This window comes from Ranitomeya variabilis, chromosome 5 (genome assembly GCF_051348905.1).
Source record: "Ranitomeya variabilis isolate aRanVar5 chromosome 5, aRanVar5.hap1, whole genome shotgun sequence".
Taxonomy (NCBI): domain Eukaryota; kingdom Metazoa; phylum Chordata; class Amphibia; order Anura; family Dendrobatidae; genus Ranitomeya; species Ranitomeya variabilis.
The window spans coordinates 358,355,225-358,499,403 of record NC_135236.1 but is presented as its reverse complement, the minus strand read 5'-3'; the positions used below and the strand labels follow the sequence as shown (position 1 = coordinate 358,499,403).

Below are 144,179 nucleotides of genomic sequence, written 5' to 3'. Positions count from 1 at the left end.
GGTCGTTGTTGCGGAGGTATGAGGTGCCTGTTGTTCCTTCGGTCGAACCTCCTGCTCCGGTGCTGGTGGAGGGAGAATTGGAGTATGTTGTTGAAAAGATCTTGGATTCTCGTGTTTCCAGACGCAAACTCCAGTATTTGGTTAAGTGGAAGGGTTATGGTCAGGAGGACAATTCCTGGGTGGTCGCCTCCGATGTTCATGCGACTGATTTGGTCCGCGCCTTCCATAGGGCTCGCCCTGATCGCCCTGGGGGTTCTCGTGAGGGTTCGGTGACCCCTCCTCAAGGGGGGGGTACTGTTGTGGATTCTGTTTGCGGGCTCCCTCTGGTGGTTACTGCTGGTACTGGGTGACTTTGGTGGGTTGCGGCCTTTGGTTTCCATCTGTCCATCAGAGGCTGGGTGTTTCCTATTTTACCTGGCCTTTATGTCATTTCCCTTGCCGGCTACCAATGTGTTCAGATGTGCTTTGTTTGGTTCCTGCCTACCTGCTCCCAGATCTTTCAGGATAAGCTAAGTGCTGATTTTCAGTTGTTTGGTTTTTTGTCCAGCTTGCTTAGAATGTCTCTTTGTTAGCTGGTTGCTCTAGTGGACTGAGGTTCTCCCCATGTGCCATGAGTTGGCACATGGGTTCTTGTAATCTCAGGATGGTTTTTTTGATTAGGGTTTTTTGCTGACCGCTCAGTCCCCTTTTGTGTCATTCTGCTTTCTAGTTTTCAGCGGGCCTCTATTTGCTAAAGCTATATACATCATCTCTATGTGTGTGCCTTCCTCTCATTTCACCGTCAATACATGTGGGGGGCAACTATACCTTTGGGGTTAATTCCTCTGGAGGCAAGTGAGGTCTTTGTTTTCTCTGCAGTACTAGTTAGCTCTTAGGCTGGTGCGTGGCGTCTAGAACCAACGTAGGCACGCTCCCTGGCTATCTCTAGTTGCGTTTGTCAGGCGTAGGGCAGCGGTCAGCCCAGGTTCCATCACCCTAGAGCTCGTCCGATATTTATTATACTTTGCTTATCCTGTGCTATCCCTAGCCATTGGGGATTCATGACAAAGAGCTAACTACCCCTAAAGATAGAAATAGCAGCCTACCTTGCCTCAGAGAAATTCCCCAAAGTAAAGGTAGCCCCCCACAAATATTAACTGTGAGTTAAGAGGGAAGTGGCAAACACAGGAATGAAACAGATTTTAGCAAAGGAGGCCGAATCTTCACTAGATAGACAGAGGATAGAAAAGGGAACTATGCGGTCAGTATAAAAAACTACAAAAACCACGCAGAGTGTGCAAAAAGACCTCCACACCGACTCACGGTGTGGAGGTGCAGCTCTGCACCCCCAGAGCTTCCAGCTAGCAAGGAAATATCATAATAGCAGACTGGACTGAAACATAGCATGTACTGAAAAATATATTCAAAAAACCGATGAACAGCAAATGACTAGCAAGGACTTAGCTTCTGCTGGAGTAGACAGGTCATCTGAGAAATCCAAGAGAGATCTGAACCAGTACTGAGACATTGACAGCTGGCATGAACTAACGACCTGGGCAGAGTTAAATAGGGAAGCCAGCAGCAGCAATAAACGAGGGCAGCTGAGAAAGCCAACCTCAAAGATCAGCAGTTCCACTCAAAGCCACCAGAGGGTGCCCAAGGACAGAACTCACCAAAGTACCATTCACGACCACAGGAGGGAGCCCGAGAACGGAATTCACAACACAAGACTCACTCAATAAAAGAGTGGTTCTGCAGGTGGGGACCACAGACCACATCTCAGTACCAATGCTTTCTGGCTGATGTTTTGGTCACTTTTGAATGTTGGTTGTGCTTTCACATTTGTGGTAGCATACGACGGACTCTACAACCCACACAAGTGGCTCAGGTAGTGCAGCTCAACCAGGATGGCACATCAATGAGAGCTGTGGCAAGAAGGTTTGCTGTGTCTGTCAGCGTAGTGTCCAGAGGCTGGAGGCGCTACCAGGAGACAGGCCAATACACTAGGAGATGTGGAGGAGGCCATAGGAGGGACAGAAGGAGCACTGCCAGAGCCCGGCTAAATGACCACCAGCAGGCCACAAATGTGCATGTGTCTGCACAAATGGTTAGAAACTGACTCCATGAGGATGGTCTGAGTGCCCGACGTCCACAGATGGGGGTTGTGCTCACAGCCCAACACCGTGCAGGACGCTTGGCATTTGTCACAGAACACCATGATTGGCAAATTCGCCACTTCACAGATGAAGGCAGGTTCACACTGAGCACACATGACTGTAGATGCTGTGGAGAGCGATCTGTTGCCTGCAACATCCTTCAGCATGACCGGTTTGGCAATGGGTTAGTAATGGTGTGGGGTGGCATTTCTTTGGAGGGCTGCACAGCTCTCCATGTGCTCGCCAGAGGTATCCTGACTGCCATTAGGTACCGAGATGAGTTCCTCAGACCCCTTGTGAGACCATATGCTGGTGTGGTTGGCCCTGGGTTCCTCCTAATGCAGGACAATGCCAGACCTTATGTGGCTGGAGTGTGTCAGCAGTTCCTGCAAGATGAAAGCATTGAAGCTATGGACCTGCCCGTCCGTTCACCAGACCTGAATCTGATTGAACACCTCTGTGACATCATGTCTCACACCTAGTGGTGATTAGCGTGTGCACTACTGATGAAGGTGCAAAGGTAGGTTCCCACACCTTGTAAATAAAGAACCTTGCACTCAACTTAATGCTCGTGTGATTTTATTATTGTAGTACCCAAAACATTTCGGTCCACAATCAGGACCTTCCTCAGTTACTTACTGTATTGAAACACGGGTATAGAAGACAGTGTAGTCTCATGGCACATGCTAAATCAGCGTCTTATATATGTGCTGGACACCGCGTCTGACACAGGCACATGTCTCCAGGATTTCACAGGTCTCCATTTGTCCCCAGTACTCATACAATTGGTCCAGCGCATATATAAGACGCTGATTTAGCGTGTGCCATGAGACTACACTGTCTTCTATACCCGTGTTTCAATACAGTACGTAACTGAGGAAGGTCTTGATTGTGGACCGAAACGTTTTGGGTACTACAATAATAAAATCACACGAGCATTAAGTTGAGTGCAAGGTTCTTTCTTTATCATGTCTCACACCATCCACCAATGTCACGTTGCACCACAGACTGTCCAGGAGTTGGCAGATGCTTTAGTCCAGGTCTGGGAGGAGAGCCCTCAGGAGACCATCCAAGGCATCATCAGGAGCATGCCCAGGGGTTGTAGGGAGATCATACAGGCACGTGGAGGCCACACACACTACTAAGCATCATTTTCCTTGTCTTGAGGCATTTCCACTGAAGTTGGATCAGGCTGTAACTTCATTTTCCACTTTGATTTTGAGCATCATTCCAACTCTAGACCTCCGTGGGATATTAGTTGTGATTTACGTTGATCATTTTTAGGTTTTATTGTTCTCAACACATTCCACTATGTACTGAATAAAGATTTACAACTGGAATATTTCATTCAGTGATCTAGGGTGTGGGATTTTAGTGTTCCCTTTATTTTTGTGAGCAGTGTATTTAGGTATAGGAAATATACTGGCAACATTAAGAAAACAGTAATCTACATATCAGAAAAAATACTTCACCTTACAAAACAGTTTTTATTGAACCAAAATAATTTCACATGCAAAATAGAAAGCAAAATATGAGCAGTAATTAAAAGTGCATGACATTAGACTGTCATTGATATGATTTTTCGGGGTTGTCCCTATATAACATCCAACAGTAATCTGCCATCCATCGAGTCATTCTATTACTTTAATGTCCTGGTGCAACCGCTCGCCTTGTTCATCGCTTACATCCCCAAGATTTTGAGGGAAGAAATCTAAATGTGAATGCAAAAAGTGCATTTTCAGAGACATGCGACATCCAAGACACTGGAATGCATATAGCAGTTCCTCAACACCTTCAGCATATTCTGGAGATTTTTGTTTTCCTAAGAAGTTTTCACAGATGAACTTGAAGCTTTTCCAAGATCTCAATTCCTTATCATTTAGAGTTCCTTCAAACACATCATCTCTCATAAGCTCTATGGCAGTGTTCCCCAACTCCGTTCCTCAAGAGCCACCAATCATGTTTTCAGGATTTCCTTAGTATTGCACAGGTGATTGAATGCTTGCCTGTCCAGGTGATGCAATTATCACTTGTGCAATACTAAGAAAATACTGAAAACATGACCTGTTGGTGGCTCTTGAGGAGAGTTGGGAACACTGCTCTATTATATTAGGACCAACAAATACCCATTCTTTCAGTTTTGCTGGAGAAATGCTGGAGAATTTATGTGAAATGTACCGGAACCCTTGTGAATTTGTCTTTGCCATGGCTTTCATAAAAATTTTAATCAATACCAACTTTATATTTAGTGGAAGAAGACATATTTTTGTTGGAGCAACTAAAGGATTATACTGAACATTGTCTCTACCTAGATCATAGATGTTTCTCTGTCCCCAATCACAATGAACATAATGATCTACTATATTTCTACTATATTTCAAGCGACAATATTTTGTGAAACCTCCTTGCGTTCCCATTAGCAGACCAATCACTTTCACATCTCCAGAGATATTCCATTGATGATGTTTATAATGTATAGCATCCAAAACAACTGACAGATTTTCATAACTTTCCTTTAGATGACATTAGTGAGCAATAGGGATTGATGGTTTCATATTTCCATTGTGAAGCAACACTGCTTTCAAACTTCTCTGGGATGAGTCAATAAACAATCGCCAATCTGCAACAAAATACTCTTGATTCAGTTCTTAAAAGAGGCCATTCACATTTTTACAGTACACCATTGGTCCATCAACTGTGAAAAATTGTGTTAAAGTGTTACTTCTGTTTCGGTAATAACACACTTTAACATCATCATGAAGAAGATTCTTCTGTTTCAATCTAGATGCAAGAAGTTCAGCTTTATCTTTTGACAATGAAAGGTCTCTGATGAGATCATTTAATTTATGTTGAGTAATGCGTTCTGGCTGTTCCATCAGGTACATACACATCTTGACTTGAGGTCTCCATGTCTTCGCCAGTATCTTCAGCTCCATAGTCTTCATATTCTACTTCATTTTCATCCAATCCAGACAATGGTGGTACAGGAACTGGCAAGGTACCATCATGTGGAACAGGCATAATCGCAGATTCAAGTTCAGGGTAATTAATGTTATGTTTGTTCTTTGTAGAAAAGCCCTTCAGTTTGACAAAACAAAAGTAGCAGTCATCACTATGATTTTTGGGTTCTCTCCAAATCATGGGAACAGCAAATGGCATATTCACTTTCCTCATAGTCAACCAGTCATGAAGACCATTTGAACAAACTTGAGCATAATACGAGGGGCCCAGTTTTTGTCTTGATCACCAAGTGGACACTTAAAGTACATCTGGTACATCTTTTTAATATCATGAGTGATTGAACGTACTTGGCCTTTTCGTGTCAAAGAAACACAAGCATAGCAGAATCTGTTCGGATGATTGATACACTGTTGGGGCATTTTTCTCCTTTAAATCAGATCAAACAGTAGAGTAAGTTCAGTTCAATGGTGGTGACAAACTAAAAAAAAATTGCGATGAGCCGACCGACTATATGTAGATATTTCCCCAGAGATGACAGAGGCAGCTTGTATTTAGAACTGATTTTACTGGAGGTAATCTGATAGATAACTATATACAGTTGTGAGGTAAACGGGTCAGCCTATTCCTTACAGATGAATATTTGCAGACAGGCAGTTTCTCAGTGTGATATTTGCTGCTTTCAGGTTCTCTCTCTGTGGAGACCCTCACTCAGTTACACTTCAGTGGCTGAGCTGTTTTCTTCCCTCTAAGACGTGTTGTCCTCCCAGAAATGCAGTGAAAATCCTCTCACAATGGCAGCTGTCTGCTGCCTTCCCTTCTATCTCCTTGTGGCAGGGCTCAGATCTCTGTAGAGGCCTGTCTCCTGTCAGAGTCCTGCATACCAGTTCTTGCTGCCATCACCATCCTTTTCTGACTGACTCAAATCTTACCGCCTCATAACAGTTAGCTCCTCCCATAACATGTGACTTTCCGAGAAGCAGTCATTGGTTGACTGCACTGTCAATACTTCTTTCCATAAAACTCACTAAAACCTTTACTGATGCTGTCCCTGTCAGAATTCACAATTAAGTAAGACAAGCAAAGAAATGGGAATAACAGGATAAACCACATACATTGAAACTCCGTAAAACAGACATATTACCTTTGCTGATGATTTTTTTTGTGTTGCCCAATGTAATCTATATGTCTTGGAAAACTACTGTTTGGGCACACGGCAGGGCAAAGAGGACCAGGAGCGCCAATTGAATTCTGGAGTGCAATTTTTGCTTTAACAGATTGTGGATGCCATGTAACATTTGAAGATCATGATAAGCCAAACAACAGAAACCCCTACAAATGACCCCATTTTGGAAACTACACCTATTGAGGAATTTATCTAGTGGTGTAGAGAGCATTTTTAACTCCTAAGCAATTTACTGAAATGCATGACATTGGGCAGAGCCAATGAAAAATTACAATTTTTTCCACTAAAATATTACTTTTGGCCTCAAATTTTCAGTTTTCAAAAGGGCTAATAGGAGAAAATGGACCACAAAGTATGGTATGCAATTTCTCCTAAGTGCACCATTACCACATACAGTGCCTTGTGAAAGTATTCGGCCCCCTGGAACTTTTCAACCTTTTCCCACATATCATGCTTCAGACATAAAGATATCAAATGTAAATTTTTGGTGAAGAATCAATAAAAAGTGGAACACAATTGTGAAGTTGAATGAAATGTATTGGTTATTTAAAACTTATTACCATTTTATTATGTTTATATCTATCATCTAGCTATCATCTATCTATTATCTATGTATTATCTATCTATTCTCCATCTATCTATTATCTATCATCTATCTATTGTATCTATCTAGCAATCATCTATCTATTGTATCTATCTAGCTATCATCTATCTATAATCTATCGATATATCTATCTAGCTATCTATAGATATATCTATTGATAGATATATTTATAGACAGATAAATATATCGGTAGATAATAGATAGATGGATAGATAATAGATAGATACGATAGATACGATAGATAGATCTATCTATCGTATCGTATCGTATCTATCTATCATATCTATCTATAGCTATATCTACCTGTGTGTCTAAACATTATTCTTCAATGGAGTATGTAAATGAAGAGGTTGGACAAGAAATGACATCACAATTCATTTTTTTTGTATATCTTTAGTTACCTTACAAAAACACACACACAAATCCGCATGAAAACCAACGCATGTAAAAACGCATCAAAAACACAGGTGACCTGCCATTGACCTCAGGTGCAGATTTGGTGCAGATTTTACCTGCGTAAAATCCTGAGCAAATCCTGATGCAATCCTGACCGTGGAACCATACCCTAATAGAAAGAAAAAACATTGGCACTCCACAAAAACGTGTTATGTTATCTCGGTTCACTTTTGGTGGTGCTCAGCAATGAATACATGGAAAGTCCAACAGTATTGTAGAAGTGAAGGAATTACGTCACTCACCTACACATAAAACCCTTTCCATTTCCAAATAGGTACAATACAAGTAACAGCGTGGTAGCGATTGGCATACTCTTATGTACGGACAACAGCCGTTTGGTGCTTTTTCCTGGTCCCAAGTACTGCCTAGGTAGTACACCTTTTTATTCACTCATTAGGGCAAACCATACCCATCCATTTAAAAGCAGCAGTACAGGCAAACAGCTATCAAAACCTGTATTCAGTGAGCGAATATGTTCCTTGATTTTTATTTTTTGTTAAACCTTGTTTCTATTGAATATAATTTTTTTTCCTTACATACATCAATGCAAACATTACCTGAGGCATATATGTCAAGACATCTATTCCAGAAATTGCATTGGTTCAAATGAGAGTAAACCCCCCTAAAAAATTGGAAAGGGGAGGGAAGGAGGGTGGAAGAAAATATGTCAGAAACAGGCACATTTTTTACATATCGGAGACCCAACATGGGTGCTTAACTTTAAGCTCAGGACCCAACGACACCTGAGTAGACCCCCATCACCCAGAAGTGTCTCTATGTAGCAGTTCTCCCAGAGATAAAACTATATAGGTGTCTCTCCTAATAGTACTGTAGCTGCTCTTGATACCAGACTGTGGGTTGAAAACAAGTTGTGGAAGCAGAGAGATTACACTTTCCCAAGTTTCAAAAAAAGGACTGCACCCTTCCCTCTTTATGCAAGGAGGCCTCAACCCAATCCATCTGTGGCAGAAACGACAGTTTTTCTAGAAAGATCTTGAAAGGAGGGGCATGCTCGTGGATCCATGTCTGTAGAATGGCCTCAGTACCTACTGCCGCCACTAAATGTAGTAGTTTACGGGCCCCTGGAGAGCAGGTGTATTTATCTGGTTTTAAATATCCAAAAACGGCCCATAGAGGTTTGTCAGGAGCAACGTTTGTCAGATGTGTGATGATAAACTGTCGTACTCTGACCCAAAATGGTATGATGACTGGGCATGCCCACAGGCAATTGAACAAGTTGGCCTCGGGGGAGTGACATTTGAAACATTTGGAGGTTGTATACAGCCCCATTCTATAACCTTTTTGCAGATTTAGGTAGAATCTATGGCAGATTTTCGGTCTCATTTCTAGGAAATGAGCTGAAGGGAGGAATTTGTAGGCTTGATCTAGAGTTTTCAGAATGGTGTTGCAGGACAAACTGGGCTCCTCGATCTGCCATTTTGTTAGCGGAAACTGGGATTGCTCATAATCCAGGGCTACATGGATGAATTTGTAATTGGTGACAATTTGGCCAGACGAACAATTGGATTTAGTGAACTATCTAAGCAGGCATGGTCTCCACTCGTGCTAAGGAAGATGTGCTAGTATTTTTGTTACATAAATTTTACCTTGTAAGTATTGGAAGGAAGGGAATATATACACTCACTGGCCACTTTATTAGGTACACCTGTCCAACTTCTTGTTAACACTTAATTTCTAATCAGCCAATCACATGGCGGCAACTCAGTGCATTTAGGCATGTAGACATGGTCAAGACAATCTCCTGCAGTTCTAACCGAGCATCAGTATGGGGAAGAAAGGTGATTTGAGTGCCTTTGAACGTGGCATGGTTGTTGGTGCCAGAAGGGCTGGTCTGAGTATTTCAGAAACTGCTGATCTACTGGGATTTTCACGCACAACCATCTCTAGGGTTTACAGAGAATGGTCCGAAAAAGAAAAAAAATCCAGTGAGCGGCAGTTCTGTGGGCGGAAATGCCTTGTTGATGCCAGAGGTCAGAGGAGAATGGGCAGACTGGTTCGAGCTGATAGAAAGGCAACAGTGACTCAAATCGCCACCCGTTACAACCAAGGTAGGCCTAAGAGCATCTCTGAACGCACAGTGCGTCGAACTTTGAGGCAGATGGGCTACAGCAGCAGAAGACCACACCGGGTACCACTCCTTTCAGCTAAGAACAGGAAACTGAGGCTACAATTTGTACAAGCTCATCGAAATTGGACAGTAGAAGATTGGAAAAACGTTGCTTGGTCTGATGAGTCTCGATTTCTGCTGCGACATTCGGATGGTAGGGTCAGAATTTGGCGTAAACAACATGAAAGCATGGATCCATCCTGCCTTGTATGGAGCATCTTTGGGATGTGCAGCCGACAAATCTGCGGCAACTGTGTGATGCCATCATGTCAATATGGACCAAAATCTCTGAGGAATGCTTCCAGCACCTTGTTGAATCTATGCCACGAAGAATTGAGGCAGTTCTGAAGGCAAAAGGGGGTCCAACCCGTTACTAGCATGGTGTACCTAATAAAGTGTCCGGTGAGTGTATATTCTCACATGTAAAGTGCCATGGAATAAATGGCGCTATAATAATAAATAATAATATTCTGCGTGCCTCGAGGTGGACTAGGTGTTTAATAGATGTTATACTCTGAGAGTGCCATTGATAGAAGACGGGGTGAGAATGTCCACTTTGAAAGTGAGGGTTACCAACAAGTGGAAAGAGAGACACCCAGGGAGAGATCCGGAACTGTTTGTGCATTTTCTGCCATGCCTTCCATGTAGACATCAGGAGTGGGTTAACTCTTCAGCCGGCAGTTCAGTATAAGGGAGGTGTAAGAGGGCAGGGAGAGCTAGCCCCGGGGTGAGACAGCACTCCAAGTCGTATTGGGCATAACAGGACGTCCCTCCCAGCCAGTCCACCACCACCCGGAATAGGGATGCTAGGTTACAGTGTCTAATATCAGGGAAGTTTATCCCCCCATTTCCCTTCAGCAGTTGGAGTAATTTAAAAACTATACGGGGCTTTTTTCTCTCCCAGATAAATGAGCGGTACAAATAATTGATCCGCTTCTCTTCTTTAGGAGCTAAATAAATTGGGAGAGTATGGAAGAGGTAGAGAAGACGTGGAAATTCTGACGTTTTAATTAAATTGGCTCTGCCTAGGTATGACAAGCTAAAATCCTTCCATTTGGCTGAGGAGGATCCTACGTTTTTGAGATATGAATTAATATTGGTTTTGTATAATTTAGCTGGGTGTCTTGTCACCTGTATTCCCAAACATTTTAATGAGCCAGTAGTAGGGTTGAGCGAAACGGATCGGTCATTTTCATAAGTCGCCGACTTTTGGCAAAGTCGGCGTCTCATGAAACCCGACCCAATCCCTGTGTGGGGTCGGCCATGCGGTACGCGACTTTCGCGCCAAAGTCGCGTTTCAATGACCCTAAAAGCGCCATTTCTCAGCCAAAGAAGGTGGACGCAAAGTGTGGGCAGCGTGATGACATAGATCTCAGTCCCCACCATCTTAGAGAAGGGCATTGCAATGATTGGCTTGCTTTCTGCGGCGTCACAGGGGCTATAAAGGGGCGTTCCCGCCGACCGCCATCTTACTGCTGCTGATCTGAGCGTAGGGAGAGGTTGCTGCCGCTTCGTCAGAAGCAGGGATAGTGTTAGGTAGGGTACATTCACCCCCAAACCGCTTGTGCTGTAGCAATTTCCACTGTCCAACACCACCTTTTGTTTGCAGGGACAGTGGAAGCTACATTTTTTTTTCCTCAGCGCTGTAGCTCATTGGGCTGCCCTAGAAGGCTCCCTGATAGCTGCGTTGCTGTGTGTGTACGCCGCTGTGCAAACCAACTGCTTTTTTCAAAGCACAAATCCTGTTGTTCCTTCCTTTCTGCACAGCTATCTTGTTTGTTTGTCCACACTTTTGTGTGCAGCAGTCCTTTTTATAGCTGCCTGCCATACTTTTCTGAGATTACTGCAGGGAGATAAAGATTGGCAAGTCTGCCTCTGTGCCAGTGCTGTGTGTGGGATCTGTCTCTCATTGTGTGCCACAGAAAACCTTGTGTGTAATACTGGGCCATTTTATTTTATTTTTTAATTCTCCCTGAAAAAAATAAATAAATAGTGGGAGATAAAGATTGGCAAGTCTGCCTCTGTGCCAGTGCTGTGTGTGGCATCTGTCTCTCATTGTGTGCCACAGAAAACCTAGTGTGTAATACTGGGCCATTTTTTTTTTTAATTCTCCCTGAAAAAATAAAAATAAATAGTGGGAGATAAAGATTGGCAAGTCTGCCTCTGTGCCAGTGCTGTGTGTGGCATCTGTCTCTCATTGTGTGCCACAGAAAACCTAGTGTGTAATACTGGGCCATTTTTTTTTTTAATTCTCCCTGAAAAAAAATAAATAAATAGTGGGATATAAAGATTGGCAAGTCTGCCTCTGTGCCAGTGCTGTGTGTGGCATCTGTCTCTCATTGTGTGCCACAGAAAACCTAGTGTGTAATACTGGGCCATTTTTTTTTAAATTCTCCCTGAAAAAAATAAATAAATAGTGGGAGATAAAGATTGGCAAGTCTGCCTCTGTGCCAGTGCTGTGTGTGGCATCTGTCTCTCATTGTGTGCCACAGAAAATCTAGTGTGTAATACTGGGCCTTTTTTTTTTTTTTAATTCTCCCTGAAAAAAATAAATACATAGTGGGAGATAAAGATTGGCAAGTCTGCCTCTGTGCCAGTGCTGTGTGTGGCATCTGTCTCTCATTGTGTGCCACAGAAAACCTAGTGTGTAATACTGGGCCATTTTTTTTTAAATTCTCCCTGAAAAAAAAAAAAAGTGGGAGATTAAGATTGGCAAGTCTGCCTTTGTGCCAGTGCTGTGTGTGGCATCTGTCTCTCATTGTGTGCCACAGAAAACCTAGTGTGTAATACTGGGCCATTTTTTTTTTTTTTAATTCTCCCTGAAAAAAAATAAATAAATAGTGGGAGATAAAGATTGGCAAGTCTGCCTCTGTGCCAGTGCTGTGTGTGGCATCTGTCTCTCATTGTGTGCCACAGATAACCTAGTGTGTAATACTGGGCCATTTTATTTATTTTTTTTAATTCTCCCTGAAAAAAAAAAAAATAGTGGGAGACTAAGATTGGCATTTCTGCTTGAGTGCCGGTCCTGTGTGTGCCATCTGTCTCAAATTATTGGGGCACAGAAAACCTAGTGTGTAACATTGGGCCTGATTTTCCTTTCAGTGTCAGCCACCTATAAAGGTATATATAAATCCTTCAGAAGTTTGAGTTCACCTTATAAGTTGTTTTACAGTAACAAATACCGTTACTTTGGTTACGTTTTGCAAACAATGAGGAAGTCTGGTGGAAGAGGTCGTGGCCGTGGGCGGTCATTGTCAGCTGGTAATGATGGTAGTGGTGGTGGAGCATCAGGTGGTCATGGTAAAAGCAGTACAGCACCTAAGTCTCGAGTTGTTGAGCCAGGTTCGTCGTCTGGCTACACAAGGCCTCGAACGCTCCCTTTTCTGGGAGTAGGAAAACCGCTTTTAAAGCCGGAGCAGCAAGAACAAGTTTTGGCTTTCATTGCTGACTCAGCCTCTAGCTCTTTTGCCTTCTCTTCTGAAAGTGCTAAATGTAAAAGCAGCGCATCGTTAGTGGATGTTCACGGTCAGGGACAAGTTGCTTCCTTGTCTTCTTCACCCAGAACAAGAGAGAAGGATGCGTCAGGAGACCCAACGGGTTACTCCATGGAGCTCTTTACACATACCGTTCCTGGGTTAGACAGTGAAACAGTTAACAGGCCATGCCCATTAGAAGTTGAATCGGACATGGAGTGTACTGATGCACAGCCACAGCCAGATTACTATGCTGTTCCTTTGACTCAGACCAGAACATTGCCCTCGCAGTGTACTGAGCCAGAATCAAACCCAGCTGAGACTATGGTGCCCCGTCACGAACGCTATACCACCGGCTTACACGGTGACACAGACGAAGTTGCACATGAGATAGAAGAGGAGGTCATAGATGACCCAGTTGTTGACCCTGATTGGCAGCCATTGGGGGAACAGGGTGCAGGCGGCAGTAGTTCTGAAGTAGAGGAGGAGGAGGAGCCGCAGCAGGCATCAACATCACAACAGGTTCCATCTGCCGGGCCCGTATCTGGCCAAAAACGCGTTGCAAAACCAAAACCAGTTGGAGGGCAGCGTGGCCATCTGGTAAAAGAAGCTCAGTCAGCAATGCCTGAAAAGGTATCCGATAGTAGAAAGAGTGCAGTCTGGCATTTTTTTAAACAACATCCAAATGATCAGCGCAAAGTCATCTGTCAAAAATGTTCAACTACCTTAAGCAGAGGTCAGAATCTTAAAAGTCTAAATACAAGTTGCATGCATAGACATTTAGCCACCATGCATTTGCAAGCCTGGACTAACTACAAAACGTGCCTAAAGGTTTCAGCACCCTCAGCCAATGAAGCTAGTTAGCAACGCTACATCCCTTCCCTCACTGTAAGCCCACCATTTCCCGCAACACCTGCAGAATCTGTGCAGCTTTTGTCTCCAGGCCAAAGCAGTCAGGGAATCACCAGGTTCGTAGTAGGAAATACTGCATGTATGGCACCGGCAAGAATACCATCTCCAACCCTCTCTCAGTCTGCCATGTCCACCGGCACCACTGCTAGTTCCACGATCTCCAGCTCTCCAGTCCAGCTCACCCTACATGAGACTCTTGTTAGGAAAAGGAAGTACTCATCCTCGCATCCGCGTACACAGAGTTTGAACGCCCACATTGCTAGACTAATCTCATTAGAGATGATGCCCTACCGATTAGTTGAAAGCGAAGCTTTCAAAGCGCTGATGGACTACGCTGTACCACGCTACGAGCTACCCAGTCGACACTTCTTTTCTAGAAAAGCCATCCCAGCCCTCCAACAGCATGTTAAAGACCGCATCGTCCATGCACTCAGGCAGTCTGTGACTACAAAGGTGCACCTGACAACAGATGCATGGACCAGTAGGCATGGCCAGGGACGTTACGTGTCCATCACGGCACACTGGGTGAATGTGGTGGATGCAGAGTCCACAGGGGACAGCAATATTGGGACAGTTCTGCCTAGCCCATGGTCAAGGAAACAGTTGGCTGTAGGCGTTCGCCCCCCCTCCTCCTCTTCCTCGTCCTCCTGCAGAAGCGAGAGCTTGTCCACAGACCGCAGTCGCACATCCACTCCATCCGCAGCTGCCACTGTTGCACACCAGGTGTGCCAATATGGGACAGCTAGTGGCAAGAGTCAGCAGGCTGTATTGGCAATGAAGTGTTTGGGCGACACAGACACACCACGGAAGTTCTGTCCGAGTTCTTGCAGAAAGAAACTCAGTCATGGCTGGGCACTGTACATCTTGAGGCAGGCAAGGTAGTGAGTGATAACGGAAGGAATTTCATGGCTGCCATAGCCCTTTCCCAACTGAAACACATTCCTTGCCTGGCTCACACCTTAAACCTGGTGGTGCAGTGCTTCCTGAGAAGTTATCCGGGGTTACCCGACCTGCTCCTCAAAGTGCGCAGACTTTGCTCGCATATCCGCCGTTCGCCCGTACACTCCAGCCGTATGCAGAACTATCAGCGGTCTTTGAACCTTCCCCAGCATCGCCTAATCATCGACGTTGCAACAAGGTGGAACTCCACACTGCACATGCTTCAGAGACTGTGCGAACAGAGGCGTGCTGTTATGTATTTGTGGGAGGATACACGGGCAGGCAGTTGGATGGCAGACATGGAGTTGTCAGGTGTGCAGTGGTCGAAGCTACAAGACCTGTGTCAAGTCCTTCAGTGTTTTGAGGAATGCACACGGCTGGTTAGTGCAGACAACGCCATAATAAGCATGAGCATCCCCCTAATGCGTCTGCTGATGCAAAGTTTGACGCACATAAAGGAGCAGGCGTCTGCAGCCGAGGAAGAGGAAAGCCTTGATGACAGTCAGCCATTGTCTGGTCAGGGCTGTGTAGAGGATGCGGTAGCGGGCGAAGAGGAGGAGGAGGAGGACGAGGAGGATGATGGGGATGAGTACTTTTTTAATGAGGAAGCTTCTCCTGGGCCAACAGAAATTAGTGGCGTTGCAAGGCCGGGTTCTGGTTTTTTAAGGGCGACAAGTGACGTAGATTTGCCTGTAACTGCCCCTCAAACCAGCACAACCGCAGATTTGACAACTGGAACTTTGGCCCACATGGCGGATTATGCCTTACGTATCCTCAAAAGGGACCCACGCATTATTAAAATGATGACCGATGACGATTACTGGTTGGCCTGCATCCTTGACCCTCGCTATAAAGGCAAATTGCAAAATATTATGCCACATGAGAACCTCGAACAAATATTAGCAACCAAACAAGCAACTCTTGTAGACCGTTTGATTCAGGCATTCCCAGCACACAGCGCCGGTGATGGTTCTCACACGAGCTGCAGGGGACTACAGGGCAGAGGTGTTAGAGGTGCACAAATCAGAAGTGGCATTGGACAGAGGGGTTTTCTGACCAGGTTGTAGAGTGATTTCGCAATGACCGCAGACAGGACAGGTACTGCAGCACCTATTCAAAGTGACAGGAGACAACATTTGTCCAGTATGGTTACTAACTATTTTTCATCCCTTATCGATGTTCTCCCTCAACCGTCATTCCCATTTGATTACTGGGCATCCAAATTAGACACCTAGCCTGAATTGGCAGAATATGCATTGCAGGAGCTTGCTTGCCCAGCAGCTAGTGTGCTATCAGAAAGAGTATTCAGTGCTGCTGGTTCAATATTAACCGAAAAAAGGACTCGTCTGGCTACCCAAAATGTGGATGATCTAACCTTCATTAAAATGAACCACTCCTGGATTTCAAATTATTTTGCCCCACCTTTCCCGGCTGACACCTAGCTTTCCTATAAAAAGGTCTTGCTTGTGGACTGGTCTTACTGAGTGTTCCAATCTCTTAATTTGCAGCAGCTGTTTGTCCAGCATACGACATGTTTACACCTCCCTCAATGGGAAAACTCCCCCCACGGGGCCATGGTCTCGCCACTTGGCGCAAGCACCCGTTAGAGTGCCGTTTGTCTGAAGAGGTGGGTGTGCCCGCTTTTGGTCGACGGCACTGCCACTGGGTCCCTCATAGTACAATAAAGTGTCTCTGGCGGTGGAGGCGCGCACCCAACGTCAGACACACCGTTGTAACATGAGGGGCCCTGGGACAGTACCACCGGCCACAAGAGAGTGCACCCCCCCCAGCTCAAACTGTGCTCTACCACGTGCAAAATTATCTCTCACAGCTCCACCAATGGTTAGTCTATGCGCTGACATCATTCAATGCCTGGCACTGACAATACCAATTTGTTGACATCTATGATGCTAGTTAAAATAGTCTGGGTCAGTGTCCTATATTGACACCAGTAAATACTGCCAAATTACTATGTCAGAAACTCAGCAGATGAGCCCACCCCTGTACCTAAGTATGCCACACTTTTGTTTTTTTGTTTTGTTGTTTTGCGAGACATTAACATCTATTTATTTTTTGGGAGTACTAACTGTGTCAGACACTCCTTGCAATCGTCCTCCGCTGACCACACCAATGCTGCCTGTGTACCCATGTAACCTATTTTAAAGTGCATATAGCCTATTTTTTATTTATTTTAGGCCCAGTAAGCCTGTCTGCGGTCCCTCCTCGCAATCGTCCTCCGCTGACCACACCAATGCTGCCTGTGTACCCATGTAACCTATTTAAAACTGCATAGAGCCTATTTTTATTTATTTTAGGCCCAGTAAGCCTGTCTGCGGTCCCTCCTCGCAATCGTCCTCCGCTGACCACACCAATGCTGCCTTTGTACCCATGTAACCTATTTAAAACTGCATAGAGCCTATTTTTATTTATTTTAGGCCCAGTAAGCCTGTCTGCGGTCCCTCCTCGCAATCGTCCTCCGCTGACCACACCAATGCTGCCTGTGTACCCATGTAACCTATTTAAAACTGCATAGAGCCTATTTTTATTTATTTTAGGCCCAGTAAGCCTGTCTGCGGTCCCTCCTCGCAATCGTCCTCCGCTGACCACACCAATGCTGCCTGTGTACCCATGTAACCTATTTAAAACTGCATAGAGCCTATTTTTATTTATTTTAGGCCCAGTAAGCCTGTCTGCGGTCCCTCCTCGCAATCGTCCTCCGCTGACCACACCAATGCTGCCTGTGTACCCATGTAACCTATTTAAAACTGCATAGAGCCTATTTTTATTTATTTTAGGCCCAGTAAGCCTGTCTGCGGTCCCTCCTCGCAATCGTCTTCCGCTGACCACACCAATGCTGCCTGTGTACCCATGTAACCTATTTAAAACTGCTTAGAGCCTAATTTTATTTATTTTAGGCCCAGTAAGCCTGTCTGCGGTCCCTCCTTGCAATCGTCCTCCGCTGACCACACCAATGCTGCCCGTGTACCCCTGGAACCTATTTAAAAGTTCATAGAGCCTATTTATATATTTTATTTAATATTAATAAAGCCATGATGGACTACGCTGTACCACGCTACAAGCTAACCAGTCAACACTTCTTTTGCGAGAAAAGCCATCCCAACCCTCCACCAGCATGTAAAACACCGCATTGTCCATGCACTCTGGCAACCTGTGAGTACAAAGGTGCACCTGACAACAGACGCATGGACCTGTAGGCATGGCCACGGAAGGTTACGTGTCCATTACGGCGTAATGGGTGAATGTGGTGGATGCATGGTCCACAGGGGACAGCCTACTAAGTCTGTCTGCAGTCCCTAATTAAAATTGTCCTCAATTCAGGTTTTCGGGCTTTTTAAAAAAATAGGAAACTGCATTTGGGCTACTAGTTTGGTTGGGGCCTACTACTGATGTCTGCCGCTCCCTGGTGTTGTCCTCCACTGTATAAATCTGAGCTTCAACCTTCTGGCTCTCATTAAGTATTTGTTGGTAAAAATTGGTGGTTGGGCCCTACTAACGGTGTGTGCCGCTCCCTGGTGTTGTCCTCCACTGTATAAATCTGAGCTTCAACCTTCTGGCTCTCATTAAGTATTGGTAAAAATTGGTGGTTGGGCCCTACTAACGGTGTGTGCCGCTCCCTGGTGTTGTCCTCCACTGTATAAATCTGAGCTTCAACCTTCTGGCTCTCATTAAGTATTTGTTGGTAAAAATTGGTGGTTGGGCCCTACTAACGGTGTGTGCCGCTCCCTGGTGTTGTCCTCCACTGTATAAATCTGAGCTTCAACCTTCTGGCTCTCATTAAGTATTGGTAAAAATTGGTGGTTGGGCCCTACTAACGGTGTGTGCCGCTCCCTGGTGTTGTCCTCCACTGTATAAATCTGAGCTTCAACCTTCTGGCTCTCATTAAGTATTTGTTGGTAAAAATTGGTGGTTGGGACCTACTAACGGTGTCTGCCGCTCCCTGGTGTTGTCCTCCACTGTATAAATCTGAGCTTCAACCTTCTGGCTCTCATTAAGTATTTGTTGGTAAAAATTGGTGGTTGGGGCCTACTAACGGTGTCTGCCGCTCCCTGGTGTTGTCCTCCACTGTATAAAGTTGAACTTCAACCTTTTGGCTTTCGGCCTATAGTAGCAGATATTAAACTGCATTTGGCCTTCAACTTTGGTTGGGCCCTAATAACGGTGTGTGCCGCTCCCTGGTGTTGTCCTCCACTGTATAAAGTTGAGCTTCAACCTTCTGGCTCTCATTAAGTATTTGTTGGTAAAAATTGGTGGTTGGGGCCTACTAACGGTGTGTGCCGCTCCATGGTGTTGTCCTCCACTGTATAAAGCTGAGCTTCAATCTTAAAGCTCTCGTTAAGTAGTTGTTTTTAAAATGTGTGGTTGGGCCCTTAAAACGGTGTCTGACGCTACTGGGTTTTCTCCTGTTTTGTTGCCCCGACCTTCAATGTTCAGGCTTTCGGCTTACATTTTAAATAATTAAACTGCAGTTGGCCTACTACTTTGGTTGGGCCTAGTAACGGTGTGTGCCGCACCTTGGTGTTGTCCTGTGTTATTTTCCTGACCTTTAATCTTCAGGCTTTTGGCCTTCATTTGTAATATTAAACTGCATAGGGCCTACTAGTGTGGTTCGGCCCTACTAATGGTGTCTGTCTGCCGCTCCTGGGTTTTCTACTCCACTGAACTAAGCAATGCCACCTGGTTAGTCCTGTTACCAATTTTGACCTGCATTTTACCCACTTTATTATTTGAGCCTATATCAGTGTTTCCGCTTCATCCTGCCCATTGCCCAGCCGGTGCTAGATGAGTCTTGTGGTACTTTGACCCAGACCACTACATTCCCCTTGCACGCTACACAGCCACAATCTGACCCTGCTGAAAGTCAGGTTCCCCTTCCCGCATACTATACCACCTTACACAGGGACAAAGAGGAAGGTGCAGATGAAAGTGCAGGTTTCTTCAACAGGTAGGGGGGCATACTCGTTGGCGACGTCACTGGCACAGGGCCCCTCAGAGTACGCAAAAGTGTCGCTGCCGGTGGGAGGCGCCCCCGCCGTGCAAACACACCACCGTACTTTGAGGGGCCCTGTGCCAGTGCCAATGCGAACGAGTGGGCCTCCCTGCTTGCTCAGGATCACAGCACTTGCAAAGTTGAAATACTTACCTCTCACTGCTCCACCGCCGTGACGTAGTCCACGTTTCCTGGGCCCACTAAAACCTTGAACCAGCCCTACCCCCCACAACTTTTGCCAAATGACCCCCAATTTCCAATGCCCAACTATTATTATAAAGTTAATTAAGATTGACAAGCTTCAGAAACAAGAATGGATGTTTTTGGCATTAAAATGGGCACTGTAGGTGTTTTCCTGACCTCCACTCACTGCCGACTATGCTTCCCCATTGATTTGCATTGGGTTTCATGTTTCGGTCGATCCCTGACTTTTCGCGATAATCGTCCGACTTCACTCGACTCGACTTTGGACAAAGTCGGGTTTCGCAAAACCCGACTCGATCTTAAAAAAATGAAAGTCGCTCAACCCTAGCCAGTAGTAAACTGACATGGGAACCTCGATACCCATAACGGTTTGGAGGTGCCACACAGCATCATCACCTCTGTTTTATCCCAATTAATATTATAGCCCAATAAGCCTCCCATATCTTCTAACTCTCGTATAAGGGAACGCGCAAGACCTGTTTGGGGTTAGTTACTACCAGCAGAATATCATCTGTAAATGCTGCAACCTTTAATTCTCCAGAGCCCATCGTAAGGCCCCTAAAAATAGGGGACTGCAATAGGAGGCGTAGTAAGGGGTCTATAGAGGTTGAATAGGAGGGGTGACAAAGGGTATCCCTGTTTGACTCCCCGAAAGAGATCTATTGTTGGTGCCCTATATTCGTTAACCGTCACACAAGTAATTTCATTTGTATGAAAGTATTGGACATACTGTAGGTATCTTGGGCCGAAATTTCCCCTGCCCAGGATTTCATATAAGAAAGGCATTGCCACTTTATAAAAGGCATTTTCGGAATCCAGACTTATCAGCATTGCAGTTGGTCTTGTTGTGTCTTGGGCCAAGACCGTGGCCGCCATGCGTATATTTGCCACACTGCTCCGTTCCTCGGTAAAGCCTGTCTGAGCCTCACATAGAAGGCCAGGCAGCAACATTTATAGATGGTTTGCTAGGATCTTCGCCAATAGTTTATAATCATGGTTGAGGAGTGAGATTGGGCAGTAAGATTGTGGCAATAATGAGTCTCTGTTAGATTTAGGGATACCTATTGTGCATGAGTAAGTATATAGGTCAATAGAAGCCCCTTGAAGAAAAGCTTCATTAAAAAGGTTAGTTAAAATGGGCACTAAGTCAGGGGAGAGAATCTTATAATATTCATCATCAGAGACCATCAGTGCCTGGGGTCTTACCGTTAGATGCATCTGTTATAGCTTGTCTCACTTCATTCTCTTATATTTGAGTCTAACATCACTTGATGTTCAGTGGTCAGAGATGGTAGATTAATAAAGTTCAAAAAGGAGTTAATTGTGGGGAGATTGACAGGGGAGGCTCTGTGTAGGTCCTAATAGCAGTCACTGTTATGGGGTTCTGCAGTTTAATAACTGGTTTGTAGGGTTGTTTTCGTTTATTTAGGATAGCTAGCAATTTGCCAGTCTTTTTTCCTCAGCGATAAAATTTATTTCGGGTTAATTGGATTTGCCAGTGTGATTCAGAATGTTTAAAAGAGTCCAGGAGATGTTTGGCCATAGAATAAGCTTGTTGTGCATCAGGGGATGGGGACAGGGCAATTGTTGTTTGAGTCTGAAGGAGGGAGGCATGTAAGGCATCAAATTTCTTTCTATGTATTTTCCTGCATGACAGTTAACCGATGATATGGCCTCTCATGACAGCCTTAGAAGTGGCCCAGAGTAGAGGGATATTGTTCGAATGGATGATGTCATCTAGGAAGTCATTCCAGTGTAATTTAAGAAAGGTTTTGAAATCGTCTGATTCTGTCAGGAAGGATGGAAATCTCCAATGTCATGTCTGGGGGCTTGGGTCTGTTAAAGTCAGGGATAATGAAATGGGAGCATGATCTGAGATCAGTATTGGGTGGATGCGAGAATCATGATGTTGGGTAAATAGTTGTGTGGAGATGAGGAAATAGTCAATACGGGAGAAGGACTGGTGAGTAAGGGAATGACGTGTATTCTCTAACTTAAGAGTCCGTCACTCTCCACGGATCACAGAGTGAGCTGTTCCATAAAGTGTAGGAGAAAAGCGGTGGCTACTGAGGTCTGTGGGGAGGGCGAGGAACGGTCTGAGGCAGGACATTGTACTAAGTTAAAATCTCCTCCTACTATTGAATGGTTAGGCCCAAGTCCTAAAAGAATCTGTAGAAATGATGAGTAGAAGTGATGTTGGTCATGGTTGGGAGCATAGAGATTGACCCAAAAATATATTTTACCGGCTATTTCCACTTTCAGAATCAGATATCTATCCTGGCTGTGGCTGATAAAGTCTTGGATGGAACATGGTAGGCCCTTTTTAATAAGGAGGGCTACGCCACGTGACGATGAAGTATGTGAGGCAGTATAACAATCGCCTATCCAAGGTGCTGATAATTTGCCAGGCTTGACAGCCCTCCAATGTGTCTCTTGAAGAAAGATCACATCTGGCAAAAATCATTTCATGTGTATTAAAACTTTTTTGCATTTGAGGGGGGTGTTAAGGCCCGCCACATTCCATGACAAAAAACAAAAATGTGGTGAGATGTAGGTGGTGTTGGAGTCTGGTGTCTGAGGCATACTCATCCTGGGTCCCAGGGCAAGGTGTGCGCAGTGTACAGCAACAAGGTGTGTTCATCTCTTTCAGTCACAGCGAGCCGCAGGCATGAACAAATATTAACCCATTACTTGCCAAATTAAAATTTTTACAAGTACGGATTTTTCAGAAAAGGGCATCTCAATATTCAATTAAAAATGGCAATTACATGATTTCCTATTTTGAAAACATTCATTTTACAAACACAACACAAAAAATTGGACCTAATTATAAAAATTATAAAATCTTAGTTGCTAGAAGCTAAAGATTAGCCGTCATAAAAAAAGGACATTGGTAGATAATGGGTTAAAGGTGTCATCGAGGGTGGGTCCCGTATATATTAGTACCTGATTTGAGAAGGGGGGGAAGCACAGGAGAGTAAAGGCAATAGATAACAACAAACAAAACAACATAGTTAACTTTACGGATCGGTGATGGAAGCTCGCCGGGAGTGTACCAGGAAAGCCATGCCATCACCAAAGAGAACATTCCATAAGGGAAACAACAGTCCTCCTAGAATAAGATAACATGTTTAACGAGTTTTGTAGATCACCCCACTGCGACATCTCCAGCATGACGGAATCTTCTGTTCGCCACCTCTTGATCTTCGTAAATAGTTCCACATTCTCCATCTTGGACTTTCAGTTTAGCTGGGTAGAGCAGTTGAAACCTAATGTTTTCTTCGATAAGTAGATGACAGATAGGTACAAATGCCTTGAGTTTCTGAGCTACAGCTGCAGAAAAGTCCTGGAAGATTAGAATCTTAGAATCATGGATAGTCAGTTCTCGTTGTCGACGATATGCTCTTAAGACCCTTTCATTCACGGCACAATTAAGGTATTTTGCTATAACCAGGCGAGGCCTGATATTTCCACCATTTTGGGAAGGACTTGGGGGGCCTATTCTGTGTGCTCATTCTATCATCAATAGGTCTTTACCAAGGTCCAACAGTAGGGCAGAAGGGATATCTTTTTTTAAGGTATTCCATAAGACTTTCACCGCCCACTGATTTCGGGGCACCCACAAATCGCAGACTGCTACAGTGGTCTCTGTTTTCCAAGTCCTCTAACTTATAATGCAGTTCTCGATCTGTGGCTTGGCTTTGTTGGAGAGAGGTCCGTAGCCCTGCAAGCTCCATTTCATTGGATTGAACTCTATTTTCCAGTTCAGTAATTTTTTGAGAGTTAGTGGTAATTTGAGCCATGGCTGTATTGATGGAGGCATGAAGAATGTCAAACCGTTTGTCAAATGGTGACATCAGTAGCTTGGAGATTTCTTAGGCCACCAAAGTTGCCTGTGCAGGGTCTTGATTAGAGGATTTGGAGCAGCTCAACAACGGGGAGAGCTACGGTAGAGGTAAACTGTCATCCATCTGTAACACAGGCGATGGAGAAGAGAGTTGGTGGCATGAGCTTTTAGCAGGTTATTTAGGTGTTTTCAAGGTGGGTTTGCTTTTGTGCATTGTAGATGAAGATTGTGCACTGAGCAATGAAGGCACCTGTGAACGGGTGAATTTCTCTGCTTGGGTTTTTTCTTATATTTCTCCATTACAATTCCCACAATTAGGGGGAGGTAAACGGGCAGTGCACAGAAGAGGAGGTAATCAGATTAACAGGTTACAGGCCGCAGTGGGATGGGGAGAGGAGAGACTGTCATAGTTCGATTACAATGTCATAGTCTTGGATGGCGGTGTCTAGGTGGGTAAGGAGTGGTGTACATTTGCTGCATATATCTCCAGATAGTAAGCAAGAGGAGAGTTGTGCAGTTGGCAGGCAGTGTGTTTGGCTTTGACCTTAATGTCCCTTTATAGAAATGGTCATCAGGAGAACCACACCAGTACTTTAGCACAGTCCACAGGCTCCTCCTTTTTAATGTCGTGTGATCCACACACAGGGCTTCCAGAAAGAAGAAAAAAGGCTACAGCTCCTGAAAGTCAGCAGTGTCGGGGGCAAATCCAATACAGATTATTTGCTGACAGTGGTGGTATCTAGCAGATTGGGCTGTATAGGCAGGAGCTAGGTTAAAAGGCGGTCACACAGGATGTCCCGCTCTCAGAAGTCCACCAAATTTGTTTTATATTTGTTCTCGTGCACACGTCATGTGGATGTCAGGACAGACGTGGGGTGTGGGGCTGCAAATAGGACACACACTGGCAGAGACTGATGGGTAAGACCTGCATCCCCTTATGAGTTGTTCCCCGAGGCTTTGTACGCACTAGTATTCTATAATGACTATTAGGCCGGAGACACACTGGTGCGAGATACGGCCGAGTCTCGCTGGTTAAAAGCAAGCTGTGGCACCTGCATTCCGGAGCTGAGCGTGCAGCTCCATGTATTGCTATGGAGCCGCATGCTCCGCTCCAGAGTGCAGGTGCCACAGCTTGCTTTTAACCAGCGAGACTCGGCCGTCTCTCGCACCAGTGTGTCTCCGGCCTTACTCAGAGAAACTGATTAGCTATCCTTTGCACCTTCACTTGCACTATGCACTTTTTGAAACAGGTCTCATGGATAGATCTGTGCGATCATATTGTTTATGCGAGTTAACGCTCTCCTGCTATTACAGTGTTGTTTCTCCTTCACATATGAGCTCTGGATGTACCTTGTTTTTTTAGTCTGTATACTACTTTGTTTATTTTTTGGAATACATTTTCATGCATTTTACTCACATGTGAATTGGACTCATTACTCTGTGAGTTACTTGTAGGAATCATGTTTTGGGAGTGGCCAAAAACATGCGCATATGGCCTCTTATTTTTATGATTATGTATTAGGCTAGGTTCACATTGTGTTAACAGCAGCCCATTCAACACATGCGTTAACGGGCTGCTGTTAACGCAAGTGCCGATATGTCATCGCGCTAGCGCAGATAGAGCTAGCAGATGCTCTATCTGCGCTAGCAGTGACGGACCAGGAAACGCTGCAGCCCCCGTCCCAGGGTCCGTCACTCAATGACGGCACATCACTAGCGCACGCCCATTGTGGGCGTGCGCTAGCGATGTGTCCGACATAGGACTTAATGGCGGCGTTAACGGCCTGCATTACACCGCATTATGCCACGGTGTAACGTAGTCCCTCTAACGGACGCCTATAACGCAATGTGAACCCAGCCTTAGTGGAACCTGTTTATGTGGTGTGTTGATGGTTTATTAGAGGCAGCTATGGTCTATTGCAGTGGTGGCGAACCTATGGCACACGTGCCAGAGGGGGCACGCAGACCATCTCCTCAAAACTAGCACTGCCACCACTCTCCTCAGCCCGCTCGTAATTTCCCTCATCACTAGCGCCAGCGCTGGGGTCACTCTCCTCTGCTCTTAACTCTCCCATGAGGCCACGCGCCATTCCATCAGTCTGCGCATGTGCTGAGGACGGATATCTTGTGCAGGCTGAGGATGGCGCACGGGCTGAGGCGAGTGGCGGTGGCGCTATTGTTGAGATGGCACATATGCCTACAGGTAGGACTGCTATATGAAGAGACCAGATCAGAGTTGGAACGGGCAGAGGTGATTTTTTTGTTTTTTTAATGTGAGGCCATTATACAGTATAGAGCAGTATATGGGGCCATTATACTGTATGCAGCATCATGTGAGGCTATTATACAGTATGGAGCATCATGTAGGGCCATTATACTGTATGGAGCACTATGTGTGGCCATTATACAGTATGCAGCATCATGTGGGGCCATTATACAGTAGCCAGCATCATGTGGGGCTATTATGCAGTATGCAGCATCATATGTGGCCATTATACAGTATGGAGCCCTATGTGTGGCTATTATACAGTATGCAGCATCATATGTAGCCATTATACAGTATGGAACATCACGTGGGGCCATTATACAGTATGCAGCATCATATGTGGCCATTATACAGTATGGAGCATCATGTGGGGCCATTATACAGTATCATATGAGGCCATTATACAGCATGGAGCATCATGTGGGGCCATTACACTTTATGCACGACTATGTAGAGTCAATTACACTCTATGGATCACTATGTGAGGCCCATTACACTGTATGGAGGACTATGTGGAACCATTGTACTGTATGGAGGACATTTTGTGCACATTATACTGTATGGGGAGCTGTATGGGGATTACCTTTGGAGAATCACACTGTGGGGTCATCATTCTTTGGAGGGGGAATTGAGGGAGGGGATAGAGTAGGGTCATCATACTGTGTATGGAGGAATACGGTGTTTATGTATCCTTTACATATTTATATCCGGCCATTGGGCCATATGCTTTTTACTGCTGTTACATAACATTATATTACTTCACTATAATTCCAAAAGATAATCGTTTTATTGATATGGAAAAACTTCCTCAATTGTAGACATTTTTTTTAAACAAATATCAAGGTTGGCCCGCGACTTTGTCAAAGATTTTAATTTTGGCCATTTGTGTAGTTTAACATCCCATGCTTAAAGGGTTATTCTCATCATGATAAAGAGTTACAAATTGCAAAGAGGTTGTAAAAAACAAACAACTTGGAAATTTTACTTTTGAATAAAAATCCCCTTCATTCTCAAGAACAGACCTCCACTGCAAACGGTGGCTTGTATCTTAGGCTTGGAGTGCAGCGCTTACAAGCTCTTTGCTATAGACGCTATAGAACGCTAATGTACGAGTTGTTTTTCTAATCTAGAACCTCAGTACTCCGGTTAAATCCCCAAGTTGGCACTTTGCAATAAATAAGTGGGTTTTAGATTGCAGTTTGGGCACTAGGTCTCTAAAATGTTTGCCATCACTGGTCTATTGTAATCCGCCTTGGATGATTTATGCTGGACACCAGCTTAGTAAGGTGAATTAAATGAACAGTCCTGTGTGCTGTCACCAATTGTCCCAGATGTGTCATGCATACACTAATTGGGGAGTCTCTTTACGGGACCTGCCAAGAATTGTGACGAGGGTGCCACACTGAAATGGTTAAATCTAGACTTCCCCACGTGTAATTATAACAAATTTCTGAGCACTGTGAATAATAGTTGGTAACAAGTAATGGTCACTAGATGGCAGCAACTCACAGTGCATAGCAATCAGGCTTATGTGCTGGGCCCTTTCAAGGGGTTTGTCAGTGTGATCCACCAGGTTTCTTTGCTGGATGAAGGGGGACTGCTGAAGTGTCGTAGAAGGGTGTCACGGATGTTCTTTGTGGAACCAATGTGCCTCAGACCGCAGAGAGCACCAGACTGTTCACTAGAGCCTCTGATGGTAAGGTTAGACTTGGCTCCCGCTGAATGCCAGGTGCCACTCCAGGACAGACCAATGGATGCTTGGTAGCTGGACCCAGATGGACATACTGGATGGAGCAGGAGGCAGAGTTTGAATCAGCGTGCAGCAGGCAGAGTGCGTGTCAGAGTGCAGCAGGCAGGATCTGCAGACCCGTAGAAGAGCAGCTAATTGAACAAATTGGCCGTCGTCTATTACGATTTCCACTGTTCGTCTTTCTGCTGTGATTTATGTGATATCCGAATAAAGGGACAATTTTGGGACAGTGACTGCCTTCCGCTACTTCATTTTGGAATTGCACCAGCGTGCAGCAAGGAATGGTACGCAACCTTAAACTACTTAGACTGCTGAACAGGAAGGTTGCTCAGGCACCTCCCCAGTGGAGAGGAAGCAATATATACATAATGCCCCACAGCCATTGGCTGGGGAGGAAATAGCAAGTGCACACGCTGACCTTTAAGAGGGCAAGAGCGTACGCACGTACTCTAATGACATGGGTGGAGGCCCGGCTGGAAGCATGCCGAGCATGGGGAAGGGAAGCAAAGACTGCAGGGCGGGCGAGTGAAGTGACATGCTGGAGATCATGCCTGTTAGAGCAGGGATCTGGTGTGGTGACATCAGTACCCCCCCTTTATGCGCCCTCCTCTTAAGGCTATCGAGGAAATTCTGGAGAATCGTAGCATGAATGTTCTCCTTAGGCTCCCAGGGTCTCTCCTCAGGACCAAATCCTTTCCAGTCGGCAAGGAAGAAGGTATTGCCTCTCACCCTCTTCATGGCCAAGATGTTCTCCACCTAAAAAACATCATCTGAGGCAGTTGGCACGGGCATGGTACTGGGATCCTTGAAGAAGGATTTGGAATCCGTAATGAAGGAGGCAACTTCAGTTTATAGGAGAACTCATTGATCCGCATCAGCACCTCAAAAGGCCCAATAAAACGAGGACCCAACTTGTAAGAGAAAACCCTCAATCAGATGTACCTGGACGAGAGCCATACCTTGTCGCCGGGGCGGAAGCAGAGTCCAGACACCTTGTCTTCATACGGGCAGAGAATGCTTCTACGGCCTCTTTCACACTTCCGTTTTTTTGCCATCCGTCGCAATCCGTCGTTTTGGTAAAAAAAAACCAGATCCTGCAAATGTGCCGGCAAATGTGCCCGCAGGATGCATTTTTTTGCCATAGACTTTTATTGACGACGGATTGCGACGGATGGCAACACGTCGCATCCGTCGTGCAACGGATGCGTCGTGTTTTGCGGTCCGTCGTGACGAAAAAACGTTCAATGTAACATTTTTTCGTCCGTCGGATCTGCTATTTCCGACCGCGCATGCGCAGCCAGAACTCCGCCCCCTCCACCCCAGGCTTCATAATGGGCAGCGGATGCGTCGGAAAACCAAATCCACTGCCCCTGTTGTGCACAATTTTGCACAACGTCCATTGGTACGTCGGGCCGACGGTTTGCGACGGCCTCGGATGGACAGAAATGTGAAAGAGGCCTAACGTGGCTTTGGTGTCCTCCCACAACTTTACAAAATCCTTGGAGAGATCGGCTGCAGGAACATCAGCAGGAACCGTTGCCAGGAGAACCTCGGGTTGCTGACCAAACAATGTAGAAAGGAGACTCTCCCAAGGCTTCACTAGTGTGATAGTTGTACGAGAACTGAACCCAGGGAAGTAATTTCACGAAATCATAGTAGTGGGCATTAATGAAGTGTCGAAAGTAGTTGCCCAGGACTAAGGGTGATAGGACAAAGAGAAGTCCAAGACGATATCCAGTTCTTTATAGAGAGCTCGCCAGAGTCTGGAAGTGAACTGCGAACCTCAATCGGACACTCTGTGACGAGGAAAACCATGCAGGCGGAAAATATGTTCGATGAAGCTGTCAGCCAGTTCAGGAGCAGCCGGAAGGGCAGACAATGGGGATAGAATGCACCATTTTATTGAAACGATCCACGACTTCCCAGATGACTGTGCAACCCTCAATCTCATCCCTGTCCTTCACACCGGTCACCAATGTCCAGCAACATGCACCCCCTCGGAAAAACCTTGCACACCTAGACACCCAAGCACTCTCTGACTATCCTACCACTGGCATCCATATCCTCACTCCACGACAGAGACAGTGCCACTGCTTTCTACAATGCAACTCTCGCATCAGCTATGGACACGGTTGCTCCTCTCATTCACGGCAGAGTGCAACATATCAATAGACAACCCTGGCACAATAACACGACTAAAAAGCTCCGGCAAGTGTCGAGGGTGGCAGAGCGGCATTGGAAGAAAACACCTTCACAAGACAACATCACTGCATTCAAACAGGCAACACTCGCTTTTAAATCTCTCACCTCTGCTAAACCGGCCTACCTCACAACCCTTGAATCTTCCCTATCCTACAAACCCAGTTATTCAAAACCTTTAACTCCCTCCTCGCCCCTGCCCCCTCCAAACTCCCTCATCTGTGCTGAGGACTTTGCCACACACTTTAAAAATAAGATCGACCAAGCAAGGCAAGTCTTCATTATTCAACCACAACCCCTTTGTATACCAGACCAATGCCCAAACTCCATAACCTCCCTATCGAACCTCACTGAAGGGGGGCTTGTCTCCTCTCCAGATCGCACCTCACCACCTGTGCGCTCGACCCCATCTCATCCCACCTCCTCCCCAACCTCACCACCATTCATCCCATCCCTAACCCACCTCTTCAACCTATCACTAACTTCTGGCACCTTCCCTTCTGCTTTCAAACATGCCACAATCGCGCCTATCCTTAAAAAGTCAACCCTCGATCCAACTGCTATGTCCAGCTATCGCCCAATATCGCTGCTCCCATTCGCTTCCCAACTCCTAGAGCAGCACGTCCACGCTGAAGTTTCCTCCCACCTCTCATCTAACTTGCTCTTTGACCATCTACAATCTGGTTTCCGCCCCATCACTTAACTGAGACAGCCCTGACCAAAATTACTAACAACCTACTTACAGCCAAAGCGAACGGACAATACTCTGTACTCCTCCTTCTAGACCTGTCCTCTGCTTCCGATACAGTTGACCACTGCCTCTTACTACAGATCCTCTCCTCCTTTGGCATCAAAAACCTGGCCCTATCTTGGATCTCCTCATACTTTTCCAACCACACATTCAGCATCTCCCACCCTCTCTCTGTTGGAGTCCCCCAAGGATCTGTTCTAGGACCCCTACTCTTCTCAACCTATACACTTGGCCTGGGACAACTCAAAGTCCCATGGATTCCAGTACCTTTATGCTGATGACAGTCAGATCTAACTTTATGGTCCAGACGTCACCTTTCTGCTGTCCAGAATCCTGGAGTGTCCCCTCCATATATCTCTGAACTAATCTCCCGATATTTTCCCTCAAGTAATCTCTGGTCCTCCCAAGACCTCTCTCTCTCCTCCACACTTATTTGCTCATCACGCAACCGCCTCCAAAACTTCTCCCGAATATCCCCCATCCTCTGGAATTCTTTGCCCCAACACATCCGACTATCAACCACATTCGGATCCTTCAGATGGAACCTGAAAACCCACTTTTTCAGGAAAGCTTACAACCTGCACTGACCCTGCTGCCTCCTCAGCACTACCGAAGCTACCGCCTCACCAACACCAGAGCTCCTGCAACCCTCAACCTATTATCTCCTTCCCCACCATCCAGTAGAATGTAAGCCCGCAAGTGCAGGGTCCTCGCCCCTCTGTAATTTTTAGTTTGCTTACTGTGATATTTGTAATTTGTATGTAACCCCTTCTCATGTACAGCACCATGGAATCAATGGTGCTATATAAATAATACTGGCAAATCTGTAATGAAGTCCATTACTATATGCTGCCATGGACCAGACAGCACGGGTAACGGCAGGAGAGAACTGGTAGGAAGTTGTCTGGGAACCTTATTGCGGGCACAAATAGGACAGGCAGCCACGTAAGCACAGATCTCCCTTCTCATGGATGGCCACCAGTAGTGGCGAGAAGTTAATTGTAATGTCTTCCTTTATCCAGCATGACCAGCCACCTTGGACAAGTGATCCCATGGCAAAATTCGCTCCTTCTCAGATTCGGCCACAAGGGTTTTTCCTGGGGAAATTGGTGACAGGCTGACTGGAGCGACAGTAACCATCTTGGGCGGTTCAATGATAAACTGAGGATCCTCCTCTTTATCACCAGACAGAAATGAGCAAGAGAGGGCAGCAGCTATGACATTCTTGTCACTGGACCGGAAATGTAATAAAAAGTTAAAGCAGGCAAAAAACAGAGACCACCTGGCTTGGTGTGGATTATGTCTGAGCGGACTGAAGGTACGCCAGGTTCCTATGATTCGTGTAGATGATCTCAGGGTAGACTACACCCTCCAGCAGGTATTACCACTCCTCCAAAGCCATCTAAAAGGTGAGTAACTCCCAGTCACCAATGGAGTAGTTACGTTCTGGAGCAGAGAAGGCCTCAGAGAAGAAACCGCAAGACACGTGGCGACCCGAGAAAGATTTCTGAGTGAGCACAGCTCCAGCCCCTAAAGAGCATGCATCCACCTCTAGTAACAACTGCTTGTTCAAATCCAGAAGATGCAGAATGGGAGCGGTGGAGAATGATCATTTAGGAGAATGGAAGGCCTCTTCAGCCTCAGAGGACCAGTTCTTTGGATCGGCTCCTTTTCGGGTCATAGCAGAGATGGGTGCGTCAAAGCGGAGAAGTGAGGAATGAACTGTCGATAATAATTAGCAAAGCCAAGGAATCTCTGTATTGCTCTGACTCCAGCAGGCAGTGCCCATTTAAGGATGGAAGAGACTTCCTCAGGATCCATCCTGAGTCCGGCATCTGAGATTTTGTAACCCAGGAAGGGAAGGGCAGACTGTTCAAAAACGCTTTTCTCATAGTTGGTGTAGAGTCGTTTCTCCCCAAGAAGTTGAGGGACTTGCCGAATGGCTTGTCTGTGGGAGGCCAGATCCAGGGGAAATATAAAAATATTGTCCAGATACACAACGCAGCTATAAAGCAGGTCCTGGAAGATATCATTGACGACCTCTTAAAAAACTGCCGATGCATTACTGAGACTGAAGGGCATTACTCGGTGTTCATAATGTCCGTCACTGGTGTTGAAATTAGTCTTCCATTCGTCTCCCCAGCAAATGTGGATTAGGCACAAATGAAGTGGCCTACGTCTCCACAATACAGGCACAGGCCTTTAGCATGGCGATCTCTTTGTAGCTGACTGGCAAGGGCAAAGTGGTCGACCTGTATGGGTTCCGGTGAGGCATCGACAAGGGAGAGTGGAGGAACAAGCAGCATTTGAAAGGATGTTGCCAGACGCCGCGATCCTCTTTCACGTGCCACCTCACGAGCACACTCTTGGAAATTAAGGTCTATATGGATGGCGAGGGATATCAGGTCATCGAAGGTAGTTGGTAGCTCTCGACTAGCTAGTTCATCCTTAATGTTTCCGGAAAGCCCCTCCCAGAATGTTGCCACCAAAGCTTCACTATTGCATTTGAGTTCGGAATCGTACCGCATATTGTCCCACAGAAGAGTTGGACTGACAAACTGAGAAGAGCGGAAGCTGAAGAGGTGGTTCGTCCGGTTTCATAGGATACTTTGCAGAAAACCTCCAAGAATATGGCCAAATTGGAGATAATGGGATCCTCTTTCCCATAATGGGTTCAACCACACCAGGGCATCACCTCCAAGGTGTGACATAAGGAATGCTACCTTTGTTAGCTCCGACGAAAAGTGATGGGGAAAAAGTTCAAAATGTAGCCGGCGCTGATTTATGAAGCCTCAGCAGCTTCAGAATGCCGTCAAAGCGGGGTGGGGCTGCGAGTTGGGGACCTGAAGCTCGAACTAAGCAGACGGTTCTGGAGAAGACACAGCTGATTGAATGTGAGGAGACTCTGGAGAGATGTTTAAGGCCTCCAACTTGGTAATCAGGGACTGCAACTTCATTGACAACCTCTCCTGCATGCTTTTCTGTCAGCAAAGCTCTTGGTACATGGTCTGATCAGTCGGGGTCCATGGCCTGAGCAAACTGTCACAGATTTGGTTTGTGGAACCACTGTGCCTTGGGCCACGGAGAGCGTGACTAAATGAGCACCGGACTGTTCACTAGAGCCTCTGATGGTGAGGTTAGACTTTGCAACGGATGAATGCCAGTTGCCACTACAGGACAGACCAACGGATGATCAGCAGCTGGACCCAGAAGGACAAACTGGACAGTGCAGCAGGCAGGATCTGCACCAGAGTGCTACAAGGTTGCTAAGGCACCTCCTCAGTGGAGAAGAAACAATATATACATAATGCCCCACAGTCATTGGCTGGGGAGGAAATAGCAAGTGCATGCACTGACCCTTTAAGAGGGTGGGAGCACGCATATGCTCCAAGGACATGGCTGGAGGCCCGGCTGGTAGCATGCAGAGCATGGGGAAGGGGAGCACCAACCGCAGCACGGGTGAGTGAAGTGACACGCTGGAGATTCTGCTTGTCAGAGCAGGTATCCTGCGTTGTGCTAACAATGGATGTCAGAGAGACTCTTCAGAGGGGAAAAAGCTCCCTATGAAAACAGACCGCTTAGGTGCCTAAGGTGGGTTGTCAGAGAGGCCCTTCAGAGGGGAACAAGCTCCCTATGAAAACAGACCGCTTAGGTGCCTAAGGTGGGTTGTCAGAGAGGCCCTTCAGAGGGGAACAAGCTCCCTATGAAAACAGACCGCTTAGGTGCCTAAGGTGGGTTGTCAAAGAGGCCCTTCAGAGGGGAACAAGCTCCCTATGAAAACAGACCGCTTAGGTGCCTAAGGCTACTTTCACACTAGCGTTTTTTTTTTGCATACGTCGCAATGCGTCGTTTTGGCGAAAAAACGCATCCTGCAAAGTCGTCTGCAGGATGCGTTTTTTCCCCATAGACTAACATTAGCGATGCATTGCGACGTATTGACACACGTCGCAACCTCACAATGGGGCAGCGGATGCGTGGAAAAACAGCATCCGCTGCCCCCGTTGTGCGGCGCTTGCACAGTATGCGTCGGTACATCGGGCCGACGCAGCGCGACGGCCCCGTACCGACGCTAGTGTGAAAGTAGCCTTAGGTGGGTTGTCAGAGAGGGACAAACTCCGGTGTTCTGAATAAAGCTAGTCCACAGCAGGAGTTGCATGGCCCTATGTCAGGACTCTGAACATTTTTTACCTTTTGTGCATTACTGCCCTTTCCCAAGATGGCGTCTTTGGTCTCATGTGCACTGTGTCTTCCTGCTATAAAACTCCACCCCAGCCTTCAGTCTGTGCTAGAGTATTCTGCCTTGCATCCAGCTCCTGATCTGATTACTCCCTGGCTATACACCTGCTCCTGTGAACCTGTGTGGTGATCCTGCTACTCTGCTCTGAGTTCCTGCTGCATACACAAGTTTCCAGTAATCCTCCTTCATCTGCTGCTCGTGTTTACTTTCACCTGCATTTGCTGGACATGTAAGCTGCTGCTGCTTTGCATTAACCTGAGACCTCCCTGGTTGAGCTAAGATATGATTTGAACTGCCTATAAGCATATCTATCTGTGTCTGGACTAAGACAAGGATTTATTCGTGTCAAGTATCCACAAGAATAACTGTGCTTCATAGCCTTTCTGCTTGATTGCATTTTGCTCTGAAGTTTCCTATAGACTGCTAAGCTGCGTTCATTATTTGCACCAAGTGTTGTGGACTTGAGTTTCTCTCTGCACCTGTCTGAATCACGGTGTGATAATATAGACTTTACCACTTATAAAACTGTGTCCTGTAGTTGCCTTGTTCCACGGAGAGTCTCCTGAGTTATCCCCTATAATTATTACACCCTATGATGAATACCAGCAGTGACTGCACTCCCCCTCAGCCTACCAGACGAGCGCACTACTGCCAGCCGGAAGCTCCAGAGATAGGTCTGCCCCCAGCTTCAAGGTCCTGTAGGAAAGACTGTGGTCTTGGAGCCCGGGTAGGCCGCAACTCACAGCAGTGTCACACAACCACAAACATGGTATCAAAATTCTCCCCCCAATGAGATAGTCTGTGGAGGGTTGTAGGGCTTGTGATGGGGCCTCTAACTTACTGGATTGCATGGATTCTGGCCCAGGAGCTCTCTCATTCAAGTCTGCTCCCCTCCACTTTCGGTCACGCCCTGATTCTTTAATATGTTTGTGGCTTCATCGCATGCAAAAGTGATTTTGCTGTTTATGTTGTGCTTTGTGGGCTTTATGTAGGCAAAAAACTATTCACTATATAAAGAATGAAGAAACATACACGCACACTCTATACAGGTTTCAGTAAACCCAACCTAAATCAAGTAGTTTCAGGAATAATTACAGTAGTGATTAAAAAAAACCTCAAGCTTAAGTTTGCTAGTGTTGAATGCATTTTGAAGGATATGTCTTCAGTGGATAGACACACTTCTACAAAGGGAGACATATTGGATTACATGTACTGATGCACTCAGTGCTCTAGGTATGAATTAGCACAATCATTGAGTGCATTTCTATAACGATAGTGTATATATTTTCATAATGTATCATATTTGTCCCCGGTTATACGAGCTGCTTATTTTCATAATATTTTGTAAGCTTTATAGTTTTATCTATCCAAATGCTTTTAAATGGATGAGTGTGGTTTGCCCTGACAAGTAATACACAGGAATGCTACCTGGATGGTACTTGGGTCCAGGAAAAAAGAACTTGCTCTGTGTGAACCGGCTGTTTTCGATACATAGGCATGTATGCCCTACCATGTCATTCCTTTTAGCCATTTGAAAATAAAGTCTGAATTTTATGACCGGGTGAATGCTGCAATTTCTTTTTTACAATAGCAAATATAAAGCTTCAGGTAGAAGGAAAAAAGCGGGCACTCACCATCCACATAATGTCAGAATAAAGATTGGATTTTAAGTCAAATATAGGACAGGTAGGGAAAGGCTGTGTTCCACTAGACCTAGTGGAACCCAGCCTTTCCCTGCCTGTCCTATATTTGACTTAATGTCAGAATAAAGATTGGATTTTATGTGGATGGTGAGTGCCCGCTTTTTTCCTTCTTCTATTTGCAGCGGTGACAAGGACTGCTTTTCAGCGTGAGCACCCGATATCCATTTGTTCACTTTTGTGTCTAAGAATCGAAGAGAATTGGGTGATAAAACCAGCTGCTAGTGCGGTCATTTTTTGCCTTTGGTTTTGGATAAAGCTTCAGGTATACTTTAAGCCATCAACTATCCTGATGATAGTGACTTGATTCATTAAATAATCACTGTCCATGCAAACAAACAACAAACTTGCCATAAATTAGTCCAAAATGCTGTAAATAATGGTTTAATTTCAGAAACATCTGTTGACCATTTATAAATACACTAATACATTGATGTAAAAAAAAATTAGAACTGACTTCAGTACATCATGAACAAAATTACAGTTAAAAGGTAATATACAGTAACAAAAAAAAAAAAAAATACAACAGACCAATGAGACATGTCCCAGGGTAGCAAAGAATCACTCATTTAGATTTGTAGATTTAAGGTGTTAAAGTCATTTTAGAAAATAAAACAGTTGATTTATAGCACATATATACAACCATAACAGTTACATAATTTTGTAAAGCAAAAAAAAAACAAAAACAAAAAACACCTGTTGAAAATGTATCAGAAACTAGTGTAGGTATAAGGAGTGTACTGGGCGCTTGCTGATATGCCTTGTGTGCAGAAAGATTCCTACCAGTTAGGCAATGGCACAGCATTAGGAGTTAGTCCACAAAAAATAATTTTTTTAAAAATGTGACATTGAATATTAAACAGTTGTAGATTTCATATAATGTAAATGTCAGTCTCCTCTTCTACACTGAGTGTTACACAAATGTCAAAGTAAAAAAAAAAACTATTTGTGGAACAGACTAAATGCACAAGAGACTAAAGACAGGGCTGTAAACATTATTTCTCAATCACAAACAGGAGACGAACAGGGCCAATGCTCTGGAGCAATAAAGAGCCCAATTTAAAAGGAAATCTGTCAGTAGGATCAATACGAAGCTGGATGAAAGGGCGGCATGGTGGCTCAGTGGTTAGCACTGTTTACAGCGCTGGTGTCCTACGTTCAAATCCCAGCAAGGACAACATCTACAAGTTGGCATGTTCTCCCTGTGTTTGGGAGGAAACTAGGGTACCCAGTGGAAACCCACACACACTCCAATGGGGACAGAAATGATAGTATCTCTAAAGAGCTGTGGAATATGATGGCGCTATATAAAGAAAGCATGGAATAAAATGATGCCTTAATATATGCGATCCAAAACTGTATTCCAGAGAAATCTATTTTTCTGAATATGTAAAGGAGCTGTTAAGATCTTTGGGACGGACATAGATCTCCCTGATACTCTGCCTCCAGAGCTTATTATAAGTAAAAGAGAAGTTACAAGTACAAGACATTTAATGACTGACAGTCTTCTCTCCTGTTCAACCTGATCAACATTTCTTACACTGGTAAAGTGCCCTTTCATTTAACCCCTTCACCTCTGAAGGATTTTCAGTTCTTCCCTTCTTTCAAAAGCCATAACTTTATTTTTCTGTCAATATGGCCGTATGAGGGCTTGTTTTATTTTTTGCAGGACGAGTTGTACTTTTGAATGACACCATCAATTTTACCACATAGTGTACTGATAAGCAAATGTGAAAAGCTTGCAAAGTACATTAAAAGTGCATGTTAAGTATATATGTACTTAAAGGGATAAGACTGTTAGTGGGGCTATGCACAATAGTTTCATGAATCATATAGAAAAAGGTGCTGAGATCAAGTAACAAGAGTGAAATGAATTAGATATTAGAAACAAAGACCAAAAATGAGGGGCAGCAATCCGATCTCGCCTGTGCTATACATAGTAGAAATCACAATCTCCTATGAACGTAGGCCAAGGGTCGGCGTACCAGGGAGTAACGTGAAAAAAAACTCGCCAATGGGCAGAACTCGTGACGTGCTTCTGGCCAGCACTTGTTAAATGAAGCAGTCATTGATTGACAGCATTTAACTTATTAACAGCTATGGGTGGATCTCAAATACACATGCAGCTGTTCGGGGCACTTGGTGGCTTTTAAAATCAACCATCAAGTGTGGGGAAAGCTACGACGGAGCCCAATCATAGGCAGGGACAAGGCCAATGACAAATATACGTCTTCGGTCGTAAAGGGTTAAAATAATCTCTGGAGGCAGATTCTCAGGGAGATCAGTGAACAACCCATAGATCTTAACAGCTGATTTAAATATTTTAAAAAAACGTGGATTTTTCAGTCAAAAGATGTCGGATTACAGATATCAAGGTATCAATTTATTCAGCTTTCTATGACCGGCATTGTCCATATAGACGGCTTAGAAGGGTAGCAGATCCTATCAGATCCAATCTTCTTGAAATATTCTAAGCTACAAAAAAAATGCAAACTGTTTTAGACTACAATAAATTAGCACCTATAATGGAAACAACCTGAAATATAAATGCCGCTTTATTCAAAACACACAAAAAAACACACACCATTTCAAAAGAATTGTGATAAAATACAGTACCTTTCCATTTTGTACATACTTGAAATAAAACTACAGAATAAAATTGTTTACATCTTCTCCCCAGTCTAAAATTTTTACATATGCATTTACAATTCTGAAGTCCAAACAATTTCCTAGATATGAGAAGACTAGTTTTTTGTAGAGTGATAGAAAATTATACAAGGTCTGGCTGCCTGAAGAACTGAGTAAGGCACATGAAGACAAGATTTTAAAGCAAAACATTGTGACACAATAGAAAACTACAGTCACTTAAATGTCATACATGGCCCCAAAGGGAGCAATTTACCATTACATACAAAATTCAGTAATTCGTTAAGCAACAAGAATTTTCACCTGACTGTTTCAATACTGAAAGTAAATCAACGGGAGATTAACCTTTAAAAATATTAGCTGCTCAAAGTGTTCCATCATTAACCTAGACGGATTAAAACTGCCACTTTCGTTTGAGGTGTTAAAGAGTTTCTCGGAAGGAATGACACTTGGTGGACAGCCAAGAAATCGCACTGCCAATTTTGACAAAACTGGCCAAGAGGATTTTTTCAAGTTCCAATACGTTAGTGGATCACAGTTATGCTCAAGCACTTCTTCTTCTAGATAAGCTAACACAATGTCTTCAGGCAATTTCTCCATTAAATTCTTGGATCTTTTTATGTTGGCCATAAGTGACCAGATATTGTCATCCTTATGGTTGGGTGGTGAATGCTTGGTACACCCGTTGACAACAGGTGTATCATCTGAGGTAGAGTTTAATATTTCCAGTTCCCTGATTAATCCAAGTTTATATTCCTCAGCTTCTTCTTCAGCAAATAGGGATGCTTTGTACCGAGGGTCTAGAAGAGTGGCAAAAATGTATCTTGGATCGTGAAGTGTTGACGACAGGCGACAAACCATGGCCTCCTTCAGAGACTTAAGCATGGTGTCTATGCCCATTGTTTCTTCAAACAGCATTTCAACCTTTCGGTTTAGAATGTGGATCATTGGAATTACCTGACTTAGAGTAGCTGTGTGCATGCTCATTTCTTTACTAGCAGCCTCAAAAGGTTTCAATGCATGGCAAACAGACTGAATGACTTCCCACTGATCACAACTTATCAACTCCCTGAAGTTGCACTCAATTGACAGCTCATCAATGGCTCTTTTTTGCTCAATTAAACGTTCTAACATGTGAAATGATGTATTCCACTTTGAAGGAACATCTTGAATTAACTGATGTTGAGGCAACCCGTATTCCTTTTGCAATTCCGCCAATTTTTCCTTTGCCTTTGTTGATCTGTGAACACGTTCACAAATTTTTCGTGCAATGCTCAAAAGGTTTTGGACCATTCTTTGACTCTTAATAGCTTCATTTACAATTAAATCAACAGTGTGCCCAAAACATTCGACACTAGAATGATCACTTTCATTTAGGGTTTTTCCTATGCTATGATTATCTGTTACAGTGATGCCCATTTGAAGGCCGTATGAGGTTATCCAAGACTCCCACAAGTACTCTAGATGCTTTTGGACACTCAAGCCATTGTAATCACAATCAATCTGAGAGACGTGTAGAAGTGCAGAACAGTGGTAATCTTCACTATGTGGCTTGAATGAAGAGTCAAAGGTAACCCAGTGAGCAGTAAGTGTTAAATATTCCCGTGTCTGACTGCTCATCCAGATTCCTGCAGTAAAATGGATCATGCCACTCTCAGCTTCTTTAAGATGGGAGACAATTATGTGCTTCACATTTTCATACATATCCGGTATTGCCATCCTAGAAAAGTATGATGGAGATGGTAATGAATATTGAGGTTGCAGGTATTCAAGAAGTCTATTAAAACCAACATTATCTACAAAAGAGTATGGTTGAAGATCAAGTGCAATCATTTCCGCTACAAGACTAGTGATTTTTTTGGCAACAGGATGCATGTCACTGAACTTATCATTGGTTTTATCGAAAGAGACGGCTGTCAAACCAGTGTTGACTTGCAAGTGACCATCAGCAGACGGTAAGGCTTCTGAAACACCATTGTTCTGTAACACATTGCTGTGGAACCTCTGCAGGTGCCTCAGGAGACAACTGGTGCCTAAATTTGTTGGCTTTTTCCCTCTGCTTATTGTGCGCCCACAGTGCATACATATAACTTTAGTTAAATCTGCAGAACAAATTGAGAAATGATTCCACAGTTTTGAGGTCTTTTTGCTGTTTGATGGAAAAATTATTGGATTATCATGAGGTGCAGCAGTTGAAAGCTCAATAACTTTTGAGGATGAGCATTCTGCAGATGCTAAGGTAGCATACGGAGAATTTGCAAGACTAATGTCAAAGCTTTTTTGGTTTAAAACTATTTCGGGATGTCGTCTATAAAGATGTCTCATTAAGCAGCTAGTGCCTAAATCTCCCTTTTTACCTCTGCTGATCATGCAGTTACAATATCTACACACAGCCTTCAAGTTGTCAGTAGGAGATAATGTAAAATGATGCCAAACCTCAGACTTCAATCGTTTCATAGCCTTCTTATTCTGCTGAAAGAAAAGAGGAGAGTCGTACACAACTGATTTGTGACAGATAAGTTTTCCAGACGAAGATACAGACGCTTCACCAATATTTTCTGAAGAATGCAAAACTGCTGCCCCGCTGTCAATCAATTCATCATTAGGGACAATGTACTGAACGTCTTCTGAAACTCTTTCAGGGGAGGAGGGTACGGAAATTGCTTCCATCCAATATTTTCCTGGAGAAACTGCAGTGGAAATAACATCACTATCTGTTGATAAGAGAGATGGCAACAATGTAGGTGGGATTGAATACGGAGGGGGTAAGCTTGTGCCACCACTATTTTCTTGTAAAACAATTGACCGATGAGCTCTCCACATGTGCCTTATGAGACAGCTGGTACCCAGATCTTTTCCATTCTTTCCTCTACTAAATTCATTCATGCAGTGGATACAAACTGCTTTAGAATTATCCAGTGGTGACAAATAAAAGTGTTTCCAAACGGCAGATCTTCTCCTAGAACCTGATGAACTTCTTTGAATAGACATTTGCTTTTCTGTGACATTTTCGACAGCTTCGTCACTCAGATTATTTGGTAAAGGTGAAGGAGAAATGGTAACTTCTTCTTTCACATTTTTTTCAGATACGGACACGTCTGAGGAGATTTCATCAGAAGAGAGCACAGATAAAGGTTCCTCTACCATTTTTTCAGGAGGAGATATTTTGAGTTTCCTCATCTTTGTTGGGGTTGCAATGGTATCCACAACATCGGTAGGCTGCAGAGGTAGTACTAAGGTAGGAGGGGAGTATGAAATGCTTGGCATATTTCCATTTTCTGAGACAAGAACTCTGGGATGTGCTCTCCTTACATGTCGCATCAAACAACTGGTACTTAGATCTTTTTCGTTCTTGCCCCTGCTGAACTCTTTCATGCAGTACATGCATATAGCTTTGGTACTGTCCCGAGGTGAAATAAAGAAATGATTCCAAGCTGGGGACTTTTTTCGGTTACTCATATTTTTGTTTGTAATTATGCTCTGTGTAACAGCCTCCATTGCTGCATCATAGAGACTGGTAGTGTACTGTGAAAACAGAACACCATAATCTTCCTCGTTCTCATTTGATAAGTTGTGTGAGGTATCTGCACAATGTTGTTCTTGGTCGTCTTGTTCATCGCCACTTTCAGCTTGTTTGATACCATCTTCCTCCTTCTTGATCTGCACTTGTTTAACATCACTAACCATTTCATCATCGTCTTCAACTTTTATAGCATTAATTCTTTCCATTGTGAGATTATGTTCAGTATTAATAATAGAGCCCTCCTTTGCCATCACCTAAAACTGAAAGTTATTCTAGTAAAGCTAAAACAGGTCATCCAATTTCAGCAGAATGTTGTAGTAAGTTTGGTCCGCACAGGCATTCTTTTAGTCTTTCTATGTTGAAGTATCATCTGATTCTTTTCTGTTTGGGTATCTTTGCCATTTGCAGAATTGCAATAAATAAGCTTGCCTAGAAGGGAAGAAAATAGATCACTAAGTAAAACAGATAATAGTGTACATTATCATAACATAGAAATCATTTTTCCCCAAGCCTTATTTTACAGGATGAAAAAAAAACAGGAAGGGAAAAAATAAATAAACACTTTGAACTAATGCTTGATTGATATTGGACTTTACAAATTAGACACAACAAGCCTGTAATTTCCAGTTTGAGTAAAATATTTTATGCATCTCATCAAAAGTAAACCTTAAAAAAGGGAAAAAGAGGGTTGAGGGCTGTTTCCCATGAAATGTATCTGGGGCTGGTCCCTGGCTGGCTTCACCATACATACATCCATCCATACATACTGTACATATGAAAAGATCCATCAGTCTATGGGAGCAGGTCAGATCAGGAGCAGGTCAGATCAGAAGCAGGCTGACACGTGGGTCGAAGGCCAACCTTTCAAAGAAAGTTTAATCTGAAAAAGCGTAGTATACATACAAATACTTATTTTTCACTGCAAAATGCAAATACATTTATATAATTTATACAATGCCATCCATCCATCCATCCCCTCACTGTGCAATCCAGACTCAAAACATATTGGCCCAGATTCATCAAGACTACTGTAAAAAGGTTTGAAATGTCACAACATTTTTGCGGAAATCAGAGTTGTGCAACCATTTTGCAACTTGGGAGTTTTATTGCCAAATGCCCTAATCTCTGCTAAAACTAGCTGAGCTAGGGTGCAACAGGGGCATGATGCCACTGCTCAAATTTATGAGATGCTGTCGTGTTCTTTACGCCAGAAATCTGTGAAGAGGTGCACAACAATTGTTAGATGCTCCTGATCCATTATAAGGCAAGCCCCACTTAATGAATCAGAAGCATCTGACTCCACCACGCCCCCTCATTGAGAGTGGGTTGAGGAAAAAAAAAAAAAAGAAAAGGCCAGTTTTGATGAATTTAGGCCATGGAGTGTACTACTAATGAGAAAAACAAGATGTTATTTACTTCACGGGACAATACAATTTCCTTTTCTCTATGTCTCTGTACTAAGATTACGGCGGCAATTTTTTTTTTTTGGCCAGAATACTGGCGTAAAATACTTTTGAAAAGTTGCAGACTCTTTTGAGCCATGCAGAGTTGCACAAAAATGTTGCAATTTTTAAATCAGTTTGAAGCAGCTTCCCTAAAATGAGTAACCAAAGTGACGCCCACTCTAAACTGCATTAGTGCTGGTGCTTTCTATGCCAGAAATCCTACTCCAGTCTCTTGACTATAACAACATTCATAACAAGGTGCAACAAAGGCACACCTTACTGATAAGATGTGCAGAATTTATTAAGTGCTGTGCGCCTCTTAATGAATTTGGAGCATCATTCTCCAGTGAGCCTTTAATTAAGACTGTGGTATAAAACTAGCCATTTTATTATTGCAGATAGTGTTTTGTATGCAAATTAAACACATTACTAGTGATGAGTGAATATACTCGTTACTCGAGATTTCCCGGGCACTCTCGGTGTCCTCCGAGTATTTGTGAGTGCTCGGAGATTTAGTTTTCATCGACGCAGCTGAATGATTTACAGCTACTAGCCTGCTGATTACATGTGGGGATATTCCCTAGCAACCAGGCAACCCCCACATGTACTTATGCTGGCTAGTAGCTGTAAATCATTCAGCTGCAGCGATTAAAACAATTTCCGTGCACTAAAAAATACTCGTCGGACACCCGAGCTTGCTCAGGAAATCTGAAATAACGAGTATATCACTACACATTACCAATACTGCATCACTTTAACAAGACTGTTCACTTAAAAGAAAAATGTGCCAAACTCAGAGTGGCTCATGTTGGATAACAAATTTGGTGCATTTTAGACTGTCAAGTTTTGGCACACTGCATCATATATTAAAGGGAATCTGTCACCTACTTTTTCGTATATAAGCTGCGGCTACCGCCATTAGGGGCTTATCTACAGCAGTCTGTAATGTTGTAGACAAGCCACCCCCCCACCCGACGTAACCTGAAAGACAAGTTAAATTCGACTCACACGGGGGCGGTCCTGGTCCGGTTGGTGTCGCAAGTCTGGCGCCTCCCATCTTCATTTGATGACGCACTCTTCTTTGCTTCCTGCCGCGGCTCCTGTGCAGGCGGCAGAGCAAAGTACTGCAGTGCGCAGGTAAAGATCGGAGAGGCCCGGCACCTGCGCACTGCAGTACTTTGTGCTGCCCTCAACAGGGCAAATCAGTCCGCCTGCACAGGAGTCGCGGCAGGAAGCAAAGAAGAGGACGACATTGTATGAAGATGGGAGGCGCACCGCATGGGACCGCATAACCGTATCATCTAACCTCTTTTTCTTATCTTTCAGGTTACATCGGGGGGCTTATCTACAGCATTACAGAATGCTGTAGATAAGCCCATAATGGCGGTGGCCGAAGCTTATATTCGAAAAAGTAGGCGACAGATTCCTTTTAAGCCACACTCATTTCCCTACAAAGATGTGCCCCATCATCAAGCAAAGGCACTCAAAGGGTCTCAAATACATAAATATATGTGGAGAAGTGTTTTTGGCACGAATTGCAATAGACTGACATTTAGAAAGTAAATCTCCCCATTGTTAGACAAGCACTGGTGCCAATAGTTTCAATCGCTCAATGGTTAAAGGGAGGGTGCCGTGATTTTAGTTTTTGTATTAATAATTATTGATTATATAATCAATTATTTTTAATACAAAAGTAAATGTACCTCTTTCATACTTTTTTATTTATTCACTTTTACATTCACCACTGGAGGCCGCCATTTTCATTAGTGTGGGTGTAAGTGTCTGGGCACGACACTTGCACTCCTCACTTACGGCAGCCATGGACATAGGAGCCAACGGTCTCCTCCTGCCTCTCAGCTGTGACTTGGCCACGCCCACTGAGCTGCTACGTCACAGCTGTGAGAGGAGATCGCGGCCATTTTGTTTATTTCCCTCTGCCATCGCACACACAGCTCAGTGCGTGCGATGGCAGAAGCTGCCAGGGAGAAGCTGCTGCCGAGGGTCCGAGGTAAGTATCTGCAGCGAGGAGCTGTGATTGCAGCCTGTACTTAGTATTACATTACAGGCTGCAATCACTGCCGACCTGTTCAGAGCAGAGCAGGGAGATCGTCACACTGCTCTGCCCTGAACATGACTCAGCACATCCTGGGAGAGGACGGAAGGTAAGTACAGCGTTTTTATTTTCTTATGCATCTACCACTTCTACCAGCCCCTATCTACCACTGCTACCTGCCTCTATATACCACCTACCACTGCTACCAGCCCCTATATAACACCTACCACTGCTACCTGCCCCCATATACAACTGCTAGCTGCCTCTATATACCACTGCTACCTGCCCCTATATACCACTGCTACCTGCCCCTATATACCACTGCTAGCTGCCCCTATATACCACTGCTATCTGCCTCTATATACCACTGCTACCTGCCCCTATATACCACTGCTAGCTGCCTCTATATACCACTGCTACCTGCCCCTATATACCACTGCTAGCTGCCTCTATATACCACTGCTAGCTGCCTCTATATACCACTGCTAGCTGCCTCTATATACCACTGCTAGCTGCCTCTATATACCACTGCTAGCTGCCTCTATATACCACTGCTAGCTGCCTCTATATACCACTGCTAGCTGCCTCTATATACCACTGCTAGCTGCCTCTATATACCACTGCTACATGCCTCTATATACCCCTGCTACCTGCCTCTATATACCCTTGCTACCTGCCTCTATATACCCTTGCTACCTGCCTCTATATACCGCTGCTAGCTGCCTCTATATACCGCTGCTAGCTGCCTCTATATACCGCTGCTAGCTGCCTCTATATACCACTGCTACCTGCCCCTATATACCACTGCTACCTGCCTCTATATACCACCTACCACTGCTACCAGCCCCTATATACCACCTACCACTGCTACCAGCCCCTATATACCACCTACCACTGCTACCAGCCCCTATATACCACCTACCACTGCCACCTGCCCCTATATACCACTGCTAGCTGCCTCTATATACCACTGCTAGCTGCCTCTATATACCCCTGCTACCTGCCTCTATATACCCTTGCTACCTGCCTCTGTATACCACTGCTGCCTGCCTCTGTATACCACTGCTGCCTGCCTCTGTATACCACTGCTGCCTGCCTCTGTATACCACTGCTGCCTGCCTCTGTATACCACTGCTGCCTGCCTCTGTATACCACTGCTGCCTGCCTCTGTATACCACTGCTGCCTGCCTCTGTATACCACTGCTGCCTGCCTCTGTATACCACTGCTGCCTGCCTCTGTATACCACTGCTGCCTGCCTCTGTATACCACTGCTGTCTGCCTCTGTATACCACTGCTGCCTGCCTCTGTATACCACTGCTGCCTGCCTCTGTATACCACTGCTGCCTGCCTCTGTATACCACTGCTGCCTGCCTCTGTATACCACTGCTGCCTGCCTCTGTATACCACTGCTGCCTGCCTCTGTATACCACTGCTGCCTGCCTCTGTATACCACTGCTGCCTGCCTCTGTATACCACTGCTGCCTGCCTCTGTATACCACTGCTGCCTGCCTCTGTATACCACTGCTGCCTGCCTCTGTATACCACTGCTGCCTGCCTCTGTATACCACTGCTGCCTGCCTCTGTATACCACTATCTGCCTCTATATACACCTACCACTGCTACCTCTGTCCTGTGTAGCTAATCTAGTCCTGGGTAGCTAATCTAGTCCTGGGTAGCTAATCCTGTCCTGTGTACTGTGTCCTCAGCAGTCAGTATCACACAGGACAGGATTAGATACATGGCTCAGCAGTCGGTATCACACAGGACAGGATTAGATACACGGCTCAGCAGTTGGTAACACACAGGACAGGATTAGATACACGGCTCAGCAGTCGGTATCACACAGGACAGGATTAGATACACGGCTCAGCAGTTGGTAACACACAGGACAGGATTAGATACACGGCTCAGCAGTCGGTATCACACAGGACAGGAATAGATACACGGCTCAGCAGTCGGTATCACACAGGACAGGAATAGATACACGGCTCAGCAGTCGGTATCACAGGACAGGAATAGATACACGGCTCAGCAGTTGGTAACACACAGGACAGGATTAGATACACGGCTCAGCAGTTGGTATCACACGACAGGATTAGATACACGGCTCAGCAGTTGGTATCACACAGGACAGGATTAGATACACGGCTCAGCAGTCGGTATCACACAGGACAGGATTAGATACACGGCTCAGCAGTTGGTATCACACAGGACAGGATTAGATACACGGATCAGCTGTCAGTATCACACAGGCCAGGATTAGATACACGGCTCAGCAGTCAGTATCTAATCCTCTCCTATGCACTCCTCTCCCCCTGCGTGTCTTTCCCCAATGTGGTTTATTATTTTTGTTGAGGGAGTCGAGGATTATGCGTTCGGTATGGTAAAAGATCAATAAAGGACTTTATTCTGGCCGAGTCTTTATTTACAATACAACTATAGGATTAGTAATGGATGGGTGCCTTATAGACGCCTCTCCATTATTAAGCCGTGGGCTTGATGTCACCGGACAATATGAAGGTGACATTAACCCCAAAAATATGAACCCCACTTGCTACCGCTACAGGGCAAGTGGAAATTGCCAGGCTAAGCGCCAGAAGAGGCGCATGTAAAAGGCGGCTGAGAGCTGATCTTTTTAGCCTGGGGGGGGACAATATCCATGGCCCCTTCCTAGGCTATTAATGTCAGCCCGCAGCTGTCTGCATAGTATTTGATGGTTATTAATTATAGGGGGCCCCACGTCTTTTTTTGGGGGGTGTCCCCCATTTTAATAGCCAGTAAAGGCTAAGTATACAGTTGCGAGCGTGTGAGTGTGAGCACACCCTCCCACCCATAGACCAGTACACTGCTCTCCTGAAATACTCTGTGCTCCCGTCACCCTGCTCCTTCCACCATACGTCTCTGTGACCTCCCTAGAGCAGCACAATACCATATGGATCACGTATAATGCCGGATCTGAGGAGGGGAATGGGGTCTTTGCATGCAATGTCTGGATCAGAACAGGTCATCAATCCGCAGAAATGTTTCCTGGATTTCTGTGGAGCAGACAGTCCATCCATGTGTATAAAAGACAGCGTTCTATGTACAATCCCTGGCTGCTCCGCGCACTGAACATGGTGCCCCCCATAGACCAGCACACTGCTCTCCTGAAATACTCTGTGCTGCTGTCACCCTGCTCCCTCCACCACATATCTCCCAGAATCCTTGCTGCCTGCCATCCTCGGTGACTGTCTACTTGTTAGTATAAGGCTGCCGTCGCACGTTCAGTATTTGGTCAGTATTTTACCTCAGTATTTGTAAGCCAAAACCAGGAGTGGGTGATAAATGCAGAAGTGGGGCATATGTTTCTATTATACTTTTCCTCTATTTGTTCCACTCCTGGTTTTGGCTTACAAATACTGAGGTAAAATACTGACCAAATACTGATAGTGACGGCAGCCTTACTCTGCAGACACCAACAAAATGGCTGCTCACTGGGTTCCTGAATATCATCCTCTCTTATCCCTTAGCAAACACCAGAAGGGGAGGAGAGGAGACCACACAGGTCAGCAGATTCGGCCCATAATTACTGCAGTGCTGTAATGTGAGCTAGTTGTACACTAGGTTTTTCTGAAATTTCAGCAGCTGCTCCCCCTAGTGTTTAAAAGTAGAAATTCCCAAACTTTTCAAATTATTTTTCATATTTTACTAAATTATAAACAAATGATAATATTTTTAAAGAAAATGTAAACATTAATTCTTTACATTTTTACAATTGCTGTAAAAAAAAATTTTTTGATGGCACCTTCCCTTTAACAGAGCAGGGGTGCGATCATCCTCTAGGCAATCATATTAAGCTAAAAGCTTCTTCTGCAAAGTTCTTACAAAAGGATAAATCACTTTTCAAAAAAGGCTTCCGGCTTGTAAGTTTACCAAAGATGCTTTTTAAATGATCCGTTTTGCTATTTTAGGGCTATGGTCATTTAATATTGAAGGGTTTTCCATAACTTAAGTTCTTGTTCCCAATGGAAAAAATAACCAAACGGAAGGTAGTTGCTAACATGCCTGTTCTGCCCAGCAATGATCTTTCCCAGCTCAGGTGGTGACTCCTGCTACATTTCACGTCAACAGAACAGTGCTTTCTGTCATGCTGACTGAGTCGGCTCCCCACAGTTCGGCTTAGGCTACTTTCACACTAGTCCGTCGGTACAGGCCGTCGCAAACCGTCGGCCCGACGGACAGTGTGTTAAGTAGCACAACGGGGGCAGCGTATGCAGTTTTTCAACGCATCCGCTGCCCCATTGAAATGTCCGGGGAGGAGGGGGCGGGAGTTCCGGCCGCGCATGCATGGTTGGAAATGGCAGACACGGCGCACAAAAAAAAGTTACATGTAACTTTTTTTGTGCCGACGGTCTGCCAAAACACGACGCATTCGTCGCACGACGGATGCGACGTGTGGCCATACGTCGCAATGCGTCGCTAATGCAAGCCTATGGAGAAAAAAAGCATCCTGTGGGCAACTTTGCAGGATGCGTTTGTTCTCCAAAACGACGCATTGAGACGTACAGCAAGCGACGCTAGTGTGACAATAGCCTTAGGAAAAGAAGGAGCTCCTCTGTTCACATCACAGGAAGCAGGAGAATCGCTTGCTGGAGTGGTCTGTCACCAATGGGTTGGCATGACAACCAGAGGTCTCCTGCAGGCCTCTATGGTTGTCATTGCCAGATTGCTATGAGCGCCTGTCACATGACCGGGTGTTGGTATGACAACCCGGGGTCTGCAGGAGACCCCTGTGGTGGTCATTGCCAGATTGCCATGAGCGCCGCCCGGTGGTCGGTGCTCATAGCAAGTCCACAACTCTGCTACATACAGGCGATCTGATCATCGCCTGTATGTAGCAGAGGCGATCGGGTTATGACAGCTTCTAGTCTGGAGACTATTGAAGCATGCAAAAAGGAAAAAAAAAAAAAAAAAGAACTAAAAAAGTTTGTAAAAATATATAACGTATATACTCGAGTATAAGCAGAGTTTTTCAGCCCATTTTTTTTGGCTGAAAGTCCCCCTCTCGGCTTATACTCGAGTCATACCCAGGGGTCAGCAGGGGAGGGGGAGCGGGGGCTGTCTAATTATACTCACCTGCTCCTGGCACGGTCCCTGCACGTCTTTTCCCCAGCACCTTCTTCCTGTACTGAGCGGTCACATGGTACCGATCAATACAGGAAGAAGCTGGGGCGCTGGGGAACAGGGACTGCACAGCGCCATGAGCAGACGAGTGTAACGGGGAGGGGAGCGCTGGGCGATATTCACCTGCTCCTCGTTCCGGGCACCGCTCCGTCTTCAGCGTCTTCTGTGGTTAGTGCGCACCCTCTGCCTGAACGTCAGTGCAAAAGACGCTGAAGATGGAGCGGCGCCAGAACAAAGTCAGGTGAATATTGAAATTGCCGGGGGCCTGAGTGACGAAGAGGTATGTAATTTATTTTTTTTTTTTATCGCACCAAAAGCAAATGGGTTAAGTGTCTGTATGGAGCATCTTATGGGGCCATAACGTTTGTGCAGCACTATATGGGGTAAGTGTCTGTATAGGGCCATAATCAACGTTTGTGCAGCACTATATGGGGCAAGTGTCTGTTTGAAACATGATCGCAGTGTTCCGGCGGTATACTTCCCTATACCGCCGGAACACTGCGATCATGTTTCAAACAGACACAAACATCGCGCAGAGAGGGGGCTCCCTGCGGGCTTCCCTGAGACCCCCGGAGCAACGCAATGTGATCGCGTTGCTCCGAGCGTCTTACCTCCTATTCCTGCAGGCCCCGGATCCAAAATGGCCGCGGGGCTGCATCCGGGTCCTGCAGGGATTACTTCCGGGTCCAGTGCAGGCGCTGGTAAGCCTGCAGCGCTGTAAGTCAGATCGGTGATCTGACAGAGTGCTGTGCAAACTGTCAGATCAGCGATCTGTGATGTCCCCCGGGACAAAGTAAAAAAAAAAAAATTCCACATGTGTAAAAAAAATTAAAATAAAATAAATTCCTAAATAAAGAAAAAATATATATATATTATTTCCATACATACATTTCTGTATCTAAAAAAAAAAAAAAAAAACAATAAAAGTACACATATTTAGTATCGCCGCTTCCGTAACGACCCCACCTATAAAACTATATCACTAGTTAACCCCTTCAGTAAACACCGTAGGGAAAAAAAAAATATACGAGGCAAAACACACTATTATCATACCGCCGAACAAAAAGTGGAATAACACGCGATCAAAAAGACGGATATAAATAACCATGGTACCGCTGAAAACGTCATCTTGTCCCGCGTAAAACGAGCCGCCATACAGCGTCAAAGAAAAAATAAAAAACTTATAGTCCTCAGAATAAAGCGATGCCAAAATAATTTATTCTATAAAATAGTTTTTATCGTATAAAAGCGCCAAAACATAAAAAAAGATATAAATGAGGTATCGCTGTAATCGTATTGACCAGAAGAATAAAACTGCTTTATCAATTTTACCAAACATGGAACGGTATAAACGCCTCCCTCAAAAGAAATTCATGAATAGCTGGTTTTTGGTCATTCTGCCTCACAAAAATCGGAATAAAAAGCGATCAAAAACTGCCACGTGTCCGAAAATGTTACCAATAAAAACGTCAACTCGTCCCGCAAAAAGCAAGACCTCACATGACTCTGTGGACCAAAATATGGAAAAATTATAGGTCTCAAAATGTGGAGACGCAAAAACTTTTTTGCTATAAAAAGCGTCTTTTAGTGTGTGATGGCTGCCAATCATAAAAATCCGCTATAAAAAATGCTATAAAAGTAAATCAAACCCCCCTTCATCACCCCCTTAGTTAGGGAAAAATAATAAAATTAAAAAAATGTATTTATTTCCATTTTCCCATTAGGGTTAGGGCTAGGGTTAGGGTTGGGGCTAGGGTTGGGGCTAGGGCTAGGGTTGGGGCTAAAGTTAGGGTTAGGGCTAAAGTTAGGGTTGGGGCTAAAGTTAGGGTTTGGATTACATTTACGGTTGGGATTAGGGTTGGGATTAGAGTTAGGGGTGGGTTAGGGGTGTGGTTAGGGTTACCGTTGGGATTAGGGGTGTGTTTGGATTAGGCTTTCAGTTAGAATTGGGGGGTTTCCACTGTTTAGGCACATCAGGGGCTCTCCAAATGCGACATGGCGTCTGATCTCAATTCCAGCCAATTCTGCATTTAAAAAGTAAAACAGTGCTCCTTCCCTTCTGAGCTTTCCCGTGCGCCCAAACAGGGGTTTACCCCAACATATGGGGCATCAGCGTACTCGGGACAAATTGGACAACAACTTTTGGGGTCCAAGTTCTCTTGTTACCCTTGGGAAAATATAAATTTGGGGGGCTAAAAATCATTTTTGTGGGAAAAAAAAAGTTTTTTCTTTTCACGGCTCTGCGTTATAAACTGTAGTGAAACACTTGGGGGATCAAAGCTCTCAAAACACATCTAGATAAGTTCCTTAGGGGGTCTACTTTCCAAAATGGTGTTACTTGTGGGGGGGTTAATGTTTAGGCACATCAAGGGCTCTCCAAACACGACATGGCGTCCCATCGTAATTTCAGTCAATTTTGCATTGAAAAGTCAAATGGCGCTCCTTCCCTTCCGAGCTCTGCCATGCACCCAAACAGTCGTTTACCCCCACATATGGGGTATCGGCGTACTCAGGACAAATTGCACAACAACTTTTGTGGTCTAATTTCTTCTCTTACCCTTGGGAAAATAAAAAATTGGGGGCAAAAAGATAATTTTTGTGAAAAAATGATTTTTTTATTTTTACGGCTCTGCATTATAAACTTCTGTGAAGCACTTGGTGGGTCAAAGTGCTCACCACACATCTAGATAAGTTCCTTAGGGGGTCTACTTTCCAAAATGGTGTCACTTGTGGGGGGTTTCAATGTTTAGGCACATCAGGGGCTCTCCAAACGCAACATGGCGTTGCATCTCAATTCCAGTCAATTTTGAATTGAAAAGTCAAATGGCGCTCCTTCCCTTTCGAGCTCTGCGGTGCGCCCAAACAGTGGTTTACCCCCACATATGGGGTATCAGCGTACTCAGCACAAAGTGTACAACAACTTTTGGGGTCCATTTTCTCCTGTTACCCTTAGTAAAATAAAACAAATTGGAGCTGAAATAAATTTTGTGTAAAAAAAAATTTAAATGTTAATTTTTATTTAAACATTCCAAAAATTCCTGTGAAACACCTGAAGGGTTGATAAACTTCTTGAATGTGGTTTTGAGCACCTTGAGGGGTGCAGTTTTAGAATGGTGTCACACTTAGGTATTTTCTATCATATAGACCCCTCAAAATTACTTCAAATGACATGTGGTCCCTAAAAAAAAAATGGTGGTGTAAAAATGAGAAATTGCTGGTCAACTTTTAACCCTTATAACTCCCTAAAAAAAAAATGTGGTTCCTAAATTGTGCTGATGTAAAGTAGACATGTGGGAAATGTTACCTATTAAGTATTTTGTGTGACATATCTCTGTGATTTAAGGGCATAAAAATTAAAAGTTGGAAAATTGCGAAATTTTTCGCCAAATTTCCGTTTTTTCACAAATAAACGCAAGTTATATCGAAGAAATGTTGCCACTATCATGAAGTACAAAATGTCACGAGAAAACAATGTCAGAATCGCCAAGATCCATTGAAGCGTTCCAGAGTTATAACCTCATAAAGGGACAGTGGTCAGAATTGTAAAAATTGGTCCAGTCATTAACGTGCAAACCACCCCTGGGGGTAAAGGGGTTAAGTTTTCCCAGTTTTTTGTGGCAAAATTAGGGGGGGGGGGGGGGGGGGGGGGGAAGTAGGTTTATACTCAGGTTGGCTTATACTCGAGTATATACGGTATATAAAGAAAATATATAACAAAAAGTTCAAATCACCCAATCGCTAAGCGGCTAACAAGAAAAAAAGTCAAAACGCCAGTATTACGTTTTACTGGTCGCCGCAACATTGCATTAAAATGCAATAACGGGTGACCAAAAGATCGTATCCATACCAAAATGGTATCGTTAAAAACATCAGCTGGGCATGCAAAAAATAAGTCTTCACCCAACCCGAGATCACGAAAAATGGAGAAGCTACAGGTCTCGGAAAAGGACGCAATTTTTTATTTTTTTTTAAACAAACTTTGGATTTTGTTTTCATCCCTTAAAAAAGAAGCTAGACATGTTTGGTGTCTATGAACTCATTATGACCTGGAGAATGGCAGGTCAGTTTTAGCATTTGAACATGGTAAAAAAAAAAAAAAATCCAATAAGCAGTTGTGGAATTGCACTTAAAAAAAAAAAAAAAAAAAATTCCACCGCACTTGGAATTTTTTTTTTTTTTTAGTACACAATATGGTAAAACCAATGGTGTCATTCAACAGTACAACTTGTCCCACACAAAAGAAGCCCTCACATGGCCATATTGACAGAAAAATAAAAAAAAGTTATGGCTCTGGGAAGAAGGGGAGCGAAAAAAAAAAATTAAAAAACGAAAAAGGGCCAGGGGGTGAAGGGGTTACAGAAGTACTTCCAACAGTTTCTTCATTCCTAATTCTGTATCACCATGGATGTAATGTAGTGTAGATGTGTTAATAGATTTGCACACGGCCATCTTTCCCATCCTCTTCTAGGTTGTGCGAGACCTCCTCTTTTCAACTGTGTGGGATGTTCTACTTTCCCAGTGTAAGTCTATGTGGCCTCAGAACAAAGATCCATAGACTTTTATTGTGAAAGTGACTTCTGTATTATCTGGAGAGTCCAAATGTACGACACATAGCCTAGAAGAGGACCAGAGTGGTGCTGAAAACTAGGAAGTATGGTGAGTGGAGAGCAGATTAACACACACTACACAGGTAGTTAGAAATTGACTAGGGAAAAAACTTGTGAGTGCTTCTTTAAGCACTGCTATACTACTTTTTTGTATTACAGAAAATTAACAAGATAAGTTGAAATCATGCATTTTCGTAACAAAATGTCATGAATCTATGGCTGCATAAACAAAAAAAAAGAGCAGGGCAGCAATGACTTGTTCCACGTTTACAACACACAAGATACTAAAGGGTTATTGCCAACTTGGCAAATTATCACCTATTCACATGTATGGCCATGGTTTCATTCTGACAGGGCATTTCAGAGCTGTGCTCCTGGGATTAATGGGGGTCCCAGAGGTTGGATCTCAAGCTATTACTACATATCTGGTGGATTGTTAATAAAGGGTCAAGCCCAAAATGACACAAAGGACCAGGTTACCAATAAAGCATTATTAAAACAACCTAATCCAAAATAGACAATGAGGAAAAAAAAGCAAAGTCGTACAGATAGGTTGGGCATGCCTACTAGAGAAAACCGAGTCTGGAGGTTATCCAGGAAAAATGTCTACACATCACAGTTTGTAAGGGTTATAGCCATTGTCACCCATTGATTACTTTTTTACAGTATTCATAACTCTGCATAAATATAGAATTCTAAAATACCTGAAGCACTTTTCAACAGTATAGTTAATTACCGAAAGACTTCCATTTTGGCCATAACTGTCACCTGAAAGAAAATGAATAAGAAAATTACTTTCCTTGTATACACACACCAATACTATAGACAGCAGGAGAACTGGTATTTAGAGCAATCAACTGGATTCTAGCTTTACTTTTACTAGTATGTGGTAGTCAACGACTGACCAGAAGAGGATCTTCATCTTAGCAAATAAAATATTCTTAGGCTACTTTCACACTAGCGTCGGGCCGAGGTTCCCGACGCTAGCGTTGTCTCCGCCGCACAACGGGTGCAGCGGATGCATTTTTCCAGCGCATCCGCTGCCCCATTGTGAGGTGCGGGGAAGTGCGGGGAGGTGGGGGCGGAGTTCCGGCCGCGCATGCGCGGTCGGAAAAAGCGAACCGTCGGGAGCAAAAAACGTTACATGTAACGTTTTTTGCTCCCGACGGTCCGCCACAGCACGGCGCAACCGTAGCACGACGGTTGCGACGTGTGTCATTGCGTCGCAAATGCGTCGCTAATGTTAGTCAATGCAGAAAAAAACGCATCCTGCAAGCACTTTTGCAGGATGCGTTTTTTCGGCAAAACGACGCATTTGCGACGTAATGCAGTTAACGCTAGTGTGAAAGTAGCCTTATTCCCACTTGAGCGTCAGTGATGGAGCTGTAAGAAAACTGGACTATGGTCCATCTTCACACCAAACATACCTTGCCTTACACCATTTGTATAGCAGATGTTAGGAGGTTAAAAAGGTCCAGCCCTAAATAAATCCAGAAACCTTCCAGGAAACAAATTTCCAGTCTCTATTTGATTAGACCTGACGTGGGCAAAGTGCGGCCACTGATCAGAATATATTTTACAATAAGACCTATCGTAACAGGTATCAGCTGTAGCAGCTAGTCAGCAGACAATTCTGCTCAATATTAGGGGATAAAAATATAAAATAATAATTATAAGTTGAGCGAACGTGCTCGAATAAGGTCTTGTCAGGAAATGCTTGAGTGCCACAGAGTGACTTCGGTGTGCTCAAAAAAAACATGTTCAGAGCCCCCCGCACCTGCATATCTCACAGCTGTTCGACAGCTGCAACACATACAGGTACCGCGTGACAAACAAGCAATCCTGCATGTGTTGCTGCTGTTTAACAGCCGAAAGACGTGCAGGGTCTTGAGCATAGCATGCCAAAGTCACTCTTAGCACATGAGCATGCTCGTATAACACCTTATCGGAGCACGTTCGCTCATAATAAGCTGAATTAAAGGGAATCTGTCACCACCTAATACAGATTAAACCGAAGCGTCACTTACTGGCTGCTTTGTGCAGATTATATAAACTGTTTTAATCAGCAGCAGATTATCGGTAGAGGACTAGTAAATCTGCTGCCAGGTAGTCCAGCCACGTCCTCAACACTGATTGGGAACTTTCTGCCTATGTACAGGGCACACAGAAAGCTGCCAATCAATGGTGTGGGTGGGGATATACAGAGCTCAGCATTAGGCCGGCGTCACACTAGCGAGTTTTACGGACGTATGAGTGCAGAAAATACGTCCAGAAAATACACATTGCACACAGCCCAATGATTCTCTATGGCCCAGCTCCTATCTGCCGTATTTTACTGATCCGTATTATACGGTCTTGTACGGCCGTAGAAAATCGAAGCATGCTGCGTTTGTCAGCGTATTGCGCAAAAAATCCGCCAATGAAAGTCTATGGGGGCGAGAAAATTACGGATTACACACGGACCATGCGTGTGACTTGTGAGAAATACGCACCGGTGTTCTACAGAAAAGCCGGTAATTCAGTGCGGTATACAGTAAAATCACACTGACAGAATAGAATAGGTAGAATAAATGTGCACACATAGAATAGGTATGGGAACTTTTCTGAATATTTTCCCAGGCTCGAGTTCATATGAGTTCATCCAGCAGAGGGCGCATCACCGCGACTCGAGGTAACTACAGTACATTCCAATGCATTCCATTCATTCACCAAGTTTTACAGCCAGGAGCACAGCTGCATTAGGAGAGCTCCTGGGTGTAAAATGATTTAACCCCTTCAGATGGATTTACAGCGTGGGACAAGACTGTAACGACGGAAGGTATGGAATATTGTTGTTTGTGTTTTTTTAACTTTATTTCAGGTGACAAGGGTCTTCAGGTGCATTAAGAGTAGAATAAAATATTACAACACCATGTGTCTTTATTTCATTAAAATACTTTTTTCTGCATCTCTACAGTGAAATTGGTGGAACAAATATGTTTTTCTAATCCCTCATTGTATGCCATACTCATTTTTGAATGTCCCAAGTGTATAAATTGTTATGGTATGCACATTTTTGATCATTTTTTTTTTTTACAGCATAACCATACCTACACCCGTACAGTGTGTACAATGGTGAACAGGTTTCTAAGTTCATTAACTTCCAATGCAAGTTCACACAGACTTAAATTTTACTTTAAGATTATGTTTTATTTAATTCAGAGTCCAGAAAAGGGCCTTTTGAGTGCATCTTTAGCTTCTAATACTTTATTGGCCAGCCTTTTCTCTTGAGCACCAGCTTGCATCTCTGTGGCATTGAGTGAACAAGCTTCTGCAGATGTTCACGAGTGATGATGTGGTTCCAGGCCTGTATCAGAGCCTCAATCAACTCACTCTTGGTCCTTGGCTGTTTTCTAGATATCTCTAATGATACCTTGTGCCACAAATTTTCAATTGGATTGAGGTCCGGGGACTGAGCTGGCCAGTCAATAGTAGCCACCTTGTCCTTCCAACACCATTGGCTGCCATACAGCCCCAGACCATTACTTTCATCGGATGTTTCACAGAGAAGCTCAAACACTCTGGCTTGTACTCTTCATGTGGGAACCTTCTCACATAAGACTTGCCATCATTTCCTAAAATGCAAAAAGTGCTTTCATCACTAAATAGCACTTCTCCCACTCCTCCTTCCTCCATTTTAAATATTTCAATGCCCACAGTTTTCACCTTTGTCTTTGTATGGCTGTCATCAATGGCTTCTTTCGGGCCTTGCACCCTCTCAATCCTGCTTCCAAACATCTCTTCCCAACAGTTGATGTTGCTACCTTAATATTGCACTTTTCTTGCCATTCTCGCAGAAGCTGAGGAGAGGTGAGCTTTCGATTGGCAAGGGATGTTCTTATCAGTACTCTATCCTCCCTTTTAGTTGACTTTCTGGGCCGACCAGATCTGGGCCTGTCCTGGGTAATTCCAAGCTGCTTATGTTTCTACAAAATTCTTATGACTACTCTGATTACAGCCGACCTTCCTTGCGATCTGGGGGCCAGTATAACCCTCTTCATGTAGCACCACAACTCGCACACGATCCTCCGCTGACAAAAATCTGAAGGCTCCCATCATAAAACTCCACTATGATTCACTACATAGACCAACAGATAAAACAAACAAACAAAGCAGCAGATGTGATGCAAAGTAATGCAATGTGATTGGCTGCCATATCCAGGTTATGATTGGTCACAAGAACCTCATCTGTGATTGGCTAATTTTGGATCTGAAGCTGTACAATATTTAGTTGTGCTTTCAATTCCCATATTGTTGCAATAATTTCAGGCAAAACTGCTTCAAAAGCTAAAAATATTACAGGGAGAGAATGCAAAATTGTATTCTGAACAAAACCATATATAATATGTCATATCAGCATCGAAGATATTCGACAGAAAAAGTTTAAAACTTGAAGAATCAAAATATATATATATATATATACATACATACATACATACTTATATACGGTACTAGATGGTGGCCCGATTCTAACGCATCGGGTATTTTAGAATATGCAAGCCCACGCAGTACACTGCACAGCCCACGCAGTACACTGCACAGCCCACGCAGTACACTGCACACTGCGCAGTACACTGCACAGCCCACGCAGTACACTGCACAGCCCACGCAGTACACTGCACACTGCACAGCCCACGCAGTACACTGCACAGCCCACGCAGTACACTGCACAGCCCACGCAGTACACTGCACAGCCCACGCAGTACACTGCACAGCCCACGCAGTACACTGCACAGCCCACGCAGTACACTGCACAGCCCACGCAGTACACTGCACAGCCCACGCAGTACACTGCACAGCCCACGCAGCACACTGCACAGCCCACGCAGCACACTGCACAGCCCACGCAGCACACTGCACAGCCCACGCAGCACACTGCACAGCCCACGCAGCACACTGCACAGCCCACGCAGCACACTGCACAGCCCACGCAGCACACTGCACAGCCCACGCAGCACACTGCACAGCCCACGCAGCACACTGCACAGCCCACGCAGCACACTGCACAGCCCACGCAGCACACTGCACAGCCCACGCAGCACACTGCACAGCCCACGCAGCACACTGCACAGCCCACGCAGTACACTGCACAGCCCACGCAGTACACTGCACAGCCCACGCAGTACACTGCACAGCCCACGCAGTACACTGCACAGCCCACGCAGTACACTGCACAGCCCACGCAGTACACTGCACAGCCCACGCAGTACACTGCACAGCCCACGCAGTACACTGCACAGCCCACGCAGTACACTGCACAGCCCACGCAGTACACTGCACAGCCCACGCAGTACACTGCACAGCCCACGCAGTACACTGCACAGCCCACGCAGTACACTGCACAGCCCACGCAGTACACTGCACAGCCCACGCAGTACACTGCACAGCCCACGCAGTACACTGCACAGCCCACGCAGTACACTGCACAGCCCACGCAGTACACTGCACAGCCCACGCAGTACACTGCACAGCCCACGCAGTACATTGCACAGCCCACGCAGTACATTGCAATGTGGGCATCATATCCCTGTTAAAAAAAAAAAAAAAAAAAAAAAAAAAAAGAATTAAAATAAAAAATAGTTATATACTCACCTTCCGTTGGCCCCGGATCCAGGCGAAGTGGTTACCGACGCTCCTCGCGCGCTCCGGTCCCAAGAGTGCATTGCGGTGTCGCGAGATGACGACGTAGCGGTGTCGCGAGACCACTACGTCATCATCTCACGAGACCGCAATGCATGGAGCGGTCACCGGGGCGTCGCGAGGAGCGGGAAAGGCCGGTTCTGGATCCGAGGGGCCAACGGACGGTGAGTATATGATTTTTTATATTTTTAACATTAGCTCTTCATCTGCATAGGCAGCATCAATAGTAAAAAGTTGGTCACACAGGGTTAATAGCAGCGGTAACGGAGTGCGTTACCCGCGGCATAACACGGTCTGTTACCGCTGCCATTAACCTTGTGTGAGCGCTGACTGGAGGGGAGTATGGAGCGGGCACTGACTGCGGGGAGGAAGGAGCGGCCATTTTGCTGCCGGACTGTGCCCGTCGCTGATTGGTCGCGGCAAAATGGATTTCCATCACAGACAGAGGCCGCGACCAATGAACATCCGTGACAGACAGACAGACGGCCAGACAGAAAGACGGAAGTGACCCTTAGACATACAAATCACTCCCCATTCAAAATAAAAAAAGTAAAAAAAAAAACCTATTTGGTATCAGCACGTTCAGGATTGCCCGATCTATCAAGCTATAAAAATAATTAATCTCATCAGTAAATCACATAGCGCAAAACAAAAGTCAAAATTACGTTGTTTTTTTTTGGGGTCGCGCAACATTGCATTAAAATGCAATAACGGCTGATCAAAAAAAGCAAAAATAAGCCCTCACCCAGCCCCAGATCACGAAAAACGGAGACGCTATGGGTCTCGAAAAATGACGCAAAGTTTTTGTCATTAGGTCATATACGTCCAGGGGAGAGGGGGGGGGGGGTGGTCGGGAGTGGCAGATTTCCTTTCAGCTGTTCATTCTGCCTCCCAAAAATCTGTATATCTACCTAACCCTTCCATTACAAGTATTAATCCATAACTTAATTTCCCACGCTGTCAAGAAACACCGGCGTGGAGGTTCTTCTAGGCGGTAATGCTACAGCCGGCAAGACCGACGGTCAGAGCATTGCAGGGTCACGCTGTCAGCGTGCCTGCACAGCTGTGACTCGCAGCAAAAGGCTTACTGCAGGTCAGCAGGCATAGGCTGATGAGGCTACTGCTCCCATCAGGCTCCGTCTGCTGTCACTGATAACAGTGACAGCAGGTGCCGCTACTGGAAGACATTAAAAACAAAACAAAAAAGTAAAATAATTACATACGTATTCAAATAAAAAACCCATAAGGGTATGTGTCCATGGGCCGCATTACATCCGGATTAACTGCGGATTGAACGCTGCGTACAACCGCAGCGCTCAACCCGCAGCGTCCAGATGTTAGAGCATAGTGGCGGGGATTTCATGAAATGCCATTTCCACTATGCGTGCGAACACGCATCCGGTGGGCCTGCGTTTACGGACATGCGGCGCATCTTTTTAGAAAGCAGAATGTCTGTTTACCTTGCGGCGACGCTCCGTCGCCACGAGGTAAATAAACAGGGTCCTATGTATGGGGTGCGGAGATTCCAGATGTGTATAATAAACACATCCGAATTACCATGCATACAAAAGGGGGCGGCGTGGGTTTTCCGCTCAGTCCAAAGCACCTACAATCCGGACTGTGGACACGCACCCTTAGGCCGGCCTCACACTAGCGAGTTTTACGGACGTATGAGCGCATAAACTACGTCCGTAAAATACGCATTACACACGGCCCAATGATTCTCTATGGCCCAGCTCCTATCTGCCGTATATTACGCAACCGTAATATACGGTCTTGTACGGCCGTAGAAAATCGCAGCATGCTGCGTTTGTCACCGTATTGCACAAAAAAAATCGCCAATGAGTCTATGGGGGCGAGAAAAATACGGATTCCACACGGACCAGCAGTGTGACTTGCGAGAAATACGCAGCGGTGTTAGTGAAAAGCCGGTAAGTCAATTGCCGGCTTTTCATTTCTCCTTCACAAACCCGACATGATATGAGACATGGTTTACATACAGTAAACCATCTCATATCCCCTTTTTTTTTTTGCATATTCCACACTACTAATGTTAGTAGTGTGTATGTGCAAAATTTGGGCGCTGTAGCTGCTAAAATAAAGGGTTAAATTGCAGAAAAAATTGGCGTGGGCTCCCGCGCAATTTTCTCTGCCAGAGTGGTAAAGCCAGTGACTGAGGGCAGATATTAATAGCCAGGAGAGGATCCATGGTTATTGGCCCCCCCCCCTTGTTACAAACATCTGCCCCCAGCCACCCCAGAAAAGGCACATCTGGAAGATGCGCCTATTCTGGCACTTGGCCACTCTCTTCCCACTCCCGTGTAGCGGTGGGATATGGGGTAATGAAGGGTTAATGTCACCTTGCTATTGTAAGGTGACATTAAGCCAGATTAATAATGGAGAGGCGTCAATTATGACACCTATCCATTATTAATCCAATTGTAGGAAAGGGTTAAAAAAACCACACACATTATTAAAAAGTATTTTAATGAAAAACACAGGTTGTTTTAATATTTTATTGCTCTCTCAATCCACCTGAAGACCCTCGCTCTGAAAAATAATAAACCAACAATATACATACCTTCAGATGATCTGTCACGTCCCACGAAGTAAATCCATCTGAAGGGGTTAAATCATTTTACAGTCAGGAGCTGTGCTAAAGCACTCGCTCGTGCCTGTAAACCCCGGGTACTGAATGGAAAGCAGGATGATCTGTACTTACCTTGAGTTGCGGTGAGGCGCCCTCTGCTGGATGTCCTCATATGAACTCGAGCGTGGGAACTTTTCCAATTAGTAGTGTGGAATATGCAAAAAAAAGGGGATATGAGATGGTTTACTGTATGTAAACCATGTCTCATATCCTGTCGGGTTTGGGAAGGAGAAATGAAAAGCCGGCAATTGAATTACCGGCTTTTCACATATATCGCGCTGAATTAAATATAAATACAGAATATATATATATATATATATATATATATATATAGTGTCTCAATGACATACACATACTGTACATATATATACACACATATACATCTCTCTCTCTCTATATATATACACACACACATACACATATACATCTCTCTATATATATATATATATATATATATATATATATATATATATATATATATATATATATATATATATATATATACACACGCACACATATACATATACACTCACCGGCCACTTTATTAGGTACACCATGCTAGTAACGGGTTGGACCCCCTTTTGCCTTCAGAACTGCCTCAATTCTTCGTGGCATAGATTCAACAAGGTGCTGGAAGCATTCCTCAGAGATTTTGGTCCATATTGACATGATGGCATCACACAGTTGCCGCAGATTTGTCGGCTGCACATCCCAAAGATGCTCCATACAAGGCAGGATGGATCCATGCTTTCATGTTGTTTACGCCAAATTCTGACCCTACCATCCGAATGTCGCAGCAGAAATCGAGACTCATCAGACCAAGCAACGTTTTTCCAATCTTCTACTGTCCAATTTCGATGAGCTTGTACAAATTGTAGCCTCAGTTTCCTGTTCTTAGCTGAAAGGAGTGGTACCCGGTGTGGTCTTCTGCTGCTGTAGCCCATCTGCCTCAAAGTTCGACGCACTGTGTGTTCAGAGATGCTCTTAGGCCTACCTTGGTTGTAACGGGTGGCGATTTGAGTCACTGTTGCCTTTCTATCAGCTCGAACCAGTCTGCCCATTCTCCTCTGACCTCTGGCATCAACAAGGCATTTCCGCCCACAGAACTGCCGCTCACTGGATTTTTTTTCTTTTTCGGACCATTCTCTGTAAACCCTAGAGATGGTTGTGCGTGAAAATCCCAGTAGATCAGCAGTTTCTGAAATACTCAGACCAGCCCTTCTGGCACCAACAACCATGCCACGTTCAAAGGCACTCAAATCACCTTTCTTCCCCATACTGATGCTCGGTTTGAACTGCAGGAGATTGTCTTGACCATGTCTACATGCCTAAATGCACTGAGTTGCCGCCATGTGATTGGCTGATTAGAAATTAAGTGTTAACAAGAAGTTGGACAGGTGTACCTAATAAAGTGGCCGGTGAGTGTACATCTATATATACATACACACACACACATACATACATACACACACACACACACACACACACACATATATATATATACACATACATATATATATATATATATATATACACATACATATATATATATATATATATATATATATATATATATATATATATATATATATATATATATATATATATATATATATACACATACATATATATATGTATACACACATATATATATATATATACACACATACATATATACACATACAATAAATAAATATATAATATATATATATATATATATATATATATATATATATACACACACACATATATATACATACACACATATATACACTGTATGTTTTAACAAACATTTGAGCACATAAATCCATTAGATGTCGGTTTTGCAAGCCTGCGAGAAAATATCGCAGTACGGATGCCATACGGATTACATACGGAGGATGCCATGTGCAAAATACGCTGCCACACCCTCGCTACGAATTACATACGGATCACTATTTTGGGGACTTTTCTGCGTATTACGGCCGTAAAAAACGGACCGTATTTACATACGCTGAGTGTGAGGCCGGCCTTATACTCACCTAACAACAAATCCCCAACACCCTCGTCTCCTATAAAAAATGGAAATAAACCAACATATACTCACCCGTAATCCCTGGTGTGCCATGGCGATCTTTATTCTGGGTGTGTGGTTTTTTTTAATACAATATCACTATGAGGTTACTAATGGATAGGTGTCTTATAGACATCTTTCTATTACTAACCTGTGGGCTTTATGTCACCTGACAATACAAAGGTGACATCAATCCCACGAATATGAATCCCACTTGCCACCGCTGCAGGGCAAGTGGGAAGAGAGAGGCTAAGCGCCAGATTTGCCACATCTTATAGATGCATCTTTTCTGGGGCAGCTGAGAGCTGATGTTTTTAGTCTGGGAGGAGGCCAATATCCATGGCCCCTTCCTAGGCTATTAATATCAGCCCACAACGGTCTGCCTAGCCTTTGCTGGTTAGATATTATAGGGGGACCCTATGTCAACTTTTTTATGGGGTCCCCCTGTAAACTAGCCAGTTAAAGCTAAGCAAACCGCTGTGAGCTGATATTAAATAGCCTGGGAACCCTTATAGCTATTGGCTCCTTCCCAGAAGATCAACATCGGCTTTCCCTCTGCTGGTTATGAAAATTATGTAGGAGCCCACACAGTTTTTTTTCTTTAACTCCTTTCTGACATCCGACGTACTATCCCGTCCATGTGGGCTGGGCCCATATGACCATGGACGGGATAGTACGTTGAAGCATATTGGCCGCGCACACGTGTGGTGTGAGGTCGATAGGGGCAGGGTGTCAACTGATTCTCACAGCTGACACCCGGCCCAAAGGGTATGTGTCCACGTTCAGGATTGCATCAGGATTTGGTCAGGATTTTCCATCAGTAGTATTTGTAAAGGTACCTTCACACGAAACGACGCTGCAGCGATAGCGACAACGATGCCGATCGCTGCAGCGTCGCTGTTTGATCGCTGGAGAGCTGTCACACAGACCGCTCTCCAGCGACCAACGATGCCGAGGTCCCCGGGTAACCAGGGTAAACATCGGGTTGCTAAGCGCAGGGCCGCGCTTAGTAACCCGATGTTTACCCTGGTTACCAGCGTAAAATGTAAAAAAAAACAAACAGTACATACTTACATTCGCGTCCCCCGGCGTCCGCTTCCTGCACTGACTGACTGACTGCCGGCAGTAGCAGGGCACAGCGGTGACGTCACCGCTGTGCTGTGCTTTCACTTTCACTTTGCGGCGCTCAGTCAGTGTGGGAAGCAGACGGCGGGGGATGCGAATGTAAGTATGTACTGTTTGGTTTTTTTTACATTTTACACTGGTAACCAGGGTAAACATCGGGTTACTAAGCGCGGCCCTGCGCTTAGTAACCCGATGTTTACCCTGGTTACCAGTGTAAAATATCGCTGGTATCGTTGCTTTTGCTGTCAAACACAACGATACACGGCGATCGGACGACCAAATAAAGTTCTGAACTTTATTCAGCGACATCACAGCAGGATCCTGATCGCTGCTGCGTGTCAAACTAAACGATATCGTTAGCCAGGACGCTGCAACGTCACGGATCGCTAGCGATATCGTTACAAAGTCGTTTCGTGTGAAGGTACCTTAAGCCAAAACCAGGAGTGGAACAATTAGAGGAAAAGTATAATAGAAACATATGCACCACTTCTGCATTTATCACCCACTCCTGGTTTTGGCTTACAAATACTGATGGAAAATCCTGACCAAATCCTGATGCAATCCTGAATGTGGACACATACCCTAAGTGGTAGGAGCGGTCACAGACCGCTCCCGGACCGCTCCCAGCACTTTAACCCCCAGAACACTGCCATCAAACAAAATCGCAGCTTTAGGTGGCATAGAGAAACATCGCGCAGGGAGGGGTTCCCTGCCTGCAGACCCCTGGATCCAAGAAGGCCACGGTTTCCTTCCAGGTCCTGCAGGGAGGTGGCTTGTCAATGCCTGCTGAGCACAGGACCTCAGAAGCCTCCTTCACTGCATGCCAGATCGCTGTGCAAAGTGTCAGATCAGCAATCTGACTTTATATAGTGATGTCCTACCCTGGGACGATGTAAAATAATAAAAAAAAAAAAAATTATACAGTGTAAAAATATTTTTTTAAAATGCCTAAATAAAGAAAAAAAAATTCTTCCAATAAATACATTTCTTTATGTAAATAAATAAAAAAAAATAGAAGTACACATTTAGTATCGCCGCGTCCGTAACGACCCGACCTATAAAACTGCCCCACTAGTTAATCGCTTCAGTGAACACCATAAAAAAAACAAAAAAACACACACACACACGAGGCAAGAAAAAAAAACAACACACTGCTTTATCATCATACCGCCAAACAAAAAGTGGAACACGCCGCGATCAAAGCCGGATATAAACATATAAATGAGGTATCGCTGTAATCGTACGAACCCGAAGAATAAAACTGCTTTATCAATTTTACCACAAGTGGAACGGTATAGACGCCCCACCCAAAAGAAATTCATAAATTGCTAGTATTTGTTCATTCTGCCTAACAAAAATCATAATAAAAAGCGATCAAAAAATGTCATGTGCCCGAAAATCGTACCAATAAAAACGTCAACTCGTCCTGCAAAAAACAAGACATCACATGACTCTGTGGGCCAAAATATGGAAAAATTATAACTCAAAATGTGTTGATGCAAAAACTACGGTATTTTTTTGCAATAAAAATAATTTATATAAAATAGTTTTTATCGTATAAAAGCGCCAAAACATAAAAAATGATATAAATGAAGTATCACTGTAATCCTACTAAACCAAAGAATAAAACTGCTTTATCAATTTTACCAAACGTGGAACGTTATAAGCGACCCCCCCCAAAAGAAATTCATAAATTGCTGGTATTTGTTTATTCTGCCTAACAAAAATCATAATAAAAAGCGATCAAAAAAATGTCATGTGCCCGAAAATGGTGCTAATAAAAACGTCAACTCGTCCTGCAAAAAACAAGACCTCACATGACTCTGTGGGTCAAAATAAGGAAAAATTAAGCTCAAAATGTGTTGATGCAGAAACTATTTTTTGCAATAAAAAGTGTCATTAAGGCTGTGTGCACACGTTGCAGATTTTTCACGTTTTTTCGCTATAAAAACGTGAAAAAAAACACATACATTATGCATCCCATCATTTAGAATGCATTCCGCAATTTGTGCACATGATTCGTGTTTTTTCCGCGTAAAAAACGCATCGTGGTTAAAAAACGCAGCACGTTCGTTAATTTTGCGGATTTTTTTGCGGAAAATCCGCGGTAAAAACGCGAGAAAAATGCATGCGGATTTCTTGCAGAAAATATCCTGTTTTGCTCAGGAAATTTCTGCAAGAAATCCTGAATGTGTGCACATAGCCTTAGTGTGTGACAGCTGCCAAACATAAAAATCCGCTATAAAGTAAATCAAAACCCCTTTATCACCCCCTTTAGTTAGGGAAAATCATAAAATAAAAAATGTATTTATTTCCATTTTCTGATTAGTGTTAGGCCTGAAGTTAGGGTTGGGGCTAAAGTTAGGATTTGGATTATGCTTACGGTTGGGATTAGGGGTGTGTTGGGGTTAGGGGTGTGGTTAGGAATGGGATTAGGGTTAGGGGCATGTTCAGGTTAGGGTTGGAGTTTGAATTGGGGGGTTCCATTGTTTGGTCACATCAGGGGCTCTCCAAATGCAACATGGTGTCTGATCTCAATTCCAGCCAATTTGCGTTGAAAAAGTCAAACGGCGCTGCTTCCCTTCCGAGCTCTGCCATGCGCCCAAACATGGGTTTACCCTAACATATGGGGGTATCAGCGTACTCAGGACAAATTGGACAACAATGTTTGCGGTCCAATTTCTCCTGTTACCCTTGGTAAAATAGAACAAATTGTAGCTGAAGTAAAAAATTGTGAAAAAAAGTTAAATGTTCATTTAAAAAAAAACAAAAAAAAAAACAAAATTCCTGTGAAGCACCTGAAGGGTTAATAAACTTGTTGAATGCGTGGTTTTGAGCACCTTGAGGGGTGCTGTTTTTAGAATGGTGTCACTTTTGGGTATTTTCTATCACACTGACCGCTCAAAGTGGCTTCAAATGTGATGTGGTCCATAAAAAAAGAAGCATGTTGTAAAAATGAGAAATCACTGGTCAAATTAGAGCCCTTATAACGTCCTTACAAAAAAAAAAAGTTTGGGTCCAAAGTTGTGCTGATGCAAAGTAGACATGTGGGAAATGTTACTTAAGTATTTTGTGTGACATCTCTGATTTAAGGCCATGAAAATTCAAAGTTGGAAAATTGCTAAATTTTCACCAAATTAACGTTTTTTTCACAAATAAAAGCAAGTCATATCAAAGAAATTTTACCACTATCATGAAGTACAATATGTCACGAGAAAATGTCAGAATCACCGTGATCCATGGAAGCGTTCCAGAGTTATTATCTCAAAGGGACAGTGGTCAGAATTGTTAAAATTGGCCAGGTCATTAACATGCAAACCACCCTTGGGGGTTAACCCCTTAATGACCGCCAATACGTCTTTTAACTGACCTGAGATATAAGAGAAAAGCATCCCCATACAGGTGATAATCCAGGAGCTGTCAGCTGTACACTATAGCTTACAAACTGCTGCATCAGCCACGATCAGTGTTTGCACCATCCAAATCTGTTTAACCCCTTAGATGCTGCTGTCAATAATGACTACATCATTTAAATGGTTAACAGAGTGTCGGGGCTTCCTTTTTATTCCAATTGGTGCCCTCAGATCATGATTGTTTTGTCCTGATGTTTGCCATGGCAATTCATGACCATATAGCGGCCTTAGAGTCTGACGGCTGTTGTAACCTGTTCATAAGTTAGCGGCATTTAAGTGGTAAAAATACACATTTTCATTTCTGTCATGCCACTTTGCATTAATTCCTGAAAATCACCTGAAGGGTTAATAAACTACCTGACTGCAGTTTTCAATATGTCAGGGGGTGCTGTTTTTAAAATGGTTTAACTTTTTGGGGTTTCCCAATATATGGGACCCCTAAAGGCACTTCAAACATGGATAGGTCCTTAAAAAAATAAATTTTGTAAATTTCCTTGAAAAAATGAAAAATGACTGCTACATTTTGAAACCTCCTAAAATACTAACAAAACTAAAAAAACATTTTACAAATGATGCTGATGTAAAGCAGACATGTAGGAAATTATATTTATTAATGTTTTGCTGTGGTATGACTATCTAGATTAAAGGGATAATCATTCAAAGTTTGAAAATTGCTAATTTTTTTTACATTTTTCTCAAAGTTCTGATATTTTTTTATAAATATACGCAAAACATATTGACCTAATTTTACCATTATCATAAAGTATAATGTGTCATGAAAAAACATTCTCAAAATTACTGGGATATGTTGAAGCTTTCCGGAGTTATTACCACATAAATTGACACTGGTCAGATTTTAAAAAATTGGCTCCGTCACTAAGGGGTTAAAGATACCAGTTACTGTTTGCTTACAGCCAATGTAAGTTCCTTCTGTTAATGCTCCTACATAGGCTGGTGAAAATGAGTGTATGTTTACTTATTGGCTTAGTAAAGGTACCTTCACACTCAGCAACTTTACAACGAGAACGACAACGATCCGTGACGTTGCAGCGTCCTGGATAGCGATCTCGTTGTGTGACACGCAGCAGCGATCTGGATCCTGCTGTGATATCGCTGGTCGGAGCTAGAAGTCCAGAACTTTATTTGGTCGTCAGGTCTGCGTGTATCGTCGTGTTTGACAGCAAAAGCAACGATGCCAGCAATGTTTTACATGGAGCTAAAGACCTGTGAGAACGATAAATGAGTCACCGTTACATCACTGGATCGCTCCTGCATCGTTGTGGAGCTGCTGTGTTTGACATCTCTACAGCGACCTAAACAGCGACGCTGCAGCGATCGGCTCGTTGTCTATATCGCTGCAGTGTCGCTGAGTGTGACGGTACCTTAACAAGGGTGACACCTTTTCATTACTATGTCAAGGGCTAGGTGTCTGAACGCTGCTGACACCAAGCCCTAATCTCATTACCCTGATGGCACTGCATTAGCATGAAAAAGGTGGTGTTGAACCAAGAAATTACATCAAAACTATTTTTAAAAATATATTTAGCTCAAAAAAGCCTTCATTGCTTTACAAAAATGCATGCAAAACTCAAGTTTTTGATGCTGCGTTTTTTCTGCAAAGAGATGCAGAAACCTTGCAGAAAATTCTGCAAGTAAAAACGAGCGCACATAGCCTTAGGGTATGTGCACACTTGCGGATTTTGCTGCGGTTCCGTAGCAGATTTGGCCCTGCGGATCCGCAGCAGTTTTCCATGCAGTGTACAGTACAATGTAAACCTATGGAAAACCAAATCCGCGGTGCACATGCTGCGGAAAATTCTGTGCAGAAACGCAGCGGTTTATTTTCCGCAGCATGTCAATTCTTTGTGTGGATTCCGCAGCGTTTTACACCTATTCCATTATAGGAATTTGCAGGTGTAAAAACGCAGGCTAATTCCACACAAAATCAGCAGGGAATCCGCAGGTAGAATCGGCATGGAAAAATCCGCAAGGGAATCCGCAATGTGTGCACATACCCTTACAATTCTAAAGATCAAACGGAGACACTAAGCAACTCTGGATGCGTATGGAGAAATGATTAACCTATGTTTTACAGTGCAGCCCCTAAAAAAAAAAGGGCACACAAGGTCGCAGATGCTGTGGAACATTTCCACACCTGGTATAAACACAATGTGCCACACTTATAAGGGTATTCTCAAGTTGTTTCTTAACCCCTTAGTGACCAAGCCAATTTCTTTATCTGACATTTATCACTTTCTATGATAATTCTCGAGGGCTTGCACATATCAAAGTGATCTTTCATGACATTATGTTTTATATTTGTAGTAAAGGTTGAATTGATAGGTTTTGGTTTTCCGTTTATGAAAATATCAGAAATTATAAAAATTTTCAAAAATGTGCAATTTTAAAACTTTTATTGTTTATACCTTTAGTCTAAAGTCACATCACACAAAATCTTTACTACAAAACATTTCCCATGTCTACCTTACATCAACTCCATTTGTTAAATGACATTTTACTTTGCTCAGATGTTAAATTTAAAACTTTAAGGCTGGGTTCACATTACGTTTACAGCAGCCCGTTCAACACATACGGTAACGGGCTGCTGTAAACGTACGTGCCGGTATGGCAGCACGCTAGTGCAGATAGAGCATCTGCTAGCTATCTGCGCTAGCAGTGACGGACCCGGTAACGCTGCAGCCCGCGTCCCAGGGTCCATCACTCAATGACGGCACATCCCTAGCGCACGCCCATTGTGGGCGGGCGCTAGTGATGCGTCCAACATTGGAGTCAATGGAGGCGTTAGACTACGTTACACCGCGTTATGCCGCTATGTAACGTAGTCCGTATAACGGACGCCAGCAACGCAGTGTGAACCCAGCCTAACAGCAATTTTTTTTTTTTTTTTTAAGGAAATTTACAAAACTTATTTTTTACAGACTTACTCAGATTTGAAGAGACTTCGGGAACCTATACATTGGAAAACAACCTGCTTCTACCTGGCGCAAGTGCAGAGTGGTCATAAAACGCTGTTTAGGGCTGTGGAGTCGGTAAGTCAAACCTCTGACCCCTCAATTTCTCAGACTACCGATTCCACAGCCCTGTCTCACTACTGAGCATGTGCATAAAGTGTAGCCCAGATTCATCTCAACTGAGAGACGAGATCCTTACATCAGAAACAGACATTTAAGTACTTTCCCAAATTCTTAAGAAAACATTTCCAGCACATAATTTGGTACAGTAGTTCAATGCACACAGCCCTGACGCTCTGGCCAGTGATTCTGCCTCCCCACGTTAGATGAGCTTTTCTTCTAGCAGGCTGCTCTGTTGACGGAATGTCATGCTAACAGAGCTGGCTCTCCAGTTAGGCAGTGGGGAGCCTGCTGTTTTTACAGCATGACATCGCCAGTCATGCCCAGTCAACAGAGTACAGGTTAAGAAGCAGCTGAAATGCCGACGTGACGTCAGCAGAAGCCGCAGAGTCGCTAGCAGGAGCAGTCTGTGACCACTGAGCAGCCAGAGATCGCCGGTAGTCAGAACAGACAGGTATACAGTGGCATGTAAAAGTTTAGGCACCCTAGTTTAAATTACTGGTTATTGTGAACAGTTAAGCAAGATGAAGATTAAATGATCTCTAAAAGGCCTAAAGATAAAGATGACAGATTTCCTTTATATTGTGGGCAAAAAAAAAATGTTTTCATCTATTAGATTTTAGTAATTACAAAAAGGCAAATGCAAAGGTTAAGACATTGCATGGATAGTACCTAGTAGCACCCCCTTTTGCAAGTATCACAGCTTGTAAAAGCTTTTTGTAGCCAGACAAGGCAAGAGTCATACAATTCTTGTTTGAGGGATTTTCATCCATTCTTCCTTGGGAAATTCATTGTAAAATCATTGCATGAAGATGGAAGGCGCTGGACCCGGACCTGCGACACCCATCGAACCCGGACCACCACCGGGTGAGTATAATCTAACTTGTTTTTCTTATCTTTCGGGTTATATCGGGGACTTATCTACAGCATTACAGAATTCTGTAGACAAGACCCTAATGGCGGTGGCCGCAGCTTATATGCAAAAAATGAGGCGACAGATTCCCTTTAATGGTTGGCAAGAAGTCCTTTTCCTGAAATTCTGTGCCTGTTTTTTCCCCACACATACACTTAATCATTATGGCCAAACAGTTCTATTTTAACCTCATAGGTCCACAAGACTTGCTTCCATAATGCATCGGGCTTGTTTAGACTTTTACATACTTCTGACTTTGAATTTAATGGTGAGGATGCAGGATAGGTTTTCTTCTGATGAATCATCCATAAACGCCATAGTTGTGCAGGTGTGTCTGAATAGTAGAACAATGTACCATAACTCCAGAGTCTGCTAAAGTCATGGATAACCCCTATAAACTCTTCTGGTGCTTTTAAAGATTTAACTCCAAGAGGAATGACAAATGAAATCTTATATTTTTACCACTAAAATGTTGCTAACACTATGCAGACTAAGGCCATTACTTGGTCTTGGATTGCCGTGGAAGCAAACAGGACCATACAATAATCAATAGATCGGGTCATTCCATATCAAGTGATCCAAATATGAATATTTTTTTTACCTGACGTCTTTAGATTTTTTCTATTTTTTGTTTTTATGAAGTACAACTTTAGTTAATTACAAATTAAAAGTTTAGAATTTTTTTCTTTATCAGTTAATTTTTTACAGATTTTTAAAGTTTTAAAAAAGCACAGATTTTGGCCTGGTATGGCCTTACATTTTTTATCATATCTCGGGTTAGAATTAAGATATAGAGGTGGGAGAGGCATCATTTTTCTCACAACGGTGCCAGCTTTCATTTGATATGTCACAAGACTATGTTTCTTTATATTTTGTTTTGGTGAAATCAAATTAAACATTTTGATGCGCAATTCTGAAATAAACGTATATTTTAAAATTGTGAAAACATGCATGTGTGTTACTTGTGTCCTTGTTTATATTTGTACAGGGATTCAACTTGGGACCTATCAAATTTGTATTTTTTTTTAAGCCTTGAATCATGTGATTTTATGTTTGTGTGAGTTTCTTCCCTTTTTCTTTTCAAATTACAACTTATTGCATTCAACATTTATATGTAACAATAAAGAAACACAAAAAACAAATACCAAAGTGCCAGATTAAATACATCTTAATCATCATAACTTGCTCAGCATTTTCAACCTGAATTCATTGAACAAGCCAAAAGAAAAAACGTGATCATATCCTCAAGTATGATTTTCTAAATAGTCTGATCCTAAAAAAACAATATTAAAAGAACCAATATTTTTTACCACCTATTTATACATGGAACAATTTTTTTCTACTATATCACTAAACATGTAATTTACGAAGTGTTTAAGAAGAATAGTACAGCAGTTAAATCCTCGTACTATAAAATATGAACTAATCAAACAGTTAATAGTAGGTTTTTACAGTGGCCTGTTATCATTAATGTGTCACTTCTAGTGGGTGAAATGTCATCTTGTCCATAAGCGCTAACTAGCAATGGCATTTTCCTTCTGTGTCAGAGTATGTGCGGCCGGTCATGGTGTTCGGCTCCACCTGAGTTATATCTGATTTTTGTTCACTTTTACAATGTCTGATTTTCTTGGATACACAAAGGACGGCGCTGGACCAGAAGGTGCAGAAAAGTCACTTCTACGTCTTCATTTTCACAATCTTTGGGGAGTCCAGTAGCCGCCAGCGCCGATCATATTCACAGGTTACATAGCCAGTTGTGTCATCCATTGCCAATCTTGTGCCGCCTTCTACCACGTCATGGACGTCACTGTCTTTATTTCCACTACATGGGATGACAGTGAGGTATTGCCGAGTCCCTGTGATGGGTTCTGCTTCCTGTAACCGATATAACAAACTCTCCTCCTCCTCTTCATAGTCCTGGTTTGAACAATACATGAACTGGATGTTAAGAGTATTTTTCTCCCTACATTTGAGGAGTTGCCTGGGTGATAAGATTTGGTGTGAATACGGCCTCTGGAGGCTGGAGCTGCCGGCCTGTCCCCTGCTCTGCAGTCACAGTCTACCCCTGGTCATTCTCAGCCCTAACAAAGCTACTGCTCTGTCCTCTCCTGCTTCTAAGCTCTAGCATAATAAAATAATACAGGAATATCAAAAAATCATGGATTATTTGGTAAATCTAGACCCCACACTGTTAGACCACAGGCTGAACAGACCTGAAAGTCATAGTTACTCACCGATAACGGTGTTTCTCGGAGCCCATGACAGCACTACGGAGAGAGGGGATCCGCCCTTCAGGGACCGGAAACCTACAGATACATAAGGGCGGTACCTCTCCCTCGCATCAATTGGTTTACAGAGCATCGGAGGACCTCCAGGTTAGTTTACAACAGAGAAAATACCATATTATAACATTTCTTTAAAAAAAAAAAAGGAACCCCATGCCTAAATTGTAATATATAAACTATATAAATCATATGTAATTTAAAGGTGCTCACCGCACTCGTGATGGGAGGGAATAAGCGAGTGCTGTCATGGGCTCCGAGAAACACCGTTATCGGTGAGTAACTATGACTTTCTCGGTCCCCCATGACAGCACTACGGAGAGAATTGCAGAGACTAAGCTTAGGGAGGGACCACCGCCTCAAGAACCCTTCGACCGAAGGTCAGGTCAGACAAAGGCTAGATTTAATCTATAGTGCCTAAAAAAGGTTGACGGTGATGACCAGGTGGCCGCCTTACAGATCTGTTCTATTGATACCTCTGACCTCTCAGCCCATGAGGTAGCTACTGCTCTTGTGGAATGCGCTTTTACCGTCCGGGATCGCATTCCCCGTGGATGAATATGCCAACGCTATTGCCTCTTTTATCCACCTTGCCAAGGTACCTTTAGATGCCCGGAATCCTTTTCTGGGACCCTGAAAACAGACAAACAGAGAGCCTTCCTTCCTATACTCCCTGGTGGAATCTAGGTATTGGACTAGGCATCTTCTGACATCTAGATTATGGAAGTTCTGCTCTCTCATTTCTAGGGTTCGGGCAGAAGGACGGTAGGGATATTTCCTGTGACCTATGGAATTTTGTCGCCACTTTTGGCAAATAGGTAGGGTCAGGTCTTAGAGTGACGCTATCATCCATGATTGTTGTAAAGGGGGGGGGGGGGGGGTTAGAGGACAGGGCTTGATTGTCGCTTATCCTGCGCGCAGATGTTAAAGCTACCAGAAGAATGATCTTAAGAGATAGTATTTTATTGGGAATCATGTCTATTGGTTCAAACGGAGGACCAGATAATGCCGAGAGTACTAAATTTAAGTCCCATGGGGGCATTTTTTGGGTAACTACAGGTTTTGCTCTTGTTACTGCTTTAATGAATCTTATTATCCATGGGTTGGCTGCAATATTCTGGTTATAGAGTGCACCCAGGGCTGCTATCTGCACTTTAAGAGTACTGACCGCTAACTCCTGTTCCAGACCTTTTTGTAGGAACTCAAGTATTTTATTAATTGAGGGTCCCTCCTGGATTTTAACTTTGGATACAGACAAGAATTTTTTCCATGTTTTCCCATATATTTTAGTAGTAATAGGTTTTCTACATTTTAATAATGTTGCAACCAAGTTGTCTGAAAAGCCTCTTTTTATTAATAGTTCCCGTTCAAAAGCCAGGCTGTCAAATGCAAGTTCATCTCCTGTGGGTGGAAGATCGGTCCTTGCTGAAGTAGGTCTGGCAAATTCGGTAGAACCCATGGGTCTGAGACCGATAGCATCCTTAGCCAGGAAAACCATGTCCTTTTTGGCCAGAATGGGGCAATAAGGATCATTTTTGTTTTGTCCTCTCTGACTTTCCGAATGACTGCCGGAATCAGAATGGTTGGTGAAAAAGCGTATGTCAGTTTGTGTGTCCATGGAATCAGAAAGGCATCCAGAGCCTGGGGATTCCCTTCCGGGCTTAGGGAACAAAATTTGCTTACTTTTTTGTTTTTGCAATTGGCGAACAAGTCTATTGTTGGGGTTCCCCACATTCTTGTGATCTGGTTGTAGACAGACTGATTCAGGGACCACTCGCCTTGCTTCAACTGGGTTCGACTCAAGTAATCTGCTTTCTCGTTTTTTGAACCTTGAATATGTAGTGCAGAAAGGGATAGTAGATTGGTTTCTGCAAGGCTGATAATTTTGGCGGAGGAATTCATCAGTGACCGAGACCTTGTTCCTCCCTGGTGATTTATATAGGCTATTGTCACTATGTTGTCCGAGAAGATTCGGACATGATGTCCCCGAATGTAGGTAAGGAATGATAGAAGAGCACGATGCACCGCCCAGAGTTCTTTTTGATTTGAGGATGCTGACAGTTCCTGAATTGACCAGTTGCCCTGAGCCACTCTGTCTGCCATGTGGGCCCCCCACCCCCTGGAACTCGCATCGGTTGTTATCACCCGAGATATTTTTGGTACCCAAGGAATCCCTTTTGAGATATTCTGGTTCTTTCCCCACCAGAGAAGGGAATGAATAACGGAGGAATTTAGAATGACCCTGCTTTCCAAATTGTTTTTTAATATTAACTGCCATTCTAGTATGTGCCACTGAAGCTCCCTTGTGTGGAATTATGCGAAGGGTATCGCCGGCAGGCATGAAGATAGAGAGCCCAGCAGTGACATTGCCCTCCTTAGAGTCATGGAAGGGTTTTGTAGTGTTTGTGCTATCATGGTTAATATCTTGTCTTTTTTGGGGCCCGGGAGTCGGCATTCTTGAACCTGGGAGTCTAACGTCAGCCCTAGGAACTCCTGTACTTGAGAGGGTTCCAACTTTGATTTTTTTGTATTTATGAGCCAACCCAAGTCCGTTAGAATAGTCATTACTCGGTCTCTCTGTTCTCTGCAACTTTGAGCCGAGTCGCTGGCAATAAGAAAATCGTCCAAGTAAGGGACTATGATAATGTTTTGTTCCCTTATGTGGGCCATCATCTCCGCTACTTTTTTTGTGAATATCCGCGGAGCAATAGAGATCCCGAACGGGAGGGCCCTGTACTGGAAGTTCGTTATTTTCCCCTTTATGGACACCGCCATCCTGAGAAATTTCTGAGAATGTTCGTGGATGGGCACATGGTAATATGCGTCGGTCAGGTCTATCACAACCATGTAGCAATTTGGAAAGAGAATTTTTATTGTAGATTTTATTGTTTCCATTTTGAATTTGTGGTTTCTTACATAATTGTTTAAGTTTTTTAAGTTTATGATTGTCCGAAAGGACCCGTCGGGTTTCGGTTCTAGAAACAGAGGGGAGAAAAACCCTTCCTCCATTTCTTGAGGAGAGATCTCCCGAATTACGGCTTTCTCCAGTAGGGAAATAATTTCTTTTTCTAACGCCGCTTGTTCTGCTGCCGAAGACCTCGTTTTTGTCACTACGTAATTTCGGGGTGGGGGTGGGAAAAGAAATCTATTTTTAGACCAGATTGTATGAGTCTCAAAATCCAGGTGTTGTTGGATATTTTTTCCCAGGCAGGAAGAAATGAGTTGAGCCTTCCCCCCACCGTAGGGAGAATGTCATTTGGAGGGTTTTTTATCACGGGAGGTATTGCCAAAGAGGTAACCTTTATCTCGTCTCCTCCCTTCTTCCCATTTATTCTGTTCTCTGGGAGGTCTTCGACGGAAAAATGTACGGTTCCGAAAGGACTGTTTAAATGGGGCTGGCCCCAGATTTGGAAACCCCTTCTTTTTGTCCCCCGCTTTCTGGAGGATGTCATCCAGGGTTTCCCCAAATAAGAAATTTCCCTCACATGGGATAGAACACAATTTCAACTTTGTCTGGAGATCCCCTGGCCAGCTCTTAAGCCATAGGGTCCTTCTAGCTGCGTTGGAGAGGGCAGCGGGCCTTGGATGTTAAACGCACTGAGTCCGCTGAGGAGTCGGCTAGGAACGCTGCTGCTGCCCTAATTGCAGGGATTGAGTCAAGCAATTTATTTCTGGGTGACCCATCCTTAATCTGGCTTTCCAGCTGGTCAACCCACACCATCAAAGACCTGGAGGTGCAGGTCGCTGCGACTGCAGGTCTCAAGCTACCCCCAGCCGATTCCCATGCCCCTTTAAGAAAGGTATCCGCTTTCTTGTCTAAGGGGTCTTTGAGGGTATCCATATCCTCAAACGGCAGTGCGAATTTTTTCGAGGCTTTGGCTACTGCTACGTCCAATTTTGGAGCCTTGTCCCAAGAAGTGGACGCCTCGTCATCTAAGGGATACTTTCTTTTAAGCGAGGATACTGAAGAATTTCTCCTGTCCGGTTTTTCCCATTCTTTTTTGATCAGTGTCTGGACATTGGAATTTAACGGAAAAGCTCTCCGCTTTTTTTGTGCCAGACCTCCGAACATAATATCTTGAGCCGTTTTATCGGGTCTGGGATCCTCAACCCCCATAGTGGCTCTGACGGCTTTAACTAAAGCGTCCACTTCCTCTAGTGGGAAGCAATGACGGCCCGAATCTTCATCGGAGGAAGATAGGGAGGATTTGGAATCGTCAAGAGTCCGCATCCTCAGACGAGGATCGGACAGAGTGAGAATATACCATCTCCTTCACCTTTTCCTTCCCTTTTTTGGAAGATAACAGGGCATTCTGAACTTCAGACCTAATTATAGTTTTAAGTTCAGATGCAAAGTCAGGGGTTTCTTCACATAATAAACGCTGAATGCAAGATTTACAAGGCTTTTTTCTCCAGGTTACCGGCAAAGCTTTGTTACAGGTGGGGCAGACCCTATTTTTCTTTTTCTCCAGGCTCTTCTTACCCTAGTAAGGGAGAAGAGGGAGCCCTATTATAAAAAATGTATACTTTCACGGAGATCACTCACCATTCGGATGTGGAGGCAGGTACCGATTCTGGAGGAGGGCCCGGGTCTGGCAGTGGAGCCTCTTGAGGAGGGGAGTTAGTTCCTGCAGCTGATCTGCTGCGCTGTGTGGATCGACTGCTTGATTCACTTCTTCTGGAGCTCTTTGGGTCTCCTTTTTTATGGTGCTGCTGCCTGGGCTGCAGCTCCTGTGGATCGCTGTCCTCCATGGTTAAAGGGAGATAGTTGTCGCACTATGTGTGCACCATCTCCCTTTTTGAATCCGGCGCCACCCCCGGCGTTCTGCCTCACTTCCGGTCCTGCGCACACCCCAGGGAGAGGAGAGATTACCGCGCATGCGCCCGGAGATGACCCGGAAGTTAACGCCGCATTTCCGGAGCGGCGGCCATCTTTCTTCACCCGGAGCGTGCAGCGGCCGGCACAGGAGCTCCGGGTGACCAGCGCCCCTTCGTCCCTCGGAGTCTGGCGGCGGCCTCTCCCCCGCACACCCTGAAGAACCCATCGGTTCCAGCGGTGGCGGCTTCGGGTGCGGCAGGAGCCTCCTCGCTGCCGGAACCCGACTGTCCGGTCCCGGTCCACTGGATACGACGTCTTCGTGCAGGTACTGCCGAAAAGAGGTTCCCCGTCAGGGACAGGAAACCAACTGATGCGAGGGAGAGGTACCGCCCTTTTATCTGTAGGTTTCCTGTCCCTGAAGGGCGGATCCCCTCTCTCCGTAGTGCTGTCATGGGGGACCGAGAAATCAAGATTTTTGAACTGACACTAATAGTTTTATTTTTTAAAATATGATCCCATCAAGATCCCAGCTTGTATTTTGGTACAGATGTGGCTAGGAGCATAACAGGCACATGTGCAGTTTTTTAAATTTTTTAATTAAACGTTTTTTTCGGAAATGCATTTTAAAGTTTTGCGCTTGCGTTCGCATAGGTAAAATATTATTAAAGATACTCTTGTGACATATCTTGTGAAAGCCTGTACAGTTCTGAGTAGAATGGTGTTTATTTTGTTTCTCTATCTCTTTTCTAGCCTGAGTTATGGGGAGAAATGTAAAGGCAGGCAACACCGAAATTCGCACTTTTTCCAAACTTTGAAAATCAATAAAAAATAATATCTAGAATTTTTTTTTCTTCACATTTTGCATTCTCTGACACACTATTACCAAATAACAAAATCTCAAAAGAATTAAAAATATAGTGGTAAAAATCATTGGTTCACTTGACATGGAATGACCCTATCTCATGGTGCCAATAGGGTTAAAGATTGAGCCCCTATGCTCTTAACCATTTACATGCCGCTGTCACTTAAAAGCATCTAGGATTTTGAATGCCCATGGATGTGGCTGATGCAGCAGGGTGTCAGCTATAGTGTACAGATGATGCATTTTCACCTGTCAGAGGAGGATGGCATTATTTTATTTCTTTGATCAATAAAAAGGCATATTTGGTGGCCATTAAGGGGGGGGGGGGGGGTTAAGCAGCTCCCAACTTTGCAATCTCTATTTCCTGGTTTCTGGCTTGCTGGCCTCCAGTGACAGTTCTGGTGGGTAGTAGAATGTTGGATTCGGCACAAGTTCTGCTGTAACACATTCAGAAATTTGAGTCTACACTGCATTTACTTATAGATATATCAGGAAATTTGAACGATCACTTAACTCCGTAGCCCAGAACCAAGATGACAAAAACTGCTCTGAGAAAATGCTAAGAGTTCAACCCCTTCCTTAAAATGTAGCCAGGACCTGGGCAGGCACTAGAAGCCTTATGTTCATGCTGTATAAAAACTAAAAGCAACTTAACATAAGACTCTCTTTAAAAATGTATTGCATGAAAACTATCATGTATCCACCGAAAGCATGACAGCGTTGACATGCAATGTGCGTTTTGTTGTCAAGCTCAAACACTTGATTATGGAAACAGCTGAGAATTTCTAAGATCTTTATTCACGATTTATGTGTGAACCCTGGCAGTAAAATAACCCCTGCACAAAAGTAGTGCAAGATAGAGCAGTGTACAAACATTGCGAAAGATACCCATTACATCATCTGCTGTACTGAAATGTGTCTTTTATTGAAATACAAATTAGATGCATTGTACGGGAAGATCTAGCACTCCAGGACAGCAGGTAGGGAGAAGCAGCCAGGGACCTGCTTGTCAGACTAGTCTGTCATACGGCTCGGTCCTCAGTGGCTTTTAATCTGTTTTTCTCTAAAATACAAGAGTTTCAGAGACAAACATACATTGTGCAGCCAGTGTGTAACATGACGCCCATGGATCAGCTGTCAGGTTCCCTTTAACATGGAAGACACCATTGACTGCCCACAATGAAGTCCTAGGTATGAGGCAAGAATGCGAGCCGAGCTGCAGTACCCGACTATTACCACTACACAGTGAGCTCTGTTGTGTAGCTCCATTCACTGTTGACACCAGATGCGGTCAACGCTGAAAACAGCTGATCTAAATCTATGACCCATTTTTAGGATCAATTTATTAAGGCTGGAAAACAAATCTATTCTAAACTCTGCTGCCCGACTAATCCACCTGTCCTCCCGCTATTCCCCGGTCTCTCCCCTCTGTCAATCCCTGCACTGGCTCCCTTATTACCCAATGACTCCAGATCAAAACCCTAACCATGACATACAAAGCCATCCACAACCTGTCTCCTCCATACATCTGTGACCTCGTCTCCCGGTACTTACCTACACGCAACCGCCGATCCTCACAAGATCTCCTACTCTACTCTCCTCTTCCCACAATCGCATACAAGATTTCTCCCGCGCTTCACCCCTACTCTAGAACTCTCTACACCAACAGATCAGTCCCTCACCTACCGTGGAAACCATCAAAAAGAACCTGAAGACCTACCTCTTCCGAAAAGCCTACAACATGAAGTAACCACCGATCCACCAAACCGCTGCACGACCAGCTCTACCCTCACCTACTGCATCCTCACCCATCCCTTGTAGATTATGAGCCCTCGTGGGCAGGGTCCTCTCTCCTCATGTACCAGTCATGGCTTGTATTGATTATTATTGTACTTGCCTTTTATTATTTATACCCCTCACATGTAAAGCGCCATGGAATAAATTGCGCAATAATAATAATAATAATAATAATAATAATAATAATAGAACGAGGTTAGTAATATGGAAAATTTAAATAAACCATTTACACTAAAAAAAAACAAAAAAAAACAAATTTGAAATCACCAATTAACCTCTAACGGGGCCAATTTCCGTCTAAGTTTTTTCCTCCCCTTCTTCCCAAAACCATAACTAATTTTTCTATGTGTATATAGACATACGAGGACGAGTTTTACTTTGGAGTGACTATTAGTTTGACCAAATAATGTACTGGAAAATGGGAAAAAAATTCAAGTGGGTAAAAATTGTGAAACCCCCCCCCCCCAATTCTGACATGTTTTTTGAGAACTGTTTTTGACCGTGCACACTGTGGTAAAAATGACTCTACAACATGATTCTGCTCATTAGTACGATTGCAGCAATGCCAAACATGTCCAGACTTGGGTGGTTTTTTTTTGTTTGTTTTTTTTTCTAGTGGTGAAAGGAAAAAAGAAATCAGAAGTTTGCAAAGAAAAAAATGTTCATGTTGTGACGCTATTTTCCACGACACATAACATTCCTATTTTCCGGCCGATGGAGCGTTGTGATGGCTTATTTTTTGCAGGAGAAGACGGCATTTTTATTGATACCATTTTGAGATAGACTAGATAGTCTGATTACAGCATTTTTCTGGAATTGCAACATAAAAAAACACAACTTAATTTTGGCCTTGATTTTTTTTTTTTTCCCATTTACAGTGTTTACCGATCATTATATTTATATTTTGATAGGTTTGCCTTAACGTGGCGATACCACATTTCTATGGAGTAAGATAGAAAATAATGCCACAGCCAAGTACTTTGTAAATATATGGTTAACTAAGGGTGCTCGCATGAGCACATGTAGAGCTGTGTGCGCAAGTGCCGTCCCCTATAATGAAGATTAACCTCACATAATATGGCTGAAGTAGAATGCCACTACAAAGATGGCGTAGTATTGCGCTTCTGCGCATGCGCGGATGTCATTGATTGGTCCCTGGTCCAACGCAGTGGTGTGACGCTGCGGACATGCGCAATAGACTTCAGGTAACGCCGAGATACGAGGATGTCCTCCATTACCGGCAAGCAACTCCGGGGGTAAGATGCACTTAAGATAATCTGATAAAGATTGTAACACGTGTAAACATGAACACATAATGAGGCACTTTTTAATGCACTGAAGCACTTTATAATGCAAATGAGTACTGTTAATATGCACATATTGTAACACATGGATTGTATTAACCACCAATGGCAATAAGGTTTGTTATGGCTTTAAACCTATATACATGCACTGAAAAGGCTTACCCACTGCTTGAGAAAGGCTCAGTTAGAGCCGAAACGTCGGACAGACATGTGGGTGTAATTAAACGCTGCACAATTCATCAAGAAACAATGGAGTGCTGCCTGGTTTTTGTTTGAATCTATGGACTTTGGATAGCCGGTGGACGGGCTGCCTGGAGGCTTTGCACCCAGAAGATAAGTTTTAAATTGTTGTGCTGTTCCATTTTTTACTATTATGCTGATGTCTGGAAATTTTTGCACACTTATATTTTTTGTACTACCGTATATACTCGAGTATAAGCCGACCCGAGTATAAGCCGACCCCCCTAATTTTGCAACAAAAAACTGGGAAAACTTATTGACTCGAGTATAAGCCTAGGGTGGAAAATGCAGCAGCTACCGGTGAATTTCAAAAATAAAAATAGATGCTCCATACCGTTCATTATGGCCCCATAGCTGTGCCGTATAGTGCTCTACACCGTTCATTATTGCCCCATAGCTGTGCCATATAGTGCTCTGCACCATTATTGCCCCATAGCTGTGCCATATAGTGCTCTGCACCATTATTGCCCCATAGCTGTGCCATATAGTGCTCTGCACCATTCATTATTGCCCCATAGCTGTGCCATATAGTGCTCTGCACCATTATTGCCCCATAGCTGTGCCATACAGTGCTCTGCACCATTGCCCCATAGCTGTGCCATACAGTGCTCTGCACCATTGCCCCATAGCTGTGCCATATAGTGCTCTGCACCGTCCATTATTGCCCCATAGCTGTGCCATATAGTGCTCTGCACCGTCCATTATTGCCCCATAGCTGTGCTGCTGCAATAAAAATAATAAAACACATACTCACCTGTCTTGCTTGCAGCTCCTCGGCGCCATCTTCCCAGCGTCTCTCTGCACTGACTGATCAGGCAGAGGGCGGCGCGCACACTATATGCGTCATCGCGCCCTCTGACCTGCACAGTCAGTGAGGAGAGAGAGAGACGCCGGGAAGATGGAGACAGCGCCCGGCGTGTGGAACGAGGGAAGGTAAATATGTAATACTTACCTGCTCCCGGCGTCCCGCTCCTTCACCGGACAGCTGGTCTTCGGTGCCGCAGCCTCTTCCTCTATCAGCGGTCACCGGCACAGCTTCATTAGAGAAATGAATAGGCGGCTCCGCCCCTATGGGAGGTGGAGCAGCCTATTCATTTCTCTAATGAGCGGTCCCACGTGACCGCTCAGGGGAAGAGCTGCGGCACCCGGAGACCGTGGAACGGGTAGGGGGAGCGACAGGATCGCCGGGACTAGGTAAGTATGCCTCAGCGCCCTCTCCCCCTCACCCGCCGACCCTGCCACAGACCGTGACTCGAGTATAAGCCGAGGGGGCACTTTCAGCCCAAAAATTTGGGCTGAAAATCTCGGCTTATACTCGAGTATATACAGTAAGTATTTTTAACATCCTTAAGCCAGTTTTTGGTAACATGGAGGAATCCTCTATGGAACCTGGGACTTTTAATTATACAACAGAGGATGAGGAGAAATATTGAGGGAGATGCAGCGTTTCTGAAAGTACCCTCATTAATGGAAATGAAACATAAATATACAAATGATTCAAAGCGGCTTATTAGCTCTCAACTACATCTGACTACACTGGGACAGTATTTAAAGGAACGTAAAATTCCAAGGGGACTTAGATCGAATATTAGGCCCAACTTATTTAGTGGGAATACTACTTTTTGTAATAGATTCATGATGATTTCTAACAAGTACGCCATGGATGTGATGCTATTAAATGTTGAGTACCTACAAATAGAAGTGAAAAAACTGCAGTCAAGTGTTGGGGACACAGGAAAGAAATTACAGGACATGCTAAATAAGGAGGATTGGACTACTTTTAAAGATAAAGTGGATAAAGATATGAGCAAACTCCGTGGAGATCTAGAAGAGACGAAAAGGAAAAAATGGACTAGAGACACAGGGGATTATGAGACTGGACACGTATACTCTTGGCAAACGGATAACTCTAAAGTGCCTTGGAAAAAAAGAGGTTATATGAATGTAAATGATTGTAATGTATCTAATGTACCGTATTTTTTGGCATATAAGACGCACCGTACTATAAGACGCACCCCAAATTTGGGGTGAAAAATGCAGAAAAAAAAGATTTTTTATAAGATGGGGGTCCGTCTTATTGTCTGAATTTAAGATCTCTTACCTGAGGGCAGGCAGTGGCAGAGCAGGGTCACAGGAGGCATGGTGGTGGCAGAGGTGAGGTGATGCTGAGGTGCGGTGGGCGGAACGGCGTGCACCTGAGCAGGGTCCCATCCTGCTTAGGTGGGCGACGCCATGGCTTGGTGTCCATGGGGAGGTTGCTGTGGCGGTGGCAGACGTGCGGTCACTTCCTCAGGTGGCAGCGGCCAGGGTCCCTTCCACATTTGAGGTGACGCCACAGCAGTAGTGAAGGAGAGCAGCAGAGCTGGGTGGTTTTCCTGGTGGCGGCGGGCTTACCGGCATTGTGGCGGCGACAGAGGTGCGGGCATGATGTGGCACGGTGAGCTGTATGGCGTGAGCAGGTCCCATCCATATTTGAGGTGAATCCGCGGCCCGGTATTGATGGAGAGCAGCAGCGCTGGTGAGTTACGGTATTTTCCGGTGGCGGTGGCCATCTTGCTGAGGCCGCGCGTGCGCAGATTCACTACTCTGCGTCCCAGGGCTTCAGAAAAATGGCCGCCGCGATCTCCATCTGCGCATGCGCGGCCTCCCGCGGCCATTTTCCTGAAGCCCTGGGACGCAGAGTAAACTATATGGTAAACTAGATAGGGATCCAAAATTCAGTATACAGGAAGAGATTAAAAAGTGCTTATCAGAAGCAATGAATGCATGTATAATAGATCAAGAATTATATAACTACTTATTTGAAGAAAACCCATGTACTCCAGTGTTATATATAACACCAAAAATACACAAAACTTTGGTCGACCCTCCGGGGCGACCAATAGTTTCAGGAGTGGGTTCCATTTTCAACAAAATGAGTATCTTCCTAGATAAAATACTTAATCCCATTACAAAAAAATGTAAATCGTATATCAAAGACACCACAGATTTTTTGGTAAAAATTAGCCGGATTACTTACGGTAATGCTCTTTTAATGAGTCCATGACAGCACCCACTGGATAGGGATCCGCCCCAAGGAACAGGAAACCTACAGAGACATAAAAGGGGGCGGTCCCCCTCTCCTCCTCAGTTTAATTTCAGAGTACCCGGAGGACCGCCAGTGTTAGTCAACCATTACAATGTATCATCAGAACATAAACTTCATAGAAGTAATTACATTGGCTTTTATTAGGGAGGGATGTGACTGGGTGCTGTCATGGACTCATTAAAAGAGCATTACCGTAAGTAATCCGGCTATTTACCCTTCGCCATGACAGCACCCACTGGAGAGATTTCCAGAGACCAACACCTAGGGGGGGACCACCGTGCTGAGGATAGTCCTGCCAAAGTGTAGGTCAGAGTCTGAAGACAGGTCAAGCCTGTAGTGATTATAGAAAGTGGAAGGAGCCAACCAAGTTGCAGCCTTACATATATCCTCGATTGGCACGTTCCCTTTTTCGGCCCAGGAAGAAGCCATGGCTCTGGTGGAATGTGCTTTGATACCCTCCGGAGGTTCTTTGTTTTTCATGGAATAGGCCAACCGGATAGCGTCTCTTATCCACCTGGATAATGTTGCTCTTGTGACTCCATATCCTTTCTTTTTGCCCTGGAAGGATATGAACAGAGCCCTACTCTGCCTCCAACTACTAGTTTTCTCAATATATTGCAAAACTACTCTCCTGACGTCTAGAGTATGAAATTTTTGTTCTTCAGGAGTAGAGGGGTCTTTAAAGAAAGTAGGAAGATGTATCTCTTGTGACCTGTGGAACCTCCCTGCTACCTTAGGAAGGTATAAGGGGTCCGGTTTTAAGATTAGTCTGTCATGAAATGTGAGAAGGAATGGTTGATCTATCGACAAGGCCTGAATGTCGCTGACTCTTCTAGCCGATGTTAAGGCTACTAAGAAGGCTGTTTTTAGCGACAAGTGTTTCAAAGATGCTGTGTCTATAGGCTCAAACGGAGATTCTGTTAGAGAGTCTAAGACTAGATTTAGATCCCAAGGAGCTACCCTAGGTATGTGGACAGGAGTAACTCGTTCACAGGCCGTGATGAAGCGGGATACCCATTTATTACCAGCAATATTATGGCCATAGAGGGCACCCAGAGCGGACACCTGGACCTTTAGTGTGTTAACTGACAGACCTAACTCTTTCCCTTTCTGTAGAAATTCTAGTATAGATTTTATTGGGACTTCAGAGGGGTTTGAACTAGTATGGAACTGAAGAAACTTCTTCCATATTTTGGTGTAAATTTTTGTTGTAGATGGTTTCCTGCTAAGCAAGAGTGTATCAATTAGGCCTTTTGAAAACCCCCTGGAATTTAATATCTGCCTTTCAAATTCCAAGCCGTCAGGTGGAGGCTGTCCACCTGAGGGTGGAAGAAAGGTCCCTGAGAGAGAAGGTTTGGGATTGAGGGAAGGACCCAAGGATCCGTCACCGACATTGACCGCAGGCACGAGAACCATGGTCTCTTGGGCCAGAATGGTGCTATCAGTATTATCCTGGCCTGCTCTTCCCTGATCTTCCGTATTACTTGTGGGAGCAGAATTATCGGAGGGAAAGCATACGCTAGTTTGAATTGCCAGGGTGTTTGAAGAGCATCTAGAATGTCCGGGTGATCTGCACGGGACCGAGATGCGAATTTCTGGACTTGTTTGTTTTGTTCTGTAGCGAACAGGTCTATTTGGGGCTTGCCCCATAACAATGTTATTTTGTGGAAAACGTGAGGATTGAGACACCATTCTCCTTGATGAAGAGTGTGTCGACTTAGAAAGTCCGCTTGTTGATTGTCCTCTCCTTTGATGTGGACTGCCGAGAGGGACAACAGATGCTTTTCGGCCAGGATTAAGGTACTGTTTGCGGAAGACATTAGAGCGTCTGATCTTGTGCCGCCTTGTTTGTTTAAATACGCCACTGTCGTAGTGTTGTCTGAACAGATTCTGACGTGGCTTCCTCGTAGCTGTGGGAGAAATTGACGCAGTGCATAGTTTACCGCACTCAATTCTTTCAGGTTTGATGAATATAAATCCTCATTCTTATCCCAGGTTCCCTGGCAGAATCTATCTCCCATGTGTGCGCCCCACCCGTGGGGACTAGCGTCCGTAGTTATCGTGTGGGATGGTGATATTACCCAAGGGACACCCCCCGCTAGGTTGTTTTTATCTAGCCACCACTCTAAGGAGGATAAGACTTTCTCGGATAAAGTTATTTTTGATTCAAGGTGCCCCAGAAATTTTCTCTGTTCCCGAAGTATCTGATGTTGCAATGTTCGGGTATGAAGTTGTGCCCACTGAACGGCTGGAGTACAGGAGGAGAGGGATCCTAGCAAGGACATTCCTGCTCTTAGTGAGATTTGAGGTTTGTGAATGGCCGCCACTACTTTACCCTCTATAAGAGATATTTTTTCTTGGGGAAGTAGACATTTTTGTTTTATGGAATCTAGATTGAATCCTAAAAATGTCTGAAGAGAAAGTGGGATGAGTCTGGATTTTTTATAGTTGACGATCCAGCCCAGGCTTTCTAAGGACGAGACAGTGTCAGCTAATCGTTCCGCACACTGAAGGGACGAATTTCCTACCACTAAAAAATCATCTAAGTAGGGAATGATTAATGTGTCTCTCTGGCGAAGGTAGGCCATTACTTCTAACATTACCTTCGTGAAGATCCTGGGTGCCGTGGAGAGACCAAAGGGCATGGCTGTATACTCGTGAGGAAAGGGCTGTTAAAATAAAAGAATCATGGGGAATTTGGAGGAATTCTATCTTCATTCCTTCCTTAATAATATTTAGCACCCAGGAACTTGACGTGATTTTTCGCCATTGGGGAAAGAAAAATTTTAACCTACCCCCTACTGGGGTGTCTGGGGTTTCAGAATATATTGTCTCTACGGAAGGGGGGGCCTTTAAACATAGTGCCACCCTGTTTTCCCTCTCTTGTGGCCCATCGTGACGATCTTTCGTTTTGTGTTCTTTTCCCGAACGGCCTCTTCCTAAAGGTCTTCCTATAGAAAGGAATTGAGGGGTCAGGGAAGGCTTTTTTCCTCTCTTTCGCTTTTTTGAGGATCTCGTCTAATGCTTTCCCAAACAAAAACTCACCCTCACATGGAATAGCACAGATCTTAGCCTTTGACTGCATATCCCCCTTCCAGCTCTTCATCCATAACGCACGTCTGGCATTATTAATCAGACCCGCTGATCTTGCTGCAAGGCGAAGAGAGTCAGCTGAAGCATCGGCCATGAATGCTGCTGCACCTCTAATTAGTGGTATCGCATCCCGCAATTTTTGTCTGGAGACCCCCTGTTCGATCTGTTGATCCAGCTGATCAATCCAAACAAGCATGGATCTAGCAGTGCATGTGCTGGCAATTGATGGTTTAAATATGCCCGTGGAAGCTTCCCATGATCGTTTTAGTGACGATTCTGCCTTCCGATCTAGAGGATCAGAAAGTAGGCCCGCATCCTCTACTGGTAGAGCTGACTGTTTTGAGGTGGAGGCGACTGCAGCGTCCACCTTAGGAATTTTAGTCCATGAAATTAACTCCTCATCATTAAAGGGGTACTTCCTTTTGGAGGCTGACGGGAGAAAACCTCTCTGGTCCTGTTTCTCCCACTCCCTCTTTATCAGTGCCTTAACCGCAGGAATTACTGGGAATGCTCTTCTCTTCCTCTCTGCCAACCCTGCAAACATGATGTCTTGTGCAGTTTGGTCGTCTTTTGCATCCTCACAACCTATAGTATTCCTGATGGATTTTACTAGGTTGTCCACCCCATCAAGGGGAAAACAAGCTCGACCCTCAATGTCCGATTGTGTCGAGGAAGAGGATGACGCCTGCGAGGAGTCTGAGTGGATAACGCCTTCCTCCTCGGACTCAGAGCTGGGTATAGCCTTTTCTTTCCCGGATCTTTTAGGGGGGGTACTGGCTTGTGAGATGGCCTGTAATTCCTCTCTAATTATGGCCCGTATATCTGTGACCGACATAGATGGACTCTGCATTGTTTCCGCTATACATTGATCGCAGAGTTTTTTGGGGTGGGAATCTGGGAGAGGCTCGTCACATAACGCACACTGTTTGTGCTTAGATTTTTGTCTCCTTTTGGCCTGAGAGAAGACGACATTTGTGGAAAAAGAGTGTCAGCTTTATAGGCAGAGGGGAATTTACACTCACCCAGTGAAGCTGTACGGTACCGAAATAGGAGGTTGCGACTTTCTGGATCTTGAATCCTTGGTCTCGCTCCTGTGGCTGGCATCTGAGGACCTTTTGCTGGCTGGCTCACCTGCTGGGTCCACTGTTTTGCCTGGGGACGACATGTTGCATCGCCTGTGCGTTTGCAACTTCCCCCTTTTTATAGGTCAAGATCCGGTCATTTTTTTTTTTTTTTTTTCTCTCCACAGCGGTGTACTGCGCATGCAGGAAACCGCGCTTTCCCTCACCGCTGTGTGAGTGACCCAGAAGTGTTCCCATACCTCCGGGTCAGTATGGGGATTCTTACACCGCTCCACGCACGTGCGGCCGCCATCTTATCCCGGCCTGCGCTATGGAGCGGTGTACCGGCTGCCGCTGCAGCTGTGCCGCAGATCCCGGACCCTTTACCTGCTGGCCCGCATCTGGAGCCTCTTCAAGGCTGCACCTCTGCAGCGTTGCTCCGTGGAATCGGGCGGCGTCTTTCCGGACCCAGCCATCCCACATGCCGGACAGACAAGGGGGGAGCCGTCTAACGGAGTCTCCCCCGACGCTGCTTCTGGACTGCATCCCCTGTCGTTCCCGCAGAAACCGCACAGGCGGATGCTCCTAGCCCAGGTATGATCTTCTGTAGTTTTCTCAGAGAATCCAGAGATTCTGTCCCCTGGGAACAGGAAACCTAAACTGAGGAGGAGAGGGGGACCGCCCCCTTTTATGTCTCTGTAGGTTTCCTGTTCCTTGGGGCGGATCCCTATCTCTCCAGTGGGTGCTGTCATGGCGAAGGGTAAAAGAGGCAATACAACTGAAGGGCGAGGTGCTCTTAGCATCCTTCGACGTGGTTTCCCTCTATACCTCCATTAACCACGATAGAGGCATGAAAGCAATAGAAAAGATGTTGGACACAAAACAATATACAATTGAGGTTAAGAGCTTCCTGTTGCAGATGTTGGAAATCATACTAAAACGCAACTACTTTATGTTCGGTGACGCGTTTTACGCACAAAAACAGGGTACAGCTATGGGGGCCAATATGGCCCCTTCATATGCTAACCTGGTTATGGAGGTCCTGGAGGAGGACCTTGTCTATGTGTCCCACCACTTCCGGCATGTTCTGGAGTGGTGGAGATACATAGACGATGTCTTCCTCCTTTGGACAGGTACAGAAAATGAATTGAATGAATTCCATACATATCTGAATACAATAGATCAAACAATTAAGATCACTTTAGTAAAATCTCGGACAGAAATTCAATTCTTGGATGTGCTGGTGGAGCAAAAAAATGGCCAACTCCTTACTACACTTTTTGTAAAGAACACGGATAGGAACAATTTACTCCTATATGATAGTCAACACCTGACCTCGATAAAAAGATCTATTCCCCTGAGTCAATTATTAAGAGTGAGGCGTATAGTTAAAGAAGAGAATACAACTGATATAACAATAGATCGGTTAATTAAAAAATTTTTGGACAGAGGATACCCCAAGGGGATTATTGGAAAAAACAAAAAGTGAGGTGATGGAAAAAGACAGATTACAACTAATTAAGAGTGAACCGCAAGGGAAGCGTAGAAATAACCAAAAAAGAGTCCCTTTTGTCTCTATATATACTGAAGAGAGTAGTGAAATAGCCAGTATCATAAATAAACATTGGACCATGTTGGGGAGACGTATACCGAAAGTACAAGAATTTAAAAATCCACCATTGTATTCATATAAAATAAGTAGAAATATTAAAGATATGGTAATAAAATCAGATATTGGCACCAATAAAAAAGGTACTCAGAGGTTACTAACGGGTACCAAAAGAAATGGCTGTTTCCCCTGTCTAAATTGTGTTAATTGTACATATATGGTCAAGGGACCTACATTTACACACCCAAAGACAGGGAAGATATATAAGATAAAACAATTCCTTACGTGTAGCTCAGACTACGTCATTTATGTGCTCATGTGCCCCTGTAACCTATGGTATGTTGGGGAAACAACTTGTGAATTCAAGACGAGAATGAACCAACATAGATTCAGTATAAGAAAAAATAGGGTTGATCTCCCTGTCCCCAAGCATTTTGTAGACTGCAAACATACCGAGAAGGATCTAAAATGTAGAATTATCGATGCTGTTCCAATACAGAGAAGGGGAGGTGATAAAAAGAGAGCTTATGTAGATATACGAATTAAATACCCTAAGACCTGAGGGATTGAACGCTGACTTTAAGATGCATACAATCATCTGAAAATATTTATGAAATCTGTTGTATAATATTATTGGTCACCAAGATACAGTAATGTGATTACTTGTTGTTAATTTAGGAAATCCTATGTTGTAACAACAATGATGTAATTTCCTAATTTTATTTTTATTTTTGTATTTTTGCTTAGAATGTGACTGGTGCACTATCAAGAGTAGAATACCGCCGGAGTGGAGTTTGCAAATATGGAGGACATAAAATTTATTAATCTTTCCTTAAAATGTTAAATTTCTTATAGTCTGCAGTACACTACTGCGTTGGACCGTGGTTTTGATCAATAAAAGCAGTAAAAATGGTACCTCTTATTGTCTCCTCTTTAATTAAGATTTAATAGTGATCATATACCGGGATGTAGGTGCTACCGCTTTGTACAGCATGGACTGCGAGCAGCGTGACCTGAGAGGGTTAAGCTGTAACTAGTGAGCAGGCTGTATGACCTCCGGACTATGGCTTACAGTAAGCTAAGCCCGGAATGTCAGGGCGGAACTATGCACTAATAATATCCATTAGGTATAATATAAGAGATGTGTACATGGCTATATAGCAATATGCTTAGCAATGTGAGGAGTCGTTAAATAAATGGAGTAAGATAGAAAATAATGCCACAGCCAAGTACTTTGTAAATATATGGTTAACTAAGGGTGCTCGCATGAGGACATGTAGCGCTGTGTGCGCAAGTGCCGTCCCCTATAATGAAGATTAACCTCACATAATATGGCTGAAGTAGAATGCCACTACAAAGATGGCGTAGTATTGCGCTTCTGCGCATGCGCGGATGTCACTGATTGGTCACTGGTCCAACGCAGTGGTGTGACGCTGCGGACATGCGCAATAGACTTCAGGTAACGCCGAGATACGAGGATGTCCTCCATTACCGGCAAGCAACTCCGGGGGTAAGATGCACTTAATAAGATAATCTGATAAAGATTGTAACACGTGTAAACATGAACACATAATGAGGCACTTTTTAATGCACTGAAGCACTTTATAATGCAAATGAGTACTGTTAATATGCACATATTGTAACACATGGATTGTATTAACCACCAATGGCAATAAGGTTTGTTATGGCTTTAAACCTATATATATATGCACTGAAAAGGCTTACCCACTGCTTGAGAAAGGCTCAGTTAGAGCCGAAACGTCAGACAGACATGTAGGTGTAATTAAACGCTGCACAATTCATCAAGAAACAATGGAGTGCTGCCTGGTTTTTGTTTGAATCTATGGACTTTGGATAGCCGGTGGACGGGCTGCCTGGAGGCTTTGCACCCAGAAGATAAGTTTTAAATTGTTGTGCTGTTCCATTTTTTACTAATATATATATATATATTTTATTTTTTTAACATTTTCTTTTCACTATTCTTGCTTGAAGCAGAAAGTGTGATCGCTTGAGCTATAGTCAGGGATGTCATAGTATTGCTGCATACAGAAAAAGTCACGGTCTCCTTTGAATCTCAGCCACAGGCAGGGCTTAATGACAAGCACGGAGATCTTCAACAGACCCTCAGCTGTCATAGCAACCCATCGTTGACCCGCATTCTAGTCATGGGCGTGGCACTGGGCACATGGAATGACACCCCCCCATGCTGGCGCATGTTTAATGCTGCGTTCAGAGCTTGATAAAAGCAGTTAACAGGTTAACAATTGTGGGCAGAGCTCGGCTCCTTCCATGATTGTGTGAGGCAGGTCCTGGCTGTAACACACACCCAGGATCTGCCAGGTATGAGACGGGCTCACCTTGTGAGCCCACTGTACACACCTGTTTGCAACATGTTTGGCAGATGTTGTGAAAGAGCCAAGATTAATATTAGGCTCATAACTGCTGTCTTTTCAGACATAACATCCTCATAGGGAGGGTTGAAAATATATCACCTAGATATCGGTAACAGGTGACCACACTGTCCAAAATACGTGAGACAGCTCACCTTCTCAGCACACTGGCTAACTCTCCTATAGAAGTCAATTAACAGGTCCACACTATGGCCACCTGCAGGACAGTTCATGTGGATGCTGCCTACACTCAGGTCAGGTGGATGTCTGGTTTTAATTCGCAAAAAGACTATAGCAGGAACATTCCCTTGGAGGTCTCATTCAGACGTCTTATTCTCGATCCTTGTTATTCACGGATAGAACATATACCATTTATAATCTATTGACAGGCTTATACAGTATGTCTGGATTTAGTCTTGCAGATTTATTTTTTTTGAGCCAAACCGAAAAACAGTTAAAAATAAACCTGACAAATAGACCAACAACAAATGCAGCACATTGAAAAATGTTAAGTTTGTTGACAATGACAAAAAAAAAAAAAAAAAAACCCTTGTCTGAGGGAAGCCTTACACAAAATGGCTAACTGATACTCTCATACAGCAGTAGATCCAGGGTGCGTCTGTGGACTGAGCAGAGAATGAAAATAGAATTATTCTTACCATTAATTCGGTTTCTAGGAGCCTTCCACGACAGCCCAGGAGGTTGTCTCCATACCCTAATGGGGGACAGGAAGCACAAGAGGTTATAAACCCCTCCCACCTCCCATTAACCAGTGACTTACAACTGAACCCATAGCACCGGTTACCTTTTAGGTTCTCAGAAAAATATCCAAGAACATCGGGAGGGAATTAATGCTGTCGTGGAAGGCTCCTAGAAACCGAATTAACGGTAAGAATAATTCTATTTTCTCTAGTTGCCTTGAACGACAGCCCAGGAGGAATGCCAACCAATTCTGTATTTAGGGAGGGACCACAGCCTGAAGAACTTTACAGCCAAAGACAAGATCCCGGTTGGACCAGAAGTCCAATCTATAATGCTTAGTAAAAGTGTGTAGAGAAGACCATGTTGCAGCCCTGCAAATCTGCTCTGTGGAAGCACCAGCCCTTTCAGCCCAAGAGACGGAGGTAGACCTGGTGGAATGAGCCTTTAAGCCAGCAGGAACCGCAATATTCTGAGCTAGATATGCCTCAGTAATGGCCTTTTTTATCCAGTTGGCAATGGTACTCTTCGCTACTTTTTTGCCCTTGTTTCGGCCAGATAAATGAACGAAGAGATTTTGGTCCATTCTGAAGGATTTAGTTTGTTCCAAATCGTGTAACACTATACGCCGTACATCCAAGGTATGGAATCTGTGTCCTTCCGAATTTGTAGGATTGTGACAGAACGATGGGAGGACTATGTCCTGTGATCGGTGAAACTCTGACACCACCTTTGGAAGAAAACATGGATCTGGTTGGAACACAATGGAATCGTCCCTTATGCTAAGATAATGCTCTCTAATTGATGGGGCTTGTATTTCCCCCACACGTCTTGCAGTAGAAATGGCAACTAAGAAGGCAGTTTTGCAGGACAGGAGCTGTGAGGAACAAGATGATAATGGCTCAAATGGAGGAGCCGTAAGGCCCTTTAGGACTATGTTTAAGTCCCATGATGGTACAAAAATGTGCTGTTTTGGACAATGTCTTGATGCTGAGACCATAAACCTTTTTATCCAACGATGACCTGCAAGGTCTTGGTCAAAGACAGAACTCAAAGCTGATACTTGAACTTTTAATGTACTCGGCTTCAACCCCAACTCCAATCCTTTTTGTAGAAAATCTAATATTTGTGAGATATTAGGATGGAAGGGATCAGGATTATGAGGATGACACCACGAGGAGAATATTTTCCAAATTTTGCTATATATAGCGTTGGTGACAGGTTTTCTGGATTTTTGTAAAGTAGAAATCACTGACTCTGAAAGACCTTTAGCTCTTAATACCTGGGCTTCAATAGCCAGGCTGCCAGCTTGAATTTTTGGGGGTTCGGATGATAAAAGGGACCCTGGAGGAGAAGATCCTCTGATGTTTATAGAAAAACTGGACCATCCACTTGTAATTCTCTGATGAGGTGGTACCAGCTCCTCTTCGGCCATGCCAGAGCTACCAGGATAGTCGGGACTTGATCGTCTCGGATCTTCCGAAGGGTCCTTGCAAGCAACGGTATTGGAGGAAACACGTATGCTAGTCGGAACCTCCATGTATGAGCAAAAGCGTCTACTCCTTGAGAATTGTCTTTGGGGTCTAGAGAGAAGTAGTTCTCGACCTGTGCATTCTGACGTGCATGCTAAAAGATCTATGTCGGGAAGGCCCCATCTGTTCGTCAACATTCTGAAAACATGCGCCTTCAGGCTCCATTCTCCTGGTTGTAAGTCGTGACGACTTAGGAGGTCTGCATGAACATTTACAGACCCTTTGAGGTGTATTGCTAATAATGAGAGGAGATGTTTTTCTACCCAGCAAAAAATTCTGCTTGATACTACTTTCAAGTGGTTGAACTTCGGACTCCCCTGGTGTTTGAGATGCGCTACAGTCGTTATATTGTCCGAGTAAACCCTGACATGTTGACCTACAATTAGACTGTTGGCGGCTAGAAGGGCCTTCTCCACTGCCATCAATTCTCTGAGGTTGGAAGAACTGGAGCTTTCTTTCCGATTCCAGTGACCCTGGAATGGGACCTGCGACACAACCGACCCCAGCCTTTTTGACTGGCATCTGTTGTCACTGTCACCAGTGGATTTTGTATCCAGTCCACCCCTCTTAGCAGGTTTGTTTGGATCACCCACCAGGTTAACGAGGCCTTTACCTTCCCTGGAGTGTACACTCTTCTGTTTAGGAAATTTGGATTTCCATTCCAGTTTTCCAGAATATGTGCCTGCAGAACTCTGGAGTGGGCCTGAGCCCACTGGACTGATTGTATGCAGGCCATCATCGACCCCAGAAGAGACATTGCTGTCCGCAGAGTAGGAGACCTTTGTTTTTTGAAGTTCAGGACCTTGGATATCAGGTTCTTCTGGTGCTCTTCAGGTAGAAATGATTTTTGATTTTCTGAGTCCAATAGGACCCCCAGAAATGTTATCACCTTTGATGGTAATAGATGAGACTTCTTCAGATTGGGTATCCAACCCAAAAGTCTTAGGATGTTCAGAGTTCTGGCAATCCTCTGATTTAGAATTTCGGCGGAAGGACCGATGATTAGAAGGTCGTCCAAGTAAGGTACTATGGCGAGGTCTTGGTTTCTGATACGAGATACAGCTTCCGCCATGACTCTGGAGAAAACCCTTGGGGCCGAGGAGATCCCGAAGGGGAGAACATTGTATTGAAAATGTAGAATCTTGTGATTCAACTGGACCGCAAATCTTAGATATCTCCTGTGACGAGGATGTATCTATCGGAATATGGATATAGGCATCCTTGAGGTCTATTGTTGCCATATATGAATGAGGAGCTATCAGAGGGATGGCTGATTTTACCGACTCCATTTTGAATTTGCGGTAAGTAATGTATTGGTTGAGAGCTTTTAAATTTATTATGATCCGGGCTTGTCCGGAGGGCTTTTTTTACCATAAATATACGGGAGTAATGCCCTTTCCCTTGCTCGTTTACCGGGACCAATGAAATAGCTTTCGAGGTCAGCAAATCTTGTAAACCTGACATCATCAGTTTTTGAGTCTCCCGAGATGACGGGGAGGTGACTCTTAGGATCCTGGGAGGAGGCGCCTCGAACGCTATAAGAAGACCTTGTTGGATAACACTTACGACCCAAGAGCTGTTGGAGATATTCTGCCAACTGTGAACGAAGTTCGAAAGCCTCCCCCCCACCAGATCGGAGTCATTGTTTTTCTTGCTGTGGTTGCTGGGGAATAAGGATATTTTTGGGTTTCCCCTTAGCATAACTCCATCTACCGGTTTTTCCTTTACCCTTAACCTGGGAGGGCTGGGACTGGGAGGCCCGAAAAAAACGCTTCCTGGGAGGTCTTTGTTCAGGAAGAGTCTTTTTCCTGTCCGTGGCTTTTTCAGGGATGTCATCTAATGAGGGCCCGAACACGTACTCACCCTTAAAGGGAATGGAACACAGCTTTATTTTTGAAGTGACATCTCCACTCCACATCTTAAGCCAGAGAGCTCTTCTGGCCGAATTTGTCTGGACTTGAGATCTGGCGGCTACACGGATAGATTCTAGGGAGGCGTCTGCAAGAAAACCAGTTGCTCTATGTAAAATAGGCAAGGAGTCCAATACTTCATCTCTTGGAGTACCCTGAGAGATGTGGTTTTCTAATTCCTCTATCCAGCGGAAGAGAGACCGGGCTACACAGGTGGATGCAATATTGGACCTGAGGGACGAAGTGGAAGTTTCCCAAGTTTTTTTGAGAAGGCTTTCAATCTTCCTATCTAAGGGATCCTTTAACTGGGAAGAGTCTTCGAACGGCAGGGCAGTCTTTTTTGCCACTCTAGCCACCTGAACATCTATTTTTGGGATGTTCCATTTAATTGAATCCTCATCCAGAGGAAACCGGTGTTTGAAGTCTGACGGGGTGGTTAGCCGTTTTTCAGGAAGTTCCCACTCATTATTGATCATATCAATGATACTTTTGTGTACGGGAAACCCAGGTTGTTTATCAGTCTGAATGCCGAATAACTCATCCTGTATAGACTGAGGAACGGGTTCCTCCTTAAGCCCCATAGTATTCCTCACTGCAAACACCAATTCCTCAATATATTCAGAGGAAAAAAGGTATTTTCTGATTTCAGCAGTTTTATAAGGTAGGACATCTTCCCATTTAACTGAAGATGACGCATAAGAGCCATCAGACTCTGAATCAGAATATTCCTGGATCTTTCTCTTTTTGGAAGTGATGGACCAGGTGAGGTTGGTGGTGGCGGTGGAGGGGGAGCAAACGTGGCTAAAGAGGTCTGAACCTCCTGTCTAACCAAGGAACGAATCTCTTCAATTAGTGAAGGATGTTCAGCCCGGATTATTTTGTCCGTACAGGGTTGGCACAATTTTCTCTCCCATTTTAAGGGCAGTTTTCCATTACAAGTAGCACATTTGCGCTTAGTAGTAGCTTTATGGCCAGGCTTGTCTCCCTGAAATGAGCGAGGAAGCAGTATAAGAAGGTAAACTGAAAACTACCTTTAAATGGGACCCCGTCCCTGCCACACTTACTGGGGCTTGGGGAGCGCTGGGCTCTGCAGCTGCAGGGCAAGACATATCCATGGAAGTCATGTGACGCTTCACTTCTGGGTCGGCGCTCCTGTGTGAAGGAGCGTTACTCTGTCTGAGATGGACCTCTGAACGGCGTATGAGGCACGCTGCATCCTCGCACGCCTGCCTGGGACTGGGGAGGGGCGGCTAATTGCCACGCGCTGGGGCAGCATTATTTTCTATATAAGCTGCAGAAGATGTCTCAGGTAAGCCTGCAGGCTTACCTGAGACGTCTTCTGCAGCTTATATAGAAAATTTTCTATATAAGCTGCAGAAGATGTCTCAGGTAAGCCTGCAGGCTTACCTGAGACGTCTTCTGCAGCTTATATAGAAAATAATGCTGCCCCAGCGCGTGGCAATTAGCCGCCCCTCCCCAGTCCCAGGCAGGCGTGCGAGGATGCAGCGTGCCTCATACGCCGTTCAGAGGTCCATCTCAGACAGAGTAACGCTCCTTCACACAGGAGCGCCGACCCAGAAGTGAAGCGTCACATGACTTCCGGGTCGCCGAACAGCGCGCACAGGAGGGGGAGATGCCGGAGAGCTCAGGGAGGCCTCCAAGATGGGATCACCGGCCCGCTTTACCCCCGCAAGAGGACCGGGAATGCGGTCCCAGAATCCGAAGAGACAGGAGCATAATGGAGGAGGAAGCCCTGGGGGCCCGACCACAAGTGCCCGGCTAAGATTATAAGGTACCACTGCCAGAGCTGGCCGCGCAGCGCACCAGGAACCTCTCCATGCCCCATGGGGAACAGGAAAGACACTGGTTAATGGGAGGTGGGAGGGGTTTTTAACCTCTTGTGCTTCCTGTCCCCCATTAGGGTATGGAGACAACCTCCTGGGCTGTCAGTGGAAGGCAACTAGAGAAAAGGATGATTTCCTGGATCTTTTGTCACAAGACAGCTGAGGCCTGAGATTGGCTGAAGTGGTCAGGTGACAATGGCTTGTCACTGAATGTTTCTCTGTTCATGCCCCGTTCTAGTCACCTGATGGCTGCAGCCAGTCACAGGAATCAGCAGCTCTGTGACAGAATCATGTGAAAGATCCATGCCCTTAAAGTATTTAATTAACTGGACAAGCACTTTATGAGCAACACATATACAAACCAAAAAAATGAGACTTTTTGTACAGGTGCTATAGACAAGGAGAAAAAAATAAAAAAAACTTAACATACTGGCCGTCTCTATTAGGCTACGTTCACATTTGCGTTGTGCGCCACAGCGTCGGCGCCGCAACGCAAACAAAAATGCATGCACAACGCTGCGTTTTGCGCCGCATGCGTCCTTTTTTTGATTGATTTTGGACGCAGCAAAAATGCAACTTACTGCGTCCTCTGCGCCCGGACGCGTGCGCCGCAGTGACGCATGTGGCGCAAAACGCAAGTGCGACGCATGTCCATGCGCCCCCATGTTAAATATAGGGGCGCATGACGTATGTGGCGACGCTGCGACGCCCGACGCTGCGGCGCAGACCGCAAATGTGAACGTAGACTTACACAGGATAACATCATTAAATCACCAGAAAACATGCACAATCAAAAGGTCAACGTCCACTAACCAGTATTGTGCAACAAAAACTAACAGCGGCAGCTTCCAGAACAGACAATCAAAGAACAAGACCCAAGAAAGAATTTCATGTTACATCAGATATATTGGATTGGGAACAAACTGGTTGTCTTATCATCAAAGCCCCTTTACACAGGGCTGCCCATCTTCACTCACTTGTGCATTAGGAGGTGAGTGGAGCTAATAGCGGCCAGTCAGCGGGTGCCAACAAGAATTTGAAGGAAAGGAGTATGTCGCCGGATTTCATTTGTTTCTCCAGGAGATAGCCACCGGCAGAGCAATCCGACAGCAGCTTTCTCACAGAACACAGGAACGCTCCAGAGTTACGGGGAAATGTTAGTCGCCTGAATGATTGGCCGACAGCCATCTAATGGGTATGGGAATTCTAGCATTATGTGGCGACATCAGAATCCAATACACGTAGATTGAGTTCCTGTAACCCTGTTCATATGCACAATTTTAGCACTGCTACAGAATAAATTGATACATTTTTTTCTTAAGTAGTCAGTCACTTAATTTGGGTGGAAATGCATGGATTAGCCACATTACGTTACAATGGGACTAATCCTTGAGAGGCTCAGCAGCAGTGCTAACTGCAAATCCAGGTTACAAATCCAAGGGTCAGCCTCAGATTTCTATGTGACAAGACACACGGCGGTTGGACATAAATCAGTCACATGGACATTTGTCCATACAGTCGGCACTGTGTGTGCATTTATTTACTAAATATCACATTCTTATGGTGAACCTGAGGGACTGCTGTAGTCTTTCAATCGGAAACCATGAAGCCGCCAGATCTAGTGTTAATGTTACTTCACAAATAAACATTACTGCTTTTTGTGGTTTGACAAAAAGTGGGATTTAGCCCTTTCTCTGCCAAGAACATAACATATCTGAAGGAGATGGATTGGCAATGTTTAAAGTTTTTCCCCGCACAACTAGCCGCGAATTGTGCAGGGGTTTTTGGTATAGCCTGATTAAAGGCCATGTATCAACTTAGTGATTTGCTGGTGAAACAACCAGTGGTACCCCGTTCTGATCCAGAGAATGGTGATCTACAAATCTAATGGCATTTTCTAGTGATCTAATACTTTCTGCAACAGCTATAGCCACTTAGTTTGCACGTGTCTATTGCTTGTATGCATATCTTGTCTCCCCGCCCCTTTAACCTCATAATGAAACAAAACTGAAAATGCAGCAGTGTGTGCCTGCACAGTTGTGTGGTTTTCTTTTTTTCCTAAAACTGCTTCTTAACCACACTACATGAAATCAGTTTTACCTTTATCCAACATACTGCTTTTTAGATTTTTTAAAGCTTTACAAAAAAAATAATCTATTTAAAAAGGGTTGTCCATGTTAGAGGGCAAAGTCTGCAGATTTCTGAATCGTGACAGAGTGCGGTCTAGATTCCCCAGTGCTGCCGATGTGAGTAAATTATCACATGATGGCATGTATTAGATTTCCATACTTCTGGTCATGTGCAGCTTCTCTGAAATCACTTCTATTGAGAATCCAGCGGAGATTATTATTATGCAAACTTCACATATGCTGTCATGTGATCACTTACTCGCATCAGCATTCCTGGAGCATTGGGGGTGTGCACGTAGGGTGACTGCAGACTTTGCTCTCTCAGGGTATGTGCACACGATAAGTAAAAGCTGCGGGTTGGATGCTTGCATGCTCACCAAGCGTACAGACGCCAGCAGCTTACTCATCGAGACGGACATGTGGAGAATCTCTCCAGACCGCAGAATGCCAATTTATCTTGCAAAGACGCACGTCTCTGCAAGATATCACCCGTACAATATATTGGACGCGGTGAATTCGCACGGTTCAGTGAACACATACGGAATCACCTGCGTTCAATAGACAGCAGCTTTGGACACAACGGGCATGTGCTGCGTCCAAAGCGCTGCCAATTCCTGGTCAACTGCACATACCCCAACATGGACAACCTTCTTTAAAGGCATCGTCCACTACTGAAGAACAACTTAGGCTACAATCCTATGATTTGGAAGTAGCAGCGCTACGTGCTGTGGTCTGGAAAAACGCGCTACACGTCAGTATCCACGGGTGATCCGCAAGTACAAATGCACACAGAGGATGGGATTTCTAAAAATCCCATCCACTATGCTATAACAACTGGCTGTTGCGGGTTTGACGCAGCAATTCCTGATCATGGGCACGTACTCATAACCAATTGTTTCTACGTGTCTCCTGGACTTACGGCACTGCTCCATTGGGAGCACTGTATCACCACCCGTCTCAGGACATAACCAATGTCACGTGACCAGTGTAGTCTTTACCATTGTGTCCAGCCAAAGTTCTTCTGCTTAAAGGGCCACTGTCACCCCCCTCCAGCCGTTATAAACTATAAGAGCCACCTTGTGCAGCAGTAATGCTGCATTCTAACAAGGTGGCTCTTTTAGTTTTAGGTTCAAGTCTGCCGTCTAAGCCAGGCTTTCACACTGCGCCTGCGCAGAACAGTACTACACAGCGCAGGCGCCGGTTTGAAAACGTAAACAGCGCTGAGGGGGCGGCACAGAAAGACCAAGAAGATGTGAGTGACGGCAGAGGAGCGTTTCGAGCTGGGGAGGGAGGACCAGCCTACGTGGCTAGAGACACCAATTATGGCTAATTATCAAATCGCTTTTTTGGGGGTATACTTGAACCTAAAACTAAAAGAGCCACCTTGTTAGAATGCAGCATTACTGCTGCACAAGGTGGCTCTTTTAGTTTATAACGGCTAGAGGGGGGTGACAGTGGCCCTTTAAACAAAATTGAACGCAATGTTTTTGGTACAAGACTGACGGGAGACATCATCAGAGGGGACACACCAAAGTCTGAACACCAAACATCCTGCTTCTTATGTAGCTGTGTATTGAGCTGTTGAACATGAGGCACAGTATTTTTAGGATACGCATTTGTGCCTTTAACCTGCAAAGATACTTATCTTGCTTTGTAAATCCTGGATGATTATAGAAGCAGCCCTTTACTCACCAAGAAAATAAGGGCTAGCTAAAGAATTTGGATGAGATATGACAGGATTTAGGGTACCGTCTCACAGTGGCACTTTTGTCGCTACGACGGTACGATCCGTGACGTTCCAGCGATATCCATGCGATATCGCTGTGTCTGACACGCAGCAGCGATCAGGGACCCCGCTGAGAATCGTACGTCGTAGCAGATCGTTTGGAACTTTATTTCGTCGCTGGATCTCCCGCTGTCATCGTTGGATCGGTGTGTGTGACACCGATCCAACGATGCGTTCGCTTGTAACCAGGGTAAACATCGGGTTACTAAGTGCAGGGCCGCGCTTAGTAACCCGAGGTTTACCGTGGTTACCAGCGTAAAAGTAAAAAAAAACCCAAACACTACATACTCACATTCCGGTGTCTGTCCCCCGGCGTTATGCTTCTCTGCACTGTGAGCGCCGGCCGGCCGGAAAGCGAGCACAGCGGTGACGTCACCGCTGTGCTTTCCGGCTGGCACAGACACAGTGGAGAGAAGCAGAACGCCGGGGGACAGACACCGGAATGTGAGTATGTAGTGTTTGTTTTTTTTACTTTTACGCTGGTAACCACGGTAAACATCGGGTTACTAAGCGCGGCCCTGCGCTTAGTAACCCGATGTTTACCCTGGTTACCCGGGGCCTTCGGCATCGTTGGTCGCTGGAGAGCTGACTGTGTGACAGCTCCCCAACGACCACACAACAACTTTCCAACGATCACGGCCAGGTCGTATCGCTGGTCGTGATCGTTGGTAAATCGTTATGTGAGACGGTACTCTAAGGGTTGGTTTATATTACCACAGACAGCATGTTTAAAAACGTAAAAATGTATTAACCCCGTCATGACCCAGCCTATTTTGACCTTAATGACCTGGCCATTTTTTGCAATTCTGACCAGTGTCCCTTTATGAGTTATTAACTCCGGAACGCTTCAACAGATCCTAGCGATTCTGAGACTGTTTTTTCGTGACATATTAGGCTTCATGTTAGTGGTAAATTTAGGTCGATAATTTCTGCGTTTATTTGTGAAAAAAAATGGAAATTTGGCGAAAACTTCACAATTTTCATATTTTGAATTTTTATTGTTAAACCAGAGAGTTATGTGACACAAAATAGTTAATAAATAACATTTCCCACATGGCTACGTTACATCAGCACAATTTTGGAAACAAAATTTTTTTTTGCTAGGAAGTTATAAGGGTTAAAATTTGACCAGTGATTTCTCATTTTTACAACAACATTTACAAAACCATTTTTTTAGGGACCACCTCACATTTGAAGTCAGTTTGACGGTTCTATATGGCTGAAAATACCCAAAAGTGACACCATTCTAAAAACTGCACCCCTCACGGTGCTCAAAACCACATTCAAGAAGTTTGTTAACCCTTCAGGTGTTTCACAGCAGCAGAAGCAACATGGAAGGAAAAAATGAACATTTAACTTTTTAGTCACAAAAATGATCTTTTAGCAACAATTTTTTTTATTTTCCCAAGGGTAAAAGGAGAAACTGGACCGCGAAAGTTGTTGTCCAATTTGTCCTGAGTACGCTGATACCTCATATGTGGGGGTAAACCACTGTTTGGGCGCACGGCAGGGCTCGGAAGGGAAGGAGCAATATTTGACTTTTTGAAAGAAAAATTGGCTCCAATCTTTAGCGAACACCATGTTGCATTTGGAGAGCCCCTGTGTGCCTAAACATTGGAGCTCCCCCACAATTGACCCCATTTTGGAAACTAGACCCCCCCAAGGAACTTATCTAGATGCATAGTGAGCACTTTAAACCCTCAGGTACTTTTTTTTTTTTTTCCCCTTCACAAAAAAAATTTTTAGCCTCAATTTTTTCATTTTCACATGGGCGACAGGATAAAATGTATCCTAAAATTTGTTGGGCAATTTCTCCTGAGTACACCGATACCTCACATGTGGGGGTAAACCACTGTTTGGGCGCACAGCAAGGCTCGAAAGGGAAGGCATGCCATTTGGCTTTTTGAATGGAAAATTAGCTCCAATCATTAGCGGACACCATGTCGCGTTTGGAGAGCGCCTGTGTGCCTAAACATTGGAGCTTCCCCACAAGTGACCCCATTTTGGAAATTAGACCTCCCAAGGAACTAATCTAGGTGTGTGGTGAGCACTTTGAACCCCAAAGTGCTTCACAGAAGTTTGTAACGCAGAGCCATGAAAATAAAAAAAAAAAATCTTATCTCAAATTATTTTTTAGCCCAGAATTTTTTATTTTCCCAAGGGTAACAGGAGAAATTTGACCCCAAACGTTGTTGTCCAGTTTCTCCTGAGTACGCTGATACCCCATATGTGGGGGTAATCCACTGTTTGGGCACATGCCGGGGCTCGGAAGTGAAGTAGTGATGTTTTGAAATGCAGACTTTGATGGAATGCTCTGCGGGCGCCACATTGCGTTTGCAGAGCCCCTGATGTGCCTAAACAGTAGAAACCCCCCACAAGTGACCCCATTTTGGAAACTAGACCCCCAAAGGAACTTATTTAGATGTGTGGTGAGCACTTTGAACCCCCAAGTGCGTCACAGAAGTTTATAACGCAGAGCCATGAAAATAAAAAATCATTTTTCTTTCCTCAAAAATAATTTTTTAGCCCACAATTTTTTATTTTCCCAAGGGTTACAGGAGAAATTGGACCCCAAAATTTGTTGTCCAGTTTCTCCTGAGTACGCTGGTACCCCATATGTGGGGGTAAACCACTGTTTGGGCACACGTCGGGGCTCGGAAGGGAGGGAGCACCATTTGACTTTTTCAACGCAAGATTGGCTGGAATCAATGGTGGCGCCATGTCGCGTTTGGAGACCCCCTGATGTGCCTAAACAGTGGAAACCCCTCAATTCTAACTCCAACACTAACCCCAACACACCCCTAACCCTAATCCCAACCCTAACCCCAACACACCCCTAACCCCAATTCCAACCCTAACCCTAATGCTATGTGCCCACGTTGCGGATTTGTGTGCGGATTTTTCCGCACCGTTTTTGAAAAATCTGCAGGTAAAACGCACTGCGCTTTACCTGCGGATTTACCGCGGATTTCCAGTGTTTTTTGTATGGATTTCACCTGCGGATTCCTATTATGGAGCAGGTGTAAAACGCTGCGGAATCCGCACAAAGAATTGACATGCTGCGGAAAATACAACGCAGCGTTTCCGTGCTGTATTTTCCGCACCATGGGCACAGCGGATTTGGTTTTCCATAGGTTTACGTGGTACTGTAAACGTGATGGAAAACTGCTACGAATCCGCAGCGACCAATCCGCTGCGGATCCGCAGCCAAATCCGCACCGTGTGCACATAGCCTTATTCTAACCCGAATTCTAACCCTAAACCTAATTCTAACCCTAAACCTAATTCTAGCCCTAGCCCTAAGTGCAGCCCTAGCCCTAAGTGCAGCCCTAGCCCTAAGTGCAGCCCTAGCCCTAAGTGCAGCCCTAGCCCTAAGTGCAGCCCTAGCCCTAAGTGCAGCCCTAGCCCTAAGTGCAGCCCTAGCCCTAAGTGCAGCCCTAGCCCTAAGTGCAGCCCTAGCCCTAAGTGCAGCCCTAGCCCTAAGTGCAGCCCTAGCCCTAAGTGCAGCCCTAGCCCTAAGTGCAGCCCTAGCCCTAAGTGCAGCCCTAGCCCTAAGTGCAGCCCTAGCCCTAAGTGCAGCCCTAGCCCTACCCCTAACAGAAAAATAAAAATAAATATATTGTCTGTATTTTATTATTGTCCCTACTTATGGGGGTGATAAAGGGGGGGGGGTTATTTACTATTTTTTTTTTATTTTGATCGCTGTGATAGGTTCTATCACAGCGATCAAAATGTACAGGGAACGAATCTGCCGGCCATTTTCCAAGATGGCGGCGCCCATGCGAGAAGACCGAGGACACCGGGAGGGACACCGGGACTAGGTAAGTATGGGGGGGTGCGATCGGACAGCGGCGGGGGGGGGGGGGGCGACGGAGGGGAGAGGAAGGCGCTTAGGACAGGACGGAGGGGTAGGGAACACTGACGGCGGCTGCAGATCGCCGCCGCCAGATCGGGGTCTTCAGCCATGGCAGATGCTATTGCAGCATCGGCCATGGCTGGATTGTAATATTTCACTAATTTTCATAGGTGAAATATTACAGATTGCTCTGATTGGTTGTTGAAAGTGAGACAGCCAATCAGAGCGATCGTAGCCACGGGGAGCTGAAGCCCTGGGCTGAAGTACCACTCCCCCTGTCCCTGTAGGTCGGGTGAAATTGGAGTTAACCCTTTCACCCGATCTGCAGGGACGCGATAATTCTGTGACACAGCATATGCGTCACAGGTCGGATTGGCACCGACTTTCATGACGCATACGCTGTGTCACAGGTCGGGAAGTGGTTAAAAGGTAATGTTCAGCAAAGCATAGACCGGTATGGTCAGACAGAGTACAACTATGCTTGTATTTGACGCAACTTGTGAGGCTAGGTTCACATTAGCGTTTGTACGCAGCTTATCATCTGCATGCGCAAAGACATGTCAAAACACATGCTTACGCCTCTGCATCATCTTACGAATGACGGAAGAAAAAAAACGCTGCGTGTGCATGCGTTTAAATGCATTTGCGTTGTTTATGAACATGGTGGCGGTGGTGAAATCATTTCCTGGACATGCGCAGTCTGAAGAATGCATGCGTATTGAACGCATGTCCTTGTGAACCAATGCGTTCCCAGACAGTAATGCGTTTTTTTGTCTCACTCATCTGCAAGCGCATGATTGCGCAATACTTGATGCCTCAAAAAATGCAACAGGTTGCGCTCGCAGAACACTGCGAAATGACGCACGTGTATGCATCTGCATACATACGCATGCAAAAGCATGTCCCTGCGTACACCATGTTAGAGATATGTACGCATGTGGATCTATGCAGATCATACGCAGCGCACAGATTCGCTAATGTGAACCCGGCCTTAACTGCTAATGTGAACCCGGCCTTAAATGGGTTGTCCGATAGAGTTTATTTTAATGTTATAGTGAACACTGGGGCTATTAATAAGGGATTAACCAATACTGGAACATCCTAACAGCCCCAGTGTGTACTATGACACGAAAATGGACTTTACACTTTTCTCGTTCCTCTGATCTCAGTGTCATGTCCCCAGCATTAACAATGTCCAGTGACTACAGCTGCTTTCACCATTTAATCCAAATGGAAAAATAAAATCTCTGTTCTTATAGCTGAAGGCCACGACGGCGCGCAGAGCGGCCAACCAGCCCCGGACGGCGGCGCGCGCAGAGCGGCCAACCAGCCCCGGACGGCGGCGCAGAGCGGCCAACCAGCCCCGGACGGCGGCGCAGAGCAGCCAACCAGCCCCGGACGGCGGCGCAGAGCGGCCAACCAGCCCCGGACGGCGGCGCAGAGCGGCCAACCAGCCCCGGACTGCAGCGAAGACCGGCCAACCAGCCCCGGACGGCGGCACAGGTGCACAACGCGTTTCCCCACACTCCCGGCGGCCATGTGTGTAGCTGACAGCATTGTCCGTGGCCATATGGCACCGCAGCACAATGGTCGGACGGCAGGTCAGTGTGTGCTCAGGCCTTGCTCGCACTCCCCTCCTCAGACCGGAACTCCTGCCATCGCCGCTGTCCTCTCACACAGCCGTCCGCTCCCGGGGCACTTACCCGGCGCTCAGCAGCCTCTCCTAGGGCTCAGCAGCCGCTCACTCCCCGCAGGCCAGCCGGAGCTCTCACTGCCCCATTCATTAGTTTAATGCTTTGTCTCCCTCCCGTTCACGCGACGCTCCGTCCGACGGCGAGATGAAGACGAGAGGCGGAGCAGGGCCTGCGTGCCACTACGTCACCGAGTCAAAGGTTCTCAAAATGGCGGCTTCCTGCAGACGGCTGCACAGTGGCGTCAGCGCATGAGGGCGGGGAGCCGGCTCCGCCCCAGTCCACACACAGTTAGTCACACACACAGTTAGTCACACACACAGTCAGTCACACACACAGAGGCGGCCACGCCTTCCCGCCCTCCTCGCGGTTGTTTTGGCAGATGGCAGTCGCTGTGCACGGGGTTTCCGGAGCACTTGTGGCCTGCAGCCAGGGTGGGGTGAGCCGGAACAACAGTGGCGGCTCCTTAGAGCCAAGTCCTGAGGAGACAACGGGATTACGGCCTTTGTTCTGTGGAGTGAAGGCAGACTCGGGGCTTAGTCTTCACTCAGCAAATGGACAAAGGAGACAACGTAATTCTTCAGGAACTGAGCATTTAGGAAGAGGCGCATGGCCGCAGTGTGGCTTGTGTGCGACATTCTGGCTGTAATTCAGGTCCCATCCAGGGTCGTGTGGCTGAGATGATGGGAAACTGTCATATAGCGCTACCAGGAGATCTAGGGTTAACCCCCTTCATGACCGGAGGGATTTTCGTTTTTGCTCCCCTCCTTCCCAGAGCCATAACATATTTTCTGTCACTATGGCCATGTGAGGGCTTATTTTTTGCGGGACGAGTTATACTTTTGAATGACACCATTGGTTTTATCATATCGTGTACTAGAAAGCGGGGAAAAAAATTCCAAGTGAGGTGAAATTGGAAAAAAAGTGCAATCCCACATTTTTTTGTTTGGCTTTTTACAATGTTCTCTACATGCTAAAACTGACCTGCCATTATGATTCTCCAGGTCAGGAGATTCCAACCTTATCCTCATTTGATGTTCTTAGGCTACGTTCACACTAGCGTTGTGCGCCGTTGCGTCGGCGACGCAACGCACGCAAAAACGCGTTTTGCGACGCGTCGGTTTTTGCCGAAAATCGGACGCAAGAAAAATGCAACTTGTTGCGTTTTCTTGGTCCGACGCTTGCGGCAAAAAAGACGCGTGTGTTGCATAACGCAACAAAAAAACGCATGCGTCCCCCATGTTAAGTATAGGGGGCACATGACGCATGCGTCGCCGCTGCGTCGCAGACGCAAACCCGACGCACATTAGCTTAACGCTAATGTGAACGTAGCCTTACATCAAGCACTCCAGCCAAGTTAACCCATCCATGTCCAAGCACCTCCTCTATCACATGATCATCCTATGTCCAGTTTAGACTTAATTCCCCTGCAACCGTGAGGCCAGCATATGCACATACTCATAAGGCCGGGTCATACTTGCGAGTTCAATGCAAGAAACTCGCTCGAGTCTCTGGCACCAAGTCCCCGCACTCGGGACTGGAGTGTGCGGCTGCATGTATTCCTACGCAGCTGAATACTCCATTCCCAAGTGCCGGGGCAGTGCAAGTTTCTCGCATTGAACTCGCAAGTGTGACCCCGGCCTAAAAGACATTATCTGAAGACCTGCCCTTCCTAGCTGTTGTCTAGACCTGGTGCTAATGCACCAAGCTGGCAAGCCAGCCGCGAGTCACACATCACGGTTCCACAAGCCACATGCGTCTCCCGAGCTACAAGTTGGAGATCTCTGATCTAACGTGTCAATTGGGGTTTGACCTACGTCTACACATCGAGTGAAACCATAATCAAGTGTGTCAATCAGAGTTCAGCCTACGTCTACATGTAGCATATGTACAGGGACGAACCATCAACTGAGTCAATTTGGGATTGGCCCACGTCTACACGTACCATATGTATAGGGAGGAACCGCAATCAAGTGTGTCAATCGGCGCTCGGCCTATGTGCATGTAGCATATGTACAGGGAGGAGCCATAATCAAGTGTGTCACTTAGAACTCAGCCTATGTCTACATGTACAGGGAGGAACCATATTCAAGTGTGTCAATGGGGGCTTGGCCTATGGCTACACATACTATATGTACAAGGAGGTACCGGGGGAGTTAGGCTGTGTGCCCACGTTGCGTTTTTTATGCATTTCCACCGTGTTTTCGCCGCAGCGGAAACGCTTAAAAAACGTATTCCCATGCAATCCTATGGGATTCCGCAGTTGCTGTGCCCATGCTGTGGATTTTCCCACTGCAGAATCGCATAGTGGTAAAATCCGCAGCATGTTCATTATTTCTGCGGAATCGCGGCAATTCTGCCGCCATAGGATTGCACTGAAATGCTCACTTTACACATGTGGCTATGCCCACCATGAGTTAGCGCTTTATGTGCGGATGGTACCCAGCTTCTGGAGGAGAGGAGACTCTCCTCCAGGCCCTGGGTATCGGTATTCCTGTAAAAAAAAGAATTAAAATAAAGAACGGATATACTTACCTTCCGATGGCCCACAGAGTCTTCCCGCCTCTCAGCGGTGCACGCAGCGGCTTCCGTTCCGTTCCCAGGGATGCATTGCACGAATCACCTGAGATGACGTCACGGTCATGCGACCATGACATCACAAAGGTCCTTCGCGCCAAGCATCCCTGGGAACGGAACGTACTGGGAGCGCCGCTGAGGAGATCGGGGGTCGTTGGATGGTCAAAATAACCATATTTTTTTTAATTATTTTTAACATTCTATCTTTTACTATTGATGCTTCATAGGCAGCATTAATAGTGTAAAGTTGGTCACACTTGTCAAGCACTATGCTTGACCAGTGTGACCAACCTGTCAATCACTTTTCCAAGAGATGCTTCAAATTGCAAATTACCTTCATGACCAGGTAATAACTATGTAACTCTTGACGGATCTCACAGATTCTGAAATAATTTTTTCATGACCTATATGATAGTTGTAACATTTGTTTGATATGACTTCGTTTATTTGTGAAAAAATCCAAAATATGGCTAAAATTTTGAAAGTTTTGCAGCTTTCAAACTTTTAATTTTTATGCCCTTAAGGCCTCTTTCACACAACCGTGTCCTCGGTACATTTGGCGACAGTTTTCACACGTACCGGAGACACTTACGCATGTGTACCCATTATGGGTCTGTGCACATGTCAGTGTGTTTCCACAGACCGTGCATCCATGGGCAAAACACGCTGACATGTCCATTTTTTTTACCGTCAGCACGGTCTGCAAAACATCCTGCACACGGAGAAAACACTTGGATGTCACACATGTGTGATGCATCGATGTCGGGGAAGGAGTGCTACAGTAAGCGCTATTCCCCGATGCCGGGTGCTGAAGCCGGATCTCATCATTCTGCCCTGCCGCCGATTGGCATGAGCAGAAGAGAATGATGACATTCAAGTCAGAAAAATGACAGCAGGTGGGGGCTTTTGGGACTATTACTCCCATAAACCTAGGCCTGCTGTCATTAATAACAGTGACAGCAGGAGTGGATGATGGGGGTATTCCTCACTCGCCACCTGCGCTATAACTAAGTGAATGAAAAACCCGGCGTGGGTTCCTCCCTATTTTTCATAACAAGCCAGGCAAAACTCACTGCTGGGGGCTACAACCCTCAGCTTCAGCAAGGTTGGTTATCAAGAATAGAGGAGTCTCCACGCTGGTTTTTTAAAATTATTTAAATAATTAAAATAACAGCATGGGGTCCCCCCCATTTTTGACAGCCAGCCTTGCTAAAGCTCACTGCTGGGGGCTGGTATTCTCAGGCTGGTAAGGGGCCATTGATACAGGCCCCCCCAGCCTAAAAATAGCAGTCCGCAGCTGCCCAGAAAAGGCACATTTATTAGATGCGCCAATTTTGACACTTTGTTCGGCTCTTCCCACTTGCCCTGTATTGGTGGCAAGTGGGATTCATATTTGTGGGGTTGATGTCACCTTTGTATTGTCAGGTGACATCAAGCCCACGGCTTAAGGTACCTTCACACTAAACGATATCGCTAGCGATCCGTGACGTTGCAGCGTCCTGGCTAGCGATATCGTTGTGTTTGACACGCAGCAGCGATCAGGATCCTGCTGTGATATCGCTGGTCGTTGAACAAAGTTCAGAACTTTATTTGGTCGTCAGACCGGCGTGTATCGTCGTGTTTGACACCAAAAGCAACGATACCAGCGATGTTTTACACTGGTAACCAGGGTAAACATCGGGTTACTAAGCGCAGGGCCGCGCTTAGTAACCCGATGTTTACCCTGGTTACCAGTGTAAAAGGTAAAAAAACCAAACAGTACATACTTACATTCGCGGCGTCCGCTTCCCACACTGCCTGAGCGCCGTAAAGTGAAAGTACAGCACAGCGGTGACGTCACCGCTCTGCTGTTAGGGCCGGCGCTCAGTCAGTGCAGGAAGCAGACGCCGGGGGACGCGAATGTAAGTATGTGCTGTTTGGTTTTTTTACATTTTACGCTGGTAACCAGGGTAAACATCGGGTTACTAAGTGCGGCCCTGCGCTTAGTAACCCGATGTTTACCCGGGGACCTCGGCATCGTTGGTCGCTGGAGAGCGGTCTGTGTGACAGCTCTCCAGCGATCAAACAGCGACGCTGCAGCGATCGCCATCGTTGTCGCTATCGCTGCAGCGTCGCTTAATGTGAAGGTACCTTTAGTAATGGGGAAGTGTCTATAAGACACCTATCCATTACTAATCCTATAGTTATAATATGGTAAATAAAGACAGCCAGAATAAAGTCTTTTATTAGAAATAAAACAAAACAAAGTTATACTCACCAAACGCCTATTCCACCGAAGCCCTCAATCTCCTGTAATAAAGCTAAAATAATAAAACAACAATATAGCATACCTGTTGGTCGTTCTGTCCCTTGTCTGGGGATTAATTAGTTTTCATCCTGGACAGTGCCAAGATGCAAACGTCCAGGCTGATGAATGAGATGCTCCGAACGCAGCCTCAGTGACGTCAATGAGGCTGCGTTCCCAGCCGGGCTGAACTGCAGTGACCTCATCACTGGCATTTTCCCACGGTCCTGAGGTCACCACAGTTCATCCCAGCTGGGAATGAACTTTTTTGAATTTACCAAATGGCTGCAATGAAACAAAGACTGAAAATTTAAAGGGGTCTGAATACTTTCCGTACCCACTGTAGATTCTTGAAGTCTCATGGGTACATTGCTTGTTTTTCCTAGCCGATTTAAATACGCAGTGTGTCAATTCTTTCAGAGTTTTAGATCCACATTTCGCCAATAATAATAAAAGGAAAAAGGCATAAAGAAAGCATGCAATAAATGCGTCAGAACGCGTGTATTTTATGCTGCAGTTTTCCTGTCAACACATCTGTATTTGCAGCAGATTTCTCTGTTGCAAATACTGAATGTGTGCACATAACCTAGGAGATTTCCTCACCACCCATTTCGCTCAGCTGACTAATCACTCTTTTCAGCAAAAGAGAGGGTCCACCTTATAGTTCAGGAAACCTGTAGGTATGAAAGGCAATGCCTCTCATACTACTTAAATGGTTTTACAAGGATGCAGAATCCTGTAGGCCCCATGACTGGCTCAGATAGTTTTCCAGTTGGCTTTGGTTGTGTCTGTTTGTCCCTGATGAGGGTAAGGCGTTTTATTTTGTGCTACTCTCCAGGCTGTCCACCAGGTGAAGCTTTGAAGGTCGCAATGGTGTGTGTGTGTGACATCACAGTGGCATTGCGCACCTCGAAATAAACTGCTGGCAGTGTGGGGGCAGCGGTCATTGCATCATTAGCGGGATTATGGCAGCTTCTCGTGGGAGACGCATGTGGCGACAGCAACAGCCTCTTTCTGGGCTGCAAAGGAGTGCTCACTCCTCAGCTAATGGAAGAGATACAGAGGTCTTTTGCTACCAGCCCAGTGATCACCTACACCTGATAAGAAGGCGGGTCCTGGACCCAGGGTATGTCCCAGTCATCTGAGGAGGCTTTCAGGACAGGAGTTATGGAGAGTCACGGAAAAGCTAATTGGGATCCTTCAACTTCTTATGGTATTCTGGGCGGTATGGTTGAGTGGCTGTAAGCCAAGTTGAGTTCCTATCTTGTTAAGGCGTCTTTCACACGTCCATGTTTCCTCCAGTGCGCGTGGTATCTGTTCTTTTCAAGGATACCACATGTACCCATTACAACCTATGGTGCTATGCACGTCCATGTTTTAACTTTGATTGTGTGTTGGTGCAAAACACACAGAGACATGTCCATTTTTTCCTGGCAGAATGGATGGTAATGACCAAGACACGTCTATGGGTTTGTGGAAATCATGTGCAGCACATGGATGCCATCTGTGCGCTGTCCATTAGAGTTAAGCGACTTTTACTTTTTTCAGATCGAGTCGGGTTTCGCGAAACCCGACTTTGTAAAAAGTCGAGTCGGGTGAAATCGGTCGATTATTGCGTAAAGTCGGGGTCCGACTGAAACACGAAACCCAATGCAAGTCAATGGGGAATCAAAGTCGACAGTGAGTGGAGGTTAGGAAAAACCTACAGTGCCCATTTTAATGCCAAAAACATCAATTCTTATTACTGAAGCTTGTCAATCTTTACTTTCTAATAATAGGCATTAAAAACTGGGGGTCATTTGGCTAAAGTTGTGGGGGGTAGGGCTGGCTCAAGTTTTTTGTGGGCCCAGGAAACGCGGAATACGTCACGGCGCTGGAGCAGGGAGTATTTCAACTTTGCAAGTGCTGTGATCCTGAGCAAGCAGTGGGGGCCCACTTGTTGGCACTGGCACAGGGCCCCTCATAGTACGGCGGGGTGTTTGACAGCGGGTGGCGCCTCCCACCGGCAGAGACACTTTTGCGTACTATGAGGGGCCCTGTGCCAGTGACGTCGCCAACGAGTATGCCCCCCCACCTGATGAAGGAACCTGCACTTTCATCTGCACCTTCCTCTTTGTCCCTGTGTAAGGTGGTATAGTATGCGGGAAGGGGAACCTGACTTTCAGCAGGGTCAGATTCTGGCTGTGTAGAGTGCAAGGGGAAAATCTAACCAAAATAACAACCGTTATATGGTACTGTAAAACAAGGTAGAAGGTATATATAAACTTGTTGAGAATTTAAATCTCCCTTTTTTTGGGAGACTGAACCAAAACTCAGGCCCTGTGCATAAAACAACACAATGTAAGTGGCAGAAAGTGGCTGGCTGATATACGACAAACTAACAGGACTGTTATGATCCTAGTGGCAAGGATCGCAGGTCGGACTAGCTAAGTAACTGAACAGACTACTAGCTCTGGGGAAGTGGTAACTAGATTGACCTCAACCTGATCCTATCCGCAAACAACTATAGGCAGCCGTGGAACGTACCTAAAAAATCCTAGACGTCTCGTCACGGCCTGAGAAACTGACTATTCCTGGAGGGAAAGTAAGTCCTCGCTTGCCTCAGTGGAAGACCCCAAAGATATAGAATAGCCCCCCACAAATATTAACGGTGAGTTAAGGGGAAAGCACAAACGCAGAGATGAAATCAGATTTAGCAAATGAGGCCCGCTAATACTAGATAGCAGAAAATAGGAAGGAAACTGTGCGGTCAATAAAAAACCCTATTCAAAATATCCACGCAGAGATTGCTCGAGCCCCCGCACCAACTAACGGTGCGGGGAAGCAACTCCGTACCACAGAGCTTACCAGCAAAAAGAAATCACATGTTAGCAAGCTGGACTAGACTCATACACAGAAATCATATTGCAGGCAGATGAGCAAAAAATATTCAAACAGAACTTAGCTTATCCTGAAGAGGCAGAAAACGAGATAATCAGGAGTAATCAGAATAGCACTGAATACATTGACAGCCGGCAACAAGTGGAAGTGAAGCAGAGCTAAATAGGAGCCTCCCTGGTGAATAACGAGGCAGCTGATCCAGCAGACCCGCAGGATAATAAACCAAACCACCAGGGGGAGCCAAAAAACCAAAGTCACACAATACCATCTGTGACCACAAGAGGGAGCCTGAAAACGGAGTTCACAACAGTACCCCCCCCCCCTTGAGGAGGGGTCACCGAACCCTCATCAAAACCCCCAGGGCGATCAGGGTGAGCCATATGGAAGGCACGAACCAAATCGGCCGCATGAACATCAGAGGCGACAACCCAGGAATTACCTCCTGACCATAGCCTTTCCACTTAACCAAATACTGAAGCCTCCGTCTAGAAATACGAGAATCCAAGATCTTCTCCACCACGTATTCCAATTCTCCCTCAACCAGCACAGGGGCAGGAGGCTCAACTGAAGGAACCACAGGCACCACATACCTCCGCAACAACGACCGATGGAACACATTATGAATAGCAAACGATGCCGGGAGGTCCAAACGAAATGACACAGGGTTAAGGACTTCCAAAATCTTATAAGGACCGATAAATCGAGGCTTAAACTTAGGAGAGGAGACCTTCATAGGAACAAAGCGAGAAGACAACCACACCAAATCCCCAACGCGAAGTCGGGGACCCACACAGCGACGGCGGTTGGCAAAGCGCTGAGCCTTCTCTTGTGACAGCTTCAAATTGTCCACCGCATGATTCCAAATCTGATGCAACCTATCCACCACAACATCCACTCCAGGACAGTCAGAAGACTCCACCTGACCCGAGGAAAAACGAGGATGAAACCCTGAATTACAAAAAAAAGGCGAAACCAAAGTAGCAGAACTAGCCCGATTATTAAGGGCAAACTCGGCCAATGGCAAAAAAGTCACCCAGTCGTCCTGATCAGCAGAAACAAAACATCTTAAATAGGTTTCCAAAGTCTGATTAGTGCGCTCGGTTTGGCCATTCGTCTGAGGATGGAAGGCCGACGAAAAAGACAAATTAATGCCCATCTTAGCACAAAAGGTCCGCCAAAATCTAGACACAAACTGGGATCCTCTGTCGGAAACAATATTTTCAGGGATCCCGTGCAAACGAACCACATTTTGAAAAAACAGAGGAACCAACTCGGAGGAGGAAGGCAACTTAGGCAAGGGCACCAAATGGACCATTTTAAAAAAATGATCACACACCACCCAAATGACCGACATTCTCTGAGAGACAGGGAGATCTGAAATAAAATCCATGGAAATGTGTGTCCAAGGCCTCTTTGGGACAGGCAAAGGCAACAACAAGCCACTGGCACGAGAACAGCAAGGCTTAGCCCGAGCACAAATTCCACAAGAATGCACAAAGGAACGCACATCCCGCGACAAGGAAGGCCACCAGAAGGACCTAGCCACCAAATCTCTGGTACCAAAAATCCCAGGATGGCCTGCCAACACCGAAGAATGAACCTCGGAAATAACTCTGCTGGTCCATCTATCCGGGACAAACAGTCTCTCCGGTGGACAACGGTCAGGTCTATCCGCCTGAAACTCCTGCAGCACTCGTTGCAAATCTAGGGAGATGGCAGACAAAATCACCCCTTCTCTGAGGATACCAGCTGGCTCTGAATCACCAGGAGAGTCAGGCACAAAACTCCTAGAAAGAGCATCAGCCTTCACATTCTTCGAACCAGGCAGGTATGAGACCACGAAATCAAAACGAGAGAAAAACAACGACCAACGAGCCTGTCTAGGATTCAGCCGCTTGGCCGACTCGAGATAAATCAAATTCTTGTGATCAGTCAAGACCACCACACGATGCCTAGCTCCCTCGAGCCAATGTCGCCACTCCTCAAATGCCCACTTCATAGCCAACAACTCCCGATTACCAACATCATAATTCCGCTCGGCAGGCGAAAACTTTCTTGAAAAGAAAGCACATGGCTTCATCACAGAGCCATCAGAGCTTCTCTGCGACAAAACAGCCCCCGCTCCAATCTCAGAAGCATCAACCTCGACCTGGAAAGGAAGGGAGACGTCTGGCTGACATAAGACCGGAGCCGAAGAAAACCGGCGCTTCAGCTCCCGAAAGGCCTCCACAGCCGCAGGAGACCAATTAGTAACATCAGAACCCTTCTTGGTCAAATCCGTCAATGGCTTAACAACACCAGAAAAATTAGCGATGAAGCGACGGTAAAAATTTGCAAAACCCAAGAACTTCTGAAGACTCTTAACAGATGTAGGCTGAGTCCAGTCATGAATAGCCTGAACCTTGACTGGGTCCATCTCAATAGCAGAAGGAGAAAAAATGAAACCCAAAAAAGAGACCTTCTGGACTCCAAAAAGACATTTTGAGCCCTTCACAAATAAAGCATTGGCACGCAGGACCTGAAACACCATCCTGACCTGCTTAACATGGGACTCCCAATCATCTGAAAAAACCAGAATATCATCCAGATACACAATCATAAATTTATCCAGATATTCGCGGAAGATGTCGTGCATAAAGGATTGAAAGACAGAAGGAGCGTTAGAAAGTCCAAAAGGCATCACCAAGTACTCAAAATGGCCTTCGGGCGTATTAAATGCAGTTTTCCATTCATCACCCTGCTTAATACGCACAAGGTTATACGCACCACGAAGATCTATCTTGGTGAACCAACTAGACCCCCTAATGCGAGCAAACAGATCAGATAACAATGGCAAAGGATACTGAAATTTGACCGTGATTTTGTTTAGAAGGCGATAATCAATACAAGGTCTCAAGGAACCATCCTTCTTAGCCACAAAAAAGAACCCCGCACCAAGAGGGGAGGAGGAGGGGCGAATAAGTCCTTTCTCCAAAGACTCCTTTATATAACTCCGCATAGCAGCATGCTCCGGCACTGACAAATTGAAAAGTCGTCCCTTAGGAAACTTACTACCAGGAATCAAATTTATAGCACAATCACAATCCCTATGAGGAGGTTGAGAACTGAGCTTGGGCTCATCAAATACATCCTGGTAATCTGACAAAAACGCAGGGACCTCAGAAGGAGTGGATGAAGCAATTGACACCACAGGAGCGTCGCCATGAATTCCCTGACAACCCCAACTTGACACAGACATTGCTTTCCAATCCAGGACTGGATTATGAGTCTGCAACCATGGCAGGCCCAACACGACAACATCATGCAAATTATGCAATACAAGAAAGCGAATCACCTCCTGATGAACAGGAGTCATGCACATGGTCACTTGTGTCCAGCACTGAGGTTTATTCGTAGCCAATGGTGTAGCATCAATTCCCCTTAGTGGAATAGGGAATTTTAAAGGCTCCAAAACAAAACCACAGCGCCTGGCAAATGACAAATCCATCAGACTCAGGGCAGCACCTGAATCCACAAAAGCCATAACCGGGTAAGATGACAGGGAACAAATCAGGGTAACAGACAAAATAAACTTAGGCTGTAAAGTACCGATGGTGACAGATTTATCAATCTTTTTTGTGCGCTTAGAGCATGCTGAGATAACGTGAGCTGAGTCACCACAGTAAAAGCACAACCCATTTTGCCGTCTATAATTTTGCCGTTCACTTCTGGTCAGAATTCTATCACATTGCATAGACTCAGATGTCTGCTCAGAAGACACCGCCAAATGGTGCGCAGGTTTGCGCTCCCGCAAATGCCGATCAATCTGAATGGCCAGAGTCATTGACTCATTCAGACCTGCAGGCGTAGGGAACCCCACCATGACATTCTTAATGGCTTCAGAAAGACCTTTTCTGAAATTTGCAGCCAGGGCACACTCATTCCATTGAGTAAGCACCGACCATTTCCGAAATTTCTGGCAGTACCCCTCTGCATCATCTTGCACCTGAGAGAGAGCCAACAACGCTTTTTCAGCCTGGTTCTCAAGATTATGTTCCTCATAGAGCAATCCAAGGGCCAGAAAAAACGCATCCACACTGAGCAATGCAGGATCCCCTGGAGCCAATGCGAAAGCCCAATCTTGAGGATCGCCACGCAAGAAAGAAATAATAATCTTAACTTGCTGAACAGAATCCCCAGAGGAACGAGGTTTCAAAGAAAGAAACAACTTGCAATTGTTCTTAAAATTCAGGAACCTAGATCTATCTCCAGAAAACAACTCCGGAATAGGTATTCTAGGCTCTGACATAGGACTGTGCACAACAAAATCCTGAATACTTTGTACCCTTGCAGCAAGATGATCTACACTGGAGGCTAAACTCTGGATATCCATATCAGCAGCTGAACTCAGAGCCACACCAAGATTAAGAGGAGGAGAGAAGCCAGACACACAGCAGCTAGACACACGGCAGCAAAAAAAAAAAATATCTCCAAGCTTCTTTTCTCCTGCTTCTGCCATGCAATTAACACTTTATGGGCCGGCTGTACTGTTATGATCCTAGTGGCAAGGATCGCAGGTCGGACTAGCTAAGTAACTGAACAGACTACTAGCTCTGGGGAAGTGGTAACTAGATTGACCGCAACCTGATCCTATCCGCAAACAACTATAGGCAGCCGTGGAACGTACCTAAAAAATCCTAGACGTCTCGTCACGGCCTGAGAAACTGACTATTCCTGGAGGGAAAGTAAGTCCTCACTTGCCTCAGTGGAAGACCCCAAAGATATAGAATAGCCCCCCACAAATATTAACGGTGAGTTAAGGGGAAAGCACAAACGCAGAGATGAAATCAGATTTAGCAAATGAGGCCCGCTAATACTAGATAGCAGAAAATAGGAAGGAAACTGTGCGGTCAATAAAAAACCCTATTCAAAATATCCACGCAGAGATTGCTCGAGCCCCCGCACCAACTAACGGTGCGGGGAAGCAACTCCGTACCACAGAGCTTACCAGCAAAAAGAAATCACATGTTAGCAAGCTGGACTAGACTCATCATACACAGAAATCATATTGCAGGCAGATGAGCAAAAAATATTCAAACAGAACTTAGCTTATCCTGAAGAGGCAGAAAACGAGATAATCAGGAGTAATCAGAATAGCACTGAATACATTGACAGCCGGCAACAAGTGGAAGTGAAGCAGAGCTAAATAGGAGCCTCCCTGGTGAATAACGAGGCAGCTGATCCAGCAGACCCGCAGGATAATAAACCAAACCACAAGGGGGAGCCAAAAAACCAAAGTCACACAATACCATCTGTGACCACAAGAGGGAGCGTGAAAACGGAGATCACAACACAGGACTGAAGTATATCCACTTTGTGAGAATTTGAATCTCACTTTTTTGGGGGGAGACTGAACCAAAACTCAGGCCGTGTGTATATAACAACGCAATCTAAGTGACAGAAAGTGGCTGTGCAAGGGGAATGTAGTGGTCTGGGTCAATGTACCAGCAGACTCATCTAGCAGTGGCTGGGCAATGGGCAGGATGAGGAGGAAACACAGATATAGGCCCAAATAATAAAGTGGGCTAAACGCAGTTCAAATGTGGTAACAGGACTAAACAGGCGGCATTGCTTTGTTCAGTGGAGGACAACTGTAATGAGAGGCTGACACAGTGAGTAGGCCCTAATAAGTAAGTAGGCTAAATGCAGTTCAAAATTGGTAACAGGACTAACCAGGCGGCATTGCTTTGTTCTGCGGAGGACAACTGTAATGAGAGGCTGACACAGTGAGTAGGCCCAAATAAGTAAGTAGGCTAAATGCAGTTCAAAATTGGTAACAGGACTAACCAGGCGGCATTGCTTTGTTCAACGGAGGACAACTGTAAGGAGTGGCTGACACAGTGAGTAGGCCCAAATAATTAAGTAGGCTAAATGCAGTTCAAAATTGGTAACAGGACTAAACTGGCAGCATTGCTTTCTTCAGCGGAGGACAACTGTAAGGAGTGGCTGACACAGTGAGTAGGCCCAAATAATAAAGTGGGCTAAATGTCTGCCAAAAAATTGTTCATAAATAAACAGGTGGCATAGCTAGGTACAGGAGTGGGCTCCTCTGCTGAGTAGCAGTGGTAGTAGGCGCAAAGTATTAACTGGTCTAAATGGAGGCCAGGGCCCCTGTATATTTTAACTATCATTTCAACAAATTTGTATTGGCAGTGCCATTGAAGGATTTACCAGCCCAGACTACACAGTGGTGGAGCAGGGAGAGGTAAGTATTGCAAGTGGTAGAGCACTGTTCGAGCTGAGGGGGGAATACTCTCTCGTGGGCGGCGGTACTGGCACACGGCCCCTCATATTACGACGGTGTGTCTGACGTTGGTTGTGCACCACCACCGTCAGAGACACTTCATTGTACTATGAGGGACCCTGTGCCAGTGCTGTCGCCCAAGAGTGGGCACACCCACCTGTCCAGGCAAACGCCACTCGCACGGGTGCTTGCGCCAGGTGGTGACTACTGCCCTGTGGGGGGAGTCAGCCCATTTAGGGAGGTATAAAAATGGCCGATGGTGGACATTCAGCAGCTGCAAAAGGAGGAATTGGAGCAGTCAGTAAGAGGAGGCCAAAAGCAAGACATTTTTCAGGCAAGCTACGTGTCAGCAGGGGTAGGTGGGGCCAAATAATTTGAAATCCATGATTGGTTCATTTTAATGAAGGTTAGATCATCAACATTTCGGGTAGCCAGACGTGTCCTTTTTTCGGTCAGTATTGAACCAGCAGCACTGAAGTCTCTTTCTGATAGCACACTAGCAGCAGGGCAAACGAGCTCCTGTAATGCATATTCTGCCAATTCAGGCCAGGTGTCTTTTAGATGCCCAGTAATCAAAGGGAAATGGCCTGTGTGGGAGAACTGTTGTGAATTAGACTTTTTGGCTCCCTCTTGTGGTCACTAGTGGTATGACCCTGGGATTGTCTTTTTTCTGTTTGGCACTCACCTGGGTCGTTAGTCCAGGGGTGTCGCTATATTAACTTCCTGGATCCTTAGTCCAGTGCCTGGCATCGTTGTAATCAGATCCTTCTGTTGCTCCTGTCTGCTGGTCCTGGCTCTTGCAAAATTAAGCTAAGTCTTGCTTCTTTGTTTTTTGAGTTACTTGCTTTGCTACTATTTTTGTCCAGCTTGTACTAAATGTGATTTCTGACCTTGCTGGAAGCTCTAGGGGGCTGGTGTTCTCCCCCCGGCCGTTAGACGGTTCGGGGGTTCTTGAATATCCTACGTGGATATTTTAATAGGGTTTTTGCTGACCATATAAGTCATCTTACTATATTCTGCTATTAGCTAGTGGGCCTCTCTTTGCTAAATACCTAGTTCATTCTTATGTTTGTCTTTTCCTCTTACCTCACCGTTATTATTTGTTGGGGGCTTGTATCCAACTTTTGGGGTCTTTTCTCTGGAGGCAAGAAAGGTCTTTCTTTTCCCTTCTAGGGTTAGTTAGTTCTCCGGCTGGCGCGAGACGTCTAGAACCAACGTAGGCACGTTCCCCGGCTACTTCTATTTGTGGTGCTAGGATTAGATATATGGTCAGCCCAGTTACCACTGCCCTATGAGCTGGTTTTTTTGTGTTTGCAGACTTGGTATTGATTCCTGAGACCCTCGGCCATTGGGGTCATAACAGTATGCCAGGCCAACATTGAATGTTTAATGCATTGCAGAAGTGGGATATAAGAAAGGAAATTTTGAATTTTTTTTTTTTTTCCTCTCTTCCTCCCCTTTACCTCTGAGTGGCTTGAGCTTGCTGCAGACATGAATGTCCAGACCTTGATTACAAGTGTGGACCAGCTTGCTGCTCGTGTGCAAAGCATACAAGATTTTGTTACCAGTAGTCCTATGTCTGAACCTAAAATTCCTATTCCTGAACTGTTTTCTGGAGACCGATTTAAGTTTAGGAATTTCAGGGATAATTGTAAATTGTTTCTATCTCTGAGACCCCGTTCATCTGGAGACTCAGTTCAGCAAGTTAAAATTATCCCTGAAATTCCTAAACTTAAATGGACATTCATGTCTGCAGCAAGCTCAAGCCACTCAGAGGTAAAGGGGAGGAAGAGAGGAGTACAGAAGGTTCCCTTTTTGGGGTTTATTTTTTCCCCTTCTGCGGTGGAGATGGACCCAGTCAAGGTCCGTGCTATTCATGATTGGACTCAACCCACGTCAGTTAAGAGTCTTCAGAAGTTCTTGGGTTTTGCTAACTTCTACCGTCGTTTTATTGCTAATTTTTCTAGCATTGCTAAACCTTTGACGGATATGACCAAGAAAGGTTCTGATGTTGCTAACTGGGCTCCTGCAGCCGTGGAGGCTTTCCAGGAGTTGAAGCGCCGGTTTACTTCGGCGCCTGTTTTGTGCCAGCCTGATGTCTCACTTCCCTTTCAGGTTGAAGTGGATGCTTCTGAGATTGGGGCAGGGGCCGTTTTGTCGCAGAGAGGCCCTGGTTGCTCTGTGATGAGACCTTGTGCCTTTTTCTCGAGGAAGTTTTCGCCTGCTGAGCGGAATTATGATGTTGGCAATCGGGAGTTGTTGGCCATGAAGTGGGCATTTGAGGAGTGGCGTCATTGGCTCGAGGGTGCTAAGCATCGTGTGGTGGTCTTGACTGATCACAAAAATTTGATGTATCTCGAGTCTGCTAAACGCCTGAATCCTAGACAGGCCCGCTGGTCATTGTTTTTCTCCCGTTTTGACTTTGTGGTCTCGTATTTACCAGGTTCAAAGAATGTGAAGGCTGATGCTCTTTCAAGGAGCTTTGTGCCTGACTCTCCGGGAGTCGCAGAACCAGTTGGTATTCTTAAAGAGGGAGTTATCTTGTCAGCCATTTCTCCGGATTTGCGACGTGTGTTGCAGAGATTTCAGGCTGGTAGACCTGACTCTTGCCCACCTGACAGACTGTTTGTTCCTGATAAGTGGACCAGCAGAGTCATTTCCGAGGTTCATTCCTCGGTGTTGGCAGGGCATCCGGGAATTTTTGGCACCAGAGATCTGGTGGCTAGGTCCTTTTGGTGGCCTTCCTTGTCACGGGATGTGCGGTCGTTTGTGCAGTCCTGTGGGACTTGTGCTCGAGCTAAGCCTTGCTGTTCGCGTGCCAGCAGGTTGCTCTTGCCCTTGCCTGTCCCGAAGAGGCCTTGGACACACATTTCCATGGATTTCATTTCAGATCTCCCGGTGTCTCAGGGCATGTCTGTCATCTGGGTGGTATGTGATCGCTTTTCTAAGATGGTCCATTTGGTACCTTTGCCTAAGCTGCCTTCCTCTTCCGATCTGGTTCCTGTGTTCTTTCAGAATGTGGTTCGTTTACACGGCATTCCTGAGAATATTGTGTCTGACAGAGGATCCCAGTTTGTTTCCAGGTTCTGGCGATCCTTTTGTGCTAGGATGGGCATTGAGTTGTCGTTTTCGTCTGCCTTTCATCCTCAGACTAATGGACAAACGGAGCGAACTAATCAGACTCTGGAGGCTTATTTGAGGTGTTTTGTTTCTGCGGATCAGGATGATTGGGTGACCTTCTTGCCGTTGGCTGAGTTTGCCCTTAATAATCGGGCTAGTTCCGCTACATTGGTTTCGCCATTTTTCTGCAACTCTGGTTTCCATCCTCGTTTTTCCTCGGGACATGTGGAGCCTTCTGACTGTCCTGGGGTAGATTCTGTGGTGGATAGGTTGCAGCAGATCTGGAATCGTGTGGTGGACAACTTGAAGTTGTCACAAGAGAAGGCTCAGCGTTTTGCCAACCGCCGCCGTGGTGTGGGTCCCCGACTTCGTGTTGGGGATTTGGTATGGCTGTCTTCTCGATTTGTTCCTATGAAGGTCTCCTCTCCTAAATTTAAGCCTCGCTTCATCGGTCCTTACAAGATATTGGAAATCCTTAATCCTGTGTCCTTTCGCTTGGATCTTCCTGTGTCGTTTGCCATTCACAACGTGTTCCATAGGTCTTTGTTGCGGCGGTACGTTGTACCTGTGGTTCCTTCTGTTGAGACTCCTGCTCCGGTGTTGGTTGAGGGCGAGTTGGAGTACGTGGTGGAGAAGATCTTGGATTCTTGTCTCTCCAGGCGGAGGCTTCAGTATCTGGTCAAGTGGAAGGGCTATGGTCAGGAGGATAATTCCTGGGTGGTTGCCTCTGATGTGCATGCGGCCGATTTAGTTCGTGCCTTTCACGCTGCTCACCCTGATCGCCCTGGTGGTCTTGGTGAGGGTTCGGTGACCCCTCCTTAAGGGGGGGTACTGTTGTGAATTAGACTTTTTGGCTCCCTCTTGTGGTCACTAGTGGTATGACCCTGGGATTGTCTTTTTTCTGTTTGGCACTCACCTGGGTCGTTAGTCCAGGGGTGTCGCTATATTAACTTCCTGGATCCTTAGTCCAGTGCCTGGCATCGTTGTAATCAGATCCTTCTGTTGCTCCTGTCTGCTGGTCCTGGCTCTTGCAAAATTAAGCTAAGTCTTGCTTCTTTGTTTTTTGAGTTACTTGCTTTGCTACTATTTTTGTCCAGCTTGTACTAAATGTGATTTCTGACCTTGCTGGAAGCTCTAGGGGGCTGGTGTTCTCCCCCCGGCCGTTAGACGGTTCGGGGGTTCTTGAATATCCTGCGTGGATATTTTAATAGGGTTTTTGCTGACCATATAAGTCATCTTACTATATTCTGCTATTAGCTAGTGGGCCTCTCTTTGCTAAATACCTAGTTCATTCTTATGTTTGTCTTTTCCTCTTACCTCACCGTTATTATTTGTTGGGGGCTTGTATCCAACTTTTGGGGTCTTTTCTCTGGAGGCAAGAAAGGTCTTTCTTTTCCCTTCTAGGGTTAGTTAGTTCTCCGGCTGGCGCGAGACGTCTAGAACCAACGTAGGCACATTCCCCGGCTACTTCTATTTGTGGTGCTAGGATTAGATATATGGTCAGCCCAGTTACCACTGCCCTATGAGCTGGTTTTTTGTGTTTGCAGACTTGGTATTGATAACTGAGACCCTCGGCCATTGGGGTCATAACAGAGAACATCGATAAGGGAGGAAAAGTAGTTCGTAACCATACTGGAGAAATGCTGTCTCCTGTCACTTTGAATCGATGCTGCAGTACCTTTCGTGTCAGCGGTCATTGCGAAATCACTCCACAACCTGGTCATAAAACCCCTCTGTCCAACGCCACTTCGGATTTGTGCACCTCTAACACCTCTGCCATATTGCCCCCTACGGCTCGTGTGAGAACCATTATCGCCGCTGTGTGCTGGAAATGCCTGAACCAAACAGTCTACAAGAGTTGCTTGTTTGGTAGCCAATATTTGCTCAAAGTTCACATGTGGCATGATATTTTGTAATTTTCCTTTATACCGTGGATCCAGGAGGCAGGCCAACCAGTAATCGTCTTCGGTCATCATTTTGATAATGCTGGGGTCCCTTTTTAGGATACACGAGGCATACTCGGCCATGTGGGCCAATGTTCCAGGTGTCAATTCACTGCTTGTGCTGGGTTGAGGAGCACTTTCTTGCAAATCAACATCACTTGTGTCCCGCAAAAACCCTGTACCTGACCTTGCAACGCCACCAGTTTCTATCGCCCCCTGAGAAGCATCCTCCTCCCATAAATATTCATCCCCATCTTCCTCCTCCTCCTCTTCGTCCGCCACCTCGTCCAGGAGAGTTCCCTGAGCAGACAATGGCTGACTGTCATCAAGGCTTCCCTCCTCGGCTGAAGACGCCTGCTCCTTAATGTGCATCAAACTGCATCAGCAGACGCATGAGTGGGATGCTTATGATGGCGTCGTCTGCACTTACCAGCCGTGGGCATTCCTCAAGACACTGAAGGACTTGTAGCTTCGACCACTGCACACCTGACAACTCCATGTCTGCCATCCAAGTGCCTTCCAGTGTATGTGTATCCTCCCACAAATTAATTACAGCACACCTCTGTTCGCACAGCCTCTGTTCGCACAGCCTCTGAACCATGTGCAGTGTGGAGTTCCACCTTGTTGCAACGTCGATTATTAGGCAGTGCTGGGGAAGATTCAGCGATCGCTGATGGTTCTGCATACGGCTGGAGTGTGCGGGCGACCGGCGGATGTGCGAGCAAAGTCTTTGCACCTTCAGGAGCTGGGCTGGTAACTCCGGATAATTTTTGAGGAAGCACTCTACCACCAGGTTCAAGGTGTGAGCCTGGCAAGGTATGTGTTTCAGTTCTGAAAGGGCTATGGCAGCCATAAAATTCCTTCCGTTATCACTGACTGCCTTGCCTGCCTCAAGATGTACACTGCCCAGCCATGACTGCGTTTGTTGCTGCAAGTACTCGGCCAGTACTTCCGCGGTGTGTCTGTTGTCGCCCAAACACTTCATTTGTAACACAGCCTGCTGATGCTTACCACTAGCTGTTCGATAATGGGACACCTCGTGTGCAACACTGGCAGCTGCGGATGGAGTGGTCGTGCTACTGCACTCTGTGGATGAGCTTTTGCTTCTGTAGGAGGAGGGGTGGCGAACGCCTACAGCCAACTGTTTCCTAGACTGTGGGCTAGGCAGATCTGTCCCACTATGGCTGTCCCCTGTGGACCCTGCATCCACCACATTAACACAGTGCGCCGTGATGGACACGTAACGTCCCTGGCCATGCCTACTGGTCCATGCATCTGTTGTGAGGTGTACCTTTCCACTGACTGATTGCCTCAGTGCATGGACAATGCGGTCTTTGACATGCTGGTGGAGGGCTGGAATGGCTTTTCTCGCAAAGAAGTGCCGACTGGGTAGATCATAGTGTGGTACTGCGTAGGCCATCAGGTCTTTGAAAGCTTTGCTTTCAACCAACCGGTAGGACATCAACTCTAACGAGATTAGTGTAGCAATGTTGGCATTCAAACCCTGTGTACACGGATGAGAGGATGAGTACTTTCTTTTCCTAATGAGAGTCTCTTTTAGGGTGAGCTGGACTGGAGAGCTGCATATGGTGGAACTAGCATTGGTGGTGGTGGTGGACATGGAGGATTGAGAGAGGTTTGGTGATGGTATTCTTGATGTTGGCCTACATACAGTGTTTCCTACCAATAACCTTGTGATTTCCTGACTGCTTTGGCCTTGCGACGATACCTCCACATTTGCTGCTGGTGGTGTCCTAACCGGTGGGCTTACAGTGAGGGAAGCAATGTAGCGTTGCTGACTACCTTCATTCTGAGCAGGTGCACCAACGGTACGTGACGTTTGGTAGTTAGTCCAGGCTTGCAAGTGCATGCTGGTTAAATGTCTACGCATGCACGTTGTATTTACATTTTGAAGATTCTTCCCTCTGCTAAAGGTCTTTGAGCATTTCTTGCAGATAACTTTGCACTGATCATTCGGATCTTGGTTAAACAATTGCCACACTGCACTCTTCCTACTATCGAATACCTTTTCAGGCATTGCACGCTGTGCTACTTTCACTGGATGGCCACGCTGTCCTAAAACTGTTTTTGGTTTTGACAAACGTGTTTGGCCTGATACGGGCCTGCCAGATGACAACTGTTGCGATGTAGATGGCTGCTGCGGATCATCCACCTCCGCTTCTGAGCTACTGGCAGGGGCACCCTCTTCCCCCAATGGCTGCCAATCTGGGTCAACAACTGGGTCATCTATCACCTCCTCTTCAATGTCATGTGCACCTTCCTCTGTGTCACCGTGTAAGGTGCTATAGCCTTCGGGACGGGGCACCATAGTCTCATCAGGGTCAGATTCTGGCTGAGTACACTGCGAGGGCAATGTAGGGATCTGAGTCAATGGAACAGCATAATAATCTAGCTGTGGCTGTGCATCAGTGCACTCCATGTCCGATTCATCTTGTAATGGGCAATTAACAATTTCCCTTTCTAACCCAGGCACGGTATGTGTAAAGAGCTCCATGGAGTAACCTGTAGTGTCGCCTGACGCATCCTTCACTTTTGGTTTGGGTGAAGGACACAAGGAAACGTCTTTTTCCTGACCGGGAGCATCCACTGATGACTCGCTGCTTTTATATTTTGAACTTTCTGAAGAGGAGGCGAAAGAGCTAGAGGCTGAGTCAGCAAGGAAAGCCAAAACTTTTTCCTGTTGCTCCGGCTTTAAAAGCGGTTTTCCTACTCCAAGATAAGGGAGCCTTCGAGGCCTTGTGTAGCCAGACGATGACGCTGGCTCAACACCTCCAGCTGGCAACGACCGCCCACGGCCTCTTCCACCAGACTTCCTCATTTTTGGGAAAATCTAACCAAAATAACAACTGTTATATGGTACTGTAAAACAAGGTAGAAGGTGTATATAAACTTGTTGAGAATTTAAATCTCCCTTTTTTTTGGGGGGGGAGACTGCACCAAAACTCAGGCCCAGTGTATAACACAACACAATGTAAGTGGCAGAACGTGGCTGGCTGATATACGACAAACTAACAGAACTGACGTATATCCACTTTGTGACAATTTGAATCTCCTTTTTTTGGGGGGAGACTGCACCAAAACTCAGGGCCAGTGTATAACACAACACAATGTAAGTTGCAGAACATGGCTGGCTGATATACGACAAACTAACAGACCTGACATATATCCACTTTGTGACAATTTGAATCTCACTTTTTTGGGGGGGATGTAGGATAGCTGCGGAGACACCTTCATGTGTTTCTCAACGCAAGCAGTGAATAGCCAGACCTTTCCCCGGGAAGGAACAACCACGGGAAGGGCAGCATCCAATAAAGGAAACATCCAATACAGGAAAACCACCTATGCCAAGCATGGTATCCATCCACAGACAGCTGTTTCGGGGTGTTTGCCCCTCATCAGTGTGGAGTAGGAATCTGGCTATTAGGAGCAGTGCCTAGTAAAAGGCTGTAAAGGCACAGATGATTGGCCTCGGGGAGACCAAAACATCCAACACCGCGGAGACACCATCACGTGTTTCTCAACGCAGTGATCCAGAACACAGCCCCCATCCCTTATGGGAAATATGCAAACGCATGTAGGATAGCTGCGGAGACACCATCATGTGTTTCTCAATGCAAGCAGTGAATAGCCAGACCTTTCCCTGGGAAGGAACAACCACGGGAAGGGCAGCATCCAATAAAGGAAACATCCAATACAGGAAAACCACCTATGCCAAGCATGGTATCCATCCACAGACAGCTGTTTCGGGGTGTTTGCCCCTCCTCAGTGTGGAGTAGGAATCTGGCTATTAGGAGCAGTGCCTAGTAAAAGGCTGTAAAGGCACAGATGATTGGCCTCGGGGAGACCAAAACATCCAACACCGCGGAGACACCATCACGTGTTTCTCAACGCAGTGATCCAGAACACTGCCCCCATCCCTTATGGGAAATATGCAAATGCATGTAGGATAGCTGCTGAGACACCATCATGTGTTTCTCAACGCAAGCAGTGAATGAGGGGCAAACACCCCGAAACAGCTGTCTGTGGATGGATACCATGCTTGGCATAGGTGGTTTTCCTGTATTGGATGTTTCCTTTATTGGATGCTGCCCTTCCCGTGGTTGTTCCTTCCCGGGGAAAGGTCTGGCTATTCACTGCTTGCGTTGAGAAACACATGATGGTGTCTCCGCAGCTATCCTACATGCATTTGCATATTTCCCATAAGGGATGGGGGCAGTGTTCTGGATCACTGCGTTGAGAAACACGTGATGGTGTCTCCGCGGTGTTGGATGTTTTGGTCTCCCCGAGGCCAATCATCTGTGCCTTTACAGCCTTTTACTAGGCACTGCTCCTAATAGCCAGATTCCTACTGCACACTGATGAGGGGCAAACACCCCGAAACAGCTGTCTGTGGATGGATACCATGCTTGGCATAGGTGGTTTTCCTGTATTGGATGTTTCCTTTATTGGATGCTGCCCTTCCCGTGGTTGTTCCTTCCCGGGGAAAGGTCTGGCTATTCACTGCTTGCATTGAGAAACACATGATGGTGTCTCCACAGCTATCCTACATGCGTTTGCATATTTCCCATAAGGGATGGGGGCAGTGTTCTGGATCACTACGTTGAGAAACACGTGATGGTGTCTCCGCGGTGTTGGATGTTTTGGTCTCCCCGAGGCCAATCATCTGTGCCTTTACAGCCTTTTTTTGGGGGGAGACTGCACCAAAACACAGGCCCAGTGTATAACACAACACAATGTAAGAGGCAGAACGTGGCTGGCTGATATACGACAAATTAACAGAACTGACGTATATCCACTTTGTGACAATTTGAACCTCCCTTTTTTGGGGGGGAGACTGCACCAAAACTCAGGGCCAGTGTATAACACAACACAATGTAAGTGGCTGGAAGATACATGAAAAAATACAAGGACTGTAGTACAATTTCAATCTCCCTACAATGATCTCAGGACAAGTATGGCAGCAATACAAAGGACTGCTGCACACAAAAGTGTGGACAAATAAACAAGATAACTGTGCAGAAAGGAGCAACAGGATTTTTGCTTTTAAAAAAGCAGTTGGTTTGCACAGCAGCGGTGCAAACAGCAATGCAGCTATCAGGGAGCCTTATAGGGCAGCCTAATAAGCTACAGAGTTGATGCACAAAAATATAGCCTCCACTGTCCCTGCAAAAAAAAGGTGGTGTTGGACAGTGGAAATGGGGGTTAATCTTCCTTCCCTAACTATATCCCTTCTTCTGATGAAGCTGCAGCAATCTCTCCCTATGCTACGATCGGCAGAAGTAAGATGGCAGTCGGTGTGCACGCCCCTTTATACCCCCTGTGACGCCGCAGAAAGCAAGCCAATCACTGTCTTGCCCTTCATTGGCTGAAAAATGGAGCTGAACGCTTATGAAACGCGACTTTGGTGCGAAGATCGCCAACCGCATGGCCGATCCCACACTAGGATCGGGTCGGGTTTCATGAAACCCGACTTTGCCGAAAATCGGCGATTTTTGAATTTGTCCGATCCGTTTCGCTCAACACTACTGTCCATATTTTACATTGCAAAGTGTAGAAGATTTGCAATTTATTTCTTTATCCATATTGGAATGATACTGGTGACCACATTGATAGTAGGAATGAACAAACTGATGACACACTGATAGAAAACACTATTGACAAAAGGTACCGCTTTTTCACTTATGTATTTTATATGGACTTGTGAAGGAGGTCTAACTCTAGCTTTGTATTCTTCCTATTGATTTGTAGGCTAAGCTTAGAAAAGCTACTGCAAAAACTAAAAATGAGTGTGCTTTATGTAAAACTAATCTAGCTCATCTTACTCTAAGTTACTATACCAAAAGTGCGTTGACTAAACCAATGCAGAAGAGTCCCCTTTCGTGTTTAAAAATATGAAACAATTAGTTATGTCACGGTCCCACCCCTCAGGGTGTCTGGGATGCAGTTACTGACAGCTCGACCTTCCATTCTGGTATAGGGGTGCGCTGAACCTGTCAGTACTGTGATTGACAGCTTGGCCATCCAATCTGGTTCAGGAGCTTGTTGAGCTGTCAGTGTGTTGATTGACAGCTCGACTATCCAATCTGAGACTGTGAGGCATTGGCTGTATCATGTGTTCATTATTCCACTTAATGGTCATGCTTCCTAACTGAGCTGAGTTTCCCAGACCACTGCCAGATGTACATTCATCTTGTGAGGTTTGTGCTATGCTTTCTGTACCTTGAGTTTTATATGTTTGATCTGTTGCCTTAGGTTGGACTTTATTCTGACTACCTGCTTGTTTAACCCCTTCAGCTCTGATCCGTCATCCTCCCGGTACTCTGACTGTTGTGAACTCCGTTTTCAGGCTCCCTCTTGTGGTCACAGATGGTATTGTGTGACTTTGGTTTTTTGGCTCCCCCTGGTGGTTTGGTTTATTATCCTGCGGGTCTGCTGGATCAGCTGCCTCGTTATTCACCAGGGAGGCTCCTATTTAGCTCTGCTTCACTTCCACTTGTTGCCGGCTGTCAATGTATTCAGTGCTATTCTGATTACTCCTGATTATCTCGTTTTCTGCCTCTTCAGGATAAGCTAAGTTCTGTTTGAATATTTTTTGCTCATCTGCCTGCAATATGATTTCTGTGTATGATGAGTCTAGTCCAGCTTGCTAACATGTGATTTATTTTTGCTGGTAAGCTCTGGGGTACGGAGTTGCTTCCCCCGCACCGTTAGTTGGTGCGGGGGCTCGAGCAATCTCTGCGTGGATATTTTGAATAGGGTTTTTTATTGACCGCACAGTTTCCTTCCTATTTTCTGCTATCTAGTATTAGCGGGCCTCATTTGCTAAATCTGATTTCATCTCTGTGTTTGTGCTTTCCCCTTAACTCACCGTTAATATTTGTGGGGGGCTATTCTATATCTTTGGGGTCTTTCCACTGAGGCAAGTGAGGACTTACTTTCCCTCCAGGAATAGTCAGTTTCTCAGGCCGTGACGAGACGTCTAGGATTTTTAGGTAACGTTCCACGGCTGCCTATAGTTGTTTGCGGATAGGATCAGGTTGCGGTCAATCTAGTTACCACTTCCCCAGAGCTAGTGGTCTGTTCAGTTACTTAGCTAGTCCGACCTGCGATCCTTTCCACTAGGATCATAATAGTATAGCCGGCCTATAAAGTGTTAATTGCATGGCAGAAGCAGGAGAAAAGACGCTTGGAGATATTTTATTTTATTTATTTTTTTTTTTTTTGCTGCCGTGTGTCTAGCTGCTGTGTGTCTGGCTTCTCTCCTCCTCTTAATCTTGGTGTGGCTCTGAGTTCAGCTGCTGATATGGATATCCAGAGTTTAGCCTCCAGTGTAGATCATCTTGCTGCAAGGGTACAAAGTATTCAGGATTTTGTTGTGCACAGTCCTATGTCAGAGCCTAGAATACCTATTCCGGAGTTGTTTTCTGGAGATAAATCTAGGTTCCTGAATTTTAAGAACAATTGCAAGTTGTTTCTTTCTTTGAAACCTCGTTCCTCTGGGGATTCTGTTCAGCAAGTTAAGATTATTATTTCTTTCTTGCGTGGCGATCCTCAAGATTGGGCTTTCGCATTGGCTCCAGGGGATCCTGCATTGCTCAGTGTGGATGCGTTTTTTCTGGCCCTTGGATTGCTTTATGAGGAACCTAATCTTGAGAACCAGGCTGAAAAAGCGTTGTTGGCCCTCTCTCAGGGGCAAGATGATGCAGAGGTGTACTGCCAGAAATTTCGGAAATGGTCGGTGCTTACTCAATGGAATGAGTGTGCCCTGGCTGCAAATTTCAGAAAAGGTCTTTCTGAAGCCATTAAGAATGTCATGGTGGGGTTCCCTACGCCTGCAGGTCTGAATGAGTCAATGACTCTGGCCATTCAGATTGATCGGCGTTTGCGGGAGCGCAAACCTGCGCACCATTTGGCGGTGTCTTCTGAACAGACACCTGAGTCTATGCAATGTGATAGAATTCTGACCAGAAGTGAACGGCAAAATTATAGACGGCAAAATGGGTTGTGCTTTTACTGTGGTGACTCAGCTCATGTTATCTCAGCATGCTCTAAGCGCACAAAAAAGATTGATAAATCTGTCACCATCGGTACTTTACAGCCTAAGTTTATTTTGTCTGTTACCCTGATTTGTTCCCTGTCATCTTACCCGGTTATGGCTTTTGTGGATTCAGGTGCTGCCCTGAGTCTGATGGATTTGTCATTTGCCAGGCGCTGTGGTTTTGTTTTGGAGCCTTTAAAATTCCCTATTCCACTAAGGGGAATTGATGCTACACCATTGGCTACGAATAAACCTCAGTACTGGACACAAGTGACCATGTGCATGACTCCTGTTCATCAGGAGGTGATTCGCTTTCTTGTATTGCATAATTTGCATGATGTTGTCGTGTTGGGCCTGCCATGGTTGCAGACTCATAATCCAGTCCTGGATTGGAAAGCAATGTCTGTGTCAAGTTGGGGTTGTCAGGGAATTCATGGCGACGCTCCTGTGGTGTCAATTGCTTCATCCACTCCTTCTGAGGTCCCTGCATTTTTGTCAGATTACCAGGATGTATTTGATGAGCCCAGACTCAGTTCTCTACCTCCTCATAGGGATTGTGATTGTGCTATAAATTTGATTCCTGGTAGTAAGTTTCCTAAGGGACGACTTTTCAATTTGTCAGTGCCGGAGCATGCTGCTATGCGGAGTTATATAAAGGAGTCTTTGGAGAAAGGACTTATTCGCCCCTCCTCCTCCCCTCTTGGTGCGGGGTTCTTTTTTGTGGCTAAGAAGGATGGTTCCTTGAGACCTTGTATTGATTATCGCCTTCTAAACAAAATCACGGTCAAATTTCAGTATCCTTTGCCATTGTTATCTGATCTGTTTGCTCGCATTAGGGGGTCTAGTTGGTTCACCAAGATAGATCTTCGTGGTGCGTATAACCTTGTGCGTATTAAGCAGGGTGATGAATGGAAAACTGCATTTAATACGCCCGAAGGCCATTTTGAGTACTTGGTGATGCCTTTTGGACTTTCTAACGCTCCTTCTGTCTTTCAGTCCTTTATGCACGACATCTTCCACGAATATCTGGATAAATTTATGATTGTGTATCTGGATGATATTCTGTTTTTTTCGGATGATTGGGAGTCCCATGTTAAGCAGGTCAGGATGGTGTTTCAGGTCCTGCGTGCCAATGCTTTAATTGTGAAGGGCTCAAAATGTCTTTTTGGAGTCCAGAAGGTCTCTTTTTTGGGTTTCATTTTTTCTCCTTCTGCTATTGAGATGGACCCAGTCAAGGTTCAGGCTATTCATGACTGGACTCAGCCTACATCTGTTAAGAGTCTTCAGAAGTTCTTGGGTTTTGCTAATTTTTACCGTCGCTTCATCGCTAATTTTTCTGGTGTTGTTAAGCCATTGACGGATTTGACCAAGAAGGGTTCTGATGTTACTAATTGGTCTCCTGCGGCTGTGGAGGCCTTTCGGGAGCTGAAGCGCCGGTTTTCTTCGGCTCCGGTCTTATGTCAGCCAGACGTCTCCCTTCCTTTCCAGGTCGAGGTTGATGCTTCTGAGATTGGAGCGGGGGCTGTTTTGTCGCAGACAAGCTCTGATGGCTCTGTGATGAAGCCATGTGCTTTCTTTTCAAGAAAGTTTTCGCCTGCCGAGCGGAATTATGATGTTGGTAATCGGGAGTTGTTGGCTATGAAGTGGGCATTTGAGGAGTGGCGACATTGGCTCGAGGGAGCTAAGCATCGTGTGGTGGTCTTGACTGATCACAAGAATTTGATTTATCTCGAGTCGGCCAAGCGGCTGAATCCTAGACAGGCTCGTTGGTCGTTGTTTTTCTCTCGTTTTGATTTCGTGGTCTCATACCTGCCTGGTTCGAAGAATGTGAAGGCTGATGCTCTTTCTAGGAGTTTTGTGCCTGACTCTCCTGGTGATTCAGAGCCAGCTGGTATCCTCAGAGAAGGGGTGATTTTGTCTGCCATCTCCCCAGATTTGCGACGAGTGCTGCAGGAGTTTCAGGCGGATAGACCTGACCGTTGTCCACCGGAGAGACTGTTTGTCCCGGATAGATGGACCAGCAGAATTATTTCCGAGGTTCATTCTTCGGTGTTGGCAGGCCATCCTGGGATTTTTGGTACCAGAGATTTGGTGGCTAGGTCCTTCTGGTGGCCTTCCTTGTCGCGGGATGTGCGTTCCTTTGTGCAGTCTTGTGGAATTTGTGCTCGGGCTAAGCCTTGCTGTTCTCGTGCCAGTGGCTTGTTGTTGCCTTTGCCTGTCCCGAAGAGGCCTTGGACGCACATTTCCATGGATTTTATTTCAGATCTCCCTGTCTCTCAGAGAATGTCGGTCATTTGGGTGGTGTGTAATCGTTTTTCTAAAATGGTCCATTTGGTGCCCTTGCCTAAGTTGCCTTCCTCCTCCGAGTTGGTTCCTCTGTTTTTTCACAATGTGGTTCGTTTGCACGGGATCCCTGAAAATATTGTTTCCGACAGAGGATCCCAGTTTGTGTCTAGATTTTGGCGGACCTTTTGTGCTAAGATGGGCATTAATTTGTCTTTTTCGTCGGCCTTCCATCCTCAGACGAATGGCCAAACCGAGCGCACTAATCAGACTTTGGAAACCTATTTAAGATGTTTTGTTTCTGCTGATCAGGACGACTGGGTGACTTTTTTGCCATTGGCCGAGTTTGCCCTTAATAATCGGGCTAGTTCTGCTACTTTGGTTTCGCCTTTTTTTTTGTAATTCAGGGTTTCATCCTCGTTTTTCCTCGGGTCAGGTGGAGTCTTCTGACTGTCCTGGAGTGGATGTTGTGGTGGATAGGTTGCATCAGATTTGGAATCATGTGGTGGACAATTTGAAGCTGTCACAAGAGAAGGCTCAGCGCTTTGCCAACCACCGTCGCTGTGTGGGTCCCCGACTTCGCGTTGGGGATTTGGTGTGGTTGTCTTCTCGCTTTGTTCCTATGAAGGTCTCCTCTCCTAAGTTTAAGCCTCGGTTTATCGGTCCTTATAAGATTTTGGAAGTCCTTAACCCTGTGTCATTTTGTTTGGACCTCCCGGCATCGTTTGCTATTCATAATGTGTTCCATCGGTCGTTGTTGCGGAGGTATGTGGTGCCTGTGGTTCCTTCGGTTGAGCCTCCTGCCTCTGTGCTGGTTGAGGGAGAATTGGAATACGTGGTGGAGAAGATCTTGGATTCTCGTATTTCTAGACGGAGGCTTCAGTATTTGGTTAAGTGGAAAGGCTATGGTCAGGAGGATAATTCCTGGGTTGTCGCCTCTGATGTTCATGCGGCCGATTTGGTTCGGCAAGTGAGGACTTACTTTCCCTCCAGGAATAGTCAGTTTCTCAGGCCGTGACGAGACGTCTAGGATTTTTAGGTAACGTTCCACGGCTGCCTATAGTTGTTTGCGGATAGGATCAGGTTGCGGTCAATCTAGTTACCACTTCCCCAGAGCTAGTAGTCTGTTCAGTTACTTAGCTAGTCCGACCTGCGATCCTTGCCACTAGGATCATAACATCTGACCTCAGAACGTTACCTGACTATGCTTTTGTCTCTTCCTTCTATTTATGACATCCCCTCCTGGCTTCTGACCTTGACCTCCTTGACCACTCTGACTCACGGTTTGGCTGTGAGAAGTGACTAGCATCACAGGTTAAAAGTGAGGTCCGTTCTGCCTTGAAGTGTAAATCCGCTCCTAACACAGCCTGTAAGATGACTCGTTATCAGAATGGCTGTCAGGACTCTGAACATTTTTTTACCTTTTTGTGCATTACTGCCTTTTTCCAAGATGGCGTCTTTGGTCTCATGTGCACTGTGTCTTCCTGCTATAAAACTCCACCCCAGCCTTCAGTCTGTGCTAGAGTATTCTGCCTTGCATCCAGCTCCTGACCTCTGGTGACTCCCTGGCTATATACCTGCTCCTGTGAACCTGTGGGGTTATCCTGCTACTCTGCTCTGAGTTCCTGCTGCATACACCAGT

The 144,179-nt window shown here is 45.2% G+C and overlaps 1 protein-coding gene across 3 annotated transcripts; it reads right to left on the bottom strand.

Moving 5' to 3' along the window:
- Positions 1–37,121: 37,121 nt before the first annotated feature.
- ZBED4 (zinc finger BED-type containing 4) lies at positions 37,122–113,499 on the bottom strand. 3 transcript variants are annotated; one of them, XM_077264868.1, is made up of 3 exons: positions 113,121–113,499; positions 56,896–56,959; positions 37,122–43,351 (listed from the first exon to the last, which is right to left on the bottom strand). In XM_077264868.1, exon 3 carries the CDS (start codon positions 43,171–43,173, stop codon positions 39,712–39,714), a length of 3,462 nt encoding a protein of 1,153 aa, XP_077120983.1. In that variant the 5' UTR covers positions 43,174–43,351; positions 56,896–56,959; positions 113,121–113,499; the 3' UTR covers positions 37,122–39,711. The 3 variants fall into 3 exon arrangements, with proteins under 3 accessions (XP_077120983.1, XP_077120980.1, XP_077120982.1); XM_077264865.1 differs by having other exon boundaries at positions 56,928–56,959; positions 113,121–113,369; XM_077264867.1 differs by lacking the exon at positions 56,896–56,959 and having other exon boundaries at positions 113,121–113,369.
- Positions 113,500–144,179: the final 30,680 nt, after the last annotated feature.

What these genes read in the sequence shown, in the direction of transcription:
- ZBED4 (XM_077264868.1), bottom strand. Translation starts at nt 43,173, where the DNA reads ATGGCAAAGGAGGGCTCTATTATTAATACTGAACATAATCTCACAATG.